The sequence below is a fragment of the Bos mutus genome, chromosome 26 (genome assembly GCF_027580195.1).
Source record: "Bos mutus isolate GX-2022 chromosome 26, NWIPB_WYAK_1.1, whole genome shotgun sequence".
In the NCBI taxonomy this organism is placed as follows: Eukaryota; Metazoa; Chordata; class Mammalia; order Artiodactyla; family Bovidae; genus Bos; species Bos mutus.
This window is the reverse complement of record NC_091642.1, coordinates 38841209-38962500: the sequence shown is the minus strand read 5'-3', so window position 1 is coordinate 38962500 and position 121292 is coordinate 38841209. Positions and strand designations below refer to the sequence as shown.

General features: G+C 41.0%; 1 protein-coding gene across 1 annotated transcript; it reads right to left on the bottom strand.

Moving 5' to 3' along the window:
• Positions 1-15072: 15072 nt before the first annotated feature.
• Positions 15073-105597, bottom strand: HTR7 (5-hydroxytryptamine receptor 7). Its single transcript, XM_005896316.2, has 2 exons — positions 104719-105597; positions 15073-17297 (listed from the first exon to the last, which is right to left on the bottom strand). The coding sequence occupies exons 1-2, from the start codon at positions 105261-105263 to the stop codon at positions 16535-16537; spliced, it is 1308 nt and encodes a 435-aa protein (XP_005896378.2). The 5' UTR covers positions 105264-105597; the 3' UTR covers positions 15073-16534.
• Between the last annotated feature and the right edge of the window lie 15695 nt (positions 105598-121292).

The following is a 121292-nucleotide window of genomic DNA, read 5'->3' as shown; positions in this document are numbered from 1 at the left end:
AAAAGGTCACTCTCTTGATATGACAAACTCATGCTAAAGAAGCAGCACCATGTAGCGGAGGGCCTGCCCAAGTTACACACAGGAGACCTTAATTCCGGGTCCTTTCTGCCCACTCACTGCATGTGGCACTTGATCACAAGTCTCCTGGAATTCCTCACCTGAAAGTAAAAGAGTACCAAGTCAACACTGTCTTTACTCCTTCCCTTCCCTTAGGTCCTTCCCTTTCTCTTTTTTTATTTCTTCCTCCCTATGAAGGAATATTTATTAGTATTTTATTTAAAGTTCTCAGCAAAAAGGTCTTTAATCTCCTTCTTTAGGTTTCTTCCTAGTTTCTGAAGTGATTTTAAACAGGATTGTTTTTTTTTAATTTCTCTGATATTTCATTGCTGCTGCTGCTGCTGCTGCTGCTAAGTTGCTTCTGTCCTGTCTGACTCTGTGCGACCCCATAGATGGCAGCCCATCAGGCTCTCCCGTCCCTGGGATTCTCCAGGCGAGAACACTGGAGTGGGTTGCCATTTCCTTCTCCAATGCATGAAAGTGAAAAGTGAAAGTGAAGTCGCTCAGTTATGTCCAACTCTTCGCCACCCCATGGACTGCAGCCTACCAGGCTCCTCCGTCTATGGGATTTTCCAGACTACTGGAGTGGGGTGCCATCGCCTTCATTATTACTATATAAAAGAACAACAGATTTCTCTATATTATTCTTCTATCCCACCACCTTGCTGAATTCATTTATTTCTCATGGTTTTTGTCTGGAGTCTTTAGTGTTTTCTGTATAGATTATCTTATCATCTGCACACAATGACAATTTTACCTCTTCCCTTCCAATTTGGATACCTTTTCTTTTTTTTGTCTGATTACTGTCACTAGGACTTCCAATACTTCGGTGAATAGAAGTGGTGAGAATGGGCATCCTTGTCTTGTTCCAGGTTTTAGCAGGAAGGCTTTCAGCTTTTCACAGTTGAGTATTACATTGCTCGTGAGTTTATCATTAATAGCTTTTGTTATGTTGAGACGTGTTCCCTCTATACCCACATTGGTGAGAGTTTTTGTCATGAATAGATGTTGCTGCTGTTGCTGCTAAGTCGCTTCAGTCCTGTCCGACTCTGTGCAACCCCATAGATGGCAGCCCACCAGGCTCCCCCGTCCCTGGGATTCTCCAGGCAAGAACACTGGAGTGGGTTGCCATTTCCTTCTCCAAGGCATGAAAGTGAAAAGTGAAAGTGAAGTCACTCAGTCGTGTCTGACTCTTAGCGACCCCATGGACTGCAGCCTACCAGGCTCCTCTGTCCATGGGATTTTCCAGGCAGGAGTACTGGAGTGGGGTGCCATTGCCTTCTCCGGAATAGATGTTAAATTTTATCAAATGTTTTTTGCATGCCTACTGAGATGATCATGTGCTTCCATCTTGTCTTTTGTTGATGGGATGTATCACACTGATTTATTTGTGTAGGCCGAACCATTTTTGCAACACCTGGAATGAATCCAACTTGATTATGGTGTACGATCCTTTTTCTGTATTGTTGGATTCAATTTGCTAAAATTTTGTTGAGGATTTTTACATCTAAATTCACCAAACCTATTGGCCTGTAATTTTCTTTTTTGTATTGTCTGTATGGTTTTGGTATCAGGGTGATGGTGGCTTTTAGAATGACTTTGGAAGTGTTTCCTCCACTCCAATCTTTTGAGATAGTTTGAGGATTAAGCGTTAAGTTCTTCCATTGAAAAGGAAACACTAATAAAGGAAATTGAAGATGATTCAAACAAATGGAAAGATATCCCATTCTCTTGGATTGGAAAAAGTAATATTGTTAAAATGACCATACTATGCAAAGCAATCCGTCACTCTAATGTGATCCCTATCAAGTCACCCAAGACACTTTTCACAAAACTAGAACAAATAATCCTAAAATTTATTCAGAATCACAAAGACTCAGAATTGCCAAAGCATTCTGTGGGGGGATGGAGGGAAGTTAGCGGCATAACCCTCCTAGACGTCAGACAATTCTACAAAATTATAGTAATCAAAACAGGGTGGTATTGGGGCTTCCCTGGTGGCTCAGTGGTAAAGACTCTGCCTGCCAATGCATAAAACACAGGTTCAGTCTCTGATCTGCGAGGATCCCACATGCCACAGAACAACTAAGCCCATGTGCCACAACTATTGAGCCTGTGCTCTAGAATCTGCGAGTGGCAACTACTGAGTCCATGTGCTGAAAGTACTGAAGCCATGTGTTCTGCAGCCTGTGCTTCAGAACAAACGAAGCCATCGCAATAAGAAGCCCGTGTACAACTAGAGAAGCCCCCATTCACAGAAACTAGAGAACAGCCCACATGGCAATGAAGGCCCTGCACAGCCAAAAAAAAAAAAAGTGTGGTACTGGCACTAAAAACTTAGAGATCAATGGAACAGAACAGAGAGCCCATAAACAAACTCATGGGGTTTGTAGGTGGTGCTATGGTAAAGAATCCGCTTGCCAATGCAGGAAATGCAAGACGCCGGTTGGATCCCTGGGTCAGGAAGATCCCCCAGAGGAGGAATCACAACCCCCTCCAGTGGAATTTCCTTGCCTGGAAAATTCCATAGACAGAGGAGCCTGGCTGGCTACAGTCCATGGGACCACAGTCAGACATGACTAAATGACTGAGCATACACTCACAAAGAAATCCATATACCCCTGGCCAATTAATCTTAGAGGCAAGAATATACAATGGAGAAAAGATTGTCTTTTCAGCAAGTAGTTTGGGAAAGCTGGACAGCTGCATGTAAATCAATGAAGTTAGAACACACCTTCACACCATGCACAAAATAATACATGACACCATAAAATTCCTAAAAGAGAACATAGGGAAAACATTCTTGTATATAAACCAATGCAATATTTTCTTAGTCTCTCAAGGCAAAATAAATAAAAACAAAAGTAAACAAATAGGGCCTAATCACACTTGAAAGCTTTTGCAAAGCAAAGGAAACCATCAACGAAAAGAAAAAAACAACCTACAGAGTGGGAGAAAATATTTGCAAATGATGCAAACTGACAAGGGGTTAATTTCCAAAACATACTAACAACTTAAACAATTTAATTTAAAACAAAGAAACAACCCAATCAAAAAATAGGCAGCAAACCTAAACATATTTCTCCAAAAAAGATATGCAGATGACCATGACATAAAAGCACATGAGAAGATGCTGTGTGTGTGTGTATGTTAGTCGCTCAGTTATGTCTGGCTCTTTGCAACCCCATCAACTGTAGCCCTCCAGGTGCCTCTGTCCATGGAATTTCCCAGGCAAGAATACTGGAATGGGTAGCTATTCCCTTCTCCAAGGGATCTTTCCAACCTAGGGATTGAACCCAAGTCTCTTGCATTGCAGACAGATTCTTCACCACCTAAGCCACCAGGAAAACCCAGAGAAGATGCAAAACATTGCTAATTATTAGAGAAATGCAAATCAAAACCACAATGAGGTATCATCTCACACCAGTCAGAATGGCCATCATCAAAAAGTGTACAAATAATAAATGCTAGAGAGAGTATAGAGAAAAGGGAGTTCCTACACTGTTGGTGGGAATGTAAATTGGTACAGCCTCTGTGGAGAACAGTATGGAGATTCCTTAAAGAACTTAAAAAAGATCGATTATATGACCCAGCAATAAGGATACACAAACCCAGTGTTCATTGCAGTGCTGTTTATAATAGCCAAAGCATGGAACTTGCATCCATCAACAGATTAATGGATAAAGATTTGACACACAAACACACACACATACACACACACACATTAGCTTGGTGCAAAAGTAACTGGTTGTACATTGTTGAACTTTGCTGTTTGATATTGGAATACATTCTTAAATAAATGTCATTATGTTATACATTATTTTCATGAGCATTTCTCATTTTATGTTTTTTTGCTAATGAGTAATTACTTGCTGTTCATTTTATATTTATCTTACACGGTGGCTCAGAGGTTAAAGCGTCTGCCTCCAATGTGGGAGACCCAGGTTCGATCCCTGGGCCGGGAAGATCCCCTGGAGAAGGAAATGGCAACCCACTCCAGTATTCTTGCCTGGAGAATCTCATGGACGGAAGAGCCTGGTAGGCTACAGTCCACAGGGTCGCAAAGAGTTGGACACGACTGAGAGACTTCACTTTGACTTTCACTATAGACATGACATTAGACAAAAAGCCAATTCGAGTGATTTTTTAATTTCAGTTCAAAACGGGTCGTAAAAGAGCAGAGACAACTTGCAGCATCAACAGTGCATTTGGCCCAGGAATTGCTAATGAATGACAGTGCAGTGGTAGTTTCAGAAGTTTTGTAAAGGAGACAAGAGCCTTGGAGATGTGGAGCATAGTGGTCAGCCATCAGAAGCTGACAAAGGCCAACTGAGAGCAATCATCAAAGCTGATCCTCCTACAACTACACGAGAAGTTGCCAGAGAACTCAACATCGACCATTCTGCGGTCATTCAGCATTTGAAGCAAATTGGAAAGGTGACAAAGCTCGATTAAGCAGGTGCCTCATGAGACAACAGGGAATTTAAAAAATTGTTGTTTTGAAATATCATCTTCTTTTATTCTATGCAACAACAATGAGCCATTTCTCAATGGGATTGTGACATGCAACAAAAAGTTGATTTTATATGACAACCAGCCGTGACCAGCTCAGTGGTAAGACTGAGAAGAAGCTCCAAAGCACTTCCCAAAGTCAAACTTGCACCAAAAAATAGGTCATGGTCACTGTTTGGTTGTCTGCTGCTGGTCTTATCCACTACACCTTTCTGAATCCCAGCAAAACCATTTCATCTGAGAAGTATGCTCAGCAAATCGATGAGATGCACTGAAAACCGCAAAGCCTGCAGCCAGCATTGGTCAACACAAAGGGCTCAATTCTTCTCCACAACAATGCCTGATTGCACATCACACAACCAACGCTTCAAAAGCTGAACGAACGGGGCTACAAAGTTTTGCCTCATCTGCCATACTCACCTGACCTCTCACCCACCAACTACAACTCCTTCAAGTATCTCACAACTGTTTGCAGGGAAAATGCGTCCACAACCCGCAGGAGGCAGAAAATGCTTTCATGAGTTCATGAAACCCCGAGGCATGGATTTTTACATTACAGGAATAAACAAACTTCTTTCTCGTCAGCAAAAATATGTTGATTGTAGTGGTTCCTGTTTTGATTAATAAAGAGGTGCCTGAGCCTAGTTATAATGATTTAAAATTCATGGTCTGAAACTGCAATAACTTCTGTACCAACCTAATACACACACACTACATTATCACTCAGCCATAGAAAGAATTTGCAGTAACCTGGGTGAACTGAGAGAGTATCATACCAAGTGAAATAAATCAAAGAAAGACAAATTTTATATGATACCACTTACATGTTAATCTAAGAAATATTACAAATGAATCCATTTATAAAACAAACAGACTCAGACACAGAAAAGAAACTTACGGTTATCAAAAGGGAAAGGGATGGGGGAGATGAATAAATTAGAGGAGTATGAGATAAACAGATAAACACCACTATATATAAGATAAATAACCAACAACAATTTACTGTATATTATAAGGAATGATATTTAATATCTTATATAATAAGTTATAATGGAAATAAGTTGAAAATATATATATAACTGAATCACATTATTGTAAACGTGAAACTAACATAAAATTATAAATCAACTATACGTCAATTTAAAAAAAGAAATATTTTTTGCCTTCTATACAAGTTCCAAGCATGGTGCTTGGTGCTGGGAATATTGGTTTAAAAAAAAAAAAAAAAGACGCGGTTCATGCCCTTGAAGAATTACTAAACAATGAGAAAACATACATAAAATCAATAATTGAGAACAGAAAGAAAAAATTCCAGGCAGAGGAGGAAAACATGTGTGAAGATACTCAGATAGGGAGGAGCATGGACTGTTTTTAAAAATTCAATAGATTCGTAAACATTTCTATCCATTGAATGAGAACTCCCAGGACAACTGAAACGCTAAAAGGAAAATTCTCATCATCCCCAGATGCCATTCAGACATTATTATATTTGTTGTTATTGTTGTTTAGTCACTAAGTCACGTCAGACTCTCTTGTGACCCCATGGTCTGTAGCCCGCTGTAGCTCTCTGTAGTTGGCTGTCCATGAAATTCTTCAGGCAAGAATACCAGCGTGGGTTGCCATTTCCTTTTCCAGAGGATGTTCCCAACCAGGGGTCAAACCTGCGTCTCCGGCAGAGACTGAACGTGCGTCTGTTACACTGGTAGGCAGACTCTTTACCACTGAGCCACCAGGAAAAACTATTATTACCGCAATGCATAAACTGTTTGAAAAATTGCCTGAATTTTCTATTTGTCTTGCTGAGGTAATGTCTATAATCGATGAATCTAATAAAATTACATGAAAATATGATCATCAGAAGCATTTACAGGCATCTCAGGCACGTGACACCACGGTAAATGCTTTAAGAATTTATGAAACAGTTTCCAGAAAACCTAGGTTCTATGAGTGCCCCCTGTTTAATATTTACAAAATAAAATCAAACACTAAGGCAACAGTCACTAAGTTACTTCTTACAAGTAGGCCACTTCTCAAGTTATCATTTCCCAATATTCGGTCTTACCAGAAAATAACTGATATCCTAGAGTCAGAAGAGAGATTTGTTATAATAGTCATGGTTGCTGAATCGTCCAAAAATACATATAAAATTTTTAAGTGATTTTCCCAATTCTTAGTTAAAAGCTGTACCTTTGGTACAAATTACATCATAGGTGAAATAGTATAAATTGTTTGACATTTTTTCTCATTCTCTCCCAGCTTCTACTTTTTCTTTTCCTTTGGCTGCTAGGCATGGAGAGTACAGTATCCAGTGACAAGCCACTGTAACTAGGATGAGGCAGAGAGTGCAAGTCAGGCAGGATAAAGAACCAATTTTAATAACTAAGGTCCTAATAAAAAAAATTAAACACCTATGAAAACCTGAATCAATCCAGTTAACCATAAGGCCCTGACTTAAACTACAGGAAAGAAACATGTCGCTCCTTAAAAATCTCTGTTGTGCTTACTATACGACACGGTGACAAGCTGAGAAAAGTCTGCCTTCTGATGTAAATTCCTCAAAAGTAAGGACTTGTTTTACCATCCTGGTTCCCTCAATGTCCCCAGTGCTGAATGCAGCGGGAGCCTAACAAATGCTTATTAATCAAATCAAGGAATGAACGGTCACTATTTTTAAAAAGTTACAAAAAGGATGCAATTAAGTACAGAACTACCTTAGCTACCTGTTAGGATTGCAGCAAATACATAAAGTCTGCCATTGTGTTAGTCTACATAGAGTGACATTTGTAACATCAGACCATCAATTAAAAGTCATTATTTAAGTTGCTTTATTACAGCTACAAATAAACTTTATTTGATGTAATGTAATAAAACATTTTCAAATTTAACAACATTTACCTGACCAGGACGAATCAGTTAAATTATGGATATAAGTATATACAGTTACTTCAGCAAATCCGCGGTTCAGGAATTGGTACAAGCTTTATCAGAAAGGACAGTGCCCACCTCCCCTTTCAAAGAGGCAGACCCTTCCTTGTGTGTGATAAGAAGCGAAGTCAGTGAAAGTTGGAAGAAATCTGCCATCCATGCTGGAATTCCACATTATCCTGTGAGAAAACAGCTACACATATTGCAGGAAAATAATATTCTCTTTCCATTCTCCCTTGTCAAATGAAGGTTTGCATTCATTTCGTCCCCTTAGAGGTACTCTTCTCTGATCTACTTTCTGTCTCCCTAACTCATAATATTACATAGAACCATTAAAAAAAATCCCAGGTACAAAGGGAACTTTTCCATGTCCTGACCTGCCCTGAATATCTACCACTTTGGGAAGGACAGGGGACGAGAACAGAATTGACCAGGCACACATGTGATTTCAGATACAGAGAACACAAATACCAACCCTCTAGAAGGAACAGAATGGTACTACAGAGGCTTCCCAGCACTGCCCCACGTGACCGCCGGGGCACACATACACCGCTGCTCAATGAGAATTAGCACAAGGACGCTCCATCTCCAAAAGCATCACGGCCTTGCATGGAAACCCCACTGTTACCATCCTTTCTCCCCCAAACCTCAGAGTTAGCAGCCAGCCCGCAGGCCCACAGCACCGAGGTGTAAAGGACAGTCACAAGTTCTGTGCCAACCATCATGTTCATGTCCAGGGCAGGGAGGCAGCTCTCGCTCTCCATCCAGGGAAAACTCCTCACAGGAGGAATGCCCCTCCCTTCTCAGGAGCCCCCAGAAGAAGAGTGAGCGTGATTTAAAAAAAAAAAAAAGCTTTATTCAGGTTTTAAGATTCTCTCCATCCTGAGCTCTGTTCCTGAGTTACTCCAGAACGAGAAGCGAGTTAACAAAGAAAGGAGGCTGGTGGGGACATCACAGGGACCCTGCAAAAAAGCCAAACTGTTTGACAGAAGCTTTGAACAGACACTGCTCTGGGAGATCATTTGTAGTGGCTGATGACAGGGTTCTGTTTTCTAATGTGGACATGCAGTGTATTCATCACTAGGCTTACTACAGTGGGCTGAGGAAAACACCCTCTGTCCCACAGCAAAATACATCTGTCTCATGAATGATTCCTGAATATTCACCACAAGGCCTAGACTCAACAGCCTGAGAAGTGTGCACAGGAACTTCTTCACTTGCACAGACTTGAACAGAAGCAAAGCACCAGAAACTGTGTTCTTTCTGGAACTCAGTTCTGTGTGTGCGCTTACAGCTGAGCCGATCAGGCCATTTTCACGTGCACACAATAGCACGGATCCACAGAAAACAAGGAGAGGTCACCATCCCTCTCACGATACACTCTGAACAGTGGATATACTTTGCTGGTCATGTCTTAGCCATCCCAAGAAAGGACAGACGCCGCATTCCATTCCGAAGTCTCAGCAAATGATTGCGTTCTGTTTCCACCTCTGTCTTGCCTTGTTTATTTCATCTCCATTATTCTGCTTTTGATCATGAATCATGACTTTTTTTTCTACAGTAGTCAGAGTTTTGTCTACAGAGAGAGAGAGAGGGAGAGAGAAAGAGGACGCAAGAAAATGATTTAGCAGAACTGTCATTGTGAGTTGTTTTGTGGTGGGTGGATTTAATTCTTACAGCATTTGATAATTTGAATTATTTGTGGTTTCTAAGGGGATATGAGCATCTAAGGGGGAAGAAAAAGTGCTATGACTTTTGTCGTACATTTCATAACATCTACAAGTTGCAGAGGCCTTAATATATTTGCAAATCAGCTCCAGACAACCCATTTAGGAGTTCACTTTTATAATACAGCCCCAAATGGCTCTATTCTCAATAATCCTTTCAAAATACTACTGCACTTGCTGTACCCGAAAAGAATAATGGTAACTGCAATGGGAAGTGTCCTCCCCTTCAAACTTAGAAAGATGCATTACAGTAAACCCTGTGTGTAGAGGCCGAGAAGCCCCTCCTTCCTAGCTTCCTTCCTCCCAGGTTGACAGAAATGGCGTGAGTCAGGAGAAGTCTTGGCCAACAGCTGAAGAAAAGTCCCTTTCTCCTTAGTGCAGAGCCAAATCCCTCTAGATAAACGCCTCTAACTCAGTACCTTCACAAGACGTCTCAACTTACCAAACTACATCTCCGTGCTTGAGAGCTGGGTCTAAGAGGGTTCGGGGCCTCTGCCTCCCCGTCCCATTGAAAGTGCCTCCTCACCTGGCTGTCAAGACTTGATGAGTGAGTCTTCCTGGTGACAGGATCAGTTTCTCCATAAGACACCAACTCAATTTGTTCCTCACCCCCACCACGGTGCCTGAGGGGAAGCACCGTGCTCCGGCTTTGACCCCCGGCTCCAGGCTGCTGGGTAGCTAGGAAAAGGCACTGAGAAGAGGCTGTGTCCCCTCCAGGGCTCCACACTTACTCTTGTCCCAGGGCCTCTGCCTCCTCCCCACAGAGGAGACTGCAGTTCCCCTGAGGCTCACAGCGGCTCATGAGCTTTACTGAATGCCACCAGGCTCCAGCACCATCTCTGAAGCTCCGCTTTCCTCACAACCTACCTGTTAGTTTCCAAATGTCCAGACATCCTTGGTCTCTTTCGTAGTCTGAATGCCCACCTTCCTCGGGCAGGCCTCATCACTTTTACGTTGGTCTCCTACCCATTTCCCTTCTCCTACTGTGAACTCCTATTTATCCAGTAGATCTTTTCTCACTCCGGCTCAAAAACCTTCATTTCTCTCCCTGCCCACGTTGCCCACATGCCCTCCAAGTTGACCCCAATCTACCCAGCTTCCAGGTCCTACTAAAGACACAACCAAGGGTCTTACTGTGTCTCTGTCCACTTCTAAGTCCCTCTGTCCATACTGTCCCCTCTTCTCGGAGTAGCCCCCAACCCACCTCCACCCCTGCCATCCCTTAATCCTACTCTTTATTCAAGACCCACCCCAAAGATCACCTCCTTCATGATGATATTCCCTTCATCATGGATACTTTCTTCCTAAGACATCCCCCTGAGGCTTATTTTTCTTGTAGACATGTTTATACTACTTGATTTTATCTCGTGCTGTGTGTATTTACTGTCTACTAAGAAAACAAACAAAAATATTAGAAAGAAGCAAGTGAGGTCAATTGCCTGCCTTTCTTACTTTAAAGAGATGCTGCGAAGTTAAAATGTAGGCAAGTACAAAGCAGGAAGTGAACAAGTTATTATTAGTACTAATTGATGATTTAATAAAAATAAAGAGCTGAATTCCAGCTAGTCAATGATGAGGAAAATACTACTCAGGGGAAAGAAAATTAATGAAACAACCAACTTTTTGTTTGGCTTTGTCTTTAAGATAACATCCTACCACAGACATCCAGGGTTTCAAGAGCCGTGATGTATCTTCCCAATTTTCAACAGGACCCATTTCATCTTATTTTTTTATAATCACTCCTAAGTGATTCAAATCACTCCTAAGTGATTCCTTGCCCATAAAGACAAGGCAGATTCACCCTGAATTCCTAAGCTTCAGTACTCACCATTCAGCATTCAGGACAAGAACTCAAGATGACTCTGCTATAACTGCAATGGTTAGGGACTGTAAGAGTCTCTTTGCTAGGAAGAAGGGAGAAGGGAAGGCAGAGCTACTTGAAAACAATATTATGAAATTTTTTTACACGGAAGTATTTTAGAAATTGCTGTTCAATATTGTTCACAGTAATGGTGTTGAAGAACAAAAGTCATCCAAATGTGACACTTAAAAGCCATTTCGCTTTTTGGCAATTCAAAGCAAATCCATAAATAAAGTCATCAAATTAGGAAAAAAAAAAAAAAAAAGTCCCTGCTTCTATCACATTATCACATTTGGTTTTATATTATCAGTATTTGAATACTTGTGAAAAGGTGACAAAGACTGTAATTTAGGGTAGTACATTATAATTACCAGTGAAGTATTTATAGCCTTTTCCCTCTATTCACTCCCTAGCCAAGGAAGACTCCCGAGTGCCTGCCAGACTCCTGAGCCTCTCGTTATGCAGATCAAAAAAATGGGGAAATATTTGGAAGTAGCAATACACAGGCTAGTAGACTGTTTATACAGGAAAGGAGGAAAACTATTATATAGGAGGAAAAAAGAAAGCCAAGAAGATGGAATAGATTGTTTATACAGGAAAGGAGGAGAACTATTATATAGGAGGAAAAAAGAAAGCCAAGAAGATGGAGTTGGGGCAAAAGTAAAAGAGACTAGAACCTAAGCAGCCAGGGGAGGGGGGGTGGTGGAAAGAGGGCTGGAGAGATTGGAAGGAGCAGCCCAGAGTCTCTAGGTTGGCCAAGAAATGTGTGTGCTAGAAAGACAGGGAGGGGGAACAAAGGCTTGTAAGATTTGCTGTGAGCTATGGACTGGATGCCAGATCATTATTTCAGAGACTCGAGTAGAGTTAGAGTTGATTTGGGTTCTCCAGCTGGTGTTTACTTGAATGCGGCTGTGCAGAGCATGGACCATAGGGAGAGTTCTGGTCACTAGTCATTTACTAGCCACCACTCCCACCACGTCTACAGCCACCCCGCCCACTGGCTCTGTGAGCTTCCAGAGGCAAGGACTGCCGCTCATTTGTCCTTCTATCACTGCCATGCCTGGTGCCATGCCTTGTACACAACAGGCTCTCAAATATTTCTGGAGAAAACAAGCCAATGAAGAGATGCCTCAATTCCAACCTCTACCTTCTAATTCATTCCACATGATACCACCAAATCAGTCTCATGGTTTTGGTGACTCCGTTTTCCTTACTTGCAGAGATTTGGCCAATGGCTTCCTTCTGCCCACAGGAGGATTTCTGAACCTTAGCATTATGGACATTTTGGGCTGGGTAATTATTTGCTGTGGGGGCTGCCTGAGTAAGATAGGATGTTTAGCAGCATCCTCAGCCTCTACCCACCAGATGCTAGGAGGTCTTCCCCTTCCCTATCTGAGACAACCAGAAACATCTTCAGACATTGTCAAATGTCCCTGGAGTGCAAATTAACCCTGGTTGAGAACCATTTGCCTACACAAAAAAATCCCTAAAATTTCTGGGGCTAGAATGGAAGATCCTTCATAATTTAATTTATTTGATCTTTCCATTATGATCTCTAAATCTCCCTTACAACAATGCTTCAGTCAGCCTGTCCCTTGCATAAAGTCTCACACTGACACCTCTATAAGAAATGTCCCCTTCATGAGGAATGTCATCTCTAGTCTCCTGTAGACATAAATGCTTTGACCCTGATAGTCATACTTGAGCCCATATCCTTTAGGAAGTATTCCCTGGTCAGAGGTAAGGAAATCACTGAGTTATTTTCCTCTCCTTTGAATCTTATAGCTTTTACTGTCTCCAACTTTCCTTGTGTTCTCAACACAAAAAGAGTAAATGAGCTTGTGTGTGTGTTTACATATAGTCTGTACGATAGAAATACATGCGCTATGGCAAGAAAGACATCGTATGTTTTCTGTATCCTCCTCAATGCTTGACACAGTTATAAACAAGAATTCAAAAATGAGTCCTCCCACATTGGAAGGGAAAAGAAAACTGCCTGCCATAGAATTTTTTAAGTAGCAGCTATTCCAACTAATTAGAAATCTCCTAGAGTTAATGAATACTTAGGTCCATCATCCCAAATAATTTTAACATTCCATAATTCTAAATAAAATCAATAATTAAACATTTAAACAGAAAGAGATATAATGAGGACACAATCATTTTCTGAGACCAGGGGAGACCAAACTATGACTTGTAGGCCAAACCCAGATTGCCACCTGTTTTTGCAAATAAAGTTTTATTTGTATACCACCATATTCATTTGGTTACTTGTGTCTAGGACTTGTTGCTCACTACAAAGACAGAAATAAGTATTTTCAGTGGAGACCATATGGCTAGAAAAACTTAAAATATTCACCATCTGGCCCTTCAAAGTGAAAGTTTGCTGATCCTTGTCTTAGATTAACAGGAAAACTAATACCTAAGACTCCACACTAGCTAAAGATGCAAAGGCAAATACCTTTTGATGTTATGTTAGCTGATTTAAATACTTTTATAAAAGTCATAGCAGCATGGAAGTTAAAAATACATTTGAACACAGATGTCCTGCACTCAAATGCAGCTCCCCATGTAGACTTTGAAAAATTATTTGACCTCCCCAACAGAATGAAGATAAAGGAAACCAACCTCCCAGAAGGCTTTAAGAATTTAAATGCCATAACTCACATGGAGTGCTTAGAAGAATATCTGAGAGTGAATCATCAATAAATGTGGGTAACTATTATTTTAAACTGAAAAACCTATTTGTATGATGTTTGAAAAATTAGCATTTTTTTGAATTATGTGTGGATTATTAGCTAAAGTAATCGATAAAATTATCCCCGAGTTCTTTGACTGTGTAGAAGGAAAACTAACACAGTGGTGTTTTCTAGTTCAGCACCTCAGCGGTTCTTTCCTAGTTTCTACACTGGCTGCTTAACTGGACCCCCTGCCATCAGTCTTTTGATTTTATCTGCCCTTCCCACTGCTGCCAGAGAGACTTTCTTCAAACACACCTTTCAGCATGTTACTCCTGGGAACTGAAACCAACACGCTTTCCAGCTCCTGCGCTGAACAATTCTGGAGCCAGGCAAAAGAACCCAGTACTTGTTACAGGAAAGAGTTGCTTCTAAAACATAAGACTGCACACCAACTGAACCAGCTTACTCCTCAAGACTGACAGTTTGCTAATTAAAAGTGGTTTCAAGGTCCTCATTCAGCTGTACCCACCAATCCAAAGTTATCACAAATAAACTCTGCCCAGTCCTCACTTCTCTGCCCTAGCACTACCCAGCCCAAGCTCCCAAACTCTATCAATAACATTTGTTATGTCCTCATCAGAGAAATGACCAAGACTCCGTCAAGGAGGTGTCCTCTTAAACTGCAGTAAGTCTAATAAACTTAACTTACTCCTATTAATGGGTTTTTCTAAACATCTTCTTAGTGAACTAATGGTTAAAATCCCTAGCTCAAAACATCCACAAGCTCATTGCTACTATAGACTGAAGTCATCTGACAAGTAGTGCTACCCATGTGTTAAGAGCACATGCATTGGGCTGATTCATACCATACCTACCACTCGGACTATGTAATCTTAGGCTGCTAGTTTATGTCCCAAGCCTGTTATTCCTCTGAAAACTGGGGGTGCCAGAAGCAACTAGTTTACAGGTAGAATGATAAACACCCTGATAGCATCTGGTAGGTACTCAACAATTGTTAAAAATTATTACTTGGATTATCTATTACGTGTCAGGCACAAGATTCTACAAACAGAAATTTGGCTAAGACATGGCTCTTTCCCTGAAGGAATTTAGAACTTGGTCCTGGTGGATAAGCACTAGAGGTTGATTCAGTAAGAATCTTATAAACCTGGAAAGATCCTTGGGAATATAGGTCGCTCATTGCATATATTCTGAAACCAAAAGACTATATTCTTTTATAATGAAATTTTATTTATTTTTTGATGCAACATGGGGAATTTCCCCAACCAGGAATCAAACCTGTGTCCCCTCCAACAGAAGTTCAGAGTCTTAACCACTGGACCATCAGGGAAGTCCTTGTATTCTTTCAAAAAAGAAAATCTAACTTTTTATTATGAACAAGTTCTTATATACAAAACAGGGTATAGAATAGAAGTAAAAATAAATACCTGTGAAGCTATTTCACAGCTCAAGAATTAGCATATCTGTAGTCTTACAACTTTGAGTTCCTAGGACAGGAAATGATGATCTCTGGTTTCCCTTATCCATATTAGGGAGATGTTTCTGCCTCCTTCATCCTGGTGATGAGTTAGAGAACAAGCTGAGTTCCTTGAGGTTTTCAGAGTCGTCTGGTGTGTATCCTAGTTGGGAGCTCTGGAGTCTACCATAACCCATGAGGGTACTTTGGGACCCTGTTCCCCTGAGATAGCTGAGAGCACAGAGGTCTCCTTGGCCACCTTGATTACACATAAAAGCAGTCTAGTATATGGACAGCATCTGGAGGTAAGATTCACATGATGTGGGATCTAGACCCAGAGGTACCACTAATCATTGCATGATAGCTCACTCGCCATGACCCAGTTATGTCTTCTGTCAAAGGAAGGGACTGGCCACAATGACTGGGAGGGTCCTTCTCAGCTACAGTGGTCCAGGGTTCTCTGGCCAATTCCAAAGAACAAGGTTCAGTTAAGAGGGACACCTCTTGTCTCACATTCAACACTGATCTATTCTCTAACCAGCACCTTCTATTTCTTCAATCTAGTTTATTTCCCCTCAGTTTTCAAATATGAAAATGTCTCCTCTACCTCAAATTTAAAACAAGATCTTCATTGGACCTGATGACTTTGCTATGCTGTCTCCTTCCTTCTTTACAATACCAAATTAATCCACGTGTGTGTTATATTTCCTTACCACCATTGGCTCTTTGCGGTCCTTTTCCAGATTCCAACGTCCTATTGTAATTGCTTCTTAAAAAGTCACTAATTGCTTCCTAGACAAACTCAACAACTCTCTATCAGTTCCCAACTCCTAAAGCTGGGTCGCACTTTCTGAAAACTCTATCTATCAAGACTTTGCCCCACCCTGGCATTTCCCTACACTAACCACTCCCTACTGCCTCAGACTACTTCTTTTCTCTTTACCAGATGTAAGAGTAATAGCAACTAAAATGATATTGTTACAAGAATTAGAGCTATAAGGACCTAAGGTGAATGTTATTTTCAGAGAAAGGAGGAAAAACATCACCTTCCTTGTCAGCCATGGCATCAATTGCGATTCATCAGCAAATCAGTCTCTTCTTCCAATCCAACTGAATACCTATCTTTGGCTTTTGGAACTCTATGGGGTGGAAGACTACAGTATTCTGGACTCAAATCTGATACACTTGGGAGAAAATAAGCTTGCTACTGGTTCTGGAAGCTTTCTGCCATGTGCTTCAGAAAGGAGGTCCATGAAAGGGTTGGGGGGATAGAAGGGAACAGTGATAAATGACCTTACAGCACAAGCTCAGGTCTCTCGGGCCTCTCGGCGAGCTTCAGGGCCTCATGCATGCCTGCGGCCGAGAGTTTCCGGTTGATATTCCGGTACTGGCATTGGAGCAGGCTGCGGTAGGTGGTCCTCAGGTCCCGGTTGAAGAAGGCATATATAAAGGGGTTAATGAGAGAGTTTGCATAGCCCAGCCACAGACATGTCCTCTCCACCCACAGCGGGATGCAGCTGCAGGCGATGCCGCAGATGAAGGGCCTGGCGGTCGAGAGGAGGAAAAACGGCAGCCAGCACATGGTGAAGGCCCCGACGATGATGCCCAGCGTGGTGGCTGCTTTCTGCTCCCTCTTAAAGATGGAGATGTTTTTCCTTTCGTGTTTGAGAAGTCTCGAAAGGTTTGCACACTCCTCTACCTCCTTCTGGAGCTTCACCATGCCGTTGAGGGAGATGACGCTGTCGGGCTCCTCCGGCCGGGGGAAGCCAGGGAACTTGTGCTTGGCGGCGCTCTTCCTGGCGGCTTTGTAAATCTGGTAGTACATGAAAAGCATGACGGACATGGGGATATAAAACGCCACTGCGGTGGAGTAAATCGTGTAGCCGAAGTCCTGGCTGATCAAGCACACCTTGCCATCGTTGACGTTCTGAGCCCAGCCAAAGAGCGGCGGTAGAGTGATGGAGGCGGACAGAAGCCAGACGGAGAGGATCATCTTGGCCATGCACTTCCCGTTCTGCCTCACAGGGTACGTCAGCGGCCTCGTGATACCAAGGTACCTGGGAGAGAAGTGGGAAGAGAACACATGACTGCCGTGATCACAGCTGATCGACTGGGGAGTACCACTAGGCTATGAACCCAGGAGCTCCCTTCCTTACAGTCCCTTCTAGGCAGGCATCTGTCTTCCCATTTCACAGAAAGGTAAACTAAGGCTCTGAGAGGCTGTGGATTTTATTCCAGGTCACACAGCCAGCCAAAGGCACTGCCAGCACTCAGCCTGAGCCCTCTGCCTGTAATGCTGGGCCATGCTCTTTTTACACCTTGCAGCCTCTCACAGTCTGTGTGGTCAAGGACCAAAGACTCAACATCTGCCTTCGCCCCATGACTGCTGCCACTGAAATCAGTCAGGAACAAAATGTCAAGCCTGGTGGGATGTTGTGATACACTCTCACAGGCTAGCCAAGGTCTACCACACTCAGAGATTATTCACCCACTGATCTCCACTGTCTGAATTCAGACCAGCTCTGAGTTCATTTTCACTTCCCCTTTGCACTGAAATGAAAGCACTTCTCTAAGATCACAGAGATCTGTGAGATATTTAGGAAATCCTAGGGTTTGGGAATGGAAAGTAGCAAGTGATCATTTTTTTTTATCCCCAGAAAAATTCTCACACAAGAGTAATGTCCTAGGAGCAATCATTAGAAAATAAAAACAGCCTGCCTTGTCTTTCCAGTTCTAAGGAGGATCACAAGGAAAAGCGTAATTCTGAAAAATATGAGACAAACCCAACATTTCCTCTGTGCTTAGTTCTATAGAGAATAAATATTTCTGTGTGTCTGTTATCAAGGATTTATAATGCAAGAGAGACTAAGCAAACAGGGAAAACATAGTCAGCAAGATGTTCTGCCAAATGCTTGGTAGCTTTCAGCTTTCCAAACCTGTTTTCTTCTCTATATTTAATGGTCTTAGCTTCTATTTGAGAAGGGATTCAAAGAGCACTTGATAAGCCAAGATAGGTAAAGTCTGGCCATTCTGTTGGTTTTTTCATATATATATATATATGACATATTCTTGAAACATCAAAAGGAAAGGTACAGAGAATGACCAACTTACCAACATGTTATTTCTTGAAAGTCTGTCACTTGACGGGTTGGAGTTTAAAAAATAATCGTTTTTGTGCTAGAAATACCCTCACACATTATGCTTGAATTATCTCACAAAAGTCACTTTCATAATAAAAATTAGCATCAATGCAACACTTGCATAACGTAAAATTGAACTATAGTAACAAAAAAAAAAGCAGCAGCAGCCAGATTTGCTTATTCAGTGACAATATTCATTCATTCATCCCTTTAACAAATATCAACAGAGTTCCTTCTATATGCCAGGTGCCATTTTAAACGCTGGAAATATGAAACCAATGAAAGAGACACAAACCTTGAATGCAGGCACATGGGGAAATCCTGCAGGGGTGAACGGGACTACTGAGCTTGTGGTCATGGTAAAGTGACCCCTGACCCCTCCCCCCAAGCATGCAGGTGTCAGTGGGACCAGTTCTTCATCCTCACTCCTGCCTTCCTTTGTCCACAATAAAGCTAGCCCATGAGCACAATCTCTAGGGTTTTCAGCTGTAACTAGGATTGTGTTTTGCCTCCCAGATAGAATGAAGGATGAGAAAGAAAGGGGTTTTCCTGAGAACTCAACAGTGAGAGCTGAAAAGGGAGGGAAAAGAGAAAGGAGGAGGAAAGGAGGAAGATCAAGAGTAGGTTAGTGTGAAGTAGCTTTGGCCTGGAGAAGGCACTGGCAACCCACTCCAGTACTCTTGCCTGGAAAATCCCATGGACGGAGGAGCCTGGTGGGCTGCAGTCCACGGGGTCACTGAGAGTCGGACACGACTGAGCGAATTCCCTTTCACTTTTCACTTTCATGCATTGGAGAAGGAAATGGCAACCCACTCCAGTGTTCTTGCCTGGAGAATCCCAGGGATAGGGGAGCTTGGTGGGTTGCCGTCTATGGGGTCGCACAGAGTTGGACACGACTGAAGCGACTTAGCAGCAGCAGCAGCTTTGGCCTTATGTGGAAATGTCTGAAATTATCTGAGTTTTAAGCTATGGGGCGGGGGGCGGGGGTGGGGGGCAGGGAAGGTACATAAGGAAACCCCTGAAGCAAGATGTTAGAACTGACGAGAAGCTTAAAATCAAGCTCATCTGTGCCCTATGGCTGAATGCAGAGGTTCCACTAAAAAATAAAACCTCTCTCTGTCTTTGCTTTGGTTCAGGGGCTCTCTCCAAGTTTTTCCTGCTAAAACTCTCTTGCAGACCTCTCTTTTTGGACCTAGTTTTTGCCCTCTACCAACTCCTGTGGATGGAGCCTGGGCTCTTTCCAAGATTCCCTAGGCAGCCTTTGCTAGGACTTGGACTTTGATCATCTCCCTCTGACTGTAGCCACAGGCATAAAATGCCAACCAAGCCTGGAACTGGCTTCCAGGATTATTGTATCAACCCAGGCTGCAGGTCCAATGAGAAAGATTAGTTCATATAGTTTCTTACATGGCCACCAGATGGCACTGTCAGACCATTTTACTGGGGGTTGGGATGGTGGGTAGTTGGAGCAGTAAGTGCTGGAAGGAGGAAGGAGGATTACTCATGACAAGATGAGAAATTATACTGTATTTGTGGGGTCATATAAAAAATTAGCAAGCCTGGAACTCACAACCTGGTGAACTCTAATTCTTGAGGAAGTCGGTTCAGTTTTCTCTTCCATCCTTCACATTTTCATTACTTAAAAAGGAACTTATACCTTAAGGCTTAATTAAATTTAGCTTCTCTCTTACGTTAAGTAATATCAAATCCACAAAGATTAATCCTGAGAGGTTAATTAATTGAGTATCAAAGGACACATCAGAATATTAAATAATCTTATAATAACAGCATACTTACTCATTCTAATATATTTAGTCTGACTTATATTACATTTCAGTGATGAGGACTCAATCCTTCCTGGATATACAAATTATATTCCATAAACTTGCCTATTTTAGGCTCTATTCTATAATCACCTCAAGTAATGTTCTACAATAAGGGAATTATATTTTCTTCTTTAGTCTCCTGGGTACCATCTAAGACTTCTGAAAGCTAAAACCAACCAAAAGATGATTAGGAAAAAATATGAGTGCTCATTAAAGTGTCTGGAAATAAAATAAATAAACAAAAGTCAATAGCTTTCTTAAAAAGGATTAACAGATAATTTCATGGAAGAAAATAATTTCATTCACAACAATCAAAAAATTAAAATATCTATCTAAATCTTTTTAAATGATCAGGGCCTATATAAAAGAAAACATGAAATGCTACTGATAGACCTAAGAGAATCCCTGAATCCATAAGAAAAAAAATTATAAAAAAATCCAGTACTATAAAAGTGCCACTTTCAATTAATGTAAAAATATCATAGAAGTCTAGTTGAAAATCCTAGCAATTCTTTCGTTAGCTTGACCAAATGATTCAAGTTCATCAAGTAAATATACAAAAGTAGACAAAATCCAAAAACAATGAAAAATAAAGGCATATTTATAAAAAATAGCATAAATCCACAGACATAAAAACTGAATAATAACTATTCAGAAATAAATAGACCAATAGAACAAGATAGATCCCAGAAGTATATTCAAAAGTATAAGAGAATTTAATATCAGAAAGTAAGTAATTTTAAATCAGAGTATAAGATTAGATATTCATGAAGTCTGACAACTGGCTAGCAATTGAGGTAAAAAATAAATCTGAATTATCTTTCTTCTTATTCAAAAATAAATCCCAGATGGATGAAAGATTATCATGTAAAAAAATTAAACCCTAAGACTGCTACAAGGAAATACAGATATTTCTGCAATCCTGCCAGAGGTCATTATTAACCTTTGGATACAAAAGCTTGATATTATAAAATGATATATAAGCTTGAAACTATTGATAAATTTTTGACAAAAATTTGACACGAAAATACAGATAAATAAGAAACATTTTATTTAATTCAAAAATCACTATGCACAGAATTAAAAGTCAAATGAGAGACTTGCAGTCCAAAGAACAATATATCAATATTCACAGATCTCTTACAGGTCAGTAAGAAAAATACAACCATCCCGATAAAAATAGTGAAGCAATAAAACACAAAAGAAATAATATTCTATAAGCACTTGGAAATATGTATGACTTCATTAATAATTAAAGATATGCAAATTTTAAAATAATGTTAGAATTGGAATCACTTGTCAACTTTTAAGAAACACAAAACCCAATATTGGGAAAATGTAAAAAACAAGTGTGCTATCTTTTTGCCAGTGGGAGTTTCAACTGAGATAAAAGTTGGGGAGGGCAGTTTGGTAATTAATATACATCAGCATTTGTCTTTTAGCTCCGTAATCAAGACTTCTAGGAATCTGACTTACAAATATAATTGTACAGGTGCAAAATGGTTACTGTGCAAGGATATTCACTAAACATATAAGAAAGAGAGGAGGAAAAAGATGCAATCTAAACATCTATCGATAGATATTTTTTTGTGTGTAGGTACAGACACACAAAATGTGTAGGTATATATATCATGTTACCATTAAAAATGATGAGATACATATCTATTTATTGATATTAAAAAGCCCAACAAGAAGTGGATAGGAAATGATGATTAGCTCTAAAAGACAAGTAGTAGAATATCATATGTTGTATTAACCTGTTTATATAAATCTAGGTGTTTTCATGAGTGTGTGTGCATGTGTATGTACTGAGATGTCTAGAAAAATATCTACCAAGATAGTAACAAGAATTTTAACTGAGTTTTGGAGATTTAAAAATTTTTTCTCTTTGTTTTTTATGCTTAAGTTTTAACTTTACATAATTTTTTTAAAGTCATTTTAATTCTAAGAACAAAATAAAAGATCTAAGAGGATTCTGTGATTCCTAAGTCACATAAGTGATTTTGGCAGCAGAGATAATCTGGTTTAAAAGTCTGACAATTAAATCTTAGATAGTTTCATTTGATTCACTTTCAAAAGTGTTTTATTACATTCGTAAGTTCATACAAAGAACACAGAACTTACTGGCATCTGAAATCCTATAATTACTATATAAAGTAATACTGGTATTCAGGAAAGTGTTTGTCCAAATTATAAACTGATCCTCCACAATCTTGTATAATACAAATCTTACCATCGGTGGGGGGGGGGGGGGGGCAGCCTAGATTGATTCTAAATATTCCCTTATATGCGTGGCTAACATTTGTCAAACTAACATTTTATGCTCATTGTTAATTAGAAAGCGGGGTGCTTATAAAGCCTTCAGAATCTTATTTTTAAATGCATACAAATGTGAAAGTACAGTAAATCTCAAAGACAAAGGCAGCAAAGTATTATATAATTGAGAAATGTATGCAATTCACATTAGGGATTCCGTTAAAATGGGGTTTAGAGAAAAAGAGGATTAGAGAATTATTATATACATGGAGAGGGATTAGAATGCAAATTAACTCTGCTGCCTGTCTTCCATTCAAACTGTATAGAAATTATAGATAATGGCTCTTTAATTAAATGGCTTCTCCTGAGTTTTGTTAATATAGAATAATCATTTATGGGGTAAGGAAACTGGGTAGAATTACTCTGAAATACATTGGGTTTTTGTTTTTTTTTTTTTCTTCTAATTTTATTTTTAAACTTTACATAATTGTATTAGTTTTGCCAAATATCAAAATGAATCCGCCACAGGTATACATGTGTTCCCCATCCCGAACCCTCCTCCCTCCTCCCTCCCCATACCATCCCTCTGGGCCGTCCAGTGCACCAGCCCCAAGCATCCAGCATCGTGCATCGAACCTGGACTGGCAACTCGTTTCCTACATGATATTTTACATGTTTCAATGCCATTCTCCCAAATCTTCCCACCCTCTCCCTCTCCCACAGAGTCCATAAGACTGTTCTATACATCAGTGTCTCTCTTGCTGTCTCGTATACAGAGTTATTGTTACCATCTTTCTAAATTCCATATATATGCGTTAGTATACTGTATTGGTGTTTTTCCTTCTGGCTTACTTCACTCTGTATAATAGGCTCCAGTTTCATCCACCTCATTAGAACTGATTCAAATGTATTCTTTTTAATGGCTGAGTAATACTCCATTGTGTATATGTACCACAGCTTTCTTATCCATTCATCTGCTGATGGACATCTAGGTTGCTTCCATGTCCTGGCTATTATAAACAGTGCTGCGATGAACATTGGGGTACACGTGTCTCTTTCCCTTCTGGTTTCCTCAGTGTGTATGCCTAGCAGTGGGATTGCTGGATCATAAGGCAGTTCTATTTCCAGTTTTTTAAGGAATCTCACACTGTTCTCCATAGTGGCTGTACTAGGTTGCATTCCCACCAACAGTGTAAGAGGGTTCCCTTTTCTCCACACCCTCTCCAGCATTTATTGTTTGTAGACTTTTGGATGGCAGCCATTCTGACTGGTGTGAAATGGTACCTCATAGTGGTTTTGATTTGCATTTCTCTGATAATGAGTGATGTTGAGCATCTTTTCATGTGTTTGTTAGCCATCTGTATGTCTTCTTTGGAGAAATGTCTATTTAGTTCTTTGGCCCATTTTTTGATTGGGTCGTTTATTTTTCTGGAGTTGAGCTGTAGGAGTTGCTTGTATATTTTTGAGATTAGTTGTTTGTCGGTTGCTTCATTTGCTATTATTTTCTCCCATTCTGAAGGCTGTCTTTTCACCTTGCTAATAGTTTCCTTTGATGTGCAGAAGCTTTTAAGGTTAATTAGGTCCCATTTGTTTATTTTTGCTTTTATTTCCAATATTCTGGGAGGTGGGTCATAGAGAGGATCCTGCTGTGATGTATGTCGGAGAGTGTTTTGCCTATGTTCTCCTCTAGGGTTTTATAGTTTCTGGTCTTACGTTTAGATCTTTAATCCATTTTGAGTTTATTTTTGTGTATGGTGTTAGAAAGTGGTCCAGTTTCATTCTTTTTACAAGTGGTTGACCGGATTTCCCAGCACCACTTGTTAAAGAGATTGTCTTTAATCCATTGTATATTCTTGCCTCCTTTGTCAAAGATAAGGTGTCCATATGTGTGTGGATTTATCTCTGGGCTTTCTATTTTATTCCATTGATCTATATTTCTGTCTTTGTGCCAGTACCATCTGTCTTGATAACTGTGGCTTTGTAGTAGAGCCTGAAGTCAGGTAGGTTGATTCCTCCAGTTCCATTCTTCTTTCTCAAGATCGCTTTGGCTATTCGAGGTTTTTTGTATTTCCATACAAATTGTGAAATTATTTGTTCTAGCTCTGTGTGAAGAATACTGTTGGTAGCTTGATAGGGATTGCATTGAATCTATAAATTGCTTTGGGTAGTATACTCATTTTCACTATATTGATTCTTCCAATCCATGAACATGGTATATTTCTCCATCTATTAGTGTCCTCTTTGATTTTTTTCACCAGTGTTTTATAGTTTTCTATATATAGGTCTTTAGTTTCTTTAGGTAGATATATTCCTAAGTATTTTATTCTTTCCGTTGCAATGGTGAATGGAATTGTTTCCTTAATTTCTCTTTCTGTTTTCTCATTATTAGTGTATAGGAATGCAAGGGATTTCTGTGTGTTGATTTTATATCCTGCAACTTTACTATAGTCATTGATTATTTCTAGTAATTTTCTGGTGGAATCTTTAGGGTTTTCTATGTAGAGGATCATGTCATCTGCAAATAGTGAGAGTTTTACTTCTTCTTTTCCAATTTGGATTCCTTTTATTTCTTTTTCTGCTCTGATTGCTGTGGCGAATGTTAGGCTTTAAAAAGGTCTGTACATTCAGAAGACCTCTTCTGTGAGACCTCCTTCCTTACAGTAAGTGAAATTCATGGCAATCTCCAGCCTACATCAGTGGTTCCCCAAATTATCAGATTATCAGAATCACCAAGAAGCTGTTGAAACACAGACTCCCAGGCTACCACCCAAAGACTCCCTTTCAAGGTCTGGAGACCCTGGGCACTTTATTTGGGACTGATGTTTCTAGTTCTTTATCCCATGTACTTTTAGAGTCATTGTCCCTCATTCAGTCACAAAGACTTTACATGTACGGTATGAAGGGCTTTATTGTTACTTTATATATCTCATCTTAACCGTGTGCTTCCAGTCAGGTCTAACAAAACCATCATGAATCACATTTCCAGTGTCTCAGCCATTAGTTCTATCTTTCAGAACTGTGCTAAATGAAAATAAGATAAGCATGGTTTTTATGTCTTGATAAAGTTGTAGATTTTTTTTAATGTGTAATACACAGCAGAGTTTTGTAAAATCTTTCTGACATGAATTAAAAATAACTATATTTTTACAATAAGAAATAAATTTTCCACCATCACTCAGTACAAATATATATACTGAGTTGGCCAAAAAGTTCATTTGAATTTTTTTCTTAAGATTTTTGAAAAAACATGAAAGAACTTTTGGGCCAACCCAATATTTATTTATGCAAATTTAAAACTGATGCACATGTATGTACATCTATGAAGGTATATAGATACAGATGCATATATTTACATATATGAAATTCAAACAAAAGTTTTACTAAACCATACTTACCATTACAACTTGCAAATCACTCTCTTCTACTGTATGCTATCCAACTTCAGATTTTTTATATCTGGTCTTAATGTACTAAATTGATTTCAAGACCCAATAATGAAGCATGTCCCGAGGTTTGAAAATTGTGTTAGTTGCTCAGTCGTGTCCGACTCTTTTGCAACTCCATGAACTATATAGCCTGCCAGGCTCCTCTGTCCATGGAATTTTCCGGGCAAGAATACTGGAGTGGATTGCCATTCCCTTCTCCAGAAGTTTGCAAATTACTGACCTCCAATAAACATATGGAAAGGTGTTAAATATTATGAGTCGTGAGGGAAATGCAAAGTACAAGCACACTGAGATACACCAGCATGTATCAGAACAGTTAGAATTAAAAATAATGATGATGATGACAATAAGAATAATAAATTATGATGCCAAGTGTTTTGTGAAGATAAAGAACAACTCTGATTGTCATGCATTGCTGGTGGGAATGTAAACAGATGTAGTTACTTCGGGAAACCATTTCTTAACATCTTCTAAAGCTGAAATAAATATATGTATATATATATATATATATATATATATACATTTCTTTCTCTATGACCAGCATTCTTCTAAGTATACAATGAACACGCATCAAAATATGCATATAAGAATGTTCAAAGCAGTAGTAATGGTAATAAGCCCAAATAAAACCAACCCATTCTGCATGAATAAAAAAGTACAGTTCTACAACAGGAGAAGGGATACATAAACTGTGGTACATTTACACAGTGAATTCTATAAAACAACAAGAATGAACCAACTGCTGTATCAACATGGATGATTCTCACAAACATAACTGAACTAAAGAAGCCAAACTCGAAAGAGAACACAAGGTTCAAAAATAGCCAAGACGAATCTACGGTGACAGGGGCCAGAAGTGTCACTGCCTTGAGGGGAGAGGACATGCTCTGGAGATGTTCTGTTTCTTTACATTCCTACCAGCAGTGCAAGAGGGTTTCCTTTTCTCCACATCCTCTCCAGCATTTATTGTCTGCAGACTTTTTGATGATGGCCATTCTGACCTGTGTGAAGTGATATCTCATTGTAGTTTTGATTTGCATTTCCCTAATAATGAGCGATGTTGAGCATCTTTTCATGTGTTTGTTAGCCATCTGGATGTCTTCTTTGCAGAAGTGTCCGTTTAGGTCTTTTCCCCACTTTTTGATTGGGTTGTTTGTTTCTCTGGTATTGATTTGTATGAGTTACTTGTATATTTTGGAAATTAATCTTTTGTCAGTTGTTTCATTTGCTATTACTTTCTCCCACTCTGAAGGTTGTCTTTTCACCTTGTCTATAGTTTCCTTTGCTTTCCTTTGCAAGAGCTTTTAAGTTTAATTAGGTCCCACTTATTTATTTTTGCTTTTATTTCCATTACTCTAGGAGGTGGGTCAGAGAGGATCTTGCTTTGATTCATGTCATCAAATATTCTGCCTGTGTTTTCCTCTATGAATTTTATAATTTCTGGCCTTACATTTGGGTCTTTAATCCATTTTGAGTTTATCTTTGTGTATGGTGTTAGGAAGTGTTCTAACTTCATTCTTTTACATGTAGCTGTTCATTTTTCCCAGCACCACTTATTGAAGAGGCTATCTTTGCCCCACTGTATATTCTTGCCTCCTTTGTCAAAAATAGGGTATCCATGGGTACATGGGTTTATTTCTGGGCTCTCTATCTTATTCCATTGGTCTATATTTCTGTTTTTGCGCCAGTACCATAATATCTTGATGACTGTAGCTTGGTAGTACATTTTATCTGTGTGTGTGCATAGATCCATTCATTTTTAGCCACTCTTTTTTACATTCTTTTCCCATATGGGTCATTACAGAATATTGAGTAGAGTTCCCTATGCTATATGGTAGGTCCTTCTAAGTTATCTATTTTATCACCCTGATACCAAAACCAGATAAAGACATCACAGAAAAAGAAAATTACAGGCCAATATGACTTACAAACATGGGGACAAAATTCCTCAACAAAACACTAGCAAACTAGGTACTTCCTGGTGGTGAAGAATCCACCTGCCAACGCAGGGGACACAGGTTCCATCCCTGGTCCAGGAACTAAGATCCCACATGTTGTTGCAGTTGCTTAGCCACTAAATTGTGTCTGACTCTTTTGCAACCCAATGGACTACAGCCTGCCAGGCTTCTCTGTCCATGGGATTTCCCAGGCAAGAATATTGGAGTGTTTTTTTGTTTTTTTTTTTGGCACCACCAAGAACACTGGTGCCATTTACTTCTTCAGAGGTCTTGCTGATCCAGTGACTGAATCCACATCTCTTGCATTGGCAGGCAGTTACCACTGAGCACCAGGAAAGCCCCAAGATCCTACATGTTTTGGGGCAACTAAGCCCATGTGCCATAACTACTGAGCCAGACAGCCCTCGAGCCCACAGTCCCCAACAAAAGAAGCCGCTGCAATGAGAAGACCATGCACCACAGCTAGAGAGTAGCCCCCACTCACCACAGCTAGAGAAAGTCCGTGAAGAGCACACGCACTGCCAAGAAAACTCAGCACAGCCAAAAATCAATAAACATTTTTAAAAAAAATACTAGCAAACCAGATCCAACAATACATTAAAAGGATCATATACCATGATCAAGAAGGATAAAACTATCTTTAAAACGGGGTTCTACTATACTTTTAAACCATTTTCATCAGTGTGTCCAAGCTGTAATTATAGTTAAAACCAGTAAACAATCTAAATTCCCCATTCTGACCTTAGCATTGAAGAAAAAAGTGAGCGGACAAGCAGGGACAAAAAAGCGACAAAATTCAAAAAATTTGGAAACCGTAACAAAAGCTTTTTCTTCTTTGAAAAAGTAAATTATAAAACAAGATACAAGTTTCCCTTTAAGGAGAGAATCAGACAATTAAAGCAAATCACTTAAAAGTACTTTTAAAATATTCATATATTGTTGCTACATAATTAATTACCACAATTCAGTAATTTAACACCAATTCTGCAGTTCTCACAGTTCTGTAAGTCAAAAGTCTGGACACAGTTCAACTGGGTTGTCTACTCATGGTTTCATCAGGCTGAAGTCAAGATGTTACCTGGGGCTGAGGTGTCATATGCAGCTCAGAGTACTCTTTCAAACACATGTGGTTGTTGGTAGAATTCATTTCCCAGTAGCTGTAGAACTCACAGAGGTTGCCACCTTCAAGCATACCAGGACAGCACTGGCTGCAGGTCTCAACCTGTTTGATCTTTAGACCCACTTTGAAAAGGGCTCACCTGATTAGATCAGGCCCCTAACATTCAAGGGGAAGGAATAAACAGGGCATGCACACTGGGACCATCTTAGAACTCTGCCTACACAAATACTTGGTCATAACAGAAGCTAAAGATACAGAAAATATCCTACCACAGGAGTTCAACAAAGACCTATTTCCTACCTACTCAAGTTGAGACAAGCCTTCCAGTGAAACTAATTTTGTCTGTAGTCTATCATAAGGCAGTGCTTTTCTACTGAATTTTTCTGTCATTCAGTGCAAACATATAAATTATCTTATTGTCAACTCATTTATTTAGCCATCTGTTATGTAAAACTCTCTATGTCATCTACTAAAAACTATCAAAGGAAATTTTTAAACAATTACAGAAAGTCATGAAAATGAACAATACGGGAGATCAATAGTGATCCTTACATTATGCCTACTGCTAATCACTACAGTTGTATCTGAACTTTATTATATGATCAGTTCAGTTCAGTTGCTCAGTCGTGTCTGACTCTTTGCGACCCCATGAATCGCAGCACGCCAGGCCTCCCGGTCCATCACCAACTCCCGAAGTTCACTCAAACTCATGTCCATCCAGTCGGTGATGCCATCTAGCTATCTCATCCTCTGTTGTCCCCTTCTCCTTCTGTCCCCAATCCCTCCCAGCATCAGGGCCTTTTCCAGTGAGTCACCTCTTCACATGAGGTGGCCAAAGTACTGGAGTTTCAGCTTTAGCATCATTCCTTCCAAAGAAATCCCAGGGTTGATCTCCTTCAGAATGGACTGGTTGGATCTCCTTGCAGTCCAAGGGACTCTCAAGAGTCTTCTCCAACACCACAGTTCAAAAGCATCAATTCTTCAGCACTCAGCTTTCTTCACAGTCCAACTCTCACATCCATACATGACCACAGGAAAAACCATAGCCTTGACTAGACGGACCTTTGTTGGCAAAGTAATGTCTCTGCTTTGGAATATGCTGTCTAGGTTGGTCATAACTTTCCTTCCAAGGAGTAAGTGTCTTAATTTCATGGCTGCAGTCACCATCTGCAGTGATTTTGGAGCCCCCAAAGAAATAAAGTCTGACACTGTTTCCACTGTTTCCCCATCTATTTCCCATGAAGTGATGGGACCAGATGCCATGATCTTAGTTTTCTGAATGTTGGGATTTAAGCCAACTTTTTCACTCTCCACTTTCACTTTCATCAAGAGGCTTTTTAGTTCCTCTTCACTTTCTGCCATAAGGGTGGCGTCATCTGCATATCTGCGGTTATTGATATTTCTCCCCGCAAGCTTGATACCAGCTTGTGCTTCTTCCAGCCCAGCGTTTCTCATGATGTACTCTGCATAGAAGTTAAATAAGCAGGGTGACAATATACAGCCTTGATGTACTCCTTTTCCTATTTGGAACCATGTCCAGTTCTAACTGTTGCTCCCTGACCTGCATACAGGTTTCTCAAGAGGCAGGTCAGGTGGTCTGGTATTCCCATCTCTTTCAGAATTTTCCACAGTTTATCTATTATATATTATATAATAGACTCTGAATTTTCCCACCAAACAATTTTCCCACTCAGAGAAATAGAAATGGCAAGGCAAAGAGGGAGCCCAAATTTACTAACAACAATAAAGGAAAGGATGGCATAAAACCTTAGCCAAGAAGTATGAAGATTACAGGAAGGAAAAATATATATATAGAGAGAGTTATGTGACTGTACTCAATTCAGTTCAGTTCAGTCACTCAGTCGTGTCCGACTCTTTGCAACCTCGTGAACTGCAGCACGCCAGGCCTCCCTATCCATTACCAACTGCTGGAGTTTACCTGAACTCATGTCCATTGAGTCGGTGATGCCATCCAACCATCTCATCCTCTGTCGTCCCCTTCTCCTCCTGCCCTCAATATTTCCCAGCAGCAGGGTCTTTTCCAGTGAGTCAGCTCTTTGCATCAGGTGGCCAAAGTATTGGAGTTTCGGCTTCAACATCAGTCCTTCCAATGAACATTCAGGACTGATCTCCTTTAGGATAGATTGGCTGGATCTCCTTGCAGTCCAAGGGACTCTCAAGAGTCTTCTCCAACACCACAGTTCAAAAGCATCAATGCTTCAGAGCTCAGCTTTCTTTCTAGTCCAACTCTCACATCCATACATGACCACTGGAAAAACCATAGCCTTGACTAGACGAACCTTTGTTGACAAAGTAATGTCTCTGCTTTTTAATATGCTGTCTTAAGGGGCTTCTAATCCCACCTCACACCAAGAAGCAGTACTGAAGAAAGAAGGTAAGTGAATAAAATCCTTAAAATTATGTCTGTGCATACTGCATGCTAAGTTGCTTCAGTTGTATCCAACTCTCTGTGACCCCAAGGACTGCAGCCCACCAGACTCCTCTGTCCACAGGATTCTTCAGGCAAGAGTACTGGAGTGGGTTGCTGTGCCCTCCTCCAGGGGATATTCCCAACCCAGGGATAAAACCAGTGTCTCTATGTCTCCTGCATTGGCAGGCGGGTTCTTTACCACTAGTGCCATCTGAGAAGCCCAAAACTCCAACTGTGCTGTACTTAGTCATGTCCAACTCTTTGCAACCCCATGCACCGTAGCCTGCCAGGCTCCTCTGTTCATGGGGATTCTCCAAGCAAGACTGTTGGTATAGGTTTCCTTGCCCTCGTCCAGGGGATCTTCCCAACCCAGGAATCGAACCCAGGTCTCCTGTACTGCAGGCAGATTCTTTACCATCTGAGCCATCGGGGAAACCCAAGAATATTGGAGTGGGTAGCCCATCCCTTCTCTAGAGGATCTTCCTGACCTAGGAATCAAACTGGAGTCTCCTTGCATTGCAGGTGGATTCTTTACCAGTTGAGCTACCAGGGAAGCCCAAAATTCTGACTAGTACCCTCCTCTTCGGAGACAAGCAAATTGGGGTGATAAGAAACTAGTGTTAAAAGAAAAAGTGATGAAAAACTATCATGTACCAATTGTACACAATTTCAGCAAAGATTAGAGGGGCACCATAATTTGCTCTCTTTTAGGACACTGGGATGAACTGGAACACACCAAGGTTTGGAAGGGGTAACCCTTAGCTAACTGGAAAGTGCTCAGGTCCCGGACATGGATGAGAAGTCAGAATAAAGAACAGTCCTCTATTAAAGGCCACATGTGACTGCAGCGAGGTCCACTCCCTTCGCTTCCCCCAACTCTACACCTTTTTCAGGCTACAGAGAAGTCGATACAGTAAATGGTGGCCTAAAGGATAAAATTAACTGAAATCAAATAGGAACGAATATCAAGAAGAGTTCAACCACATTGTGTCAGAAGAAACATTAAGTTTTAAGTAACCCATGAATGAGCAAGATGGGGAAAAGAAAAAAGAAAACACTACAGGAACTATATAAACATGTGACAAAAATAACCCCAGTGGAAGAAGCAACTGAATAGGCCCAAGACTGTTGAAAATCAAAGTTCAAAAAGAAAACACAACTCTCAGAATATAAGCCGTTTTCCTACAAATACTTTTCACTGTGAAAGACCTTAACAAGTATATGTTATCACTAAAGCAGAGGCTCAAAGATGAGATTTTAAAACAGAACACAGCACAAAAAGGGACCATAAGGTAAGGAAATAAACTGAGGTCAAAACACCACCGCTGTAGATCCAATAGATTAATTAGAAGCAACTGGGAATAGAGTAGGATAGATGGGGAACACGTGTACACCCGTGGCGGATTCATGGTGATGTATGGCAAAACTAATATAATATTGTAAAGTAATTAGCCTCCAATTAAAATAAATATTTATATTTAAAAAAAAAACCACCACTGTAGACCTAATAGATAAATTAGAAGCAACTGGGAATAGAATAGGCAGGCTTGAAAAGCTAATCAATGGCATGAAATAAAGGCTTGAGGTAATAATAATAATAAAACACAGGGGGAAATTTTTATTCAAGCAATTAAAGAGACAATAACTAACATACAAAGCGAATATAACATAAAGATTACTTATGCTCCCAAAGAGAAGAACACAACAAATGTGAACAACAAAATGTAAACAGAGGTGCAATATGTAAAAGTATACAAAGATACAGGATATTTTCCTTAATGCAAGAGCTGAATGTTATGATCTAAGCAACACATAAAATAGTTGGAAGAAATGACAATTATTATCAAGAAGACCTATCCAAGTAAAGTCACTAAACTTCGAAACATAGGAAGATGTATGCAGGCATCTGAAGTGAAAAAAGAAACTGAAAAATATGCAAGGGGAAAATAATCGAGCTGATTCTCAACAGCACCATCCCGTAACAGGACACACTCAAAGATATCCAGAAAGATATGAATGTACAATAATATACCTGCTATTAAAGGTTACGAAATCAACAAGGATACTTTCTCAAACATGAAAACAATGGTGGGGGGCGTGGGGTGGAAATAGTTCCCTTTTTGGGAGGAAAACAGAAATTCATCTAACCAAAAAATGAATCAAATTAGAGAATTTAGAACCATGATTCTAAACCATGGTTATCACTGAGCCTGTTTAAATGTAGAAACTAACACCTGTGGGAATTATATTAGAAAAACAGAATGTAAATTTTACAAAGTAAAAATAATATAAATCACAAGAACCGGGAGCTGAGGGAAATGGCATAGATAGAGTGTTAGAGTTCTAACAATGTCCACTCTCACAGTAGGGCACAACTAACATTGTCTAAAATTTTAACATAGAGTTTATATAAATCTAGTTTCTTGACAGTTTTCATATTTTCCCTCATGCTCTTCATACAATCTTTTAGGAACTACTAGCTCTGAAATTAATAAAGGTCTTAAAGTTCTGAAATTAATAAAGGTCTTAGAGGTCTTTTTTCTTCATTTCTTTTCTTTTAAATTCAAGTCAACTCAGTTTTAATATTTTGTGAAAAAAATGTATAACATGATTTCATTCTTAAAAGTGTTTATCTACCAACTTTCTATCTAGCTGCCTGTGGAGTCAGCCAATCAGAGAGCCAGCCATCTTTCTAAGTGGATATACGAATAGACAACCTAAAGACGCAGACATAAAGAACAGACTCGCGGACATGGGCGTGGGGGATGAGAGGGTAGGAGATGAGAGGGTGGGACGAATTGATACAGTAGCATTGAAACATACACATTGCTATATGTAAAATGAGATAGCCAGTTGAAATTTGCTGTATGACACAGAGAGCTCAAATCCAGAGCTCTGTGACAACCTGGAGGTGTCTAATGGTGTGGAGGTGGGAGGAAGGTTCAAGAGGAGGGGACCAATGTATACCTATGGCTGATTCATTTTGACGTATAGCAGAAATCAACACAGTATTTTAAAGCAATCATCCTCCAATTAAAAATAAATATTTAAAAATTAAAAAAAGAGAGAGATCTAAAATGATCCTCACCAAATGTTAACACGGGTTTTTTTTTTTTTTTCCCCTCTGCATAGGGAGAGTTCAGATGATCTGTTGCTTTATTTGCATTTTTCATTTGTATGTTTTACAACTGCTTGAAAATTTTATAATGAGCACATTTAATTTTCACAAAATTATTTCTCTAAAATATACCAAAGCCTTTTAAAAAATAATGATTTTAACCAGTCGTTTCATTCACCCGCCGGTTGGTCTCTTAAGAATCCCTCCAGGAACTTGGCAAGTTTGGAATTAACAGCTAATTTAACCATATTCACTTTCTGAGAAATTTTGGCAAATTATCTGTTCTCTTTGAATTCTCACTAACTTCTTGGACTGTGAAGTAAATCGAAGAGGAAGCCAGTTCTAAGCATCCTAACACTATAATCTCCTAATGAGCCGTGGTGGACTACAGACGGCTACGTATTCTTTGCCCCTCTCTCTTTGAGAAGTAAACTCTTCCCCTCTCCTTTATTCTGAGCTCTCCCTGTGACTTCTCTTTACCATCAGAGTGGGGCAAGTGATAAGGTGTAACTTCTGAGGCTGAGCCTTAAGAGATCTGCAGCTGCCACCTCCACTGCTTGGAAAACTCCATCTTGGGAGTCCACTATGTTGCAAGGAGGCCAAAGCTACCCCTGTGAAGAAAATCAGTGCCATGTGGGGGAGCACCGGGGAGTCAGACATCTAAGCAAAGCCTTCCTGGACCTTTATTTCCAGGCTAGATAGCAGCTGAGTGCAGCCAAGTGCATAATCCCACATGATGCCATTGGGAGTCAATAACTACCCACGTTCCTGAAACAGGAAGTTAGGAAGAATAATAAATGAAAATAAAGTTACAGGGTAGTTTATAAAGCAACAGTAGATGCCCCCCAGGTGGTGCTAGTGGTAAAGACTGCATCTACCAGTGCAGGAGACATAAGAGGCACGGGTTTGATCCCTGGGTTGGGAAGATCTCCTGGAGGAGGGCACGGCAACCCACTCCAATATTCTTGCCTAGAGAACCCCATGGACAGAGGAGCCTGGTGGGCTACAGTCTATGGGGCTGCAAAGAGTCGGGCATGACTGAAGCAACTTAGCACTCAGCACAGATAATTGAGACAACATAACAATGCCATATTCATCTAACACGTGACCTTAGAAATTGGATTGGCTGGCAAGCACTTCATCTCATTACTAAGAATGAGTCTATCCAACCACTTTGACTTGACATCTGCAGACCCTAAAGTGAGCTACAAACACCAGTATTTGAAGCAACTCTAAAATTCATTCCATGCTTACTTTGGAAACTTTGACTCCATCTTGACTGATTCATTTATTCATTCAAAATCTGTATCCTAAGTGTCTGCAGTACACCAGGTACTGTTTTAAAGACTAGGGATACGGTAGTGAATGAAAGAGACAAAAATCTGTTAAATATGAAGCTGACAATCTAGCAAGGGGGTGAGGAGACAACTCCAAAATAAATAAGTAAAAACATACAGAGTCAGATAATTATGAATGCAATGGAGAAAAATGAAGCAGAGGAGGGGAACAGGGTGGGATTGGGGGTGAGCTGCAACACGGACTTGCACTGTGATCACAACACTGAAGCCCTTTCACCTCTATCTCCCAGGGTGGATGTCTAGACCTCAGCTTTTCCTTGAAACATGAGATTGGTGTGTCCCTTTAGGATGAAGAGCACCATTATCTCAAGCAGGAGTTTCCTATGCAAGTTTTATTCAACAGAATCTAAACTCTCCCTGTGCAAGGATGTACTTAAAGAAGACGGACTGTGGGCCTAAGCTTTCTTCCCTCCTCTAAGGACTGGCATTTAAATTATTTCTCTCTCCCTCTAACTTTTCAAGACTATAGGTTTATTCTGTTCCACCTACAGGTATAAATGTATGGGCGGGTACATGTGCATCTACTGTGTATATACATTAATAATGTGTATGTGGAGTCAGTCAGTCACGCCTGACTCATTGCAACCCCATGGACTGCAACCTGCCAGGCTCCTCTGTCCATGGGATTTTCCAAGCAAGAACACTGGAATGGGTTGCCATGCCCTCCTCCAGGGGATCTTCCCAACCCAGGAATCTAACCTTTGTCTGTTGTATCTCCTTCATTGGCAGGTGAATTCTTACCACTGTGCCACCTGGGAAGCCCTTGTGTATATATTATATTCCATCTAATCCTCCATAGTTCTCATTCCTTTTCACCCCAATTCTATGGAACACCTCTTTCTAAGCTGCTTTTATTTTCTACCCACCCACTTCCTTCTTGATTCTCCCAATAATCTGGTTTCCAGCTGCATCAAAAGCTGCGGCTGCTGCTGCTGAGTCGCTTCAGTCGTGTCCAACTCTGTGCGACCCCATAGACAGCAGCCCACCAGGCTCCCCCGTCCCTGGGATTCTCCAGGCAAGAACACTGGAGTGGGTTGCCATTTCCTTGTCCAATGCATGAAAGTGAAAAGTGAAAGTGAAGTCACTCAGTCGTGTCTGACCCTCAGCGACCCCATGGACTGCAGCCTTCCAGGCTCCTCCATCCATGGGATTTTCCAGGCAAGAGTACTGGAGTGGGGTGCCATTGCCTTCTCCGGCATCAAAAACAGTTTACTCTAAAAGGTTACCTCCCTTTTAGACAAGTCTAATTGTGTTTTTTTGCTCATTTCTAGTAACTCTTGACTTCTTTCCTCCCTGAACTGTGATTGGAGACTGCCCAGTCTTTCTCCACTCTCAACTTCTGTGGCATTGCCTTCCCCACTTCTTTATCTTAGCCTGCATGGACAGGTACCATCTCTACAGAGTGGCTAGATGATATTCAATCTAAAGAGAAAATGAAACCAATCTAAACCTTGCATTGGAGAGGTCTGGTTTGAATTTTGGCTCTGTTCTTTTAATCAGCTAAAATACTCCAAAAAAGCAACTCAGCCTTCCTGAGCTTTCTATGCCTCATGCATAAGGAAGAGGAAAAGAGTATCTATCTTGTGATTCACTATGACAATTACATGAGAACAGGCATATAATTAAAGCTTTCACCCCACTTTCTAACAGACATTCATAATATATAGCTGACTTCCTTTCCTCCAAATGCCCTTTTAAAGAAAGGAATGGGCAAATAAGGTGATCCAGTAAGAGAATTAAGAGGATTACAATACAAAGATCTATGAAAGGAAGTAAGACTAGAAGGTGGTTATTTCTACATACAACAGAGCATACAAGCACAGAGCAGGTATATGAGGAATTCATTGGTGTGAGTGGCGGCCGGATCGGAATTGGTGAAATGGTGCTATTAGCGGTGAGAAGAAGACAGAAGCAAGAGAGAATGTTGAAACAGAGTAACTAGAACTTGAAAATGGTTTAGTAAGGGTATGGGATGCTGTGTGTGCTCAGTGTATCTGACTCTTTGTGACCCCATGGACTTACTACAGCCTGCTAGGCTCCTCTGTCCATGGGATTATCCAGGGATAAAGATAAAGGAGGAACTAAAGAAGCTCACTGATTTTCCTGCTAAGATAACAAGCAAAATGGTTAGCCAGTATGTGAGGTAAGCAGATCTCAATCCACTGTAATCCACCCAAGAAGCCTCTGAGATGGATCTTGCTGGGATCACTGATGCTCTCTGGATTCCAAGGACATTTCTCCATTCTCATCATCCCCAACAGCTCTGCAGCCCTCAGTGCACTCACTGCCTCCTTCTTGAAACTTTTTCCTTGGTTCAGTATTACCGCCCTCTCCCAGTTTTCCCAGTCTTCTGCACCCTCTTGCCCACTCCTCTCTACCTCCCCGTCCTCCCCTTGCACACCTTTATGTTCTGAAATTCCACAAGGCTGGGTCCCAACTCTACTTTTCGTCTAATTCTAATTTCCTAGTTGTCTTCAACAATTACCAGTTCTTCAAAAATCTCTACTGGCTGATGATCCCCAAATTCAAATCCCCAGCCCAGACTTCCCATGGAGCTCCAAACCCACAAATGCAACTGCCTCCTTCAGGTCTCTATTTTACTATCTCTAAAATATCATACTCACTTCTTTGTTCAACAGACTGTTATAAAATACTCTGTATGGGTCTGGCCCCATCTAGACAGGTCCAAACACATTATCATCTCCACAAACTGAGCCTCCTTCTGTTTCCTCAACTTCATGAATCCACCTAAGGCTGTATGTAGTCCAGAAACCTGGGAATGATCCTTGACTCCTCTTTCATCATCCTGCTCCCAGTTATGAACACACCCTGCCCTATTTTACCTCCTCAGTACCTCTAAAACCTATCCACTTCTGTCTGTCTCCACTGCCCCTACTCTTGAATCACTCTCTCTCCAATGATTACTGCAACGACCTCTAAATTTGCCCTCCACATCTCTTCTCCTTCCTAATCCATTCTCTTCATGCATCCAGGGCAATCTTTTCTTTTAAAAATTTTTAATGTTAATTTATTTCATTGATTAAGTAACATCTTCACATACCTCAACATTTTAAATTAGGTGTATATTAAGAAGTCTTACTTCAAATCCTATTTCCATCCTCCTTACCCTCGTCTCATATAGGTACTACTTTTATTAGAATCCTGTGCACTCCTCTAGCTTTTCTTTGTACAAATGCAAACAAACAGAAATATGTGTTCTTACATGTAAGACAGCATACTGGATACAATATTTTGCATTTTTCACTTTAAAATATCTCCTGGGGATATTTTCACACGGGTGCATTGTGAGCTCCCTCATGTTTTTTCAGAGCTGCATAGCATTCCATTGTACGGCTCTGTCATAGCTTACTTATCCAGTAATCAATAAATAAAGGGCTTCCCTGGTGGCTCAGTGGTAAAGAATTCACCTGCCAATGCAGGAGATACAGGTTTGATTCCTGGGTTGGGAAGATCCCCTGGAGAAGGAAATGGCAGCCCACTCCAGTATTCTTGCCTGGGAAATTCCATGGACAGAGGAGCCTGGTGAGCTATGGACCATGGGGTTGCAAAGAGTCAGACACGACTGAGCAACTGAGCACAAATCAATAAACAATAGGATGAACAAATTCTGATGGTATCAACAACATTACCCACTTTCTACCTGATATCCACACTTCAGAGGTGAACACCCAGGTATATAAAGGATAAAACAATTATAACATCTTGGTGATTCAAACCCTAAAATTTAGTGGCTACCAGTCCTTCAGTTCACCTTTGAAGAAAAGAAAGGATGCTGATGACAAAGGCTGGTGTTCACTCACTCACATGGCATAGAACTGACATTCCTTCCTACTAGCCAAGAACAGCCCCGTTACCTGGAGCCTAGGGCCCACTTCACAAAAACCCTGCAAAGGCTGAGGGTATGTGTCCCTGACGCATCCTTGTAGAAAAGAAAAGAAAACAAGTTTCCTTAATGTACTCCAAGTTGCTGCACTATTTGAATATGAACATCGCTTTACTCCTATGTTAAGAATATCACACATAGCAACCTAAATCCATCAATATTCAAGTTTTTAAAAAGCATATAAAAATATGGCACCTACAGCTTTGGGGAAGACATATGTCTCTCTATTCAATACTTTGAAAACACCATTTCCCCTTAAGTGAATTGTATGGAAAGTTACAAATTCAATTTATTCTACACTCACTTTTCTATTCATTATTGTTGATAATTGTTAATTAATTTGCCCATTTCCATTAATCTTCCCCCAAAGCAATCAGCTAGCAAGTATATTTAATCTTCAAAAGCACATTATGTATGCATATGAATGCATAATTTCAGTGTGTTTTCTTTCTGAACTAAATTGCTTATCTGATCTAGGCCTATCACAAATGTTCATATATTTCCACTGAAATAGAGTAGAATATAAATCAGCATGTACCAAAATGCATTTTCTAGTTTAAAGTTTTAAACATAATCAGCTTCATACGTTAGAACTAACTATAACCAAATCTGTACCTTAAAATAATTATAAGAACAACGAACAAAAGATGTTTTAGAATTATAAAATCAATGATATAATATATTCCAACTTTAAAGTAATTTTAAAAATTAAAGTCTAAAATCCAAAGCAAAAATAAAATAGTAATATCAGAACCAGCTAGCAAAAGACCAAATGCACCAGTGCTTTGAACAAAATGAATAAAACTGAAAATCCCCTTTGTAGACTGTGAAGTAGGAAAGAAATGAAAAGAGAGAAAATATTACATGGAAAGCGCAATAATTTTCTAAGTAAATTAAAACAGAAAACAAAAAATGAAGAAAAGCCCCTTGGTAAGAACCATAAATCATTATATCTTTAAAAACAGTATTTAGAAGAAATCTCAATTGAAAACTGATGATAAAATTAGTATAAAAAAATTCAACAACCTCCTAAATTCAGCGAATATTAAAACAAATTCCTAAAAACAAAACTCTCACATCATAACAGCACAATTTTATTCATATCTACTTAAATACTATAAAATAGCAAATAGGCATCAGGTGTTTGGCTGCTTATTCTCTTAATCCTTTATTCTCATATTTTTAAATAGTTTCTCTTAAAATGGCATTATTCAATAGTTTGAAATAACATTCAGTGCTATAATCTATATGAGCCGTCACAGAGTCTGTTAGCTGTTGTCTTGTCCTAGGATACACAATATACAGCAGTAAAAGAGACGTTTCCCCTCCTCTTCCTTTCTCCTTTAGCACATTAACCACTAAAAATCCACCACAACTTTAGTCCAGAGGCTATTTTTATTCTTCTCTTCTTCCCTTTAGTCCCATTTTATATGACAAGTCTCTATGCATGCATGCATGTGTGCTAAAGTCACCTCAGTCATGTCTGACTCTGCGACTGTAGCCCATCAGGCTCCTCTGTCCATGGGATTCTCCAGGCAAGAATACTGGAGTGGACTGTCCTGCCCTCCTCAACATGTCTCTTTACACTAAAGCAAAAACCTTCCCAATTAAATATTATAACTGACAAACTTACTTTCTACTTGTGTGGGGAAAGAATTATGTTTATTTTATACATGTGTCTACCCAGAAACCCACTCTGCATTATGTAAGGTTAATGAAATACGGCATATTTTTTCTTTTCTCCCCAGAATGATTATGCTGAAAGAATAAGAAGAGCAAAAATAATTCTGCCTCATGTTTTCACAGCATTTGAATAAAACTGGCTGATATTTACTGAGCATACAGCATGCCAGGCTCTATGATAAGTGCTTACACAGAGCATTGGATTCAGTTCTTACAGCCCTAAATGGTAGGTATTATCCCCATTTTACAAATGAGGAAATTGAGGCTCAAAGAGGTTAACTTACTCTCCCAATGTCACATAATTATTTAATAAGTTCAAAACTGGGTTTCAAACATGGATTTTTCTCCAGATCCTCCTCTTAACCAATATATATACTTTTCTACTGAGTCACTTACAAATCACATCCGTATACCTGGTCTAGTATAATCCCTGTTTCCTGTTTATACTGGAGAATCAATGGAAGTCTTACTGGAAAGAATTTAGAAGACCTGACTCTGACTCAGTATAGGAATTCCCACTTTGAGCATCTCTAGCTTTTAGTTACACTCATATACTGACAGAGAAGTCACAGCTGCTTGAAGCAAACATCTACACTGCTGGATGGTCACAACTGTTTAAAAAGTTCTATTAAGTCCAGGACAAATGTACATTTTTAATGGATTTCCCTCCCCTCCATGGGTGTCATTCTTTTAGAGCAACTAAGACTAATTCTTAATCTTTTCCATATGCTACTGCTAAGTCACTTAGTCATGTCCAACTCTGTGCTACCCCATAGATGGCAGCCCACCAGGCTCTGCCGTCCCTGGGATTCTCCAGGCAAGAACACTGGAGTGGACTGCCATTTCCTTCTCCAGTGCATGAAAGTGAAAAGTAAAAGTGAAGTCTCTCAGTCATGTCTGACTCTTCTCAACCCCATGGACTGCAGCCTACCAGGCTCCTCCGTCCATGGGATTTTCCAGGCAAGAGTACTGGAGTGGGTTGCCATTGCCTTCTCCTTTTCCATATGACACCTATTTAAATAACTATAGCCATTTGTGATCTTTTCACATCTTTCATTTAGTTAGGTCCTTTCCTTTGGAAATGACAGAACCCCAAGCAAAAATCAAGAGTAAGCAAGAAGGCTCGTGTTGAGGTTATGCTTCAGGCATGCCTCAATCCAGAGGCTCAAATGATGTCACCAGAATCTGGGTTCTCTTCAACTCTCATCTCTGTATCCATCAATATGGCTTCATTCTCAAGTTCAGTTATGGCAATATGGCATTCCAGCAGCACCAGGGTTATATTTTGCAAGGATCAATCTGATTCAAAAGTATGTGCTCTCCCCCAGCACACCCAGAAAATATCTGGTTGTATTTTTCTGGCCCAGATCAGTTCACACGTCCCCCCCAGACAAATCATGCAGGCCAGGAAAAACACCCCACTCTGCAGACTGGGGCATCCACTCCACCCAAACAAACATGGAATAAGAATAGGGGTAGGGATAGCTTCCTGGACAAAAATAATAGCTATTCCAGGCATCATGCTTGTTTTAGGTAGAATATGTCAGTTATAACATGACTACAGAAATGAACTCAGGACTTCACATGTGCATGAACTAGCATGGATTACATGAAAAGCGGAATCATTGTTTCACATTTCTGTGCTGTATTTATAATTCAAACTTATACAATGGTAACTGAAGGTATTTTTCCCAAGTCCCAAGTACTCATTTTGTGCTAACTGTGCCTCTAGCCTACTCCTTAGAGAGATTCTACTTATTGTCACTTATTATGACTCCTGTACCTTCATCTGACAGGTTTATAATTTGGAGGCCGTTCACTTGAATTTTATTATAACATAAGACCAGTTAGATATATTTGGCTGCGGAGAAATTTTTTTTCAGAAAAATCATCTCAAAATGGCCGAAACAATGAGAATGATTTATTATCTCCCCAAACAAGAAGTCATGAAGTTGGCTGACTCTGAGATACTTAATTTGCCAGCCTGATGACATCAGTGGGGACTGGGTTTCCTTCCATCCTTTCACTCTGCCATCCTCAGTGTTTGACTCAGTAGCTCCAATGGACAGGGTATGGCAACTGCCAACCCAAGCATCACCCACAAACCAAAATCAGTAGGACTCTGACAAACCGTTTCTTCATGAGCATCTCTTTTTAAGAAATAAAGCATTCCCAGATGGCCTTCTCCACAGCCTTCTGCTCATGGCTTGCCAGCTGTGAACTATATCACGTATTTATCCCTAAACCAGTCACATACAGAAATATGAGACAACCACAAGTGGTTGAGTGAAACATGACCACATGTAGAAGAGGGGGTGCCTGAACAAAATAAGGTTCTTTTAACAAGGAAGAAGAGGGGATGAGCTCTGAGAGGTAGCAGAAACAAGTTAAAATCAATCATACTCTCATCACCCCAGAAACAGATCTGATTAACATTGTGGTGTATCTGCTTCCAGACTTTTTTCTATTTTTGTTGCTTCTCTTAAAAGGTTTTCATTCATTCATTTGCTTGACAAATATTTATTGAAAATCTACTACTTCCCACCTGTGTTCTAGGCATTGGAGATATGGTGGTGATAGAGGCAAGGAAACAGTTGGATACAGCTTCTCAGACAGTGTTAGATGCCAGGTAGCTTAATTAAAAAGGGATAAAGCGCGAGGAGGGTGCAGTGGGCAAAGAGAGATGGTAAGGTGAGGGCAGGACTATCTGAGTGGAGTTCTGAGAGAGGTGAGAGTGAGTCACATGAGGATCCAAAGAAGGTGAAGCCTAGATGCAGAGGTTCTGAGACCCCTGTCCATGAGCGCTCGCCATGTCCGAAAGCCAGCCAAAGGACCAGAGTGGCCCCATCATCAGGTGAGTGAGTAGGGGAGATGTAAGTGATACCTCTGGTCAGGAATGAGTCCTTACGGGGCCTGAAAGGTCCTTATGAGGCCTTTGGTTTTATTCTTGGTGAGATGAGAAAGCCTTGGAGAGCTGAGCTGGGGACATGTGGACTGACTTACATTTTGTGATGTTTTCTCAGGCTGCTCTTTGTAGAAGAGACTATGGACACAAAATTCTAGGAAGTAGACTTTTTCAAGAATTTCTGCAGCTTTTTAATGTCTTTTTTTCCCCTGGTTTACAAGAACAACGCTCTAGCTTTCTCTTGTATCTCTGACAGTCTCTTTCAATTTTCTGTTTTAGACCATACCTGGCCAACAGAAATATATGATGAGAGCCACAGATTTAAAGTTTGTAGTAAAAAAAAAGTGAAGTAAAAAGAAACAGATGAGCTTGAATTTAATATTTTACTTAACCCATATTTCCTAAATAAAGTTTCCGCAATCAACTAATACAAAAATTTTAATGAAATATTTCACAAGCTTTTCCTTGTATAAAGTCTTTGAAATCTAATTATATTTTATGCAGACAGCACAGCACAATTCTCACTAACCATGTGTGGTCACTGCTCACCACATTGGACGTGGAAGTTTGGGACAATAGTCTCTACTTGTTCTATATTCCTTTTAATGTATCCCTTATGCTATATCATACCTTTAATATCTGTGGGCTTAATTTCATGAATATTTAAATTTTAAAAGGTCTAGCTAACTTTTGGAGAAGGCAATGGCACCCCACTCCAGTACTCTTGCCTGGAAAATCCCATGGACGGAGGAGTCTGGAAGGCTGCAGTCCATGGGGTCGCTGAGGGTCAGACACGACTGAGCAACTTCACTTTTACTTTTCACTTTCATGCATTGGAGAAGGAAATGGCAACCCACTCCAGTGTTCTTGCCTGGAGAATCCCAGGGACGGGGGAGCCTGGTGGGCTGCCATCTATGGGGTAGCACAGAGTCAGACACTACTGAAGTGACTTAGCTAGCTTAGCTAGCTAACTTTAATACCCTGTATCAGTCAGATATGTTGGGTGGATCTTGTCTCATTCTATTGTCTCTTTAGATTAACTTTTTATTTTCAAATATTTTAATTCAAAAACACACTTATACAATTGACTGCAGGCTAGTAATAGTTCACGATATTTACCTGAAAAAGGCAGAATGAATACTGACAACCTTTATATCCTTTCTGTTCTGTTTTGTTCAGCTGCTCAGTTGTGTCTGACTCTTTGTGACTCCATGGACTGCAGCACGCCAGGCTTCCCTGTCCTTCACTATCCCCTGGAGTTTGTTCAACTTATGTGCATTGAGTTGATGATGCCATCCATCCTTTAATTAATTGGATAAATTTTATTAACCTTAGAAAAGATGTAAATCTGATCTACTTTTTCTTTCTTTTAAGTTTATGTGAGAACTATGTTAATATCCTCACACAGCACAAAACTGCATGCTTCCAAAAGTGCATTCCTAGTCTTTTAAAAATTCGAGTATGGTATTCAGTACATGGTACAGAAGTGGCACATAGAAGGGGATGATCAGTGTGAGATAAAGGACTAAGTGAATATATACAGAGCAGCTCAGAAGGCACCAGGAGCAGCGGGAGGCACACTGCCTTGGGAAATGGAACAGACTCCCATTCGGTGTGAAGATCAACCACCACCAGGAATGACAAACTCAAGTTCCCTGCATGTGTAAATCTAAGAAGCAAAATCTAATGAGATTATGGGAAGTTACCTGATTTTTGGTTTGTTTCTTAGGTGGTATTGTGGTTGTTTGTCCCAGCAAGAAACAGGCATAGCCCAGAGCCCAGAGCATTATAGGCTTCCATATGTCTCACTTTCCTCTCTCTCCTAAGAGTACCGTTGGTTTGAGGGGAAAAAACAAGGACAATCAAAACTCACTTGAAAGGAATAAATATTTACATCTATGACATATGAGACTTCAAATTTTAAATTTTTAAATTTTTATTTTATAAAATTTTATTTTCATTTTTCGTATTGGAAATATGAGACCCACAGCATTGAAATAATATGAAAAGGTATGAATTCAAAAGTAAAAGTCTCCTTGTCCATTTGTAACCTTAATTTCTAATACTACTCTCCAAAGAAATTTCTGTAACAGTATATTCTTCTTAAAATTATCCATGCATACTATATTCATACATGTTTATATGTAATCTTTTCATAAAAATGAGATTGTACTCTACATATTTTACAACTTGCTTTTTCCCCTTCAACACATACACTGGACATGTCTCTGTCAGTAAATATAAATATACTTCCTTCATTTTAAAGCTGAAGAGCGAGAATAAGGAATTTAAGCCAAATCAATGAGCCAAAACTTTCTGGAATTTCACTTTTAAATATATCTTTCAAAGAGAAAAAGTGTTTAAGACATTCTCTTGCAGAAACAATGAGAAAACTGAGCTCATATTCCACAGAAAAATCAAAAGACCTCAGAAGGGTAATATATGGTCAATACAATGCAACCATTCACCTTTTAACTGAAACTAAGAATCTGAGAAAGTAAGTATTTTACTTTCCCTGAAAAGTGGGTGTGATTCTACCAGGGGAAAAAAAAGAATGATTTCAAATGTCCTTATTTCAAACACAGTTTGGTTACAAGGCCTCTTCTTTTATTTTCTCATAAGCAGAGAATCAGAATGAAAGTCCCTCCCCATCGTTTCCCTGGTGGTGGCTCAGAGGGCAAAGCATCTGTCTACAATGTGGGAAACCCAGGTTCGATTCCTGGGTTGGGAGGATCCCCTGGAGAAGGAAATGGCACCCCACTCCAGTACTCTTGCCTGGAAAACCCCATGGACAGAGTATCCTGGTAGGCTACAGTCCATGGGGTCGCAAAGAGTCGGACACGACTGAGCGACTTCACTTTCACTTTCCCCATCGCTTAAAAGCAATATTCATGCATCAAACTTCACATTTCAAATCAGTCTTTTGCTGGGAAAACTCTCTCAGCAGTTCTTTGCCAACTGTAAGGTTCCTGGCAGAACACTGCCTGTAGCCATAGGGAACACAGACAGCAGTCAAGCTGCAGCCTGCACCTCATTCAAGGACTGTTCCCCCAGGCCAGCTCCCTGCTTTGGGCATGTTCTTCTTTGGTGCCAGACCTCAGCTCTCTCCCTCTTCTGTCTGGGTTGGATCAGACTGCATTCCAGGACCAAGCACTGACCTCTGGCTCTGCTCTGGTTTCCCCTTGGGACGTTGATTCCTGCCATTCACGAGACATCACAAATACAGCAAGGATGGCTTCCTCCCACAACCTGGAAAGGCTCCTGGATACTGGCACTAGCAGATCCATGGCACCTCCAACTCCATACCCATGAGCAGGAGACAATGCACCCATGCCCCACCTCCTTGGGTACCACACTGGCTGCTCTGCTTCTCCACGAGGACACGGAACAGCTTCCAGAGAAGCCAAGTCAGGAATGTGAGGGCAAAGGTCAGGCTGACTGGGGTCACACACAACTTCTAATTCGTAAGCTAGAGTGAGCCATTTTTTAAAATATTTATTTATTTATTTGGCTGCACTGGTTCTTAGTTGTGGTATGCAGGATCTAGTTCCCTGACCAGGGATCAAACTCTGACCCCCTATGTTGGGAGTGCAAATCTTAACCCCAGACCATGAGGAAGGTCCCTAGAGTGGGCCATTTAACCCAAGACTTCATTAACTCACTGATAACATTGGGTTAATGACAGCACTTTCATAATATGGTTAAATAAAATCTTATTTAAAAAGATTAAATAACCCCTATTATTTATTGTGCTTAATAAAGTTCAGTTAGGTAATAACACTATTACTGTGCTCACCACAATGCATGAAGCTTAGTATATGCTTAATAAGTATTAGTGGAAATGACAATAACAATGGTGATGGTGATGATGATAATGATAATGATGAAAACAATGATGACAATGATGATGCTAGACCTCGCCAGAAGACTTTACAACTACTGGCTTCCTAAATAATTAACACGAAGAGCAAGAAGAGATTAAAAAAAAAAAAAAAAGCCTTCTTACATGAACAGTGCAAAGAAATAGAGGAAAACAAAGAATGAGAAAGACTAGAGATCTCTTCAAGAAAATTAGAGCTACCAAGGGAACACTTCATGCAAAGACGGACACAATAAAGGATAGAAACAGCAAGGATCTAACAGAATAAGAAGAGATTAAGAGATGGCAAGAATATACAGAACTATACAAAGAAGGTCTTATGACCCAGATAACCACGATGGTGTGGGCACTCACCTAGAGCCAGACATCCTGGAATGTAAAGTCAGGTGGGCCATCACTACAAACAAAGCTAGTGGAGGTGATGGAATTCCAGCTGAGCTATTTCAAATCCTAAAAGATGATGCTGTTAAAGTGCTGCACTCAAAATGCCAGCAAATTTGGAAAACTCAGCAATGGCCACAGGACTGGAAGGTCAGTTTTCATTTCAATCCCAAGAAGGGCAGTGCCAAATAAGGTTCAAACTACCAGATAATTGCACTCACTTCACATGCTAGCAAGGTAATGTTCAAAATCCTTCGAGCTGAGCCTCAACAGTATGTGAACCAAGAACCTCCAGATGTTCAAGCTGGGTTTAGAAAAGGCAGATGAACCAGAGATCAAATTGTCAACATCCACTGGACCAAAGAAAAAGCAAAAGAGTTCCAGAAAAACATCTAATTCTGCTTCATTGACTACACTAAAGCCTTTGACTGCGTGGATCACAACAACCTGGAAAATTCTTAAAGATATGGGAATACCAGACCACCTTATCTGTCTTCTGAGAAACTTAAATGTAGTTCAAGAAGCAACAGTTAGAACCAGACATGGAACAATGGACTAGTTTAAAACTGGGAAAGTAATACATCAAGGCGGTATATTGTCACTCTGCTTATTTGACTTATATGCAGAGTACAACATGCAAAATGCCAGGCTGAATGAAGCACAAGCTGGAATCAAGGTTGCTGGCAGAAATATTAACAACCTCAGATATGCAGATGAGATACCACTCCAATGGTAGAAAGCAAAGAGGAACTAAAGAGCCTTTTGATGAAGGTAAAAGAGGAGAGTGAAAATGGTGTGAAAAAGCTGCTTAAAACTCAACATTCAAAAAACTAAGATCATGGCACCCAGTTCCCTCACTTCATGGCAAACAGATGGGGAAAAGGTGGAAACAGTGACTGACTTAATTTTCTTGGGCTCCAAAATCACTTCGGACTGTGCCTGAAAGTGAAAGTGAAGTTGCTCAGTCGTGTCCAACTATTTGCGACACCATGGACTGTAGCCCACCAGACTCCTCCATCCATGGAATTTTCCAGGCAAGAGTACTGGAGTGGGTTGCCATTTCCTCCTCCAGGGGATCTTCCTGACCCAGGGATCGAACCCAGATCTCCCACATTGCAAGGCAGATGCTTTACCGTCTAAGCTACAGGGAAGCCCTCGGACTGTGACTTACCTATAACAAACCTAGACAGCACATTAAAAAAACAGAGACATCACTTTGCTGACAAAGGTCCATATAGTCAAACCTATGGTTTTTCCAGTAGCCATGTACAGATGTGAGAGTTGGACCATAAAGAAGGATGAGTGCCAAAGAACTGATGCTTTTGAATTGTGGTGCTGGAGAAGACTCTTGAGAATCCCTTGAACTTCAAGGAGATGAAACTAGTCAATCCTAAAGAAAATCAACCCAGAATACTCATTGGAAGGACTGATGCTGAAGCTGAAGCTCCAATACTTTGGCCAGATACAAAGAGCCGACTTGTTGGAAAAGACCCTGATGCTGGGAAAGATTGAAGGCAGGAGGAGAAGAGGGGTGACAGAAGGTAAGACGGTTCGATGGCATCACCGACTCAATAGACGTGAGTTTGAGAAAACTCCGAGAGAAAGCGAGGGACAGGGAAGCCTGGTGTCATGGCGTCTCAGAGGGTGGGGCATGACTTAGCAACTGAACCACCACAACTAATTAACTCCCTAGAATCATGCCCCATTAACTTTCCTACATATCAAGGAGTGAGATGCCTGGATCCTTCCAGAGAAAGGTACTCTGATAAAGCTATGGCAGTGCCCTGAAATGGCCACCTACACTTACCCAGAATCCTCCAAAACTACAAGGTAAAGCCTTACCACTTTCCATGTTCTTGAGGCTTCCAAGAGTTCATCCGAGGCTTGTACAATTTTCTAACACTCATCCTGGAGCCATGTTTCCTCTTCCCACAAACCTGCCCAGTCATCTTGTATTACTTTTGTTCCTTGCTCATACTTTCGATTCCATATTTAACATCTTTAAACACAGTAAACTTGGGTATCTGAGGTTCAGTATTTGATAACTGCATCGAAAGTCTACAGGCCAAATCGGGCTGTGTGTCGTGTCTGTTAGTAGTGCCTGGCTTCCTAAGGATTTGATGATGTGCTGACTGTGAGCCTGGGTTTCCTGGGACTTTGTGGGGATTCTGTGAAGCCTGTAATGAAGATGTGTTTCTCCAGGGGCCATCTGCATCCATTTCTGCCAGGTCAGGCAGCATTGTCAATCCAGGATCCCTTTACATCAAATTCTAGTTTGGGTTTTTGGTTTGTTTCTTCCTTACACCTCAGGAGTGGTCCCCAGAAGTGCCTGCTTCTGGTTACAAATTCTTAAGAGACACTTTACACCACACAGTGCCAGGGTTAAGAAAGGCAAATTTCCCTGCTAAATCCCTTGCAAGCCCGCACCCCCACAGGTCACTCTTTTAAGGTCCTAAATTCCAATGGTAGCTTCAAGCTCACTCCCCCATTCTGTAAAAGCCCTGGGTTTCTGTCTTGCCTCCAGAATGCAGTCCTTATAGACCAGGTTCTAGGTCACCAAAAATCAGCAACTATCCCACAGGAGGCCACCAGCTTCCATGCTGGTTTTCCTCTCTGCTTTCTCTACATTTCAGGATTATAAGCATTTCTCTCACTTTTTAGCCAGACCAGCCTTGTGATTTAAATGACAAATATTTTTCACATTTTATCCAGCATTTCTAGGGTTTTACATTAGATAAGTTTTACAAAATAGCTAGTCCATCCATGATACAACCAGGAATAGCCTGGATTTTAATCTGATGTTAAAATTTACTCAGTATTTTGTTTCCAGGGATTAGAATGACTTGTCTGCCTCTCCTTGTCATCTGCTTCAATAATCATGGTGTTCCTGCTATACTGTGAAGCCCCCATGAACTCACCTGTCTGAGTTGTCTCTTGTTACCTCCTCTCATTTTCCATTAAGCTCTGGCTCTTCACCACGAATTTTCCCAACCAGGTCTGCCCACAGGAGAAAGGTTACTGCATAATTATTATTTTATTCTGTGACTTCAAGCAAGATTTCTAGGAAATTTAGTTCTTGACAGGTACCATAAAATTACACAAAGAAAGATGGGGATTAATTACATTCTCGTTAAGATAAGTCCTACTCTTAAGAGATGATATGGAATAATATGGCACTTTATACATTATCTGTCATAAAATACACCACACAAAAAACTATCTAATTATGTTTCCAACCACCTCAGGGATATAACTGTCTACATCCTATAATGCCTTCATTATCTTAAAATTAATCATGAAAGACTCTGAAAAGATTCACTAATAGCCCCTGCAAAACATACTAAATACCCCCATATTGTCCTTTCTCTGAAGCTCAAGTATTGGGATTTCAAGCCTAGCCTCTGAGATAAACAGCCTGGGTCTGAGTCCTTACTCTGATCCTTAGAGGTGAGAGCCAACAGCAGGTCACTTCATCTCTGTGAGCCTCCAGTCCTCACTTACACAACAGAGATAACAGCTCCTCCTTTCTAGAACCATATCAGGGTTTAAATAAGAGCATTTATAAAAGCCTTGGTACAGTTCCTGGTACCTGGGTTGCCTTCAATAAAAAAACAGCTAAAAGAATGAATTCTATTACTACCTAATTTTTAAAAAATACCCAGCATTCTTATAAATGGAGTAGTAAGCACAACTGGACCAACATCAGTAAAGTGTAAGGAAGCCAAGAGATTTGTTTAAGGACTGGAGATTAATGTGTGCTGGCCTGATCACTCTTCTACTTGTTACTCTGTGGAGCCAACCCACTCTCCAAGATGGTCAGTCATGAGAAAGCCTAAATCCAGGATCTGTAATAGCTGGTTGTTTGACCTGGTATCATTGACTTGGTATCAATCTATACTATTGCCCGGTTCATTTATCAGCTGTTTGTGCTCTTGTCCACTCTGGGGAAGACACAAGCTCCCAGCCACTGTACAGGCTGCTCCTCTGCCTGGAATACTCTGTGGTCTTCCTTGGGTGCTGCTAAGTTGCTTCAGTTGTGTCTGACTCTGTGCGACCCCATAGACGGCAGCCCACCAGGCTCCCCCATCCCTGGGATTCTCCAGGCAAGAATACTGGAGTGGGCTAGTGGGCAAGAATATGCCATTCCTTGGGCTAAGTCCTACTTATTCTCTAGATACCAGGTTGGATGCCACTTCCTCCAGATTCTCCAGAGTTACTAAGTGCCCTGCTCAAAATTCCTAGAGCATTTCCTCATCACAACATCAACTACACTGGACTATGATTAAATGCTCATGTTTTTGGATCCTCGGTAAGGTAAGATATATTAGGATAGGAATCATGTTTTTCCTTGATCAGAACTAAATCCAAACACTAGTAGAATGGCTGACAGGCGTTAAATACTGGTAGGATGAATGAATGAATGAAACTTGACAAACTATACTAAAGACTTCTTTTTTCTACAGACATTATTTAGAGGTATTAGAAATATCAAAGGTGTTTGCTCACTCAAGCAGTGATCATTAGACCTAAATATCTAACAGAGGTAATCAAACTGAAGAACTGGCACAAACATACACTTAAAACACTATCTTCTTGGTGAAAGCCAAGTAGAGCCTTAAGGCAAGAATACTTCACCAGGGAATCTTCCCCACCCAAGGACTGAATCTGCATCTCCTGCTCTGGCGGGCACATTCTTTATCACTGAGGCACTATGTGGTACCCAGTCACTAAATAAACATTATCCAAATAACTGAATAGCACCCTTGCATTTTTCACTCATCAACCTCAACACTGCCTATGGTTAAATCGTTAACTTTCAGCAATCCACCTCCAGCCTTCATTTTGGGGATGTACTTTAAATAATACTATAGTTGATCTTTCTTTTTTTTCAGTGAATATATATGGTATTCTATTAATTTCATTTAGGAGCTTTTAAAAATAATATGATGGTCCAGTGGTTAAAACTCCACACTTCCACTGCAGGGGGCATGGTTTGATCCCTGGGTCAGGAAGTTCCACATGCCATGCAGTGCGGACAAAAGATAAAATCAATCAATAAGCAAATGTATATCAGGTGATCACTAATATTTTACTAGTATGTAGACAGGTGTTTTTCTTTTCATTAATTGTGGGATGAGGGCTTTTTAATTTTTTGTTTTTATTGAAATACAGTTGACTCACAATGTTGTGTTAGTTTCTGGTGTACAAGAAAGTGATTCAGTGACACATTTTTTTCCATATAGGTTATTACAAGGAACTGAATATACTTCCCTGTGTTATACAGTCGGACTCCTTTGTTCATCTATTTTATATATAGCAGTTTGTATCTGCTAATCCCAAACTCCTAACTTTCCTCTTTGGTAACCATGAGTTTGTTTTCTATCTCTGAGATTCTGTTTCTGTTTCACAGATAAGTTCATTTGTCATGTTTTAGATTCCACGTATCAGTTGAGTTCAGTTGCTCAGTCGTGTCTGACTCTCTGCGACCCCATGAACCGCAGCACGCCAGGCCTCCCTGTCCATCACCAACTGCCAGAGTCCACCCAAACTCATGTCCATTGAGTTGGTGATGCCATCCAACCGTCTCATCCTCTGTCGTCCCCTTCTCCTCCTGCCCTCAATCTTTCCCAGCATCAGGGTCTTTTCCAATGAGTCAGCTCTTCGCATGAGGTGGCCAAAGTATGGGAGTTTCAGTTTCAACATCAGTACTTCAAAGAACACCCAGGACTGATCTCCTTTAGGATGGACTGGTTGGATCTCCTCGCAGTCCAAGGGACTCTCAGGAGTCTTCTCCAACACCACAGTTCAAAAGCATCAATTCTTCAGCACTCAGCTTTCTTTATAGTCCAACTCTCACATCCATACATGACCACTGGAAAAATCACAGCCTTGACTAGACAGACCTTTGTTGACAAAGTAATGCCTCTGCTTTTTAATATGCTGTCAAGGTTGGTCATAACTTTCCTTCTAAGGAGTAAGCATCTTTTAATTTCATGGCTTCAATCACCATCTGCAGTGATTTTGGAGCCCAGAAAAATAAAGTTAGCCACTGTTTCCCCATCTATTTGCCATGAAGTGATGGGGCCGGATGCCATGATCAGATCCCTGGGTCAGGATGATCCCTTGGAGAAGGGAATGGCTACTCACTCCAGTATTCTTGCCTGGAGAATCCCACGATGGAGGAGCCTGGCAGGCTACAGTCCATGGGTTGCAAAGAGTTGGACATGACTAAGCTACTAACACTTTTTTATACACACACACACACATATATACACAAGCACACACACAAATATGTGCTTTCCTGGTGGCTCAATGGTAAAGAACCCGTCTGCCAATGCAGGAGATGCAGGTTTGATCCCTGGATCAGGAACATCCCCTGGAGAAGGAAATGGCAACCCACTCCAGTATTCTTGCCTGGGAAACCCCATGAACAGAGGAGCCTGGTGGGCTTCAGTCCATGGGATTGCAAAAGAGTCGGACATGACTTAGCAACTAAACAACAACATACATACATATGTATGTGTGTGTACCTACCTCTTCTTTATCCATTCACCTGTCAGTGGGCAATTAGGTTGTTTCCATGTCTTGGCTATTATAAATAGTGCTGCTATGAACATATAGGTGCATATACCTTTTTGAGTTACAGATTTTTCTGGATATATACCAGAGGGATTTCTGGGGTATATGGCAATTTGATTTTTCATTTTTGTGGGAACTGACATACTGTTTTCACAAGTGAACTTATTTATGAAACAGAAACAGACTCACAGATATAAAGAACAGACTTGTGGTTGCCAAGGTTGTGGGGAGGGATGGACTGAAAGTTTGGGATTAGCAGATGCAAACTATTATTTATAGAACAGATAACTCTCCAAAGAAGCTGCACCAATTTAAATTCCCACCAACAGTGTAGGCAGGTCCCCTTTTCTCCACACCCTCTTTAGCATTTATTACTTGTGACTTTTTTATATGGACCATAGCCCACCAGGCTCCTCTGTCCATGGGATTCTCCCAGCAAGGATATCATGCCCTTCTCTGGGGGATGATCTTGACCCAGGGATCGAACCCGTGACTCTTACATCCCCTGCACTGGCAGGCAGGTTCTTTACCACTAACGTCACCTGGGAAGGCCTGCTGATTCTTTACTCAGTCTTAAAATCAGGTTTTTTTTACCCCTAACATTTCCTACTACCATCAAAGTACACTGTAATGCTTGATGGTAAGGACTGAGCTCTGAATACAAAGCCACACAAACTCCTCCAGGAAACAGTTGCTGGGCAGCCTGCTAAGCACCCAACATGGGAATGTTACATTCCCACTGGGCGTGGGCTTCCGCACTGAGATTCATGTGACCACTGATGCAGCGTTTCTGTGAAGAGCTTAAACACCACCTCAGTTCAGTTCAGTCACTCAGTCATGTCTGACTCTTTGTGACCCCATCAACCAGAGCACACCAGGCCTCCCTGTCCATCACCTGCTCCCAGAGTCCACCCAAACCCATGTCCATTGAGTCGGTGATGCCATCCAACCATCTCATCCTCTGCTGTCCCCTTCTCCTCCTGCCCTCAATCTTTCCCAGCATCAGGGTCTTTTCAAATGAGTCAGCTTTTCGCATGAGGTGGCCAAAGTATGGGAGTTTCAGTTTCAACATCATCAGTCCTTCCAAAGAACACCCAGGACTGATCTCCTTTAGGATGGACTGGTTGGATCTCCTTGCAGTCCAAGGACTCTCAGGAGTCTTCTCCAACACCACAGTGCAAAAGCATCAATTCTTTGGTGTTCAGCTTTCTTTATACTCCAACTCTCACATCCATACATGACCACTGGAAAAACCATGGCCTTGACTAGATGGACCTTTGTTGACAAAGTAATGTCTCTGATTTTTAATATGCTGTCTAGGTTGGTCATAACTTTCCTTCCAAGGAGTAAGCGTCTTTTAATTTCATGGCTGCAATCACCATCTGCAGTGATTTTGGAGCCCAGAAAAATAAAGTCAGCCACTGTTTCCACTGTCTCCCCATCTATCTGCCATGAAGTGATGGGACCAGATGCCATGATCTTAGCTTTCTTAATGTTGAGCTTTAAGCCAACTTTTTCACTCTCCTCTTAGAGGCTCTTTAGTTCTTCACTTTTTGTCATAAGGGTGGTGTCGCCTGCGTATCTGAGGTTATTGATATTCTCCTGGCAATCTTCATTCCAGCTTGTGCTTCCTCCAGCCCAGCATTTCACATGATGTACTCTGCACAGAAGTTAAATAAGCAGGGTGACAATGTACAGCCTTGACGTACTCCTTTTCCTATTTGGAACCAGTCTGTTGTTCCATGTCCAGTTCTAACTGTTCCTTCCTGACCTGCATACACGTTTCTCAAGAGACAAGTCAGGTGGTCTGGTATTCCCATCACTTTCAGAATTTTCCACAGTTTATTGTGATTCACACAAAGGCTATGGCATAGTCAATAAAGCAAAAATAGATGTTCTTCTGGAACTCTCTTGCTTTTTCGATGATCCAGCAGATGTTGGCAATTTTATCTCTGGTTCCTCTGCCTTTTCTAAAACCAGCTTGAACATCTGGAAGTTCAAGGTTCACGTATTGCTGAAGCCTGGCTTGAGAATTTTGAGCATTACTTTACTAACATGCGAGATGAGTACAATTGTGTGGTAGTTTGAGCATTCTTTGGCATTGCCTTTCTTTGGAGTTGGAATAAAAACTGACCTTTTCCAGCCCTGTGGCCATTGCTGAGTTTTCCAGATTTGCTGACATATTGAGTGCAGCACTTTTACAGCATCATCTTTCAGGATTTGAAATATCTCAACTGGAATTCCATCACCTCCACTAGCTTTGTTCATAGTGATGCTTTCTAAGGCCCACTTGACTTCACATTCCAGGATGTCTGGCTCTAGGTGAGTGATCACACCATCGTGATTATCTGGGTCATGAAGATCTTTTTTGTACAGTTCCTCTGTGTATTCTTGCCATCTCTTCTTCATATCTTCTGCTTCTGTTAGATTCCTACCATTTCTGTCCTTTATTGACCCCATCTTTGCATGAAATGTTCCTTTGGTATCTCTGATTTTCTTGAAGAGATCTCTAGTCTTTCCCATTCTGTTGTTTTCCTCTATTTCTTTGCATTGATCACTGAGGAAGGCTTTCTTATCTCTCCTTGCTATTCTTTGGAACTCTGCATTCAGATGTTTATATCTTTCCTTTTCTCCTTTGCTTTTCACTTCTCTTCTTTTCACAGCTATTTGTAAGGCCTCCTCAGACAGTCATTTTGCTTTCTTGCATTTATTTTTCTTGGGGATGGTCTCGATTCCTGTCTCCTGTACAATATCATGAAACTCTGTCCATAGTTCATCAGGCACTCTATTAGATCTAGTCCCTTAAATCTATTTCTCACTTCCACTGTATAGTCATAAGGGATTTGATTTAGGTCATACCTGAAAGGTCTAGTGGTTTTCCCTACTTTCTTCAATTTCAGCCTGAATTTGGCAATAAGGAGTTAATGATCTGAGCCACAGTCAGCTCCTGGTCTTGCTTTTGTTGACTGTGTAAAGCTTCTCCATCTTTGGCTGCAAAGAATATAATCAATCTGATTTCGGTGTTGACCATCTGGTGATGTCCATGTGTAGAGTCTTCTCTTGTGTTGTTGAAAGAGGGTGTTTGCTATGACCAGTGCGTTCACTTGGCAGAATTCTATTAGCCTTTGCCCTGCTTCATTCTGTACTCCAAGGCCAAATTTGCCTGTTACTCCAGGTGTTTCTTGACTTCCCACTTTTGCATTCCAGTCCCCTATAATGAAAAGGACATCCTTTTTGGGTGTTAGTTCTAGGAGGTCTTGTAGGTCTCATAGAACCGTTCAACTTCAGCTTCTTCAGCATTACTGGTCGTGGCATAGCCTTGGATTACCGTGATATTGAATGTTACCACCACCTGGCTTCCAGCTAAACTACTGCTCATTCTCGGTCTTTCTAGGGAGAAAATTCCTCAGCACTTTCTGCACAGGTTTATCTCTGATCTGAACAACCTGTGTTTTCATTAAGAATACATAATTCAGAAGAGCACCTGGAGGGACCATCTGATCTTTGCTTGGCATCTACCCACATACCCAACAAGCAGGATAACTGCCGTGGGGGCCTGCACACTCTGTCAATGCCAAATGGCCAAGGATGATTGCCCTGCCTTGGCTAAGGAAGACTGATCTGCTTCAAACATAGGAAAAGACTGGTGAAACTTGCCTGCTGCTAGATACCTGTTCATATTTCTCTACGCAGGTCAGTGATCTTTTTCTTCCCATACACATTCCTCTGAAGCTAACGAGGAGGCCAGCTGTGGCACCTGGGTTAACATTCCCATGTGTTTCTGTCCCTGACGCCATGACACAGGAACAAGCTAAGACATGATTGAAAAGATGGAAAAGCAATGAGATGGGGAAGACTGAGAAACTCTGAAAGGGTCTAACTTCCCTTATTGTTGATTATTATCTGAACTTTTATTTTTAAACCACAAAGCCTTGAAATTCATGAATAATACAGGAAATCTGTAAAATGCCACTTTTCTGGAATAACCAGGACATTAAAATGCAAATTGCAGTTCCACACACAGCTGTACTCGATGTGACAAATTAAGCTCCTCTTATTCCTAGTCTTGACATTTACCTTCAAGATGTTTGTTCGATGTAGAGAGAAAGAGCAAGCAAGCATCAGATGAGAGGAATGGCCACAACAACCCCCCAGGAGGCCAGCCTCCATGAGATGCCCTCAGCGGGTGAAAGGCCTCCCTGGGACCCTCCTTCCCCCACAGCAGAGAGCAAGGGAAAAGCCGTCTTCTGCATTGTCACACTTTGTCAAGAAAACCTTCTCCTAAAAACAGCATTCTTTCATGATAACAATCCGTCTTCAGAATGAGTAGGACAGAAATCTAGAAACTAAGTAAACTGGAAAACTTGAGTCCCTGTTGGACCCCTAACTCCACACTTTGTTCACTCAGCTAGACTCACAAAGCCCATTCTCAAACCTTCCCTTCAGTTCAGTTCAGTTCTTCAGTCGTGTCAGACTCTTTGCAAACCCATGAATCGCAGCACGCCAGGCCTCCCTGTCCATCACCAACTCCCTGAGTTCACTCAGACTCACGTCCATCGAGTCAGTGATGCCATCCAGCCATCTCATCCTCTGTCGTCCCCTTCTCCTCCTGCCCCCAATCCCTCCCAGCATCAGAGTCTTTTCCAATGAGTCAACTCTTCGCATGAGGTGGCCAAAGTACTGGAGTTTCAGCTTTAGCATCAGTCCTTCCAGTGAACACCCAGGACTGATCTCCTTTAGAATGGACTGGTTGAATCTCCTTGCAGTCCAAGGGACTCTCAAGAGTCTTCTCCAACACCACAGTTCAAAAACATCAATTCTTCGGCGCTCAGCCTTCTTCACAGTCCAACTCTCACATCCATACATGACCACTGGAAAAACCACAGTCTTGACTAGATGGACCTTTGTTGGCAAAGTAATGTCTCTGCTTTTGAATATGCTATCTAGGTTGGTCATAACTTTCCTTCCCTTAGTAGTCAACATATTTCTTTAGGAGGAATACCTATAATGGGCCTGGAACACTTAGGATCCATCAGCAAATAGCACAGACCAAGCTCACTGAGAGGGGGTGGGGGATGAAGAACCAACACTTCATCAGCTGCAGTGCTAAGTGTTTTACATATGAGACCACCCAATCCCCAGGAAACTGAGGCACAGAGAAGGTATTTATCTAGTGAACTTGCTGGGATGTGAACCCCTGCACCCTGGACCAAGAATCAGCATGCTTATCCACTTCATTAGATTACCTTTCTCTATAGCCCTGTCTGGGCTTCCCAGGTGACTCAGTGGTAAAGAATCCACTTGCCAATGCAGGAGATACAGGTTTGATCCCCGGGTCAGGAAGATCCCCTGGAGAAGGAAATGGCAACTCACTCCAATATTCTTGCCTGGAGAATCCTGGACAGAGGAACCTGGTAGACTACAATCCATGGGGCCACAAAAGAGTTGGACACAACTTAGGGACTAAACAACACCAAAGGCCTCCTCCACTTGCTGTTTGTCTATAATAAAGTGTGAACCCTCCCAAGGACAGGGTCCACACCCTAGTTATCTTGGGAACCCACCCCTCACAACCCATGTATAGTTTGGGTTGCATGCGTCCTAAGTCATTTCAGTCGCGTCCGACTCTTTCCGACCCCAAGGACTGTAGCCTGGCAGGCTCCTCTGTCCACGGAATTCTCCAGGCAAGAATAGTCCAGGGGATCTTCCTGACCCAGAGGTCGAACCTGCGTCTCTTGTGTCTCCTGCATTGGTAGGGTGATTCTTTACCACTGGCGCCACCCCAGTGTTCTTGCCTGGAGAATCCATGGACAGAGGAGCCTGGTGGGCCACAGTCCATGGGGTCGCAAAGAGTTGGACACAACTGAGTGACTACACACAGCACACAGTGCCACCTGGGAAACCTTATGGATACTCAATAAATACTTACTGAATAAACAAATCTTCTGTTACTACTAAATTATCCTGGAGCTACAAGAGCAAATATTAGCGCCATCTAGTGGAAAGAGGCCTGGCACAGGAAAGACTACTATATTACGGAGTGGTTGACACCAATAATCAAAGGTAGCCAAAGGTTATAGCAATTATCCGGATGACACAGGAAAATGTCTTCATGTAGGTGCCTTGCCATCATCCTACAGACCGCTGGCACTTGATCTGATAACCTAATGCTAGTTGCCCAGTATATAAAATTAACATTCCAAACCCAAATCAGATCAAGCCGTAGCATTTTTAAAGGATCAACAAAGCAGAACATTTTAAGCAGAATTCTTCTGAAAAACCCATGATCATGGACACAGCATAATAGGGAAGATCTCAAATTCTTATAGAAAAGACCTACAAACATGTATCTACAATATACGGTACTAATATTGTGAAAAGTATATGACACCAATCATTTGGAGACCAAAAATTCAATTGGGTCCAGATATAAAGCCCAAAAGGGCTTCCCAGGTGGCTTGGTGGTAAAGAATCTGCCTGTCTATGCAGGAGACACAGGTTAGATCCCTGATTCAGGAAGATCCCCTGGAGAAGGAAATGACAACCCACTTCAGTATTCTTGCCTGGGAAATCCGATGGAGAGAGGAGCCTGGTAGCCTACAGTCCGTGGGGTTACCAAGAATTGAACATGACTGAGTGACTAAGCAGCAGCAACATAAAGCCCAAAAAGAATATGACTGTTTCTGATCTCTACTCCTCAGGAACCCATTGTATATTCTTTTACTAAATATTAGCTAATTGTGCTATCAATTTATTAGTATAAAATAAGAATGAAGCCTCTATATAAACCAAACAAATTGCATTTACTTCTTAAGACCTCTTATCAAAAACAATAGAAAAAGTAAGAATATTTTATTTTAATCTTCTTCATTTGCTTTTCCCCTTTGACAAAAAGTTAAAATAAAAAAAAGAACAAAAGAAGTCAATGAAAACTGCAGGCAAACATTGTTATAGGCCAAAATGCAAAAGTCAGAAAGAGTCTGTAAACTTTTAAGCCCCACTTCCTAACCAGGAAAACTCCTATTCGTCCTTAAGGACCTCGTGCAAGTGTCACATCCACTGTGACGTTCTTCCCTTCTGTGTCCCAGCTACAGCTGCACACCCTCATTACTAAGATCCTCTGCTGGGACCCTGTGGACTGCAGCCCACCAGGCTCCTCCATCCATGGGATTTTCCAGGCAAGAGTACTGGAGTGGGGTGCCATTGCCTTCTCTGACTAAGACCCTCTAGTACCTGAGAAATAACACTATCATATGATTCATATCACATCATATTATAACTATGCCCTGACATCCTTCTCCTACCTTCCTCATGAAGTTTCTCCGCACATCCACCAGCTCTATAACTACTGAAACCAGAAGTAAATAATGATCATTTGAAACAAATATTATTTCTTTCTTCCTAAGCTATTCTTTGTATTATTACACAACAAAAAAGCTCTTGAAAATAGCATAAAGACACAGCAATTCTCAAGGCCTCTACCCTGACTCTCTGTTTGTGGGTTTTTTCCCTTATGTGGTTTTCAAAACTAATCCTGCTGACAAAATCATCACTGAAAATGTAAAATAGAAGAAATAACCAAGGACTTTGGTTTTCAATGCTATTTTTGTCTGTTCTGCCCACGATAAAACTGTGTCAGGAAGGACACCCCACACACATCAGTGCATCTGCCTGAACTGCAAAGAATGTGGAAAGGCTCACTAGGAACATCAAATCCACTTCATAAATCCAAGTGCCCAGACATGATCTGTCTCTTTAAATGTTCTTGGCAAATGTACTACTGAAGGTTAACAGACAATTAAGAATCTCTCTAGTTCCATGAAAATGATAAATAAAACAGAAAGATCAGCCTTGCATGGTTACATAAAATCAGCTACAATTAAACAAAAATAAGCCACTGGGGAAAGCAGTGTGCTTGCTAAACGCATCTCACTCATATACTGTGATAGTTAAATGTTTGGATTTGGAGAGATCACAAAACCAGAATTTAAATCCATGCTCCGCCATTATGCCTCATATCTGTGAAATGGGAAGAATAAAATACAATCCTGGGTTTGTTATGAGCACTTTGCAGAGTGTCTGACATACAATAAACATTCAATAAATATTAAAAAGTTATCATCCTTTATCTTATCTCATTTATTTATTCATTAGTTCAAGAAAATAAACATTTAGTGCTAACACTAAATACTGTGCTGGAGACATTCATACATCATGGCAATTCCTATCTGGAAAAATGAAAAGATTTTATACTATGAAACTTTTTGATGCCCGTATCTTTCATTCTAGTCATGTGAGTAATAAAACATGGCTTCCAGGGTTCTACAAATATCTGACTTGAATTTCACTGTGAAAATATCACTGATGAAAATGTATCAATCACTTTTGGGAGCTACGCTATAAAGCACCACCCATCCTTGCGTTCTGATTAAACTTTGACACAAAGCAGATCCCAAGTGACTTAATTTGTGTTGCCTTGTTATCTCTGCTTTTTTCTGGAGCCTTCATGATAAAGTTTCCTCGTGGATATATTTGAACTTTATGGGAATGTGATGCTGATGAAGAAGATCTTTTCTTGTTTTGTTTCGCTAAAATTCAGACCTACCCATGTCTACTCACAGAAAACCATACAAGCCAATACACCACAACATATGTGTGTTCCATTCACTTAAACGACAGGATATATTCATAGGTATTTTTTGCCAAATGATGACAAATTAAAATAACCAAGGAACCCATTAATTGACTCTAAACTGAAACTTAACAATTACTTGCATGGGCTTGTTACCTACTATGATATTAACTTGAAACAAGTACTTCCCACTCTTTTGAGTTACTGTAATAGTTAAATTGAAGAGCAAGCTATTAAAAAATACTACCGTTTGCAATTATTCATCTGTGTGAGCCCCGATTTGCTTAATACCACGCAAAGAGGAAGAGAGTGTGCATGTACCTGAGATACAGAGAGAGACACAGAATGAAAAGAGAGGGAAGATTAAATTGGATGCTTATATTTATGCGACTAGAACTGTTTTCTACAAACAAATTTCATTGGAAGTTTATTATTGATAAATCAGCCTCATTGATCTTTTGGATGACTTTATAATAATCAAATGTCACAAATTCAAACTAACAGCTTATACTAACAAAATTCTCCTTTAATCTCTTCTACGTATTTGAACCCTAGATGATATTTCTTTTAAAAGAGAGGTTCAGAAAACTGTTCCAAGCTATTCTCTTTAGTGAGCCATTACCATAGGCCAGTAACTATTATGTTCCTAGGTGAGACACAAAGAAAAATATTACTGAGTACCTGTCCACAAGGTTTAAATCTAGAAGAGACAGACATATTGACATTTACAATAAGGTAGTATGTGGGACGTGCCAACAAAGTAAGTGTGCAATTATATACAATACCTGGAGGAGTGAGGAGGCAGATTGGGGGATGATCAATTTCAACTGGAAAGTTAAAGGAATTAGTATTTAATGAGTATTTAAGTTGCGCATTGAATACTGATTAGAATTGAACACAAAGATTAAATGGAAAGATTCAAAGGAAGAATGCTTAAGAAAAAATGCATGATCCAGTGTGTATATATACATTTTTGTTCACGTCCACTGAAGGGAGGAGGGGAGGAGACAGAACATTCTGAGACAAGGTGAGCTTAAATTAAAATATGTCACAGCCCCTGAAACTGTACCTAGAATAAAGATGTACGTTTGGTATTTAACATACATCTAATGAGCCAAAAGAGAAAATGTTTAAACTGAACTGTTGATATTGCCTTCCAGTTTTTTCTTTCAGCCAAGATACCATTATAATTTCCAGTAAGTTAAAGCTTGAAAATCCTCCTGTTTCTTGATCTTTCCTAACGATTTCTCACATAAAAATTATTCCAGTTTTTGACAAGAGTTTTATTTCTTCAAATTTTAAGTATCTGGTTATAGCTGCTCCATATAGTTCTTTGGTAGTTACCTGAGAAATCTCCAAGGCTATCTGTGGTATAGTCTAAAAAATACATCATGAAATTAAAAAACTTTGAAAAAAGAAGGAACCATAAGATCAAGTAACTCAAGTTTCTTATTTTCAAAGGCATCTATAACCCGTAAAAGTTAGATGATGCTGTTGAAATAATGAAATGAAACAGAAGGTGGAACAATTTTTTTTAACACAAAAACCACTAAAAAATATTTTTTTAAGTGTCACGCAAGTTAACCACACAAGCTCTCAGCTCAGTTCAGTCGCTTGGTCATGTCCGACTCTTTGCAATGCCACGCACTGCAGCACACCAGGCCTCCCTGCGCATCACCAACTCCAGGAACTTGCTCAAACTCACGTCCACTGAGTCAGTAATGCCATCCAACCATCTCATCCTCTGTTGTCCCCTTTTCCTTCTGCCTTCAATCATTCCCAGTATCAAGGTCTTTTCCAATGAGTCAGCCCTTAGCAACACATGGCCAAAATATTGGAGTTTCAGCTTCGGCATCAGTCCTTAAAGTGAATATTCAGGACTGATTTCTTTTAGGATGGACTGCTTGGATCTCCTTGCAGTCCAAGAGACTCTCAAGAGTCTTCTCCAACACCATAGTTCAAAAGCATCGATTCTTTATGGTCCAACTCTCACATCCATACATGACTGCTGGGAAAACCACAGCTTTGACTAGATGGACTTTGTTGGCAAAGGAATGTCTCTGCTTTTTAATATGCTGTCTAGGTTGGTCATAACTTTTCTTCCAAAGAGTAGGTGTCTTTTAATTTCATGGCTGCAGTCACCATCTGCAGTGATTTTGGACCCCAAGAAAATAAAGTCTGTCACTGTTTCCATTGTTTCCCCATCTATTTGCCATGAAGTGATGGGACCAGATGCCATGATCTTAGTTTTCTGAATGCTGCGTTTTAAGCCAGTTTTTTCACCCTCCTTTTTCACTTTCATCAAGAGGCTCTTTAGTTCCACTTTGCTTTCTGCCATAAGGATAGTGTCATCTGCATATCTGAGGTTATTGATATTTCTCCCAGCAATCTTGATTCCAGCTTGTGTTTCATCCAGCCCAGCATTTCTCATGATGTACTCTGCATATAAGTTAAACAAGCAGGGTGACAATATACAGTCTTGATGAACTCCCTTCCCAATTAGGAACTGGTCTGTTATTCCATGTCTGGTTCTAACTGCTGCTTCTTGACCTGCATACAGATTTCTCAGGAGGCAGTTAAAGTGAAGTGAAGTGAAAGTCACTCAGGAGTGTCCAACTCTTTGCGACCTCATGGACTATACAGTCCGTGGAATTCTCTAGGCCAGGATACCAGAGTGGGTAGCCTTTCCCTTCTCCAGGGGATCTTCCCAACCCAGGGATCGAACCCAGGTCTCCCACACTGTAGGCAGATTCTTTACCAGCTGAGCCACCAGGGAAGCCCAGGGCAGGTAAGGTGGTCTGGTATTCCCATCTCTTTAAGAATTTTCTAGTTTGTTGTTATCCACACAGTCAAAGGATTTAGTGTAGTCAATAAAGAAGAAGTAGATGTTTTTCTGGAATTCTCTTGCTTTTTCTATGATCCAATGGATGTTGGCAATTTGATCTCTGGATCAAATTGGCTACAGCCATACCAGATGGAAATAATTATAATTCTTGATTTACAATACCTTATCAACATTGCTCCATGTATGACTCTCTTTTTCATTTATTTTTTTTATCTTTAAAAACACAGGGAACACCATGAATACACCATCCATCCCAAGAACCACGATGGAGACTATCATATCTATCCATGGACATCTGCCTGTTTCTTTCTCTGCCTTCCAAGGGAAGACTTCATGGTCAGACTTGAATCAAGGATGATCAGTAGCATTTGGATAGATGGAAAATAAAATCTTGAACAAAGTGCAGATACACAAAAAAACTAGAACTAGGAGGGAGTAGGGGGGGATACAAAGACCTCTGCAGCTGAAATAATAATTTGTGGGAGGACTTAAGAGAAAATGCATCTATGGGTAGAGAGCTCTAAATGCCACCTAAGGGGTCTTAAGCTTATCCTGAAGACAGTGGGGAGATTTTCAAAGGGAAAATGAATGATCAAAGTAGTGTTTGGGGAAAGTTGGCAGGATAAATAAAAGCAAAATAGACTGAAGGGAAGGAAACCAAAGTCAGAAAGTTCAGAGTTGTGCAAGGAAATCTCACAGTAAATGATCACTGGCCAACATTCCAATAGCAGCCACTCTCTGCTTCCCATAAAAATACCCACTCCTCGTGAAAAATAGATACGACTTATAAAATTACTTATGTGAATAATAAAACTATTAACAAGAACCCTCAGACTATCTTTTAAAATATTCAACAAGACATAGCTTAAAATAAACACATCTATTTAAAAGCACAGAGAGTTAAAGGATGCTGCTGCTAAGTCACTTCAGTCATGTCTGACTCCGTGCGACCCCATAGATGGCAGCCCACCAGGCTCCCCCGTCCCTGGGATTCTGCAGGCAAGAACACTGGAGTGGGTTGCCGTTTCCTTCTCCAGTGCATGCAAGTGAAAAGTGAAAGTGAAGTTGCTTAGTCGTGTCCAACTCTCAGTGACCCCATGGACTGCAGCCTTCCAGGCTCCTCCATCCATGGGATTTTCCAGGCAAGAGTACTGGAGTGGAGTGCCACTGCCTTCTCCAGAGTTAAAGGATAAACAGAGGCAAATACTAATTTTAAAAAAAGCAGATGGCCATATTAATTTCAGATGAAGTATACAATTCAGCTGGCCTGAAATGTCTACAGGAAAATATAAATTTCACAGATTAACCCCTCAAAGAAGTAGACTAGTTAACAGTCTACTAAATAGACTAGTTAGTAACCTACTAAATAGACTAGTTAGTAGTGAAGGAAATTAAAGGGGAAAAAGAGGCTCCAGAACCAGAGGTTCTAATATGGACAAAAAGAGGTAAACCTATCTAATTCATTTTATAAATCTAATATAATTCTAATATCTGAAAAAAAAACTAGCTCCATTTAAGAACAAATTGTTGATATTAACTACAGACCAGTTTCATGTCTTTAATTTTAATAGGTGTTACATAGAGTCTGTTATATAATAGGCACTATGCTAAAGCACAAGAGAAAAATACAGTCTCTATATTCCTAGTACTTATAGTCTAGCCAGTAAACAAGTAGTTATTAGTGTTATGGGATAGACATAAGAGACATAAAAATTACAAAAAATACTGACAAACATTTTGAAATAAACTAAAAGAGCCACTCATAATGGCTGGAGGTTATTACCAGGAATGCAGGTATAATGTTCAGAAATGTATTTATATCATTGTGTATCAACATATCTAATATATCTAATATATATTAGCATATATACAAGAAATTCACATTAAAAAGAAATTTTTAAAAACAAAAAATAGTATCAGCTCATAATTACAGATCAGTGTATACTATAGCTTCTACATGTATTCATCGATTCCTTGACGTATAAAGAGTGTTTTTTAAAAACAGAGTTTGAAAGCAAGAAGAGGGTACCTTCAGTGAACCAAAACTCACATGGAATCCCTTAAAGACAAAAAGTACATGCATACATACTAAGTCATTTCCAACTCTCTGCAACCCCATGGACTGCAGCCCACCAGGCTCCTCTGTCTATGGGGTTTCCCAGGCAAGAATACTGGAGTGGTTTGCCATTTCCTCCTCCAGGGAATCTTCCCAACTCAGGGATCAAACCTGTGTCTCCTGAGGCTCCTGTATTGGCAGGCTGATTCTTAACACTGAGCCAAGTAGACTGGATCAGATTTAAAAAGGAACCACAGTTCAAAATGTGCTGAGAAAAATGACTGCTGAAAAACAAAGGGGAGCTTCTGGGACTGCTCTAAGCTAGGAGGCAGGACGGATATAGGAGGGGGATCCAAGGCAACTGATGGTGTGATTTGAGTGGGGACAGTTATCACAGTATAAACAGACAGGCAGATTTGTCACTCTCCACTCACCCCTGTGCCCCAAGCGCTAACTAGGAGGACAGCCCACCTGGAAACGCATCCTCCCCCCTCATCATTACTAGGGCACTGCGGTGAAAGAGACACCATCGGCAGATAAGCAGGATGAGCCCACAACCAAGAACCACAAAATATTTTAGGGGAGAACCAAAATCAGCAAAGTGAAGCACCAAACTCAACAAAACCTAACAGAGGAGGAATTATTAAAACAAATAGGGAGAGACTTGAAAAGAGGTATAATTTTTAAAAACATAATTAATAATCCCAAAATGATCACACAAGATATTAGTCAATAAAAAGTAAAAGTCTGTATAGAAATTATATCTTAGAAACATAACGGGAGATTTGTTTTCTCAAAATGAGTTAAGTAATTCTAAGCTCATCTAGAAGAATAAAATACTTAGATGATATTAGCCAAGGAAATAAGTGGTCTCACCAAATAATAAAAAATTAAAACAGCAAGATACTGGCATAAGAACTGATAATCAATCAGATATAAAAATGCCCAGAAACAGACCTCAATATGTATTAAAGCTTTCTATAACAATGAAAACAATGAAAGAATGGAATGTTAAAAAAAAAAATCCACGAAATAGCTAAAATAAATCACAAATATTTAAATTATCAAAGGATATATAAAGACATCTTAAGCAAAAGTGAAACCTAAGAAATAAAAGAAGACAGATTTAACTGTACTAAAAATATCACCAAAAATGAAAAGCAAATGATAACTCAGAAAAATATATCTGCAACACGTATGACAAAAAAGGGACTATCCTCCAAATGTAGAAAGCTCCTATGAGTTAAATTTTAATTAGTATAGATATTGAGATATAAAGAAAAAAGATTCTTTGAATATTCACCATCTTAATGATACATATCTCTAAATTGCAAAAGTAAGAATTTTATTTCCTTTGTAATTTTTTGTATATGCCAAATTTTCTACAATGAACAATTTTATAATCAGAAATAATTAGAAACAAAAGTTATTTCTAAATCAATAAAATGAAGAACACACAGGCAAAGACAATTCACAAAAGAACAACAGAAGGCCAGTTAAGATGCAATAAAATTGGACATTACTAATCAAAAATGCAAAACAAGATGCTATGTTTGTTTCTTAAAATGTCAAACTTTTTTTAAGTTTTTTTAAAAATGATACTACCAAATGTTGGCAAGAATGCAATGAAACACATACTTCACATACTCTTAGTGGTGAAAACAGTACTGGTATAATCTTTCTGAAGAATGTGGCAATATATGCCATAAATACTAAAAATATACAAACTCATACTTTCTACTTACAGAAAATTAGCCTGAGAAAATAACCAGAGTGGCAAACTGGTATTTTCATCACACTCTTTAATAATGGTCAAAAATGACAAATAACCTGAAATATATCAACATATATATATATATATAAAACAAAATAAATTATGGTACACAATTATGCAGTTTCTAAAAGATACAGTTTTTAAAAATGACTTAATTGTGGGGTAACTGCACTCAAAACAATGTTAAAAGAAAACAACAACACATAAAATTCTATCTACAGGGAGAATTTAAAATGGTACAGTCACTATGGAAAATAGTAGGTAGTTTGTAAAAAAAAAAAAAGGAATTAGCAGACGAATGGATAAGAAAGCTGTGGTACATATACACAATGGAGTATTATATGGCCATTAAAAAGAATACATTTTAATCAATTCTAATGAGGTGGATGAAACTGGAGCCTATTATACAGAGTGAAGTAAGCCAGAAAGAAAAACACCAATACAGTATACTAATGCATATAGATGAAATTTAGAATGATAGTAATGATAACCCTGTATGCGAGACAGCAAAAGAGACACAGATGTATAGAACAGTCTTTTGGACTCTGGGAGAGGGCGAGGGTGGGATGATTTGGGAGAATGGCATTGAAACATGTATATTATCATATGTGAAATGGATCGCCAACCCAGGTTCGATGCATGATACAGGATGCGCGGGGCTGGTGCACTGGGATGACCCAGAGGGATAGTATGAGGAGGGAAGGGGGAGAGGGGATCAGGATGGGGAACATGTGTACACCTGTGGCGGATTCATGTCGATGTATGGGAAAACCAATACAACACTGTAAAGTAATTAGCCTCAATTAAAATAAATAAATTTATATTTTAAAAAATAAATAAATAAATAAATTTAGGGGGAAAAATAAAATAAATAAATTTATTTTAAAAATAATAAATAAAAAAAAGAGACACTGAAAAAAAAAAGAAATTAAAAACAGAATTAGCATATAACCCATAAATTTCACTTCTGGATATACATCCCCAAAAAACAGAAAGCAGGGTCTTGAAGAGACACGTGTACATTCATGTTCAAAGCAGCATTATTCACAGTAGCTGAAAGGTGAAAGCTACCCAACAGACGAATGGATCAGCAAGATATGATATATCTATACAACAGAATACTATTCAGCCTTAAAGAAGGATATTCTGACACAAGCTACAATATGGAAGAACCTTAAGGATATAATGCTGAGCAAGATAAGACAGTCACAAAAAGACAAACGCTGTCTGATTTCCATTAATATGTGGTAACGAGAGTAGTTACATTCATAGAGACAGAAGACAGAATGGTGGTTACCAGGGGATGAGCAGAGAGAGGAATAGAGAGCTATTTACTGGGTATAGAATTTCACTTTCGCAAGATGAAAAGAACTGTACAGTTTAGTAATGGTTAAGACTAAATTTCAATAACCTCAGACATGCAGATGACACCACCCTTATGGCAGAAAGTGAAGAGGAACTAAAAAGCCTCTTGATGAAAGTGAAAGAGGAGAGTGAAAAAGTTGGCTTAAAGCTCAACATTAAGAAAACAAAGATCATGGCATCTGGTCCCATCACTACATAGGAAATAGATGGGGAAACAGTGGAAACAGTGTCAGACTTTATTTTGGGGGGCTCCAAAATCACTGCAGATGGTGACTGCAGCCATGAAATTAAAAGACTCTTACTCCTTGGAAGGAAAGTTATGACCAACCTAGATAGCATATTCAAAAGCAGAGACATTACTTTGCCAACAAAGGTCCGTCTAGTCAAGGCTATGGTTTTTCCAGTGGTCATATATGGATATGAGAGTTGGACTGTGAAGAAAGCTGAGCACCAAAGAATTGATGCTTTTGAACTGTGGTGTTGGAGAAGACTCTTGAGAGTCCCTTTGGACTGCAAGGAGATCCATCCAGTCCATTCTGAAGGAGATCAGCCCTGGGTGTTCTTCAGAAGGAGTGATGCTAAAGCTGAAACTCCAGTACTTTGGCCACCTCATGCGAAGAGTTGACTCATTGGAAAAGACTCTGATGCTGGGAGGGATTGGGGGCAGGAGGAGAAGGGGACGACAGAGGATGAGATGGCTGGATGGCATCACTGACTCGATGGACGTGAGTCTGAGTGAACTCCGGGAGTTGGTGATGGACAGGGAGGCCTGGAGTGCTGCGATTCATGGGGTCGCAAAGAGTCAGACACAACTGAGTGACTGAACTGAACTAAATTTTATGTATGTGCACTGTACTACAATTTTTTAAATGGGGGAAAAAACTAAGCCTGAACCCACTTTTGAAAAACATTGATATGGAAGAGAAAAAGAAAATTATCACCTCCCTTGACCATCTCTACTACCACTGTTTTCTAAGGAGACTGATGGTATAAACAAAAAGATTAAAAATTATTGAGCAATAAATATTACTAATAAAATAATATCCTCCATAAGATATAAGAAGTTTAGGAAATGAAGCAAAAAGCAAGAGGGAAAGGAAAAGATATACCCAACTGAATGCAGAGTTCCAGAGAACAGCAGGAGAGAGAAGACTTTCTTAAATGAACAATGCAGTGAAGGAGAGGTAAACAACAGAATGGGAAAGACTAGAGATCTCTTCAGAAAATTGGAGATATCAAGGGAACATTTCTTGTAAGGATGGGCATGATAAAGGACAGAAAAGGCAAGGACTTAACAGAGACAGAAGATATTAAGAAGAGGTGGCAAAAATACAGAAAAACTGTTCAATAGGTTTTAGTGACTGGGATAACCACAATGGTGTTGTCACTTATCTAGAGCAAGACATCCTGGCACATGAAGTCAAGTGGGCCTCAGGAAGCATTACCACAAACAAAGCTAGCAGAGGTGACGGAATTCCAGCTGAGCTATTTCAAATCTTAAAAGATGATACTGTTAAAGAGCTGCACTCAATATGTCAGCAAATTTGGAATATTCAGCAGTGGTCACAGGACTGGAAAAGTTTTCATTCCAATACCAAAGACAGGCAGTGCTGAAGAATGTTCATACTACCAGACAACTGCATTCATTTTGCATGCTAGTAAGGTTATGCTCATCCTTCAAGCTAGGCTTCCACAGTACATGAACTGACAACTTACAGAGGTACAAGCTGGGTTTAGAAAAGGCAAAGGAACCAGAGATCGAATTGTCAACATTCACTGGATCATAGAGAAAGCAAGGAATTTAAAAAAAAAAAAAAAAAAAACAACCTACTTCTGCTTCACTGACTATGCAAAAAGCCTTTGATCTGTATAGATCACAACAAACTGTGGAAAATTTTTAAAGAAATGGGAATGCCAGACCCTGTTTCCTGTCGCCTGAGAAACCTGTATGTGGGTCAAGAAGCAACTGTTAGAACCTTACATGGCAAAATTGACTGGTTCAAAATTGGGGAAGGAGTACAACAAGGCTGTATACTGTCACCTTATTTAACTTCTATGCAGAGTACATCAGGCAAAATGCTGGGCTGCATGAATCACAAGCTGAAATCAAGATTGCTGGGAGAAATATCAACAACCTCAGATATGCAGATGATACCACTTAATGGCAGAAAGTGAAGAGGAACTAAAGAGCCTCTTGATGAAGGTGAAAGAGGAGAGTTAAAATGTTGGCTTAAAATTCAACATTCTAAAAAACTAAGATCATGGCATCTGGTCCCATAAATTCATGGCAAATAGAAAGGGAAAAAGTGGAAACAGTGACAGATTTTATTTTCTTGGGGTCCAAAATCACTGCAGATAGTGACTGCAGCCATGAAATTAAAAGACGCTTGCTCCTTGGAAGGAAAGCTATGGCAAACCTAAATAGCGTATTAAAAAGCGAAAACATCCTTTGCCAACAAAGACCAGTATAGTCAAAGCTATGGTTTTTCCAGTAGTCACGTACAGATGTGAGAGCTGGACCATAAAGAAGGCTGAGCGCCAAAGAATTGACGCTTTTGAACTGTGGTGTTGGAGAAAATTCCTGAGTGCCCCTTGCAAGGAGATCAAACCACTCAATCCTAAAGGAAATCAGTCCTGAGTATTCATTGGAGGGACTGATGCTGAAGCTCCAATACTTTGGCTGCCTGATGCAAAGAACTGACTCACTGGACAAGACCCTGATGCTGGGAAAGACTGAAGGCGGGAGGACAAGGGGGCGACACAGGATGAGATGGTTAGATGGCATCACTGACTCAATGAACCTGAGTTTGAGTAAGCTTCAGGAGTTGGTGATGGACAAGGAGACCTGGCATGCTGCAGTCCGTGGGGTCACAAAGAGTCGGACATGACTGAGTGACTGAACTGAACTGAAAACTCCATTACTGAAGAGAATTTACAATATGTTATAAACGGCTTCTAAATACTTTGTGCAAGTGGATTCTTCTAGGAAAGCTCAGAGAAGAGGCTGAGTGGCAGCTGACATCTGGGTTATATAAGAAATGTCTAAGAAAAAAGACGGGAAGGATACCTCCTAACTGTCCATGATGGTTATTTCTGGATGGCAGAACTCCTGGTGGATTTTCTTCTTGTTCATATGTATTCATTTATGTATTTTCTAAACTTTCTACAAACAGTATGGGGGGAGTTATTTTTCAGTGGTTGTTTTGGAGTACAGTGAAAAAAAAAACAAGGGAGAAGTGATAAGCATGAAAGAAAGGTTAAGCAAGAGACATGCTGTGTGAAAGACAAAACACAGGATTAGGGCTAGGCCCACTGAGGAGCTTTATCTTTTTTGCAGTTGATTCATTTTCTGATTCACTGTTCTCATACATATTTGTCAAGATTCAAAGGACACCAAAATGAAGAAGATTCAGTTCTTGCCCTCGAGCAGCCGGTTCTTCAGTCAGTTCTTACTTACAGGCAGTTCACCATAAAGGCAGAGGAGAAGAACTGGACAAATGCTGCACACGAAGGATAAACTGTAAAAAGAACTAGAAATCTTATCAAAGTACCAACTGGAAGCTAGGATGGAAAAATGCTTGGAATTAGTATAAATCAATAGACGCGAGATTCTGCCTTAACTATCTGAATTATTCCACTGAGGAACAAAAGCCCCATAGAACCATGGAGAATGTATCAAGAAAGATGTGCCCCTAAGCAAACTGTCCCAACAGTGCATGTTCAGGCAGCTAACATTTTGATAAGTATTTTTGAATGAAATCTTTCAAAAATAATGTGTATGCTTTTTTTGCATCCCGAAAGAGAATCTGCAGAACAAAATCTACTGTTTTCCTGATGACTCAATGTCACCATGAAAAGAATCAAGTATTACGCTGCCTGTGACACAGCTATGCCCTCAGAAGCTACTGGGTTCTCTAGGATTATTTCCTCCATACTGGGTCCAGATTTCTAGGTTTTTCTCCTTGTATGTGTTTCCAGCAGCTTTTTATAGCTTTTATCTTAAATACTTGAATTTTAGAGCTAGAAGGGAACTCAGAGATTAACCAGTTTAACCCACTCATCTCACAAGAGGAAACTGTTCCCTCCTTCACTCTAAAGTTCTATCTCCAACTTGGTGACATTTTAATGCTCCTGCTGTGATTGACACCTCTCCCTTTTCCGATCTTTCTGCCTCTGACAACTGGGAGGCCAGATAAGCAACCCTATTACAATGATACCAAAAATAGCCATAATCGAAATGGAAAAAAATATTCTAAGAACACAAAGTCTGACTTTTACCATTGTTCCCTTGGGCCATATATTGTGGGAACATGGAGGCCTCCTTTCTATTCTTCAGGTTTGGTGAATCTGTTTACAATATGAAACTGAAGGTTTCCAGGACTGTAAATGATGAATGCTCATCCTCTGAAAAGGAGGACTTCTTCCCCTTATGAACTGTGTGGACTTAAGTAATTATTCTAAGCCTTGGTTTGCTCACGTGTATAAAGGGAACACAGAAGAGGAAATAGCAACCCACTCTAGTATTCTTGCCAAGAAAATCCCATGGACAGAAGAGCTGGACGGGCTTCAGTCAATGGGATCACAAGGAGTTAGACAAGACTGAGCATCTGAGCACACACACACATAAAGGAAATAAAGTTTAAGTCACATGCTTTAATGAGTGCTCAAAAAATGGGACGTGTTCTTGCTGTGTCTCCCCACTTTTCCTTAAGCAGCACAAGAAGGAATATTTGCTAATGGACATCTTCATTTTCTGCAGCAGCTTCAGGACCTGAGTACAATCCTGCTCAAAGCAAAATGGGTTCTTCACAGGGCTTCTCAATGTAGATCCCATTAGAATCACCTGGGGGCTTGGAAAAGGAGCGCTGCTTACACGTTACCTGCAGATATTCTGACTGGATTGGCCTGGGTTGGGGCCCAGGTAGAAGTTCCTTTTAAGAAGTCTCCAGATGATTTTCACAGGAGCCCAGGTTGTGAGTTAATGCTCCAGAGAAAAGCCTTGAGTTCTGCTAAGCCTCCATGCCTGTCTGTGTGAGATCAGGACCCCTAAAAGCCCACTGTTCACCGGCCAGACCTTGGATTGGACCCTTTGCATAGGCAGCCATAAAATTTGCCTCCTAATTTTATTCAAATCTTTGGTCAAATGTCTTCATACTGGAAACAAATGGAACCCAGACTACTCACTAAAAAGGCATTTTGCCTTGCTTCACCGTGTTTCAATTTGCTGCAAAGCACAAATTATTTACTACTACACTTCTTAGTCTATGTGTTATATGAGTCCCTCCACTAGATCCAAGGTTCTTTGAGAACAAAGATTTGGCCTGGTTTGTTCATTCTCTATTCCCAATGCAGTGAACAGAATCCATTCCATATTAAGTGCTAATCAGTATTTGCCAACAATATGTGAAAAAAATGAATTACATACTACTTAGAAAATATATGAATGAGAGAAAATATCTGCAAAGTATATATCTGATAAAGAAAGGGCTTGTATCTAGAATATATAAAGAGCTCCTACAATTGATAATAAAACCGCAAACAACTAAAAAGTGGGGAAAAGTTTTGAATAGACATCTCACCAAAGAAAATACACAACGGGCTAATAAAATGCTCAAACTCAGGACTGGGTAGGAAAACACGAATTTAATGACAACAAAATTCCACTATAAACCTACTACAGTCGCAATAAAACAACTGGTATGAACATAAAGAAACTGAACTCCCATTCATTGCTTCTGGGAGTGTACAGCAAACATCTTGGAAAATAGTTCAATCATTTCTTAGAAAGTTAAATATGTTTAACTCTGACTGTAATTCCACTCATAGTTATCTTACCCAAGAAAAATAAAATCAATGTCCACATAAGGACTTACCACTATTTATAGTAGCAAAAAAAAAAAGTGGAAATATTCCAGATGTCCTTCATTGTTAAGTGAATAAACAAAACACAGTATATACATAAAATAGAATACTGTTCTGCAAATGTGTGTGTGTGTGTGTGTGTGTCTATAAAAGGAATGACCTACAGCTACATACTATAGTATAAATGAACCTCAAAAATATATTATGCCAAGTGAAAGAAGCAAGGTACAAAAGACCACATATTGTATGATTCTATTTACATGAAATTTCAAAAAAAAAAAAAAAAAAGGCAAATCTATAGATACTGAAAGCAGAAGACTAGTTGTCTAGGAGTGGTAAACGGGAAATAAGGGTATATGGAATTTGGAGATGTACTGAAAATTTTCCAGAACTGGATTGAGGGGATATATTCACAACTCCATAAATTCACTCAAAATCACTGATCTGTGTACTTACATTGGGTAAATTTTACAGCGTGTAAAGTCCTTCGCTAAAGCTGTTAAACAATAACAATGACAAGACGAAATAAAAACCATCACGGAAATACATGTTCCTTCCATTCCCTCCCAGAAGATCTCTCCCACTCCCTTTTCATTAATGCTGCTTCTCTCTCCACTATGGCAATCAGACATGCCTAGGGCTGCGGACCCAAGTCAATAGGGATCTGCTGGGTTTGGGACCTTGTCTTTGAATAGCATACCCCGTTCCCCCATAAATTCTCCCAAATAGCCAGTGATTTGTTGATAATTTTGAATCACAACCCTAAATAGCACCATTAAGGCTTAACCTTTACTTCTGTGGTCCACCCACTTTGAATTGTCCTCTTGGTTCCCATGCTCACTTTTGTCCTGGACGGTAGCTTTGGTTTAGCCTTATTCCTCAAAGTATACACGTGAAACAAGAACCCTCCACTCCATCCCAGATCCTGGGCAAAGAACCTCCTTGAGATCAGCACCAGCTAGTTTCCCACTACTTCTGGGGAGGAGCAGAGTTCAGGCAGTATCTCACAAGCTAAAAGGAATATTCCAGGAAATCCCATCCTCCTTCAAAAATGAGGACCCCTTTTATATAAATGTCAAAACATTTTTCAAACCCACGTTTAGTAGTCATTGTACTTCTAGTATCAGTTGACTGAAAAAATTCAGAATGACACAAAGGTATGATAGCTTAAATGCTCTTAAGTAAATTTGCATTTTATTAATCATAACTACATCTACATTAATCAGGAAGGAAAATTTGCTATTTCAAAAAATAGGGAAGTACTCCAGCTACTTCTGCATTCTGAGAAAGGGAAGAATTCATTTCTGGGGGAAAATGTCATTGTTTTGCTTAGAATGACACAGCCCCTAGGGCATGAAAGGGAAGGCTCTAGGCTAAACTGACGAGAGAGAGGCTAAAGAAAAACAAATTGCTCTACGTAATAAAATAATACAGTTATTTTAAGCTGTTCCTAGGTAGCTTAAGAGAGTAATGGCTTTCAATTTTGTTTTTGTTGTTAGGGGTGTGGGCAAATAGGGAAGGAAAGACTCCCAACACATGGAAAGAGATGTTGGAGGAAAAAAAGTTGATAAGAAGAGGAAATGAACTTGAATCAGGCCACTCTTTTTTGGAGCAAGAACCTGGAAGCTGATAGAACAACTCGACCAACAAAAGGGGGATATCCACTGTAGGAAATGCAGTTCCCGACCATTTTCTTGAGTTATTTCTTTAGAATCATAAGAACTACAAGTGATTTTACAGATACTGGGCGAAGATCCCAAGCATCTAAACCAGGAGATACAGGGATCAAAAGTCAACATAGGCCCCACAGTCCTGCCAAGTTGGTGTTTCAAAGGACAGTTGTAACATCCTAACACTGTAGTGAAAGCAACAATTTCCACAACTTACAAAAAAGCACTCTTGCATAAACATTTTTATTTTCACCACCAAAATATCCTGTGAGAGGTATTACCAACTCAACTCTATAATGGGGAAATTGAGGCTCAAAGAGAATGAAATGATACTTATAGCTAATAAGGAAGCCACAGAATGAGAACTAAAAGAAAAGCCTTTGCATTCCAAAAGCAGTGCTCTTTCTACATCAACACAGGTATGGAAAAGGAGTAAGAAAATAAACGGGCATCAATAAAATTCTAATTAATTTTATCAGATTTCAGTAGCCAATACAGAACACCTGAGAGGTCAAAGAACGAAGCACTGCTCAAGACAGATTAGATGCTACTGCTAACTTTAAACCACTTCCCACTCAACAATATGAATATTCATTAATTTAATAATTAAATACTTACTGACTTTTTATCTTATGCCAGTGCACTGACAAAAGCGAAGTTTCAGTAATTATAACTTGAACACTGTTCAATAATTGTTATCAATAAACAGTATAATGATATTCTTCCCTTGATGGTGAAGTGAAAGTTGCTCAGTTGTGTCTGACTCTTTGCGACCCCATGGACCATACTGTCTTCCTCTCTTCCCTGGTGTCTCAGCTGGTAAAAAATCCGCCTGCAATGTGGGAGACCTGGGTTTGATCCCTGGGTTGGGAAGATCCCCTGGAGAAGAGAATGGCTAACCACTCCAGTATTCTGGCCTGGAGAATTCCATGGGCTGTACAGTTCATAGGGCCACAAAGAGTCAGGCACGACGGAGCAACTTTCACTTCACTTCCCTTGATGGTAAGAACCTGATTCACTGCCATATTGGTTTGTGGATGTCATAAGCTGATGCCTTTATTAAAAGAACAAACAGTATCTACCCTGAAAGACATTAATTACACTGGACACAAGCCATCTGCCTACACTGCTTTTAAATTTGTAACCAGATAAACACAGAAGCCCATTCGTGACTTTTTTCACTCTAGACCACCCAAGGTAAGACAAAAGTCATAGCTGAGAAGTTGCCCAAGTACAGCTGAGCAATGACGCAGGTCAAAGTCATCACAGGAGGATGTGAGCCAGCAAAATCGCCCTATTAACAAAGGAAATAAAAAAATAACTTCCTCAACTTCTGTTCTGCCAGTCACTGTCTTTTGTCACTGGAGTTACTAGACAAGAAGTCAGCCCAGTGTGCCTTCCAAATTCTGGTTCTGCCACTTGGTCAGTTTCTTCAACACTTTCTCCGTGCTTCAGTCTTCTCTTTATAGAATGTAATGGTTTAACTACATGATCTCTAGAATCCTCTGTCAATCAGCAATCAGCGAGATACAGACTGTACACTCAAATTAGGATAATTCAAGGAGACTATTTACAGAGGGATGGGCAGGAGGTAGGGAAAGTACAAAGGACTGAGAAGCCACAGGAGAATCGCCATCTTGGGAAAAGGCAGGAAGAAGGAGGCAGTTACAGGACAGAAGGAAGAAGTCGTGTAGCAAGGGCCACCATGAGAGGAGCAGCGACTCCCCATCACAGGGTACAGTCAGTGCCAGGTGACCACCCCGCAGAAAGGGCTGGATCTCCCTTTCATGTCCTCCACTGGACTTGCGGTTGGCTGAACCCAACCAGGAGCCAAAGAGCACATTCATTTTCCAGGGAAGGAAGAGACTGGAGAAGGATAGAGAGTAAGACCTGGAGACGGGAATCAGCACAGCTCTTTGAAGTTTTAACACTCGCTGATTCTGTTTGTCTGGCACTTTGAGGGGACAACTTGACCTCGTCTGACCACTGACATGCCAAACCTGGACCTTCTGGGCAGTCGGGAATGGGTACAGAGCAACATTCCCAGCAAGGTCAGCCCCTATCCTATCCCTGTACAGAATATTTCCGGGTCCTGATATCATGCTCCTAGGTGAACCCTGAAGGTCAGACATGTTATTTGATTTTCATCTTTAGGAGAGAATACATAATCTAAAAGGAATAGACCATATTTTCCATCTACTTCTTTGTGAAGCATAAGAGTTAAGATACCAACGCTGAAATCACATCAAATCAAACCCAAGTTTGATTCCAGGTTCTGATTCTGGGTAACTCGATTAAACTCTCTAAGCTTCTCCTTGTTTGTAAAATGGGGATAACAGAACCTACCATGTGACTGGGAAGATTCAGAGACGGTCAGCATGTAGCACAGGGCCTGAGTGATACAAGGCAACCTTTAGTCCTTCACTGGGTATTTATCTAATAACGTTTCTTGGGGAGTTGTTAATGACTATTACCTGAGTTATTTTCCTCCTCCTTCATTCTGACTCTGAAGGACTCCTTCAAATGACTTTCTAGGGTTCCCAAAATGCCAACAATCAATCACAGATTTTTACTGAGGCTACACATTAAACGAATTTGTTTGAAGAGTTATCACCTCAGACAAGACAAAATGAATAGCTTTCAGAGGAAAAATTGTTCATTTTGAAATCATAAATCTTACACATTGAAAACAAAATCAAACCCAAAGAAGATATAAATCAATCATCACATAATACCATTGAAAAATATAATTTAGAAAAAGGAAACTTGGATTCTATCAAAGGGATTAATTTTGTCCAGTGCCTTTAATGACTATATAATCCTATTTTTTAAAACCTTGGGGAACTTGGGCAATTATCTATAGAAACACAAAAATAACATAAGGATGGATAAAAGATCACTGTACAACAGAATGTGACCATACAAAACATCACGAGTACAGCAAACATCAGGTTTTAGATATCTAGCTGGGGCGTAGACAAGAAATAACTAAAGAGAATATTCCTGACACAGAAGCCAAGATTCAAAGACTTCACAGTTGAGCTGTACATGCTCATCTGGCCCATCCACACTTCCAGACTGTGTTCTTAGTCCTGGGCACTGGAAGAGGCTGAGGGTGAGAAAATCCTATTAGTCTTCCAGATACTGCTTCTGTTTTTGGAGTATCCAAGGTCTACTGGGGAGATAGACTCATAAACAACCATCCAGAGAACATGATGGACATGGTGCCATAACACAAATCAATATGGGAACATAAATCCAGGGGGAAGGAGAGTCTAAGTACTGATGGCTTTCTATACGTTAGCTTTGGGTATGTAACAAACTAATCTAAAACCCTATGGTTTAAACACTAGCCATTCGTCCAGCTAAATATCTGGTGGGTCAATGGGCCTGTCCTGGGTCAAGCAAGATCGGTTCGTCTCAAGCGGATTATCTTATGTCTGTGTTCAGGTGATAGGTCTGCAGGTGCCTGAATAGTTTTGCATGACTTCATTCACCTGACTGGTAACTGGCAGCCAGGGAACTCGGAGGCCTAAGCCATGGGTCTCTCATCATCCAGACGGGGCTCCTTCACATAGGTTCCCTAAAGCAGCAAAAGAAGGCAAATTCTAAGTGTCTGTATACATCATGTTTGCTGAAGTCCCATCAGCCAAAGCAAGAAAGAAAATCAAGCCAAGAGTCAGTGTGGGAAGGGCTATACAGACACACTTGAAAGGCACGTAGCATTGGGAAGAACTGGGAGCCATTTTTATCATCTATCACAAGGCTACCCACAAGCGACATTTGAGGGGAATGTAACAGTCTCCAAGGAATTCACCAGGGGAGGAGCTATTCCCTGGAAGAAAATCAAAACAGGAACCAGCATGGAAATGGAAAAATGCACCACAGACCCATCAAAAATGGATTAAGAGAGGTTCTGGAGGCAAGGTTAGACTTCATCACTTGATTTCTTTTTTGAGGAAATTTATTTGAAATATTCATGGCTGTAGTGGATCCCATCATACTGTCTCCAGTGTCTAGTCTTGTCCCTGGGGCTTGGTAGTTAACCCACTAAGGCTGCTGGGAATGTTTATATAATATATTCTGCAGGCAAAAACCTCATTACCTGACCATCCTTACAGGGAGACCTTAAAGAAAAAACAACCTGGAAATGAAATCCACAAGCAGCTTTGTAAGTCATGAGAAGCAGAACTGTGCCTTCAAAGACATAGAAAAAATGCGCCTGGTAGCTATAATGAGGTCCCCACTCAAGGGAGTAAGAAAACAAGACCCACCAAAGCAGAACTGAGTCATAAATCTTGTGGCTTCTATGTCCCTCTTTCATTTTCCCTCCCTGTTTCATACTTAATGTCTTAAATAGTCACAAATAGTCTTAATGTGTGTGTCTCATATGACACAAATATTCAATTTTCCCCAGCTTCATTCATTTATTGATTCACTTATCCAGAAAATATTTATTAAGACCTTTCACATATCAACAGAAGCTGGGAGCAGACAGAGATTTTTAAAAAAAAATGCCTCTGTCTTCAAGAATGTAGCATTTGGGGTGTGGTGGACACAGAAATACAATCAACTACATTTCAGCCTGACGATCATAGAGAAGGAAGCTCAGAGTGCTAAGGGAGAGTCTGGGAGGTACATCTAAGCCAGACCAAGGTGTCAGGGACAGCCTCCTAGAAACCAGGCCATGTTAGCTTCGTCACGAAGAACACATGGGAAATAAGCAGAAAAGAGGAGGGCATTCCAGGCAGAGGAAATAGGATGTACTGAGACATGAAAACACAGGAAGACATGGAGAAAATGGAAGCAGCCCCAATACTTCCTGTGATACACAGGAGGTACACAGAGAAAGGACAAAAGCCGCAAACAGCTAGGATGTTATCTGGGGAGTGATGGTGCATCACAAACGCTCCCCTCCCCATTATCTAAAACATTATATAAGGTACCAATTATTGATCCTTCTTGACTGATCCACTGAGCACAACTCAGCATGACTGAATTCAAGCCCCTGACTTGCCTCAAGCAGCATCTGAACTAAATCATGGAACTGACTTTGGCCCCTATTTCTGGCATCCTTGGACAGGTGCGCCGGCAGGCTGGCACTCCCTGAAGCCTCATCAAGATCCCATATAGACTCTTCCTGAAGCAAAGTTGGTTTACTTTTTCCTTTTAGGATGAAAGAGGAGAGTCAGAAAAGTCAGCAGTGAACCTTCCCATTCAAACAACTCTCCAATCCCAGAGAGCTGCCCTGGGTGGCTGGTAGAATTCAATTCTCTAGCACATTAATATTATTAATATTAACATTACTAACATTAATAATAATAACTGCTTTCAATCAGTGGGTATTTTATGTAAGTCAGGCTCTTGGCTAAACCTTCATGTACATAATCTCATTTATACCTCACATTAACTCCATGGAGATATTTCTATCATACATGAGAAATGAGATTTAGAAATAAGGTCTAGTAACTCACAGTTCAGTTCACTTCAGTTGTTCAGTCGTGTCCGACTCTTTGCGACCCCATGGACTGCAGCACATCAGGCTTCCCTGTCCAGCACCAACTCTAAAGCTTGCTCTAACTCATGGCCATCGAGTTGGTGTTGCCATGTAAAACCATCTCATCCTCTGTCGTCCCCTTCTCCTCCTGCCCTCAATCTTTCCCAGCATCAGGGTCTTTTCCAACAAGTCACTTCTTTGCATCAGGTGGCCAAAGTATTGGAGTTTTAGCTTCTGCATCAGTCCTTCCAATGAAATTCAGGACTGATTTCCTTTAGGATGAACTGGTTGGATCTCCTTGCTGTCAGGGAATCTCAAGGGTCTTCTCCAACACCACAGTTCAAAAGCATCAATTCTTCAGTGCTCAGCTTTCTTTATAGTCCAACTCTCACACCCATACATGATGACTGGAAAAACCAGAGCTTTGACTAGATGGATCTTTGTTGGCAAGGTCACAGTCAGGTCACAGTTAAGACCTCTGTTCGCAAGGTCACAGTTAGGAGTTATAGAAATGGAATCTGGCTTCTGATTCTGGCCCTTCCCCAGTTCTATGGAAATCCTGGTCTAAACAACCAGCATCTCTGACCTTTCCTAACCAAAGCTCCCCTACTCTACTCCCAAGTTTAGCAGACTCATGTATTCATTCAAGGATATTTTTGCATTCCCACTAGTATACATGAGCCTACAGAAGATGAATCAGACACAGTCTTGAGCCTAAAGTGTTTCTACTCTAGTAGGATATTCATTAAGTCCATTGACCCATTCATTCAATTAATATGATTAAGCACCCACTGTGTGCCAGAAACTCTGTAAGCACTAAGAAAAACAGAATTTAAGACATGCACATAAATAATTATCATAAGGGTCACTGCAGCAGATACAAAGTTGAAATGTAGGTTTCCTGACTCTGAAAGCTAACCTTCAAAGAGCTGATTCCAGTCATTGCCTCTACTTCCTTCTCAATCTCTCTTCACTTCGCTCCATGTGGGCTTCCATACCACTTTTTCACTGAAACCACTCTTCTTAGGATCACCAGTGACTTCAAGGTCACCCAATTGACTGGCCATTTTGCTAGCCTTATCTTACAACTGTTTTTGACACAATTGATATTCTATCTTGTCAAAACATGTTTCCCTTAATTTCCATGATGGCACCTCCAGATGTACCTATTTCGCGTCCATGTTTTAAACTGTGCTGGCTCTTTCTCTTCTCTTTACCTCTAAATGTTTTACTTCCCTAAGAACTAGTAGCTGGACCCACCCTATGGCTTTATACATCATTTCCAATGATGCTCAAATTTGTATCTCCAGTTCTACTTCTCTCTGGAATCCTAGACTCTTATATCCAAATGTCTATTGATATCAAACTTGCCATTCAAAACAGAACTCTTGGAAATGCAAATCAAAACTACAGTGACATATCACTTCACACCTGTCAGAATGGCCATCATTAAAAAGTCTACAAATAACAAATGCTGGAAAGGGTGTGGAGAAAAGCGAACCCTCTTCACTGTTGGTTTGGAATGTAAATTGGCACAGCTACTATGGATAACATACAGAGATTCCTCAAAAAAACTAAAAATAAAGTTGCCATATGATCCAGTAATCCCACTCCAGGGTACATTATCTGGGCAAAATCATAATACAAAAACAATACTGTACACACAGCATACAGTACTGTTCACAATAGCCAAGACATGGAAACAACCTGAATGTCCACCAGCAGATGAATGGATAAAGAAGATGTGGTACATACAGACAATGCAATGGTACTCAGCCATAAAAAAGAATGAAATAATGCCATCCACAGCAACATGGATGGACCTAGAGATTATCATACTAAGTGAAGTCAGAAAGAGAAAGACAATACCAAGTGACATTATGTACCTGAGGGATCTAAAACATGGCACATATGAACTTACCTATGAAACAGACATGAAGAAGAGACCTATGGTTGCCAGGTGTAGGAGAGAAGGACTAGGGGTTTAGGGTTGGCTAGATACGATGGCAGCCCACTCCAGTACTCTTGCCTGGAAAATCCCATGGATGGAGGAGCCTAGTAGGCTGCAGTCCACGGGGTCGCTAAGAGTCGGACACGACTGAGCGACTTCACTTTCACTTTTCACTTTCATGCATTGGAGAAGGAAATGGCAACCCACTCCAGTGTTCTTGCCTGGAGAATCCCAGGGATGGGGGAGCCTGGTGGGCTGACGTCTATGGGGTCGCACAGAGTTGGACACGACTGAAGCAACTTAGCAGATACAAACTAGTATATGGATAAACAACAAGGTCCTAGTGTATAGCAAGGGGAACTATATTCAACATCCTGTGATAAACCATAATGGAAAAGAATATAAAAAAGCATGTGTGTGTGTGTGTGTGTGTGTGTGTGTAACCAAATCACTTTACTGTACAGCAGAAATTAATACACTATAAATCAACTATACATCAATAAAATGAATCACAACTATATAAAATGAAACAAACAAATAAATAATAGAATTGTTATTTTGTTCCATTGATCTATATTTCTGTCTTTGTGCCAGTATCATACTGTCTTGATGACTGTGGCTTTGTAGTAGAGCCTGAAGTCAGGCAGATTGATTCCTCCAGTTCCATTCTTCTTTCTCAAGACTGCTTTGGTTATTCGAGGTTTTTTGTATTTCCATACAAATTGTGAAATTATACGCACCTATGGACACCTTATCTCTGACAAAGGAGGCAAGAATATACAATGGATTAAAGACAATCTCTTTAACAAGTGGCACTGGGAAAACTGGTCAACCACGTGTAAAAGAATGAAAATAGAACACTTTCTAACACCATACACAAAAATAAACTCAAAATGGATTAAAGATCTAAATGTAAGACCAGAAACTATAAAACTCCTAGAGGAGAACATAGGCAAAACACTCTCTGACATAAATCACAGCAGGATCCTCTATGACCCACCTCCCAGAATATTGGAAATAAAAGCAAAAATAAACAAATGGGACCTAATTAAACTTAAAAGCTTCTGCACAACAAAGGAAACTCTAAGCAAGGTGAAAAGACAGCCTTCAGAATGGGAGAAAATAATAGCAAATGAAACAACTGACAAACAACTAATCTCAAAAATATACAAGCAACTCCTACAGCTCAATTTCAGAAAAATAAATGACCTGATCAAAAAATGGGCCAAAGAACTAAACAGACACTTCTCCAAAGAAGACATACAGATGGCTAATAAACACATGAAAAGATGCTCCACATCACTCATTATCAGAGAAATGCAAATCAAAACCACAATGAGGTATCATTTCACACCAATCAGAATGGCTGCAATCCAAAAGTCTACAAGCAATAAATGCTGGAGAGGGTGTGGAGAAAAGGGAACCCTCTTACACTGTTGGTGGGAATGCAAACTAGTACAGCCACTATGGAGAACAGTGTGGAGATTCCTTAAAAAACTGGAAATAGAACTGCCTTATGATCCAGCAATCCCACTGCTGGGCATACATTCTGAGGAAACCAGAAGGGAAAGAGACACGTGTACCCCAATGTTCATCGCAGCACTGTTTATAACAGCCAGGACATGGAAGCAACCTAGATGTCCATCAGCAGATGAATGGATAAGAAAGCTGTGGTACCTATAAACAATGGAGTATTACTCAGCCATTAAAAAGAATACATTTGAATCAGTTCTAATGAGGTAGATGAAACTGGAGCCTATTATACAGAGTGAAGTAAGCCAGAAAGAAAAACACCAATACAGTATACTAAGGCATATATATGGAATTTAGAAAGATGGTAACGATAACCCTGTACGTGAGACAGCAAAAGACACACAGATGTATAGAACAGTCTTTTGGACTCTGTGGGAGAGGGCAAGGGTGGGATGATTTGGGAGAATGGCATTGAAACATGTATAATATCATATATGAAACAAATCGCCAGTCCAAGTTCGATGCAGGATGCTTGGGGCTGGTGCACTGGGATGACCCAGAGGGATTGTACGAGGAGGGAGGTGGGAGGCGGGTTCAGGATGGGGAACATGTGTATACCCGTGGCGGATTCATGTTGATGTATGGCAAGCCAATACAATATTGTAAAGTAATTAGCCTCCAATTAAAATAAATAAATTTATTTTTAAAAAATAATAGAATTTTTTATTTTTACCACCAGTTCTGCAACTCTCTTATTTGGTCAACAGCATAACCATCGATCCCACTCCAGTGTTCTTGCCTGGAGACTCCCAGGGACAGGGGAGCCTGGTGGGCTGCCGTCTATGGGGTCACACAGAGTCGGAAACGACTGAAGTGACTTAGCATGACTTAGCATAACCATCAATTGAGCTGCTTGAGCCCAAAGCACAAGGTCATCTTTTATCCTTCTCTGTCGTCTAATCCCTCAGTCTGTTGGGTTATTCATGTCCAACTCTTGGCAACCCCATGGACTCAGCACGCCAGGCTTCCCTGTCCTTCACTATTTCCTGGAGTTTGCTCAAACCCATATCCATTACTGCCATCCAACTATCTCATCCTCTGTTGCCCTCTTCTCTTCCTGCTCTCAATCTTTCCCAGCATCAAGGTCTCTTCCAATGAGCTATCTCTTTGCATCAGGTGGCCAAAGTATTATAGCTTCAGCTTCAGCATCAGTCCTTCCAATGAATATTCAGGATTGATTTCCTTTAGGATTGACTGGTATGACCTCTTTGCTGTCCAAGGAACTCTCAAGAGTCTTCTCCAGCACCACCATTCAAAAGCATGGATTCTTTGGCACTCAGCCTTCTTTATGGTCAAACTCTCACATCTATACATGACTACTGGAAAAACCATAGCTTTGACTACAAGGACCTTTGTTGGCAAAGTGAGCCCTCAGTTAGTCCTGTCAATGTACAGCCCAGATGTACCTCAAATCATTCCACTTTTCTCCAACTTCACTCTTTTAATCTTCTTTTATCTTAACAATTACAGAAGCCTTCCCATTGGTCTCCCAACTTTCACTCTCACTCCTCTCCATTTTATTCTCCACAAAGTAACCACAAGGAACTATTAAGACTATAAACCAGATCATGTCACCCAAGACTTCAAACTCTTCAAGGGCTCCACTTTATTTCGAATAAAATCCACTCTCTTTACCTGTCCCAAACCTCAATACGACTGTGACCACTGCTCTACTGTCATCTCCTTCTGGGCTTCCCCTTGAACTCTCTACTCCCGTCACACTGGTCCAGGGCCTTTGCACCAGCTGCTGCCTTTGCCTAAAATGTTCTTCCTCCTGATCTTCTCACAGCCAGATCCATCACATTACTTTACACCTCAATGTATATGTCACCTCCTCAGGATCACCCACTGTAACACATCATCCTGTTCTAATTTTTCATCTGGGACTTATCACTAATGAATCAGTGTGCATGTGTGAATGAGGCTTTTTTTAGTATATCTGTTCCTTACCTATTTATTATTACTCAAATACAAAATTCAAGACAGCAAAGGCCTTATGTGCTTTATTTAGGATAAACAAGAGTAACCAATGAAGACTAAGTAATCAATAAATACTGAAGATGTGAATAGATGAATCCCCTAGGATTCCCTTAACTTAAAAAAGGGCAATTTTTCTATGTTAAGAAATTGCTATCAGAAGACTATCACCTTTGTTACCCCGAAAGGAACAGAGTGGTAGAAGCCTGCGGTCTTCAGAAAACTGTCAACTATGAAACTGTGAGGCAATCTATTTCTCAAAACAGGAGATTCTGCAAAGACTTCTCTTGAGAATATCAGAGACGTCTTCAAACCAAATGTATAGAATATACATTTCCCCAAAATAAAATTCTGAAATATTCAGGCAGCTGGGCTGGATTGATGATAGATGGCTTAAAGCATGCCATTTAAGTCTCCACATGCCTGACTATAAATATTGATAGCCCCCGTGAGGTGGATGGTTCTGCCTGATGTTCCAGATAAAAGAACCATTTGGAAGGAAGAAAGCTATCCAGCTGCCTCCCTTTGACAGAGTGGGAAATATTATCAGAATGCCCAGAAATACAGAATTTGAATCAGAACAGAGGCCAGGATGAAAGTGAGAATACAAACTGGCTAAACAGGCAAAAATAAAGCTCCCCAAATAGATGCACTGGAGATGCTCCCCCGAAGGCCCACAGCTGCTCAGCCCCCGGGGGCTGGCATCCTGTTCTTCAACAGGCAACATCAGAAGCATGAGCACGTAGGTCCGACCTCGCAGCCCTCGTTTTGCAGCAGTCTTAACAAGAATTCTTCAGGCACAGAGAGGATGCTCAAAAACAGACCATAGAGTACTGGGGGTTTTATCGACGGAAGTGCTCAAACCACCCAATTGTTTGCAACCAGAAGCTATGTGATTCACGAATCCCTTCAAGAAAGGTCATACCACACAGGGATTGACTGAAAAGGAATATGTACAACCTAACTTTTTAAAGGTACAAATGTTCTGGTATGTGAAAAAAATAATTTATGCTCAACTAGATAACCTCTTGAGGACGAGGCTGTGTCTTTATACACCTTTGTATCCGACAGTACTTAAATACCCAGTAGGCAAACAACAAGGGTTTGCTTAGTAAATAAACATCACCTTCACCATCTCCTCTAACCTGCTTGCCCATGTACCCTCTACCTGTTACCTCCCCTCCCCTTCTTCTTCTCTCTCTCCATCCATATCAACTCCCACTTACCTACCCCTCTTTTTACCCTCCGCCTTTACACACACACACATACATACTTGGCCTCTTTGTTAGGGCCTCTTGCTCAGATTCCAACTTAAATCTTTGAAGGGAAGTGCTAGTCACTTCAGTAATGTCTGACTCTTTGTGACCCCAGGGACTGTAGTCCACCAGGCTCTTCTGTCCATGGGATTCTCCAGGAAAGAATATTGGAGTGGACTGCCATTCCCTTCTCCAGGGGATCGTCCTGATTTAGGGATAAAACCCAGCTCTCCTGCATTGCAGGCAGATTCTTTACCATCTGAGCCACAAAATGGATCTTAATATTCCATAATATTTCACAGTGACCTCACCTTAACTGTAACCCAAGAGTTAATGGATGCACTGGAGCGAGGGAATGCCCTGGACCAATGCTAGAGGAAAATGTGCCAGAACACGTCTGGTCTCTGTCCCTGTCTGAGCAGCAGGAGAAAATACCTTCTATCACTTGGCATGTTCAGAAATGATGTTCAGAAAGCCAATACCCCTCTGGGCCTCAAAAGAGGGGGACTCACCCCCCAACAAATGGGATTCACAGCTTGCTCTTGGGCAAGCTACTGCACCTCTCTCAGCTTCCCTTTCCTCATCCAGCAGGAGCAGTGGGCATGAGAGTGCCCACAGAGTGGTCATGGGAATGAAGTGAGTTGTACCACATTAAGCTCTTGGCACTGGGCCTGGCACGTAGTATGCACTCAGTAAATGATCCTGTAACCGTCAGTTACTGTGCTCCCCACCTTGGGTACCACTGTCATGCCTGACACCTATGGCTTTCCTTCTGGGTTGCATTAGCTCAGTCAAAATATGTTTTATTCATTGAAATAGAAAGAGTCTGGGATTTTTGTTTCATTGTGCCTGCCTTTTCACACTGCTTCATGGCACAGCAATGGTGATAATAAAAAGCTGACTCCTGGGCTCTAAGCTGCTAAATTTTTTGCATCACTAGGGCTTTGTTTATGTCAGTGTTCTGCACATGCGTGGAGAGCAGAAAGTGACTCACCAGTTTACAATGCTTAATGGGATGACCCCTCAGGACTGTCCACACTGCTTCTGTTTCATCACACAATCTCCCAACCCTAATTTGGTTTCCAAAAAAACTTCCCCAAGAGGAATATATTTCATAAGAAGCTAGAGAATAAGAAGGCAAGGCCAGATACTTGGGAATCAGAGGTACCCACCTTCCCTCTCCTCCTTCCTTCCTCCGTCAGTCAATCCATATGGATTAACTGAACACCTACTATGTACCAACTATTATGCTGGGGGCGGGGCGCACAGTCTCCAACAAGAGAGACCTTGGTCCTGCCATGTCTGCTGTATGGACAATCCCACAAATCATGAATCCACTACAGTTAATTTAAAACCCATAATTACAGACCGAGGTGAGTGCAAGGAAGAAAAACTGCAGGGAGTTACAAGACTAAGATAGTCTGGGGATTCTCAGAATGCTTCCATGAGGCAATAACATCTAGTCAAGGACCTGTCTGAAGAGTGATAAGAATTAACTCGCCCAAGAGGCACATACGAGTGTCAGGGTGTGGGGTGGGGAACAGGCAATAAAAAGACTTGTGAAGTCCCTAAACAGCAAAATGTGAAGGAAGTCAAAGAAGCTCAGAGTTGCCAGAATATGGGGGGGAGAGAGACAGAGGGAGGGAGAGAGATGATCTATAAGATAGAGAATTGAATTGAATCAAACCAAATCTTGGTAGAAGTCGGCAAACTCCAGCAGCATTAAATCCGGTCCCTGCCTGTTTTTGTATACCAGCCCCCATCAGCTAAGAATGCTTCCATATGTTTTAATAGTTGAAAAAAATAAAAAGAATAATATTTAATAACATTGTGAAAATCATATGAAATTCTAATTGCAGGAGCCATAAATAAAGTTTTATTGGAACACATCCATGCCTGTTCATTTACATACAGTCTACAGCTGCCTTCATGCTACAGAAGCAGAGCTGGGGAGTTGCAACAGAGACCATATGGTACACAAACCCAAAATATTTACTATCTAGCCCTTTACTGAAAAAAAAAAAAAGCCAACCCCTGATCTAGTAAGATACACAGAAATTAGATTACAAAATCTTTTAAATTATATTAAAAATTTAGCATCTTATCCCCAAAGCAGGGGAACTCATTAACCCACTAAAGAGTTTGAAGAGGAGAACAGCATAATTCAGTAGTGCCCAAACCTGGCTGCACACTGGACTAACCTAGGAAGCTTCCAAAATATAATGCATAAGTTTTGCCCGCAGTATTGTACATCAGCTGGGTTTGTGCATGGCCTCGGTATGGGTTTTGGAATTTTTGGAAGATTCCAAGGTGATTCTGATGTGCAGGTAACTTTGGGAACCATGGATAAAATCACATCTACGTTTTTATAAGATCACCCTAACTCAGGGCTTCTCCCTCTGGCTGGATACACATTAGAATCACCTGAGGGATATTTTCAAACACACTGATGCCCAGGCCCACTCCACACCAGGATCTGTAGAGACGGACTCCGAGCCCTGCTATGTTTAATTGTCCAGATGATTCTAACATATAGCCAGGGTTACACACTTTGTTATCAATGTGTGGCAAGAGTAGATACAGGGAGAGTCCTGGGTGGCTACTTCAAGGGGTCCAAGTGAAAAATGACAGAGACTTGGGTTGAGTTTCTGGTCCTGGGAGTGGGGAGAAGAAAAGTGAAGGGACAGTCAGTAGGATCTGGTGATGGGCTGGTGACAGTGAGCAGCTGGGTGGGAAATTTCAAAGGTGATACCTAAATGTCTAGCAAAAAAAATGGGTGTAGCCTAATGCCATTTACTGGGATGGGAACCTTGTAAGAGGAACAAGTTTAGGGGGTAAGAACATTAGTTCTATTATTCTGACATCTTGTTGAAAGAGAGGATACCTATGATGGAGTTAAGTCAGATTGAGGCTATAAAGGAGGCTGGGGTCAAATTACAAAAGGCCTTGAATGCTATACTCACAATATCCTCTTCCTTCAGCAAGCAATGGCTACAATGTAGTAAAGGAACCCATAAGGGCTTTTGATTCAGTTGGTGTTCCTGCTCTATACAGTGTATATGTTCCCTCAGCTTCCTCATCTACAAAATGGGATTGGAAATGTTCATACTCTGTCTCCTATACCTTTGGCCAGCAGACCTCAATGACAGCAGAGGCCCCAGTAAACACCCTTACAAAGGTGTTATGAAGATTAAATGAGATATTATGTGTAAAGTCTCTATGAATTTATGTAGCACAGAAGGCCCTTATCCCTAAATGTCCATTCCAAGATGAATGGATAAAGAAGATATTGTACACACATACAATACAATACTGTGCTGTGTTGTACTTAGTCGATTCAGTCATATTCAACTGTTTGCGACCCCATGGACTGTAGCCCGCCGGCTCCTCTGTCCATGGGGATTCTCCAGGCAAGAATACTGGAGTGTGTTGCCATGCCCTCTTCCAGGGGATGTTCCCAACCCAGGGATCGAACCCAGGTCTCCAGCATTGCAGGCGCATTCATCTGAGCCACCAGGGAGACCCAAGAATACTGGAGTGGGTAGCCTATCCCTTCTCCAGGGGAACTGCCTGACCCAGGAATCAAATAGGGGTCTCCTTCATTGCAGGCAGATTCTTTACCAGCTGAGCTACCACCTGGCCATAAATAGAATAAAATAAATAATTCCATCTGCAGCAACATGGATGGGTCTGGAGATTACCATACCAAGTGAAGTAAGTCAGAAAGAGAAAGACATACACCATAAGATATTACATATATGTGGAATCTAAAATAAGACACCAATTAACTTATCTATGAACAGAAACAGACTCACAACAGACTTGGGGTTGCCGAGGGGGAGGGAGAGTTGAGGAGGGATGGAGCGGGAGTCTGGGATAAGCAGATGCAAACTATTACATATAGAATGGATAAGCAACAAAAGGGGCTGTTGCCCAGCACAGGGAACTATATTCAATATTCTAAAATAAAACAGAATGGAAAAGAATGTTTAAAAACAGTAGTCATTATTCCCAAAGGAGAATGGCACAGTGACACCTCACAATGATGCTTCAGGAAATATATAGAACATTAGTGTGAAGGATACACACATAAGAAACGGGCAATAAGATTTAGAAGTTGTGACAGACGACGTAACAGTATCTGTTCAACCACTAGTAAGAAGTCAGGGACATGCAATCCGGTAGAGTCCATAACCCTTCAGGGTCCCCGCAACCCTCCCCGTACAGTTCTCCTCCTCCTCCAGCATGGCCCTGGTTGTCCCTCTAGCCACTGTACTCACTATCCAGTTGACAAGATGGAGGAAAAAAAAAACAAAAAAGGATTCTATCAACTCTTAAAGAATATACACATGCTGAAAATTAATTTTAGAGATGATCAAGGATGACTTCCTTCAAAGAGAAAGGGGATCCAGAGAAGCCAGACGGCACCCTGCACTGCTGACTGCAGCAGAATTAAAGCCAAGAGCAGAACTCAGATCACTGAGGCGAGTGAGTCATGGCGCCTGGCGAGGAAGCAGGGCTTCAGCCAGACACCAGTCAGAATTAAAGATTGTGGCTCTTGCAAATTAGCCAGAGGAGTTCCTGTAACTGTGGACAATCCAAAGACGAGCCCTGCCCTCACACATGAGGCTGAAAACCACCAGATGCTGACTGCATTAAAACAGTAACTGCATCTGCCCTGATTAACCATACATCCGATGTAAATCCTGAACACCTCACAAGGTGCCATCAAATAAATACTTCTGTCCCTTTAAAATATAGATGTAGGAAGTAGCCTAAAATATACATGGATATTTTCATAGTAACTTTTAGAGAACCCTCAAGATACCTTGCCTGTATCCACCTCTACAGGCAAGAGAGAAAACATTACGCCACCTCAAAAGCATGCCTCTCTGATCATCATGTTTCTTCCCACCTAGAAGTAATTAATCACTACCCTTGTTCTCATGATGTATAATTCCTTCCTTTTCTTTATATTTCCATTTCTATGTATCTCCAAATAATGTTGCTTGTTTCTATTTTCACATGAATAGAATTACATTATATGTGTTCTTTTTACTCTGTTTCTTCTGCTCAGCATCATGTTTGTGGCTTCAAAGCATTATATTCATGGGTGAAAGGCCACAATGTCTAAAATTTGAGTTAAAATACTGTGAGGAAGGAGTTGCAAAGTAAACATTAAATACTTTGTGATGGATAGATTAGGCTCTTTATACTAGACTCTTAGCTCTTACATTTTAAGTTTCAAAATTTTTATAATAAAAATTTGCTTAAATTACTTTGTGAGATTCCTTTTACTACAGCAATTTTCAGTGCTGTATAGCAACAGTTTTCTAAGTAAGGTCTCAAAATCAAGAGCATCAGAATCATTTGGGAATTTGTTTGAAATGCAAATCACTGGGTTCCACCCTAGACTTACTGAATCAGAAGCTCTTGGAATGAGGCCCAGTAATCTGTGTGTTAATAAACCCTCCAGATAGTTCTGATGACACTCAAGTTTGATAATCACTACTGAATAGTATTCTATTATGTAAATGCTCCACAGCTTATCCATTCTACTATTAATACATTTATATATTAATATATTTCAAATTTGGGGGTTTCAAATTTGTGAATATTATAAATAGTTTGTACAAGAATTTTGGTGACAAGAGTCTCCCTGACATATGCCTACTGCTACAGTAACAGAATCGTAGGGTATACATATTAATATTACCTAATAATGCCAACTATTTTCAAAGTGGTTCACCAATTCATGGTCCCACTAGTAATGTACAAAGGTTCCCTCTGCTCTACATACTTGCCAATATTTGGTATTTTTCAGATATTTTCACTGCTGCCATTTTATAGGGTTAAGCAAGTTTAAGCTTTCCAAGTTGGGATCAAAAAACATGTATTAGGGAATAGAACTCCAGACACGGAATCATAGTATTGCAACTATATTAGTTGGTGGATCTGCATGGAATAAGCCTGACATAGAAAGAATCTGGCATGATAGAGAAACTGAAAAAGGCCAATATGATTATACTACAAAAAGGAAGGTGAAATACAGTACAAAATGCTGTTGGAGGTAAGACAGGAACAAATCAGGGACCCTGTAAGCATGCTGAAGACTTTGAATTATATTCCTAGTGAAACCAAAAGCCAATGAAGGTTTTTAAGCAGGAAATTTACATGGCTATATTTCTACATCTGTATATTTAAAATCTTTCAGGCACACAACCAATTCTCCCTATAATGGAGTTGCTTAATGCTTCAGACTATGCTTCTGCTAAAAACAACTAGAATAGTTGGATAAAGCACAAATACATACATACACCTGCTTAAAGGCATAACAGAGTTTTTGAGACAACCAGTAATTGAGGGGACAAACCCTAGTGATAAGAGAACCACAAAGAGATGAGCCAAAATTCTGCAGTCATTCTTTCCCTTGGGACATTTGCCTAAAGTAGGGGAGGGGTAAGGGGCTGAGGATCTAGGCAAACAGCCTCAACACAGTTGCTATTAAGAGGCAAAAATACCAGAAGATATTTCAGCAGTCTCTTGAGGAAAGAAAGACAAAACTTAAGAGCTCTGAGATGCCAAGATCCAAATAAAAAAGAAGCAGAAAACTAAGCCCAGCACTTGGCTGGTATTCCCCTCTAGACATCTGCTCAGTTCTAAAGCTGTGCAGGGCAGGAGGCTAAGAAGCCAAGGAGAAGGCTCCCAAAAACACTTTCAGCGAGAATTTTGATAGTCTCACACTGCTGAGGAGAGAAAAGACGTGTGGACTAGCCAGGGGGAGAAGTCACTGAGAACACCCTACGCTCTTAGCTGCAGTTCCAAGAAGGCTACAACCTAGAAAGAGGCATCGGCAAGTGGCACACACAGCTTTATCAAAACTAAAACAATGCCTATGGTCAGCTAAGTCACTAGCTGGATTATAATAATCAGTCCCCCAATGTGCATGCCTGGAAGTTTTTTCTCTGGAGATAAAATCACATACAACATTCACAATTTTTCATACAAAATGTTGAGTATACAATCAAAGTTAATTAAACATGTCAAGACACAAAGCACAAACCCAGAGGGGAAAAAAAAACAGATCACAGACAAAGAAACCACAAGTGATTCAGGTATTAGAGTTAGTAGGAAAAGAGTCTAACTATGATTAATATATAACTATGATTAATATATTACTACAGATGGTGACTGCAGCCATGAAATTAAAAGACGCTTACTCCTTGGAAGGAAAGTTATGACCAACCTAGATAGCATATTCAAAAGCAGAGACATTACTTTGCCAACAAAGGTTTGTCTAGTCAAGGCTATGGTTTTTCCTGTGGTCATGTATGGATGTGAGAGTTGGACTGTGAAGAAGGCTGAGCACTGTAGAATTGATGCTTTTGAACTGTGGTGTTGGAGAAGACTCTTGAGAGTCCCTTGGACTGCAAGGAGATCCAACCAGTCCATTCTGAAGGAGATCAGCCCTGGGATTTCTTTGGAAGGAATGATGCTAAAGCTGAAACTCCAGTCTTTTGGCCACCTCATGCGAAGTGTTGACTCATTGGAAAAGACTCTGATGCTGGGAGGGATTGGGGGCAGGAGGAGAAGGGGACGACAGAGGATGAGATGGCTGGATGGCATCACTGACTCGATGGATGTGAGTCTGAGTGGAATCCAGGAGTTGGTGATGGACAGGGAGGCCTGGTGTGCTGCGATTCATGGGGTCGCAAAGAGTCGGACACGACTGAGCGACTGATCTGATCTGACGATTAATATATTTAGAAATATAAGAAGAAAGTGGAAAAATTCATAAAAGGCAAAGAATTTCATCATAGAGTTAGAATCAATAAAAAGAATCAAATGCAAAAACTAGGATCAAAAATAATTTCTAGTACTGTAAAATTAAAACTACTGAGCAACATATTAGACATAGCAGAAGAGATGATTAATAAATAAGAAGGTAGGTCAAAATTCTTCAAAGCTGAAGCACAAAGAAAAGCTAAAATGGAAAAGAAAGAAGAATGTAAGATACACGTGTGATAAAGGAAAAAGACCTAAATTATGTAAATGAAGACATAGAAAAAGAGAGAAAGAAGGGGCAACAAAAGTATTTAAAGAGATACAACCAAGTTAGAGATAGCAATGCACAAACACAAAAGTTACTAAGAACTTCATCAGGGTTGACAGCAAATCTACAACAGAAAATAATCAATAATGCCAAACCTAGGGACATCATAAAAATATGGATAAAAACTAAAGGCAAGAAAATCCTAAAAGTGACCAGAGGTTAAAAAAAAACACAGTATCTTCATAAAAGTATTAATAATGTTGGTTAATGACTGACTTTTCAACAGAAAGGATGGAAGCCTGAAGACAATGGAATAAGATTTTTAAAGTGCTGGGAAAAAACCTTCAATATATTAATAGAATGACATACTTAGAGAAAATATCATTCAAAATGACAGTAAAATTAAGATATTTTCAGATAAGTAGAAACTGAGAGGATCTGTCAGCAGTAAACCCTCACTTTGAAAAAATGCTAATAAAAGTATAATGGGCATAAGAAAATGATCCCAGATGAAGGCATGGTAATGTAGGAAAAAAATAAAGAGCAATGGAAAAGGTAAACATGTAAGAATGAATATTGATTGTTTAAAGTAACAATAAAAACTCTAATACATTTTTAAAATGTGTATTGTAGATTAAAATGCATCTATAAAATGAAAGATGTGAGAGGGTATATAAAATTAAAATGCAATAAGTTATCTTATTATCCAGTATTACATTTACCTGAAAGAAACGAAAATATGTACACAAAATGATTTATACATTATATATTTATAGAAGAACTGTTAGTAAAAGGCTTCCCAGGTGGCGCTAGAGCTAAATAATCCACTTGCCAATGCAGGAGATGCAAGAGACATGGGTTCAATCTGTGGGTTGGGAATGATCCCTGGAGTAGGAAATGGCAACCCACTCTGGTAATCTTGCCTGGAAAATTCCATGGACAGAGGAGCCTGAAAGGCTACAGGGGCCTTAAAGATTACAGTCCATGGGGCCATAAAAATTCAGACACAGCTGAGCACACACACACTTACCCAATTCCTATATCCATGGTTAGTGACAGGTACAAACTGAAAACAATTCAAATGTGCATCTGCAGGCGAACTGATAATCAAATTAAATGGATTAAAGGAAAAAAAGGAACAAAATATGGACAGACTGAAAACTCCTGACGAATCACATTTACAGGTTTAGAGTGAGCAAAAGATGCCAGGTTTACAAGTACACAGTATACTATTCCATTTTGTGAGGTTTTGACCAAGAGAAACTAGTTTATGATGCTAACAATCGGGATAACTGTTATCTTTGGGAAGAATATAAACTGGGAACGATTAAGAAGGGACCTCTGGCTGGTTAGTAATGTTCCACTTCTTGATCCAGTTACATTCATGGGTTCACTTCATGGAAAGGGATCAAGCTTCACATTTAGGATTGTTCATTTCTCTATATGTATTTCCAAAAAAAACAGAAAGTTACACACAGGATAACAAGACTGTATCAACCACTAAAATATAGCTTGACCAGTATCATCAATACACGTTACTCCTAATTATCCCCACCCCCACCCTACTAGAGATAACTACTCTCATAAATTTGGTGCTCACCATTCTTCTGCACTATCTTATATTTTGACTGCTTATATATAAGTTCACCTAAATAATATATAGAATTGTTTTGCATGTTTTTAAACTTTATATAAAAGATCATTTGATTTCTGTTTTTAAAAGATCATTCTAAAAATAGCACAAGGAAACTTCCTAGTATGACAAAATAATCTATATATTATTTGGAGTGTTGGTTAAATGTGTAAAAACATTTGTCAAAGCACATCAAAATGTACATTTAGTATCTGTGCATTTCACTACAGGTAAATGTTACCTCACTTAAAACCACTTTTTAAAAAACAAATCATTCTAGCATTTTCATAGGCAATGGATGAGAAGTGAAATCAGGAAGGCCAGTTAAAATATTACAGTAGACCTGGTGAGGGCCAAACCCATCTCTCTGAGAAGTAAGGATCTAAAGTCAGGTTGTGGTCATAGTTCTTTGAACAGCTTAACGGTGAAGTGGAGGGCTTCCCAGGCGGTTCAGACAGTAAAGACCCTGTCTGCAAGGCAGGAGATCCGGATTCAATCCTTGGATAGGGCAGGTCCCCTGGCGAGGGAATGGCAGCCCACTCCAATATTCTTGTCTGAAGAATCCCCTGGAGGAGGAGGAGTCTGGTGGGCTACAGTCCATGGGGTCACAATGAGTCAGAGACAATTGAGCAATAATCCCTCCACTTCCCACTGTGAAGTGAAGCGGTGACTGGAGGGAGGGATGAGTCCAAAGAGAAGTTCTCAAAAACAGAAGATTAAGCCTGACCCTATTGAGAGGCAACACAGAAGACAAAGGAGAGATGAGGGGTTAAGGGTTGGGTCCTCCAGAAGGTGAGAGGGGATGGGATGGTCTGGTCTCTGCTGGCACACAATGCCTTCTTGCTTTTAACTAGAAGGAAGTAAAGGTACAGATGCAGGAAAAATTGTTTGGTGATTGAAAGACAAAGGAGTTTCCATTCAATGGCTGCTACGTCTTCAATGATCATGGGTCATTACTGATATAGGGTGGAGACTGGAGTGTTGAAGCTTATGAAAAGGGGCATGAAATTCCATTGGAAAAGGCTGGGAAAGCATCCCAACATGGTGGGGAAAGATTAAGAAAAAATCTAAGGTCTTATTTTGCAAGGCTAAGTGTCCAACAGGTATCCAGATCAAAAACAGGAACAGTATTATTCATCTTTGCCTATGCTTCATGAAGCACAGTATAACAAATATTAGGTACATGAAAGAATGAATTAATGAAAATTCAATCTTTTCATATTTTCTTAGCACCTTTTTATATTGTTGGCCATATTCTATGATGGAAGTGAAGAAAAAACAGAAATAATGTACCTTAGCAATCAATCGCTATCAAACACATTTTCCTGTTCCTCAGTTTTAGTTCTGTTTGTTCTTGGAAGAAAAACAATCTGTCTTCCAATGTCACAAATTCTTCATTTTATCAAAAAATGACGTGTTCATCCTCTAAAACAACTGTTCAGCAGAATTCACCAATGGGGCAATTCTCATTAAAAAAAAAAAAAAAAAAAACCTAAGAGATAAACTCTGCCTCCCTATATTAACACAACTTGCGCCAATCATAAGGATATATATAGTTGAAGAAGAAATTAGACGCTCTTGCCAAGAAGGATTAACCTGTCTCTGTATTGGAGATGTTCCTGCTGCTGCTAAGTCGCACATGCATCATGAGTAAAGAAAGCCTTTAGCTTGTGTACAGTAATCTCAGGGTGACCCCAGCAAACAATAAGCACACTGTGCCGTTTGTTTATCATTTATCAATTGTGAAATTGAAAACAAAGATTATAAATGCATTACTTGCAGTCGAAATTATTTTTATTACACTAAACTCCATTGAAAAGGGCTCCATTCATACAAGAAGCACAGTTTGGGCTGGATGAACAGTCAGATTTTTACACTTATAATTCAAGCATCTACTTACTACGTATATTGAGTGCACTGTCCTAGTTCCTGTTGCCACAGTCAGACTATAAATGCGTATTTGTGGTCATGCTTAACTACAGTAATTCAGAACTTCAACTGTCAAGTTTGGAGCTAATATTCTCACGTAGGCAGTTCATGTTCTAATCTTAAAAATAATTCCTTGTTTGCTATCGGAAGCTCCTAATATAATACACAAAATAGCAGGATCAATTTTTTAAAATAATCTATATCTTTAACTAAATGTACTTTTTTCCCTGAAAATATCCCCTTCCTTCAGTAACTGTAAACCCTGGTGAAGCAGTAAAACAGCAGAACATATTAAATATATACAAAACACACACAGAGAAAACAGCCGTGTTTACAGGGAGGAAAAGAAGGAAAATCTCAGTTTTGTGCTAACTATCCTTTGAGACATTTTTTTAAGTGTGGAGGCACCAATTATTTCTCCTTTGCTGGAAGGTCTACACATTTAAAGGTTCCGTAGGTCCACTAAGAAAATAAGCAACTGTTTCTCTGTATCATTAAACACAACAGGATACCAGTCCTGTGCCGATTTTAAAATACTAACAAAATTCTAACTGTGAATATTAAGATTTAACATTTCAGTTTCAAGAGAAGTAAAGAGTTGTTTTGTCTACAAAGAGCATTAGAACCATACTCCAAATTGTCAATTGCACAATATCTTTAGCACTGAAGGCTAGCTCCATTGCAGAATCTTGTAATGCTAGAGTCTGAAGAAACCTTGCAGGTCTCCTATTCCAATCTGACACCCAAGACAGGAATTTTTTCCTCAGCATCCCTGACAGATGGTCAATCTCTGTTTCAATTACTCCAGTGGGGGAGTTCTCAAGAGAAGATTCCCAAGGGATATGATGAAATGCTAGAATCAACCATTCAGACAGGGAGTATAGCTCCAGTAAGCCTGGAGATACAGACAGCGTTGCCAGACACTAAAACCAGACTTCCAAAAGAAAGTGATTCAGAATCAGCAACGTTAAGACATGGAGACCCCCCAATCCTGGGACCACCCTAGGTCTTTTTATTGGCCTGGGAAGTAGCCTCTACAATCTGGGAAGCAAGGTGGCTTTTCTCCTGCTGGTTTCTTAAAGAACTGATTCTTTCAGGCTCACAGCAAGGGTTTGTTAGCTAGCCTCAGAGAGGATCAAATTTCTTCCTTCTGGAAACCAAGCCAGGGGACCCCCCTGGTGGAATTGCTAATGCTTAAAATACTCCTAACTTTGGTCTTAAAATTCTCACTACAATAAACCAGGGCATTTCAAGCTCTTCTTTTAAAGGTATATACAGGCTAAGCTGTAACTGAAGTAGCTTGGTTGGTGTAGGGTTGACGTGTGGGGGTTGATGGTTTAAGCGCAGCCCTTCATCCCGCCGTGAAGTCTGGTTTATCTGACAAGGAAAGGCGAGCGCGCGGGGCTAAGCTGCCAGCACACCCACTGCCGGACCCCGTCACAGGGCTGCCCGGCCCTTACCTGTCGATGCTGATCACGCACAGGGTCATGATCGAGGCCGTGCAGCACATGACGTCCATGGCGATAAAGACGTTACAGAAGAAATGGCCAAAGATCCACTTGCCCCCAATAAGGTCGGTGACGCTGACGAAGGGCATGACCGCCACGGCCACCGAAAGGTCGGCCAGCGCCAGGGACACGATCAGGTAGTTGGAGGGCTGCCGGAGCTTTTTGACGAAGCACACCGAAATCACCACCAGGCAGTTGCCGGCGATCGTCAGCAGCGTGATGAGCGTCAGGATGGAGCCGATCACAACTTTCTCGGCTCTGCCGTAGTTGATCTGCTCCCAGCAGCCGGAGGTATTGTCCCGCGGCGTGTCCCGGGTGGGCCCGGGGCTAGCCGTCACCTCCACGACCCCGTGCAGCAGGTGAGGCGCCCAGGAGCCCGCGACCGGGCCGGCGCCGTCGGGGCTCAGGTCGGGCAGCCCGCGCCCCACCTCCGGCAGGAAGAAAGAGCGGAGGTGCCCGTAGAGGTCCGGGCGGCCGCTGCTATTAACGTCCATCATCGTGCCGCTGTGCGCCGCTGCCCATGGAGCCGGCGGCCCCGCCACGCGCTGCGGCTGCCGGCCCGGGGGCTTCACCTCGCCGGTTCCGCTCCGCTCGGCCCAGCCATGAGGCCCGCGCTGACCGCAGGGGGGCGCCCCGGCTCGGCCTCACGGCTCCGCACGTCCGGGTCCCGCAGCCGCAGCGGACAACACGGGAGCGCGGCCGCCCCGGGGACTACTTGCAGGAGGCGTCTCCAGCACCCGACGGATGCCCGGGACGCGCGGGTTCGCTAGCCGGCGGGCCGGGCTCGGCTGGCCGCACCGCAGTCCGCAGCCCTCAGCCGCCGCGCCGCTCGGCCGAGAGCGCCCGGGAGGCAGCGGCAGAAGTTGCGGAGTGCGCCCCGCCCCTCGCGCCCGCCGCCGCCGCCGCTCCCCTGCGGCAGCCACGCCGCGTTCCCGTCGCCGCCGCCGCGTCCGGCCGCTGACCGCGCGCCCCGGGATCCCGGACGGGCTTCCCCGGCTGGGCAGGGGCCGCCGCCTCTACCGCGCTTCCCCCAACCCACTGAGCGGGGGGAGGCGCTCCTCGCGCCTCCCGGGATCCCGAGCCGCCTCGCTCGGGGGATCTTTCTTTCCGCGGGAGGCTCACACACCCTCCGACAGACCCGAACCCCCTTACAGTAGTAAAGATAGTTTGGTGGGGGAGGACTAGGGAGCCAGCGGATGTCCGGACTCACTGCAAAATGAAGAACCTGGGGAGGAAAAAATTTTTTTTAATCTTAATTTTGAAAAAGACAAAAAAAAAAACTTTCTGAGCACTCTACCAAGCAACAGATAATTTCCAGTTATTTTGATCACTGATGAGAGAAAGCGAAGATGAAAAAAGAGAAGCAGCTGAATGTGGGGGGCGGGGGTGAGCTCAGATGGAGATAAGGGACAGCGAGGGACGTCTTAGGGTCCTGGCACCTAGGAGGAACTACTGGCTCTGGAGAAGGGCCTTCAGAGAGCTTAAAAAACCCATTGTGACAAACCCCCCAGGCGTATAGAAACCGGCCTTTCCCCTCTGAATATAGACCTTGGCTATATTCAGACTTCAGAGCCTATGTTCAGACTTTAGAGCCTAATATATTGAAGTATTCGCAGCCTAATATATTGAAATGAGGGCTAATTCTCCATGGCGTTCTGGAAATCTTGCACATAAGAAACGACCGCTTTTAACGTTCTCCAGAAGAATCCTGGAGACGTATGTTGATTTAATCCCTATTGCTTAAAATCCCCTTGGTATTGAAACCCAGTCAGGGTGGAGCTGGTTTGTTTATTTGAGACTTAATTCATTCCATTTTGTTCAAATATTTTACCGGAAGCTAGCAGTGATTTCTTTAAAGACCCTTAAAAATAAGCAAATCTGTTTTCTAGTTAGGCCCTGCTGCTGCCGCTGCTAAGTCGCTTCAGTCGCGTCCCCGACTGTGCGACCCCATAGACGGCAGCCCACCAGGCTCCCCCGTCCCTGGGATTCTCCAGGCAAGAACACTGGAGTGGGTTGCCATTTCCTTCTCCAAGGCATGAAAGTGAAAGGTGAAAGTGAAGTCGTTCAGTCATGTCCGACTCTTCGCGACCCCATGGACTGCAGTCTACCAGGCTCCTGCGTTCATGGGATTTTCCAGGCAAGAGTACTGGAGTGGGGTGCCGTTGCCTTCTCCGAGTTAGGCCCTAGTGTATCATAAATAAGAAGAAAGGGAACAGAAACCTCAAAATGTACTGATGTGAGTGCTGGGTTGGGTAACACTCTTCCGTTCTTCAAGGTTTTTCATTTATCCTGTTTTTCCAGATAAGGAAACATAGTTGCTATTTCAGTCAGCTGGTAATAGGTTTCCAACCCAGGTTATTCTGATTACTATGTTCATATTCTTCCCTCTAAACATTCCCCCAATTTTTTTTTAAGTGGAAAAAAATAAATGCCTAAATCTTGGGCCAGTATTGACAGCTCTTTCGCTACTGTGAACCTGTCAGGAGCTCTCCTCTGTTTGGGGTAGGTGGATCAGTACATTCAGAGGAAGAGTGAAAGGTACTGTTTCATAGTTAAGAGGATGGGTGAAGAGGTGTCTTCAACCTTACGTAAATTAGTATTAAAGGTAATTTCAGACAGAAGAAAAGTAGTTTGCAGTTGGAAGGCACCTGCAAAACCGTTCTCTTCAATGCAGAGAGGGAAGTAAAGGCTGCCACAAGTGACTTGTCCAAGATCATTCATGACTACAATGAAACGGATCAGGTTTTTGGTTTTGTGGTTTAGAATTGTCTCAAGGCCTCATAAAAATTCTTTAATGTAGTAAATTTCACACGATGTTCTCAGCTTTTCTCATTTTGACTTTTTAACTCATTTTGGCTTTTCTTACTTTTTCCTTCTTGAGAACTCTAATCAGGGCCACCTTACTTTCTGTCTTGGCTCTTTTAAGTAATATTCTACATTAATTAATTATACAAAGAATCTGAAAAGCAATATTCTATATTTGAATCTACAGTCAGTATAATTTGCCACTTATACTCTGGCCAGCCCTTACCCAGCCCACTTAGGTTTCATAGCAGCTTCTGACGTTTTTTGCTTTTGTTTTTTTCATTGTAAACATATAAATGCACCAAATAATCGGTAAAATAGTACTTTCAAATTTACTTCCTCTTCCACTTTCAATATAGCATTAGTTCCAAACTCCCCTTTTTATAGAGAAGTCACCTCTATTATATTATCCCTGGTGATGGCTGAGTGTATTTCCTAAGAGTTGCTAGGTTTTAATTTATAAGCTGTCACAATGCATAAACACAGTTATCGAAAATCTCAGCCTCTGCAGCATTGCTTATGTTGAGTTCAAATTTCATCTATCATTGTATCATTCCAAAATCCAGACAGAGCAACCTGGAATTCTTTCAGTTTGCCTCTAACCTTAGCTAACAAATAATCATATCTTAATAAAAATGCTAAAATCTCATTTATTCTTTTCCATAATTTTCTCACAAAAAATGCTAAAGATACAGCTTCACAAAATGTTCATTAAAATACCTAACATTCACCTAAATGGGTTGTTTTGCCCTTGGTTTCCTGGGGTTTTAAAATCCATATCAGGGTGTTGTTGCCTTTCCTTTCCTCCTGCCAACCTACTCTGGCTGTTATTTTAGAGACAATAAGAGAAGTGTTGGCATTTAAATCAAATCATGTCTTTAGTTTTTATCCCTTGTATTTCTTTCATTAAAAAAATTTGACTCTGCTAACTCTAAAAAGTACCAGTCCTTGTCTAGACTCTCATCTCCTATAACAGCATTTTCCTAAAATTGTCAATGAGGGCACCTGAAACGACAGCTTTCTGAGGCTTCCAACTGGCAATCTCCTGCTCTCAAAACTGCTCTGGGGGAGGACAGAAGAGCAGCCGCATCCTACAATAGGAATTATCATCTTTTTATAAGCTCTTCTTCCTGTAGGTACTCATCTGGCTCATCTAAATGCATGTGCTTAATCACATCTCTGCAGACCCACACATATCCATCTGGAGAACATAAGCTTAGGAGAGTTTATTTTCCCATAAACCAGCATACTCTGATAGTCTAGATTTACTTTAAGAAACACAAGTAAAAATAAGGCTTTCTATGCCATAGGATTCATTGGCAACACACTAGTTGTTAAGCATACTGACGTCATCGTGACTGAGGCTCCAGTAATTTCCAATGCCCCATGCAGCTGTCTTCCTGCAGGGTTACTCTTGCACATCCCCAAAGCTTCTCAACTACTTACTTGAACATCCAATTGGCTCATTCAACTGAACTAATTGTCTGGGTGTTGTCCCCAGAATTAGACCAGAAAAGGCTAGGAGAACAATGCTTAGATGGGTATTGTGCTAAGATTAGTATATATAAATAATCAAATCCTACCCTGTCAGGCTGTAGAGCAGTAGCACAGAGAAAGAACATACATCCTAGCAACTGTCAATTTGCTAGGCCCAGTTGGAATTTGCTAGCAATTGGGAGGCCCAGTTGGAATAAAAGCAGTTAGTCTGGAACATAAGAACGTCCCCTACTCTGAGACAGGCCCCCGCACTGTGACTAGCCTCATCCTTTACAGGTGCTGAAGACTCTCATGGCACTTTTTTTCACATCTTTATTATAGCACTTACTGCTGCATTATGCTTTTATGTTTAGGTGGCTGGATTTTCTGTCCAAGTGAGAACACCCCAAAGATAAAGATATTTCCTTATTCCCTCCACATACTGCTGCTGCTGCTAAGTCGCTTCAGTCGTGTCCCCAACTGTGCGACCCCATAGACGGCAGCCCACCAGGCTCCCCCGTCCCTGGGACTCTCCAGGCAAGAACACTGGAGTGGGTTGCCATTTCCTTCTCCAAGGCATGAAAGTGAAAAGTGAAAGTGAAGTCGCTCAGTCAATAAATGGCTGTCAAATAAATTGAGTGTAGAAAAATGCCTTATAACCAAGAGTCGTTCATGATTTAAAATCACTCCTCAGCTTAAAAGTGAATGGTGAGTTTTGTTTTGATTCAGATGTATGTCTTTTAATTGTGATACTTTCATTTGCATTTTCACTTAATTCTGACTAGAAAAAAATGTAATTTTTTTCCATTGGTTCCTTTTGTTTAGAAAATTTTCATTCTCTTTACAAAGCAAATGTAACCTTTAAAATTTTTCCTCAAAAACAACAACAAAAAATATGAAGAGAAAATCAGAGAACAGATAAATCCAAAAACGCTCATTTATTTTCCTAATTACTCAACTTTTTCTTACCAGGACCATCTTGAAATATAAGCGGTACATGCACACCCTCTAGTGGTGAATTCATTCCTCATACAAATTCCACACAGAGCTTCAGTGGAAAGCGTCAGCTTCCATGGTCCAAACCGGAAGGATTAATTAAAAGAAAAATTAAGTTCCTTAACTTAAAGAAAAACAGATAATATGAATATTCCCTCATTAATTGAGTCAACATTTATTGACTAATACATCACAGATACTGTTTTAGGAGTTCTTTTTTAAAAAGGACACAGCAAGCTGGAGATCCTGTTGGACATCCAAGTGGAGATATCAGATAGTAAGATATAAGTTCTGGAGACAATTTCTCAAGAAGAAGAGTAGATAGAGAAGAAGCCTGAGGAATTTACCCCTAGGATGGATGCTCCAACATCCTGAGGTCAGGGAGAAGATGAAAGACCAACAAAAACCGAGGAGAGACCCTTGAGTTAGGAGGTGAACCACAAGAGATTGGATGCTCCAAGTCAGGGGAAGAAGATGTGTCAAGGAAAATAAATTGATGAACTGGATAGAAGGCCAAGTAAGGAAAGAGCTATTCCAGTGGAATAGCTGGAATAAAAGTAGACTAGAATGGGCTCTGGAGAAGGCAATGGCACCCCACTCTAGTACTCTTGCCTGGAAAGTCCCATGGACGGAGGAGCCTGGTAGGCTGCAGTCCTTGGTGTCGCTAAGAGTCAGGGACGGCTGAGAGACTTCATTTTCACTTTTCACTTTCATGCATTGGAGAAGGAAATGGCAACCCACTCCAGTGTTCTTGCCTGGAGAGTCCCAGGGACGGGGGGCCTGGTGGGCTGCCATCTATGGGGTCGCACAGAGTCGGACACGACTGAAGTGACTTAGCAGCAGCAGCAGCAGAATGGGTTCTAGAGATCAGGAGAAGAGAGAAAATGGCAACTGGGAGGGCAGACAACTTTTGTAGCAGTTTCATTCAAAAGAGTAACCGGGAATTGGGCAGAAGCTAGAGGGACATGTGATATTTAAAGATAATCAGAAAAGAAAAATAGGAAAGTCCTTCTTTTAAAAATTGATAGGATGTACCTTATTCCACATTTTCTAATCTTCTGTATAATTTTAGCAATCCTTCTATAGTCTTCAAAATAATATGTGAAATGAAAATTCCCATCATGTTCATGTCCCCATTTCCAGGCAAAATTATCCTTGATCCATTCTTTCAGTCATTCAATAAACATGTACCAACTATACATTGTGTTCAGTGCTGAGGATGAATAATTAAGACAAATTCTCCATTCTGCAGATGTTCACTACCTGGGGAAAGAGACCAACTAGATACAGTGCAGAATGAAAAGCCTCATAGGGAAGAAACAAAGATGGAGCCCAGAGGAAAAGGGCATTGGCTGTTCTTGGGGGGACCAAAGAATTCACAGAGCTAACATTTCAGTGCCAGCAGAAGTCTCATCAATAGACTGAAGGACAGGGGGTGCAATGCTGACAGGTGTTCATAACTCTATGGCAGACTTGCCATAACATGTCATGTCAAACGCGTTGGAAACAGCCAGGGTAGACTTGTTGGGAGGCAATCATAAAGAATCACGTGTGTCCAAACACTCGACGCTGGAGAAGGTGTGGAAGAATGGAACCTTCCTACGCTGTTGGTGCAAAGGCAAATTGGTACAGCCACTATGGAGAACAGTATGGAGGTTCCTTAAAAAGCTAAAAAAAGAGATACCACATGACCCTACAGTCCCACTCCTGGGCATATATCCAGAGACAAACATGATCTGAAAGGATATATGCACCCCAGGCTTCATTGCAGCACTGTTCACAATAACCAAGATGTGGAAGCAACCTAAATGTCCATCAGCAGAGTAATGGATAAAGAAGATGCAGCACACATACACAATGGACTATTACTTAGCCATTAGGCAGGATGAAGTAATGCCCTTTGCATCAACATGGATGGACCTAGGCAGTGTCATACTGAGTGAAGTAAGGCAGAGAAGGAGAAATATCATATGATGTCCCTTATATGTGAAATCTAAAAAGAAAGGATACAATTGAACTTACTTACAAAACAGAAAGAGACTCACAGGCTTAGAGAACAAACTTATGGTTGCCAAGAGAAAGGATAGTGGGGATGGGATAGTTAGGGAGTTTGGGGTGGACCTGTACGCACTGCTGCTGCTGCTGCTGCTGCTAAGTCGCTTCAGTCGTGTCCGACTCTGTGCGACCCCAGAGACGGCAGCCCACCAGGCTCCCCCGTCCCTGGGATTCTCCAGGCAAGAACACTGGAGTGGGTTGCCATTTCCTTCTCCAATGCATGAAAGTGAAAAGTGAAAGTGAAGTCGCTCAGTCATTCCCGACTCTCAGCGACCCCATGGACTGCAGCCCACCAGGCTCCTCCGTCCATGGATTTTCCAGGCAAGAGTACTGGAGTGGGGTGCCATTGCCTTCTCTGACCTGTACACACTACTATATTTTAAATGAATAAATAATGAGGACCTGCTGTATAGCACATGGAACTTTGGTCAATGTTAGGTGGCAGCCTGGATGGGAAGGGAGTTTGGGGCAGAATGGATACATGTATAAACATGGCTGAGTCCCTTTGCTGAAACTGTCACAACATTGTCTGTTCATCATCTATACCCCAACACAAAGTAAAACATTTGAAGAAAAAAGATATGGTGCTACCACCTCCCCTCAAAATAGAATTGTGTGTCATGCAAAGAAGTATGAATGTTGCTGTGTGCTCATATGGCAGAGATCAGAGAGAGTCATGTTTCTTCTTGTAAGGGCCCTAATCCCATCATGAGGGCTCCACTCTCATGACCTAACCATCTCCCAAAGGTTCCATCTCTAAATGTGATGTAAATACATCATATTTGGGGTTAGAATTTCAGCCTATGAATTTGCACGTATGCAAACATTCAGTTCGTAGTACCTGCCTTTTAAATAAGATATTTTGCAATGATAGAGGAAAGAATAAATAGATGTATAAGTATATGCATGCTTAGTCACCACTGGATCAAAAATATAGTAGATGCCTTTATCTACTTCTAACAAATATGTTTTCATTTTAATATGTTTAAATGTAGATTTGAGATCAACTGAATATTGTCAGTAGTCCCAACTTACATGTAACATTTTGAAAGTGAAGTCGCTCAGTCGTGTCCTACTCTTTGCGACCCCATGGACTGTAGCCTGTCAGGCTCCTCCATCCATGGGATTTTCCAGGCAAGAGTGCTGGAGTGGGTTGCCATTTCCTTCTCCAGGGGATATTCCCGACCCAGGAATCGAACCCAGGTCTCCCACATTGCAGGCAGACGCTTTACCGTCTGAGCCACCAGGGAAGCCCAACATTTTGAAGTAAGGGCTAAATACGTATATTAGATAGTATATAAGATGATGGATGGATGTACATGTGGGTATGTCGTAATATTTACATAAAAGAATCACCATGAATGTAACTACAAATGAAGACTGATACAGTTTGTCAACTCAAATAATAAAAGTAGCATAGCTGCAATGACATAAGTTTTTGAAACGGGGAACAACTCTTCTGGTTCTCTCATATATAGTTCCAACCAACTCTTATAGGTCCAAGCAAAGCAAAATACAGTCTTCCCTTTATTTACACAATAATTATATTCCTGGAAAATTCTGTGCATATAAAAATTGCTGTGCTTTTATATGTAAAACCTATTTAGGGTCTAGGCTTAGGTAGTGATAAGCAAGCTTTACCCCATGTGAATGTCTGGCAGGATATTCAAAAATCATGCAAGATGAGGAACAAGTGTTCATTATATGATACTCTCATTCACTGCAGGATAGTTAACATCTCTGGCCTCTTCCTACTCTAAGCTAGTGTCAACCACCTCACTTCTCGAGTATAGTGACAATGATAAGCTTACAACAACAAATTACTATGACGAGCAAAAAAATTACACAAATTTTCAAATCCCTCCCCACCCTGGCAACGTTAACTGAGAGGTAGAATAGAGCGTATGAACACTGTTGTGGATCATTGATTTAAAAAGTGTTCATCAGATGAAAACAAGGTCCTCCTGTACAGAGCAGGAAACTACATTCAATATCGTGTGAAAAAGAATATGAAGAGGAATGTATGTGTGTAAAACTGAATCACTTTGCTACACAGCAGAAATTAACACAATGTTGTAAATCAACCATACTTGAATAAAATGATTTGAAAAACTAACAAAGGGCTCAGCAAACATTTTCCATAATTTATATCAGATAGTAAATATTCGGGGTTTTCTGGGCCGAGATGCAGAATTGAGGCTGTTTAAATAGCAAAACTTCCTTTTGTAGTTTAAAATTACATTAGTGACATTAATTGAAGAGGGAAAATTAAGAAGTATTAGCACAAAGTTTCAAGGTTTAAATCAGAGCACACTTTTTGGATCAGTCTTCAGCTCCACAATTTACTGCTGCACTATGAGATTAGACCATAATTTTCATATTTGGAAACCAATTTCTAGGCCAAAAATGAGCTTAATTATTCCTAGTCAGATGAGTTTCCCCAAAACAAAATTTTGCTATACATAAACAAATCAGATTATATGATTTTTCAAAAGGTGGGGAGAAAGAGTATTTAAAGGGGTGATAGCATGGACCAAAAGAACCACATCTGGCCCAGCCTCCACTGGTCAACCAAGATGGAGACTTTTTTCCTTGACAGCATCAGTAAAGTAAATTTCTTTCAGCAGTTCACAATTCCCTCAGCATCCACTATATGCACTGCAGCTTTTTGGAACACAGATTGTGTGGGTTATGGTTAATTACCATGGCTATTACTTGTATAGTTTTTAAGTTTAGAGCTCAAAGTGGTTCTGATCTACAGGACAATAAATTGGCTAAAATTCTGCCTTGACAAAATCTTGTCATATTGTGCTTAGGTTTCATGAGTCTGATGTTAACACTGACCCCTGCAGGAGTCCCATCTGTAGTCATGGTTACCAATTCTGACACATCTACTTTAAAATGGTCAAAATTTCTCTCCATACACAAAAATAAGCCACTTCCTAATGATGTGCCTCGTTTGGGCAGCATTTTCAAAAGACATTTGGTCATATCAAAATTCTCAACCACACCAATAGCTTTTATATATCTACTTACTTATCAGCTGTAATAGAATATGCCAGAAATAACCTAGCTTTTTCGTGCAATTTACCCTGAAAGTTCTAAGCTATATTTCCAACATACTGAAAATAGACTTTTAGTTGTATTTGTCTGTGAATACTAGTTTCTGTTTAGGACCTGCTCTTTCTTGTGCCTTCAATAAATATTCCTCACAAACTAGTCTTCAGTTCAAAAAAAAAATTTAGTTGCCTGAGCAGTTTTTCTTCACTTATGGGATGATTTCAAGGCATCATTCCTACAATGATTCTATCAACTTGACTGGGCCACTGGGTGCCCAGATCAGTGTCAAACATTCTGGCTGTGTGTTTGAGTTTTTTCTGAATGAGATTAGCACTTGAATCAGTAGATTGAGTACAACAGATTAACCTCCCTAATGTAGGTGGGATTCATTCCAGTTTGTTGAAGACCTGAATTGAACAATAGGACTGATGCTTCTAAGGGCTTCCCTGGTAGATCAGTGGTAAAGAATCCACCTGCAATGCAGGAGACACAGGAGACACGGGTTCAATCCCTGGATTGGTAAGATCTTCGGGCGAAGGGAATGGCAACCCACTCCAGTATTCTTGCTGGGAATATCTCATGGGCAGAAGAGGCTGGTGGGGGTATAGTCTAAGGAGTCACAAAGAGTTGGACACGACTGGAGAGAATGAACACACACACAGTATGGTCTACCAGGGTCCCCAGGAAAAGTTGGGCAGGTGGTTCACTGAACAAACTTACCACCCATGTGGTGAATAGGGGCAAATGTGAATCTGCCTGGAGGAAGGGCATCTTTTTCTGATCTGCACAGAAGCACCAGCAAGTACTCCATCATTGGGAACAAGAGAGGGGGTTCTATTTGAGTTACTAGTGTACCCTACCAGTCTACCACATGCATGCTGCTGCTAAGTCGCTTCAGTTGTGTCCGACTCTGTGTGACCCCATAGATGGCAGCCTACCAGGCTCCCTGTCCCTGGGGTTCTCCAGGCAAGAACACTGGAGTGGGTTGCCATTTCCTTCTCCAATGCATCAAAGTGAAAAGTGAAAGTGAAGTTGCTCAGTCGTGTCCAACTCTTAGTGACCCCATGGACTGCAGCCTACCAGGCTCCTCCGGCCATGGGATTTTCCAGGCAAGAGTGCTGGAGTGGGGTGCCATTGCATAGTTCAGTTAATTTCTGTATTTATGTAACTGAATACATACAGCAGTGCTTCAGTTACCCAAAGTGCTGTTTAGGTAATTGAATACATCCAGTAGTGCTACAGGGCTTCCCTGATAGCTCAGTTGGTGTAGAATCCACCTGGAATGCAGGAGACCCTGGTTCGATTCCTGGATCAGAAAGATCCACTGGTGAAGGGATAGGCTACCCACTCCAGTATTCTTGGGCTTCCCTTGTGGCTCAACTGGTAAAGAATCTGCCTACAGTGCAGGAGACCTGGGTTCAATCCCTGGGTTGGGAAGATCCCCTGGAGAAGGGAAAGGCTACCCACTCCAGTATTCTGGCCTGGAGAATTCCATGGACTATACCGTCCATGGGGTCTCAAAGAGTTGGACACGACTGAGTGACTTTCATCTTCATCAGTGCTACAATTGGGTTGATGTGGGTATGAAGATAAACACAAAGCCATGGGTTGCTTTATTAAATTTGCAACTTTTGACTCAGTACCACCTACTTTATGCCAGTTCTGGATACACCTCAGACCTCTGTGTCTTGTTCCTCAATTTCATGGGTCAAAATTTAATTCAAGCATCACCTCCTCTAGTAAACTGTATGTCCTCTCCAAATCTCTCAAACCTCCCCCTCAGTCTGGAAGAGAAGACTCTGCCAGATGTTCTGGACACACCTGTGCAAGTCATGTTATAGTACTGCTTTCTCGCCTTGCCCAACCTCAGCCTTAAGCTGACAGAGGACTGGGGGGTGGGCGGAGTGTTTCTGAGCTCACTCAGGAAGGCTGAGCCAAGTGAGAAGAGTAGAAGGGCAGAGACCAACAGAGCATGTACTGACACTGAGGGGCCAGCCCAAGAAAGAGAGGTCTGCAGGGAGACCCAGATGGGCTGGAAGGTTGCTTTGGATGCTGCTGCTGCTGCTAAGTCGCTTCAGTCGTGTCCGACTCTGTGCGACCCCAGAGACGGCAGCCCACCAGGCTCCACTGTCCCTGGGATTCTCCAGGCAAGAACACTGGAGTGGGTTGCCATTTCTTTCTCCAATGCATGAAAGTGAAAGTGAAGTCGCTCAGTCGTGTCCAACTCTTCGAGACCCCATGGACTGCAGCCCACCAGGCTCCTCCATCCATGGGATTTTCCAGGCAGGAGTACTGGAGTGGGGTGCCATCACCTTCTCTGCTTTGGATGCTAAAGCCCGTTTTCTCTTTCATAGCTGTCTAAGAAAGAGGAAATAACTGAAAAGTCATCCTTTTTGAGTTCAGGATTCCTCCTTGATATAATAGGAATAACAATATCTCATTGGCTGGTTGCATGGATTAAATCAGACTGTAGATAGGAAATGTGTAGAATAATTATATAGTACTATGATTTTCCAGTCAGAAGTTTCCAAGGTCTTCTATCCTTTTTGCTGTAGCTACACCAACCCATCTCACCCCTAGGCCAAATTCTGACCCCTCTTCTCTGCTCCTCTCCCAGTGCCATCTTCTCTTTTTCTTCTTCCCATTCCTCCTCCCCTCTTCCACCTCCTTCCTCCCCTACCCTCTCCCTCCGTACTTCTTCTTTCCTCTCTCTTCAGCCCTCCACTCTCCCTTTCCCTCTTCTTCTCTCCCCCTCCCTTCCCTTCCTCCAACTCTCCCTCTGCTTGCTTTGCCCAGGAGACAGTACACCAAGCTTTGCCCGGGAGGTAGTACACCAAAGCCCAGGATGAAGATGCTTGGATCCACATGCACGTCTACCATGATCAAGTTTTAGATGACTCAGACACAAAATGCAGATGTTACTAAAAGGCAGGACTTAACTCATAGCTGTTTTTAAAATTAAATAAGATATATAGGTAATTACTTAACAAATAGGCTTGCCCTCAGTAAAGTGATCAGTGACTGTCATCTGCTCATTTTCCTTCTTGCCCATTTTTTTTTCCCTTGTTATCTAAGCCCAGGGTGAAGATGAAGAACGAATTCTAAAGGGTACGGTTCACAGCAACAGCGCCATGACTTTCAAAGAGAGAAGCTCTCTGTTGTCTAATGCTGGCATCAAATAATGAGTCATCTTATTCACCTTCACCACACATTGGTCATATTTCTGACCAATCTAGATTTTGTGGTCATAGTATTACCAAAAGGCAAGTTCATGTGCCTGGCACACAGTGAGGCCAAACAATACCAAAATGTCATAGTTTGAAACAGAAATTTTATTACAGGGCCATGCAAGCAGATGGGCAGCTCAAGCCTTAAAAACCCCAAATTCCCTGAAATCTTTCAGCAAAGCCCTTTTCTAGGAAAGGTGAAGGGGAGGTGTAGTTAGTCATTGCAAACTTCTTGGGTCAGAGCCTTTGTTTTTGAGGTCAGGTCATGGCCAGGTAACGATGTTTCTGTAAATCTCTGCCAAAGGAATGTTATTCTCTGTTCTGACAAGAAAGGGCAAGGTCTCAAGGCACAGCTTTTTCCCTCTGAGGTCAAGGACCTGGCTAAGAGGAGGTAGAGCTCAGCTGGCAGCTCCCTCAGAGCCAGCTCCCTGCCCAGCTGTCACTGCTGAGGGAGCAAGATGCCCAGGACCCAGCTGGCCCTCAGGTTCCCTAAATGGGAGGGAAGAGAAGGTCACACAGACTGCAGTCCAGGCAGATGGTCAGTAATTGCTATCAGGTCGCTGAGATGCGCTTGGGGGAGAGGTTCACTGCTGCCTTACAGCCTGGGCCAAGGCCAGTGGGTGGCCATGATAAGGGTTCTGGAGTCCTACAGGACAGAACCCCCAGTCTGTTTGCTGGGCTCCCCAGCTTACCCAGTGGCCCGGGACCAGGTGAGCTGGAGGAGCCTGGGGAGAAGGCAGGGAATCCACCTCTTACCTGATTTTCCACCTGACAACCACCACTCTGCCTGACTGGAGTTGGCTGAATGAGCCCACTAAGGGCCACTCCTTGACAGTTGGTTGCTTGTGGGCGGGGCCCACTGCAGTGCTGACCAATGGCTGAGCAGGACCCCTCATGGTCCTGTGGTAACCTTTCCCTGGTAACAGGGTGCAGGGATAATGCCACACAGCAATGGCGGTGTGCCAAGGGCTGCACTCGGCTGCGCTCTATTACAATAGTGTAATAGAGTATGACTGAGTGCAGCCCTTAGCACCCGGCCCTTGCTGTGTGCCATTAACCTCCTACCCTGTTACCAGGTAAAGGTTACCACAGAGCTATTAGGGGTCCTGCTCAGCCATTGGTCAGCACTGCAGTGGGCCCCGCCCACAAGCAACCAACTGTCAGAGTGACCCTTAGTGAGCCCCTTCAGCCAACTCCAGTCAGGCAGAGTGGTGGCTGTCAGGCAGAGAGAAAAGTAAGAGGTGGATCCCAGCCTTTTTCCCAGGGCCCTCAAACTCACTTCCTGGCCTGAGGCCCGGTGAACTGGAGGGGCCCAGGAAACAGGCATGGGGCAGTGTCCTGGAGGGATCCAGAACCTGTCCCAAGGCCACCCACAGGCCAGACCCAGGCCTTAAGGTGGCAGTGAACCTCTCCCCACTCCCATCTCTGTGACCTAATAGCAGCAGTCTGCATAAGATGCAGTCTGGGGGACCTGGCCCCTGCCGTGTGGGTGGCCTGAGGAGCCTGAGGGTCAGGTGGGCCCTGGGCACCTGGCTCCCTCAATGACGACAGCTGGACAGCGTCTGGGAACCTGGCTCTGAAGACGCCTCCAGCTGAGCTCTGCTTCCTCTTAGCCAGGACCTGAACCTCAGAGGGTGAACGTTGTGGGTTGGGATCTTGTCCTTTCTTGTCAGGACAGAGAATAATATTCATCTCGTGGAAGTTTACAGGAACACCATTACCTCACCATGACCTGACCTCAAGAACAAAGGATCTGACCCCAAGAAGTTTGCAACAGCTAACTACACCTCTCCCTCACCTTTCCTAGAAAAGGGCTTTGCTGAAAACTTTTGGGTTGCTGGCGGTTTTTAAGCATGAGCCACCCATCTCCTCGGATGGCCCTTGATAAACCCTTCTCTGTTTTAAACTCCAACATTTTGGTATTGTTTAGCCTCACTGTGTATCAGGCACAGGGACTTGAGTTTCCATAACAACTGGTGAAGATCCTGTGAAATTAACACCAGATATTCTGATGAAAAGCAAAGGGTTTGCTTTATATGACTTCATTCTCTTTGCAGAAGTAAATTTTTATTCTTACTTAGGATATATCAAGTGTTGGGAAAGCAAAAGATTTCTTCTTCACTAAACTTGGCCGAAAGGAGAATTGCTTCCTACTACATGCAATTCTAGGGACAGGATTAAAGGCAAAAGGAGAAGAGGGCAGCAGAGGATGAGATGGTTAGATAGCATCAGTCACTCAATGAACATGAATTTGAGTCTGCCTGCAGTGCAGGAGACTTGGGTTCCATCCTTGAGTCAGGAAGATCCCTGGAGGAGGAAATGGCAACCCACTCCAGTATTCTTGCCTGGCGAATGCCATGGACAGAGGAGCCTGGTGGGCTACAGTCCATGGGGTCACAAAGAGTCAGACAGGATTGAGCAATATACACTTTCACTTTCAAGAGATAGTGAAGGACAGGGGATCCTGGTGTGCTGCAGTCCGTGGTGCGGCAAAGAATCGGACATGACTTAGTGACTGAACAATAATAACGTGGGGCAGATCCCTCTTAAAATTCCCTTCTGAGACCAAGGGGAAAATCATGAGAGGAATACAAGTCAAGATGTGGCCTCAGGCTAGAGATTGTCTGTGTACTCTCTGTGATAAGTTAGCACAGAAATTGGAACTGTTTAGAAACTTTCACACCCATTAGGCCTTATCTGGATACCCAAGTCCCTAGTTATTGGACTCTTCTTATTCAGTCGAGTACACAGGAATTCAGATGTTTGATCAAACTTTTGAGGCCAGATTTGTCTACTGGTCATGCAGGAGGAAACAGGAATGGGTCCTAGAACAATTGGGTGGGTGGGTGGGGAGGGCAGTAACCAGGCCCTTCATCACAGATCGTTTGAAAAAGCACTGATGTTAAT

Bases quoted from the DNA above. Each gene is read 5' to 3' on its own strand.
- HTR7 (XM_005896316.2), bottom strand. From the start codon at position 105,263: ATGATGGACGTTAATAGCAGCGGCCGCCCGGACCTCTACGGGCACCTC. The intron at 17,298-104,718 runs GTAAGGGCCGGG...CTTCTCTCCCAG, and splicing joins TGCGTGATCAGCATCGACAG to GTACCTTGGTATCACGAGGC.